This window comes from Marmota flaviventris, chromosome 6 (genome assembly GCF_047511675.1).
Source record: "Marmota flaviventris isolate mMarFla1 chromosome 6, mMarFla1.hap1, whole genome shotgun sequence".
Taxonomy (NCBI): domain Eukaryota; kingdom Metazoa; phylum Chordata; class Mammalia; order Rodentia; family Sciuridae; genus Marmota; species Marmota flaviventris.
Genome location: NC_092503.1, coordinates 156,902,461 through 157,028,168, shown reverse-complemented (window position 1 = coordinate 157,028,168; position 125,708 = coordinate 156,902,461). Strand labels below are relative to the sequence as shown.

The following is a 125,708-nucleotide window of genomic DNA, read 5'->3' as shown; positions in this document are numbered from 1 at the left end:
AAAAAATCAGTGGCTGCCAGATGTTTGGGGATGTGTTAGCATAGTAGTGGAGGGATAAACAGGTGGAACTTCTACAGAATACTATGAGCTAGCATTACCCTATAATCAAAGTTAGGTAAGGGTAACACAAGAAAAGGTGAAGCTAATCCCAATTGCTAGAATAGAGGAAAAGTCCCAAACAGAAAACAGAGAATTTGATCAAACATTTTATTAAGGAAAAATATGTTGTGAAAATAATGGCTTATCCTTGGAATACCAGTATACTTGATGTCTTAAAAGCATTCACCCACTCATTAAACAAGGGTTACCGAGCATAAACGTGTGACAGATACTGTTCTTGGCACTTGAAAATGAGTGGGACACTAGACACTATTTCAGGAGTTCATTGGATAGAGAAATGAACAATAAATGAGTTGGATCATTTTAAAAACCGTAAGGGCTAATATTAATAATGTTATTGCAAGAAACTATGTACCTACTCAACATTCTCATAGCTACTGCTTGAGAGTTTGATTCCGACTGGAGGGAGAGGTGGGAGACAAAATGTCCCCAGGAGATGAATATTTGAACCTGGTCTGGTGGAGGGTGCTATTAAGTATTATGCAGGGGAAAGGGCAAGGTCCATTCTGAGTCATCAAAGTTGAGGCGTGGCCAAGGATGGCTTTTCTGAGCAATAAAGGCTAATGTAATGGCTCCAGGAGCCGGGCATGCAGTGGGGAGATATCATGGGTAGTAGCTGTAGGTCAGTTGACACAAAACTTTGCATGGCATGCTAAGGAGACTGGAATTTCTAATCCAAAGGGTGGACACCCACAGCTCCAGGCACAGGACTGAAATAGATGTGCAAGTATTCAAGAAACTGGTGGCTCCAGTGCGAATGGATTCTGGTGGGGAGATAGTAAAAGAGGAGCCCTCATGCCTGTCTGGTTTGCTTGAACCACAAACTTGCTTTCCCTTAAGCACAGGACTCTACCCTGAACATTCACACGCTGACTGTCACTGCGGAGCAAACATGGTGCAAGAGCTGGTTTAGTAAGTGCAGGTCACAGGGGCCATTTGCTAAAGTTTCAGGAATTTAGCAAGAAGGTTGTTAAACATCACCATTATTAAACATTAATAACATGGCATTTCAGTTAAATAAATTAAGCTTATAACAGTGAACAGTCTCTTCTAACTGCTTGCCAGAATTTCCCCATTCGATGTCTATGTTCTTGCCACTTGCAGCTGAGTTTAAAATGCTAGGAATTGATCTGGTGGACTTTTTTGTAACACAAAAATAAATAAATAAAGTCAGAACTTTATTGCTTTTTTTATTGCCTAGACTTAAGAAAATCGTGGGAGAAAATTTTAACAGTGCAGATTAAACTTAAAAGTATGACATATCTGCAGCTACTGAATCTGGAATAGACCAATATAGCAAAGGAATGTTATTTCAGTATTCAAAACCTGGTACTTTTATTCAGGAGAGTGACTTCTGTCATTGACAGCTAAGCCATGCTCTGATATACTTTCACTTCAGTGAGGTTTTTTTAAAAAGAAAATAGGGGCTGGAGATATAACTAGTTGGTAGAGTTCCTGCGTTGCATGCACAAGGCCCTGGGTTCAATCCCCAGCACCACAAAAGAAAAAGAAAAAGAAAAAATAGAACAAACATGCGTATCATGACTGCACTCAGTCCACGTGTGCATGAGTATTCTGATGAAATAAATAATAGTAAGTAAGCAATTATCTGCCACCAGATTTCATAATACTGGCTGACAACAAAATTATTAAAATGGACAGTAGATTTTGTAAGAAATATCACATTGAAAGTTTTGAGGGATCAAAACCACGTGGTCATGTCAGGGGATTTATTGATTGTCCCTTTAAAGTCTCTCATTTACTTGAAAAAAAAAAAAAAAAAAAAACCTGTTTCTCCCATATTTGATCTATAAAGTCCAGTTAGAGGTTTTCTTTAAAAAGTGACACTATATATGAGAAATAAATTTTCATACTTGGAAGTGAATTCACATGTTTGCATTAAGCAGGAGAGAAAGAATCACTCATGAGCAGATTTTGCAGCTCTGACAATAAATAGGATTCCCTCTAATCAATTTGGTGAATTTGAATGTTTATTTTGTCTGCAAATAATAATTCAAATAATTCATCACATCTTATCAAAATAACTGTATCATTTACCACCAATAGCATATAAATAAGGAAACCATAGTCAACTCCAGCTTTTATTTTGAAAACTCAGTTGCTCTGGAAAAATCTTTGGTTTCTGACCATCTTGGGCAGCTCACTTGCAACTGAAAGCCCCAGCTGACTGCCTCTGGTGTTGTTCTCCAGAACACAAGGGCGTCCATAAAGGAGATTCACAAAGCAAGTTGACACTGACAAAGTGTTATATTCTTTTCTAAAAAGTTACTAAAATGCATTAAAATATAGCTATTTTTTCATTAAATTTAAAAATCTTTAGTTAACTGGAGATAGAATTTTATATCCTAAAAATAGGATAGTGAGTGGATTTGTTTCCCCAATAAAACCCAGAGCCACTAGTTCAGTAATGAAGTAGTTTTATTGGCATTAGAATCAGGACCTACCTCTTAAAAAAGTACTTGTCACCTCTATACATCTCGTTGTGGAACATTAGACAAAACTGCTGAGCAGAGAACCTGATCTCGGCCAACGCTCCGCAGACTTTTGGGTGAGTTAACTGTCCGCCTGTGTGGTAAGCGGCTTCTAAGACAGCAGCTCAGTTTCCGTGCCTCTGGTGTCTGTAACTTTGTGTAGCTTCCTCTCACACTGATCCAGGGTTGGACTGGGTGACCAGTGGAATACCATATGGCAGAAGTGATGGTCTGTCACTTTGAGGATTAGGTTACAGTTGCTAATGCAGCTGCATTCAGTCACAAAGTAGGAAGCAGGGTCAACACAGCAGGTGAGCGATTCACCAGCCATCAGCTCCCAATACAGAGACACGCTATCACAGCTCTCTTTTTACAAGTTCATGGTACTCTTTAAAAATATGATTCTAATGACAAGGGTCTTTCAGAGGAATCACTGAAAATATCACCCAAAGTGGTTTGCAGGATGTTTATGGCTGCAGAGAGGGTGCTGGTATCCAAGAGGATCTACTTTAGACCCAGTTGCAGGTGGCAGAGCAGAACCAGCACATTCCTGTAGAGCACTGCTATCCTTCTCAGTTACTGGATTCAAAGAGCTAGCTGTTCTAGGGAAAAGGAACAAAGTGCAGTTATTCTATTTTTGTGACAACAGTTCTTAGAAAGGAGGGATAGATATGAAGATCAGCAAAATATCAGAGAAATATTTTAAGGGTTCTATTTCAGTGATGTAAGAGCAAGACTTAAATGCTGTTTGCATTAGAAGGGATGGAAGGAGCTGTGTTCATTTGCAGCTTTGAGCTCACCTGATTAGAGGTAGAATACCTCAACAAATCAGCCACGGAATGACACCAAACCTCCCAGGCTCCTAGATTCATCAAGGGCCGGCTAGCCAGGAAAACCCTCCCAAGAAACCTAGTGTTAAGTGCATACTGAGATCCTAACAGCCTGTGTGGTGAGGTTAAAAGGAAGAGGGCTGAGGGGAAATTAGGTCAGGAGGAGAAGCCTCAGGGGTGATACTAACGCCCTTCAGGAGGAGACATGAGAGCCCACTCATGGCTTTTCACCATAGAAGACCCCACTGAGGACACAGCTGTCTGCCAGCCTGGAAGAAGTCTACCAGACACCAGCTGCTGGTGCCTTAATCTTGGACTTCCAGCCGCTAGCCCTGTGAATAACGAATTTCTGTTATTTAACTACCCAGTCTAAAGCCTTCTGTTATAAATGCCCAAACTGAGTCTGACGCTGAGTATATGTTGACATTGGGAAATCCAAAGGTGGAATTCATGATATCAAGCTAAACGTTTCAAAAGTTTATTAAATTAAAATGTGCTAAAAGGTCATTTTTCTTTATTATTAATTTTACATGAAAAAAAAAAAACTGTTTGGTAAAACCAAAATGGTAGGATTCTTAATATGTTAAAGTCCAATATCATGTTTGAAGGTGAAATATCAGAGCCATTCCCAGGAGAGTCAGGAATGAACAACTGAGTGTGCACACATGTGCAATTTTTTTTTTCTCTCCAAAAGAAGCAGAGTGTGGTGGCACATGCCTGTAATCCCAGCAACTCAGGAAGCTGAGGCAGAAGGATCACAAACTCAAGGCCAGGCTCAGCAACTTAGTGAGACCCTGTCTCAAAATAAAAAAGGAATGGGTATGTGGCTCATTTGGAGAAGGGCCTCTGGGTTCAATCCCTGGTACTAAAAAAAACAAAACAAACAAGACAAAAAAAAAAAAAAAGACACCGATACATTAGCAAAAATATATTTCCTTTCCACTATGTAGAAAATATAATTACAGGACAAAACCCAATGAAAGCAATATGCTCAAAATCGTTCCAAGTGTTTCATTTCTTAGGATAAATGCTAGAAGTAAATGATAAAAGAACATCGACATTTAGCATGCGTGGCCAGCCTTGGTCCAAATCCCTCAATATCTGCTGATATGCAAAACGAGAAGTCTATGACTGTACAGGTTGGCCCATCGAGAGTGAGAAACTACACAAGGACCTTAACAGGGACTATTTGCTCTCAACAACTATTAACTCTAACAGTTAACAGGGTTTGGCTAGTAAGAAGAAAAGAGAACTCTAAGGAATAAAGGATTAGCCTCGATAGGCAGGAGCCACTCACTGCCCAGGAGCTGAAGAAGAGCCTCAGGGCTGAGACCCAGGCCCTGCTGGGAGGTGGGCAGAGGGGAGAGGGATGAGGCTCAGGTCAGTAGTTCTATGCCATGGTTCTGTACCACTGGAAAGGGCTGGATGTCCCGCTGTGTGGGGTCAAGCTGGTCACAGGAGGGGTCTGCTGGAAGTTAAGACCTCATGAGGGAGGTAGTACTGGGGGGCTGTGGGCTACTGGCTGCTGTTAGCTGCCCTGCCCTGAAGAAGCCAAGCAGTGTGTGGCCACAGCGGTTGGACCATCTCCCTGGAATCCTCCCAGGGAGCACTCCAGATCCCAGAAACCATCCCTTTACCCCCACTGGATACAGCTACTGAGCCAGCTGATTAAGGTGACATTTTGAAGCACCCACGTTCATTTTCACAGAGCAGACAAAAGGGTACACTGGAAGCTGAGAGACAGTGAAATGGATCTCATACAGCATGGCTGGCTGTTCCAGAGAAAAATCCAGGGAGACCCTGGCATTCCTGAACTCTTCCCCGCCCAACCCTGAGTCAAGCTGGGCCACCTGAGAATGAGCTGAGCTGGTAGAGGAGCAGCTCTGATCTTCTGCAAGGCTTCCCTCCTGTTGTCTTGTCATTTTTGCCTCAAGTTCATCAAAAATGTTTTTTCCTAAAGGCCACCAGATAATGGGAGGACCTGCCATGACAGGTAAACTAGAAAAGAACTCTGTTCACTGACTCAGGGAAATAAGGATCTTTTCTCTCTTGCCCCTTATAGCAGGCGATTTAAAAACTCCTCAACCCTTCCTATAAAATCAACTTCTGGCTTGGGCATACTTTAGTGTTAGATTCAGATGTATGCTATTTTTGTTTTTCAGAAAGATTGAAGCTACACAGTGTACAGAAAAGTGGTCTCAGTTTAGTGTTACTTAGCAGAAGCAAACACAAAATCTCTCTGGAGAAATAATACCTTCAGTACTAGCAAGGTTCCCTAAGTCAACTCTAAAAATAAGCTCACAATCTGATGTTAAATAATATGCCTGGGACGATCCACTATGAGAAACAGTCAAGGGAACACAAAAGAATTGGACATCCTTCCCCGGAGCTTATAAGAAGAAATTGTATAAATTGAGGATAAAACCCCAAGAAAACCCCACAAACTACTTATGAAGACCAGACAGAAATGGAAAAAAGGAAAAGGGGGTAAATAAAGCCCCCAAAATGGAGTTCTTGAAAACAAAAGTGAATTCAGTTGCTGATTAAGATGCTGCTGAATTCTTCAATGGTACAGAATGGCTTAAACAGAATTTCACTTTTTTCCCATTCAAAACTGCTATACTGGCTCAATAAAGCTGGAGGGATCCGAGTTTTTAATATTTTTCTTTGCACACATGGGGTAGAATACAATGCTGTTCACAGATATTTGCTGCTCTTCTTAGAGGCAGGATTGTACTCCAGCCCCATCATGTCTGTTTGGATCATCTGACTACTAACTCTGATCAATGCAATCAGAGCAGAAGGAAGGTGTAATTTCTAGACATAAATGTTTCCACATCCCGTCTTTTCTCTGCCTCTTCCTCAGACTGGCTTCAGATGCAGGTTGCCCGTCTGCCTGGTCTCAGTGAGGACAACATGGAACCCAGCTGCTACTGCCTGGCCTGGACAAGGCACAAAGCAGGCTATAAAACCATGTTGGAGGCACTAGCTGAGGTTCACTTGTTGCCAAGGGATAACTGCACCTTTGTTAACCAATACAGCAATTAGCAGAAGGTATAGCACAGGATGCTACTGTACATTAAAAACAAAACACTGTTTTACTTGGGTTTCATGGATGAGAAGGGAAAGGGGAAAAACATATTAGGATTTGGAAGGTCATTAGTCCCCAGTTTGCATTATTGAGACATTCAGAAAACTTAAAAATGTATCCTTTCCCTACTGAACTTACTATTTTGGGTGAAGCTCTTTGTGAAGTCAATGTAAATTGTACAGTTTATTATTGACTATTTTTCACAAACTATTACTACTACTACAAAAAAAAAAAACAGTAAAAGAACTAGCTGATTTGAATTTAGGAATGAAATAAATTGAAACAAATAATTTTAGACTGAATTGAAAGATGCAAACAGTTAAAGAGAAAATTTAGAGATAATTTAAGCAAATTTTTAGGTTTTGTTTTGCTTTGCTTTGCTTTTTCAGTACTAGGGATTGAACCCAGAGGTGCTTAACCATTGAACAACATCCTCAGACTATTTATTTATTTATTTATTTATTCGTTCGTTCGTTCGTTCATTCATTCATTCATTCATTCATTCATTCATTCATTCATTCATTCATTCATTCATTTAGACACAGGGTCTCACCAAGGTGTTTAGGGTCCTGCTAAGTTGCTGAGTCTGGCCTCAAACTTGTGATCCTCCAGCTTCAACCTCCCAAGTCTCTGGGAATACAGGCATGCACCTTTGTGCCCAGCGAGAAAGTCCTCTTTAAGCTTAGTGTAAGTGTCAACTCAAGGTGGTGACATTTCGATTAAAATCCCTGAAAGTAATAAGATAATGTCGTGTAAATAAATTTAGATAGTAAACTGATTCTAAATAAAAACTCTTCTATTGAAACTTATCCCAAATTAGAGGATCTTATATGAAAAAGAGTAGTAATTGTGACAACTGACACGGGTAATCAAATGCATTGGAAGACTTAGTTAAGAGTTCCAGCGCCTTAAGCCAAGCCCTTGTGCCAGAGCTGCGGCAGCCAGGAGCACAGGTGGAGAGCACTGCCATGGCCCTTTGGAGCCCACTGTGCCAGTGCAGGCCTTAGGTGAGGTGCGCCAGGGCACAAGGACCTGTCTTCGGTATCCCCTCAGAGCTGGGGCAGAACCCCCTGAGCATCTAGAGCATCCCGAACCCAAGATCTCAATCTCCCGCTTCCCCACCAGCAGCAGAAAACAAGGGAGGCAGGCCTGAAGGGGACTGCAGGGCTGACCAATAGCGTGGTACTTTCCAAACCTGATTAGCATAAATCTTAACCAATAGCATTAGCAGTTTTTCAAACCCTAATTAGCATAAATTTGGACCAATAGCATTGACTCAAGTGCCATTCAAATCCCCAGATTTTCACACTTTGTGCTACCTATGGGAGCTGTTTTCTTTCTTTCTTTCTTTCTTTCTTTCTTTCTTTCTTTCTTTCTTTCTTTCTTTCTTTCTTTCTTTCTTTCTTTCTTTCTTTCTTTCTTTCTTTCTTTCTTTCTTTCTTTCTTTCTTTCTTTCTTTCTTTCTTTCTTTCTTTCTTTCTTTCTTTCTTTCTTTCTTTCTTTCTTTCTTTCTTTCTCTTTCTTTCTTTCTTTCTCTTTTTTTTTAGACTATCTGAGTTCAGTTTGCATTGTTGTGATTTTTATTGCTAATTTGCATTTGCAAGGCAAGAAATTTTGGGTGAGCTACTGAAGTTTAGTTGTGACATTGGAGGACACAGTTTGCTGTTTGTAGGTGCAGTGTTCAGAGCTGCAAGGTTGCTCAGTAGTAGTTCCACCAGAATCACTAGCATAAGTTTCCATAGCTGCGAAAGCCTGCTGTTTGCCTGGGTCCCACCCACCAGCAAAAGTGAACAGATGAGTTTCATCTCATTTTTGTTTTATAAGGGCTATCAACTAGAATGGAGGGTGCTATGATTGATGGAAGATTTAAAGTGATCCTTGTGTTTTGTTTCCTTTGTTGGTGGGATGAGAAATCTTGTCTGCAGGGACTTTTCAAAAATGGCCAAGAGTTATTGAGAAGGAAGAGATACCCTGAAGGTGGGCTGGGAGCTAAGTAGATGGCTTTCTGGGGAACCAGTCATGTGTAGAGCCACAGTAGTCCAGTACTGTTCTCCACCCAGGAGAAGGACACTGTAGGACAGGTTCTCATGTGACGACCCACTCCTTGCTGGCTGTGTTTTGTCTCTAGTTCCCTGGCATGACATGGTGTGACAGGCTACGTGGAGCAGACACTTTGTCTTGTTTGTGAGTTTCTTCAATAGCATGACATATGCAAATGAAGGAGATCGTGTCAAAATCCTGGATGACAGGTCTGATGCCATAATTAAGTGTGAGTCGAGTTGGTTTTTCTTGAGAAGGAAAAAGCATTTTTTGTGTGTAGAAAGGATGGAGTTAGGTAAATATTTTTGAATAGAATCTTGTGACAGTCACAGTTTATTTTACTGTGCAAAAATAGTCCTCGGACCTCGTTTGGAAAGGATACATGTCTCTATCCTGGCTACGAGCATTTGCCCAGTGATATTTGAGTGGAAATGACATTGAGGGGAAATTTAACAGCCAGCACTGGTTTGCCACCATCTCTTCTACCTTGAGACTGTTGATACTCCAGCTAAAGCTCAGTTAAATGGGGTCTTGGAGTGAGAGGAGTCTGGTGCAGAGCTGTAGACAGAACACCACACCGTGGGCAGGAATTATATCCTAAAGCTTTGGTCACTGGTTATGTCAGTGTAGCTTAGCTCATCCTGACTGATGGTCATTCTCAGTTCACTGGCTTCCATTCTCATACTTGTGATCCTGGGATCACCAAATAACTGCTACAGCTGCCAACCTGACCCAGTCAAGCAGGAGAAGAGGAAAAAGGGGGAAGTGAGGTACAGGGCAACTTCTTCTTAGGCTTTGAGGACCAGAAATATGTTAGTGCCGTTTGTTTCGAGGAAGCCACACAAAGGAGGGGTTGTTTTTATAACCCTCATAAAAGGCACAAGTTGGACACAAGTTGGAAATGTCGATGGGCCCAGGCAATCAATAGTGCCTGCCTCCTGGACACTACAGAGTAGCCTGCTGCTGCCTCTCCCGGGGGCTTGCAGTCTACACTGCTGCAACACTCATTGTCTTTGCAGCCTCTGACTTTCAACATGTGGTTGTGGGTCAGGGTTATTTCAGGATTTCTTAGGTGCAGTTCCACTTAAGCTACCAGTTCTGTTGTAGAGCCAATTAGGCTCTGACATGGCACCAAATCACCTGAATTAACTAAGCAAATATTTATTTTGACTGGTGTTACAGATAGTGCAGATGGGTCATCTGACCTTGGGGGGTCTCCCCTAAGTGGTGACTCAGACCCACTCAACTTCCATTCTGTGAAAATCCCTCATACAACATAGACCAACTGCTAAATGTGCTGGGAAACACAGCAGTCCGGGGTGCTCAGGAAGAGAAATGTTTTGAACACGTAACACTGACTTTTTCACAATAGGTCAAATACTCAGAACAGTTTTTGGCAATTTCTTTAACAATTCTGTTCCACTATTTGGTACCTGTCAGGTGGATAATAATAGTGCTGGTCTCAGAGTTGTTGGGAAGAACCAGTGAGTTAATATGTCTACAGTACTTTAAACAGAGCCTGCTCCATATTAAATACTGTGTGTTTGCTGTTATAGGTCATGTTCTGTTTACATACAGTCAGGACCCTTTACCTCCTCCAACTCATACCTGTGTAGCTGCAGGTAAAAACCTGCCATGTTGAATTACTGGGTCACAGATTTTGAAGTTCAAATACTGATAAACACTGCCAAATTGCACTTTTTATAGAGACCATAACAATCTTAGTCATCTTGGACTCCTAGGAGAAAATACCACAGCATGGGTGGCATCAACAGCAGATATTCATTTTCTCACAGACCTCGAGGGTGGAACTCCAAGGTCAAGGTCTGGCAGGGTTCGGTTTCTGGGGAGTGCTCTCTTCCTGGCTGCAGATGACTGCCTCCTTTGTATCCTCAGTTGGCATGGGGAGGTGGGCGGAGAAAGGGAAGGGAGAAAGAGTAAGGTTGGGGTTGGAGAGGGAAGGGGGCGGGGAGAGAGAGGGAGGAAGAGAGGGAGGAGGTGGGGGAGAGAAGGTTTGGTCTCATTGTCTTGTGAGGACACTGGTCCTACCATGAGGCCCCTTGAATGTCCTCATCTAAACATAATTATGTCCCTACCTCCAAAATACCATCACCTTGGAAATAAGAGCTACTCCATCTGAAATTTGAAGGGCACAGCATTTCAGTCTATAGCACCCATCAGTACCATAGCTGAACACACATTTTTCTAATTTCCAACCAACTGTATTTTATCACACTTTTGATCACTACAACCTCAGAGGTGAAAATTGTCTTGGTTTTAACTTCCCTTGATTCTATTTTAAAATAATGTGTGTGTGTGTGTGTGTGTGGGTGTGTGTGTGTGTGTATATTTAAACTCCATTTGTATTTTCCTTTCTAGAGAGTCTCTGTTTACCCAATTTTCTATAGGGTTCTTAGACTCTTTATTTATCTCTCAGATAGATAAATATCTTTTTTCTTGTTGTGATTTTCTTTTTTCTTTAAGAAATTAGTCCTTTATTCTGGGTGAGGTGGCACGTGTCTGTAATCCCAGCGGTTTGGAAGGCTGAGGTACAAGGATCTCAAGTTCAAAGCCAGCCTCAGCAACTTAATGAGGTACTAAGCAACTCAGTGAAACCATGTCTTCAAATAAAATATAGAACAGGGTTGGGATGTGGCTCATAAGTTGAGTGTCCCTGAATTTAATCCCTGGTAAAAATAAAGGAAGGAAGGAAGGAAGGAAGGAAGGAAGGAAGGAAGGGAGGGAGGGAGGGAGGGAGGGAGGGAGGGAAAGAAAGAAAGAAAGAAAGAAAGAAAGAAAGAAAGAAAGAAAGAAAGAAAGAAAGAGAGAGAAAGAAAAGGTTCTTTATGGTATGTTACAGTTTTTAAAATAATTTTCTTTGACTTTGTTAAACTGTGATTTCTCGATTTCACCTGATGGGCTTGATGGTTGGGAGTTTTAGGTTAGGTTGAGGCATTTCCAACCTTATGAAGTCTGTCCTCCCCACTGAGGCACCTCCTTCCTCTCTCTGCCCCCCCCCCCCACCTCGTTTCCCTGTCCTGCTGCCTTTTCCTCACCCCGTCAGGGACCCAGAAGTGACCATTAGACCTCCTCTCACAGACTCTGCTTCCTGCCCTTCATGCCTCTGCCTTTCAGACGGACACTTTTCTTGACCCACCTTGAAGTCCACTCACTCTCCCCTTCCTTTCCATCTGCTGCTCTCCTGTCCAGGGAGCTTACTCTGGTTTTCAGTTTTCAGTTCTAAATTTTTCTGTTTTTCCCCTCCGTGTCTTCTTTCTTTCTTCAGGGAGAATCTCTGTTTTCCGCAGCCGAGGGGGTGATTTCATCAACAGCTTTTCAGGGTCATCTTGGCCCCTCTTTCTCTGTGGAATGCCAACATTTCCTACTTCCCTGGGTCTCTGTTCTCAGCCCTCCACTCAGAAATCGGAACCTTAGTGATCCTCTTCTGCCCTGCGCTCCCTGACTTCTCTAACCCTAAGTCAGGAGTAGGAACCTGGAGTCTGACAAACAAACAGATGAATAGTGCAAGCTGACCATGCTTCAGTGGGACTTGAGATTCCAGCCTTATTCCCTGGTTCTGCCACGATCCACTTCTCACCCTGGTCACCTCACCCTGGTCACGTATGGGTTCCGAACAATGTCTCCAGGCCTTAGCTCCACACTCATCGAGAGAGAAACGATGAAATGTGCTCATTCCGATTTACTCAGAAATTTTTAAAGTCTTTTTTCTTACTGGGAAGTAACCCAAAGGGGGTATTCGGAAGGTGGCCTCATGTAGCATCTTAACAAAGGAACAAAACTTGTAGAGGGCTGACAGGATGAAGGAAAGGGACTGACGGTTGGGAAGACTGGTGTTTGGCAGGTTTGTTAGGTAGATCTCCCTGTGCTGTCTCTGAGCTGATAAAGAATCTGGAGTCACCTCAGTTAACTCAGAGTTGTCCTCCCCTCCCTGGGGACAGGGAAGGACACTTTATCCTGGGTCTGCTTTTCCTTCTTGCCTTCACTTCAAAATAATCCTATGCCCGAGTGGCCTGTTTTAGGGTGCATAATCTGAGCCCCTTTTGTGTTTCACAGACACATTATTATTATTGGCTTACCTACCCTCGGAGAAATGTCGCAATGTCAACTGAGATCACGTGGCATCTGTTGATTAAGTCGGGTGAATTGGCATTGTCACTGTGATTTCTGTACTGACCCTGACCTATGCTGTGCTGTGGTTTCGACATCTGAATACATGACAGGATGACGATTCTCTGCCCCGCTGTTTTCTCCCTCCCTCGATAGAGCACTGGCTCTCCTGGTGGGACCTGCCGGCTCATCTGCAGAACGTTCTTTCTCTCTGATTTTAGCTTGCGCTGTGTTCATAGCTCTCTGGTGCTCTTACACATATGACTTACTAACCTGCAATAGGAGCCAGTTTTGTCCAAAACCTCTGCATTTTTCCCAGAAGCAGAACCCCCTGTCGTGCTTAACATCAAGGGAGGGAGCTGTAGAGCTCAGTTTACTGGGTTGTCCGGGATCCCTGCCCTAGAGAGCAGCTGTCCCGCGGGTGAGCTCAGGGCTGTTAGTTACTTTGACTTTTGCAAACTCTACAAAACATGTGACCTTGTGGAGCCAGGGCTGTCCCCAGAGCCTGGAAATAGGCTCAGGAAGTGAGGGCCCTGAAGTTCGAGCTTTGTTAGCCTCCTGGGGAAAAGAGAAAACACTGAGTTTCTATGAGAGTTTTTCTCAGCTTTATTAGGAGACTGACAAATAAAAACTATGTATTTGTTGTAGTCAGCCTCTTCACTGCTCTGTTCAGAAGACCTGACAAGAACAATTTTAGAAGAAACATTTATTCGGGGGCTCAAAGTTTCAGAGGTCTGTTTGTGGTAGCCAACTCTGTTGCTTTGGGCCCAAGATGAGGCCGAAAATCATGGTGGAAGTCAAGTGGAGGACAGCTGCTCAGGACATGAGCCAGGAAGCACAGAGAGAGCCTTCCCCTCGGCACAGACAAAATATATATCCCAAAGCCATGCCTCCAATGACCCACTCCTCCAGTCACACTGTCACAACCCGTCTCCAGTCACCACCCAGTGAATCAAGATCAATATCAATAATCCAATCGCTTCACTTCTGAACTTCTTGGCATTGACTCACACATGATCCTTTGGGGGATCCTCACATCCAAACCATAACAGTATGCAAGATGTATGGTGGGTTGAATTGATAGACACTGCTAGGTGAGCATCACAGTCCAGCTACACATCTGCACCCACTTGTGTGCGCCCATGATGAGAACACCCAAGACCTACTCCAGCAGATTTCTAGTATAAAATACATCATTGTTAACCAGAGTCACCAGACTGTACATTGGGTTTCAGAACTTATTCATCTTAGGGATGATAGTTTGTATCCTTCCATGACTATACATCAAATAACTTTATTCCATGTACTGCAATAGCTTAACCAAAAGTAAAGGCGATTTAAATAAAATTCTTTGTTCAAATTCTGGTCTTCTCCAAACCCACGACATCCGGTCCAGGTTCATTAGGTCTGTTTGAGGTTGCCTTTCCCAACTTTTTCTTTCTTGATAATGTTTTTGGTTACTATTCAAACGTCACATTACAGGCTTCTTGATTTGTTCTTCTGATATCATCAGTGAAACACTTGCGGGGGCTGTGGGCGTGTGTGTTCCTGGCTGGGGGCACGACACTGAGGCCGAGGTGGGCAGAGCTGCCTGGCGCTAGTAAAGACGGACGGAGAGTGGCAGGCGCGAGGGCCGTGAGGCTGGCCAGCTTGGGTGGTGTGAAGTCTCACAGCACCTCAAGGAAACGGAAAAGGGTCCATCCTGTCCTTTGTGCTCTGGGAAGGGGTTGGGGGGCTTTTAAACTAGTAAGTAAGATGATCCCGTTTACATTTCCAACATTCTGTCTGCTACGTGGAGATGGAATGAAAGGCAGTGGAGACTGTGGGGCCAGGCAGATCGTTTTGTGTGTCCTGATGACAGATTATTTTGATAAGAATAGAGGAAATGAAAACCGATGGCCTGTGGGAAAGGTGTGGGTGGAAACTGCTGGGGGGGCAGATGTTGAGTAGTGAGGGAAAGTGGGAACTCAGCTGTCTCTGCAGAGTCCATCTGGGGAGGTGGAGATGGCGCTGGCCACACAGGGAGCCTGGAGCAACAGCAGGGTTGAAGGGGGTGCAGGAGCTCTGCTCATGGCCACATTGAGACCGAGCACCTAATGGACCCTGGAGGAGGGTCAAAACCTGCTGAAGAAGTAAAGTCCAGAGCTCAAGGATGACGTCAGGGTGGGTCCACGGTCAGCGGAAAAACATGCAAGGTGAGGGGACTGGCCAGATCACCCTGGGTGTGACTTCACAAGCCAAGTTCAAGGGCAGAGTTCAAGACGGCTTTCCCAAGGGCTGCCTTGACACAAGTGGGCTCACAAGGAAATCAAAGGCAAAGAAACAGAGGGCGAGCATGCACAGACCCTCTGAAATGTCTCCCTGCCAGAGGTAACAGAGTCACAGGGTGCTGATTTCCACAGGAATCCCAATGGACGTTGTGCAGAGAATCCTAATCAGAAAAACACAAACATCACTCAAGTCTACCTAAAGGTGCTGTTTCTCCTCTGTGGGAAACACATTTTGTGCTGTCGTCCCACATATGGAACACCTATAGAAACGTAAAGGTCGTATTTAATATGTCATATAAGTACAGAAATATAATTAGATTGTAGTATAGCTGAACAACTATGCTATAAATTAATATGATGAATTGATAACATAATTGTAGTGCAGCATAATGATCCTGATATAATACTAGTATAATGTACGGATGCTCTAGATTGTGATTTAAATCACTTCCATGCACTTGTGTCTAGTTCATTGAGATATTTGCAGAATTGAAACCTTCGGACTTAATGGGTTAAACAGGGGGATGGTGGAAAAGGACTCAGAAGAGACAGACAGGGGTCATCTGCATGGAGACTGTGATGATTCTGAGACCCTGGAAGGTGACGGTGCTGGAGTGGGGCCCCAGTAACGTGGGAGCCCGGTGCGGGGCCAGGAGCCTCCCACGGGGCACGGGTCCTGCCTGGGGGACCAAGGCAGGAGTAAATGAACCTGAAGCATGAGGAAGATTCTGTGAACTTGACCTGCTTATCAATTGAACAATAAAAGTAAAGTTAAAAATTAAACTACTGAGCCAATAAAACCCTCCCAGTCACTAACACCAGGGCTAGAGTTTTCGCTAATCATTTACCTGCAAGCAATTCGACAATTGCAAAAAACTGAGAGAAATTTATTTGAAAGGTAAAGAGGATCCTGCACCCTGCCTCCCTCAGGTTGGCTTTAAGATTTTGCTTTTTAATATTCTACTTTTGAAAGGCGGGGATGGGTCTTTTCCCCTTTAGGAGATGTTTAATTTGCTGCTTTGGGATAGAGATTGTGGGTGTTGAGGAGAACGTTTCTCTCCTGGGAGAATTCTGGAAAGAGAGAGAATCCTCCATCCATTAAATCAGAGAATAAATGTCTCTAAAAGTATAGGTGTGTGTGGTGGTGGTGGGGGGGGGGGACATTATCTGAGCCATTTGGATGCAAACCAGAAGTTTAAACTATACTTTTAAGGGATATATTGGCACTAGATGATCTACAATAAGATTCATGCATTCATGTACTGAGCTTGTTTTGAGGGATACATTAATTTAAATAAAAGCATATCTGTGATGAGGCAATTATGTGAATGTTTTCCAGGGGAAGATTTTTTATCAGGCCTAAAAAATCAAATTACTGAAAACCTACCTAACCTTCCTTATACATTCGTATAGGGAAAAAAACAAAAATGAAATTCTCGTGGCTCTAGGAAGCCATTCTTGGGTGAAGGGTTCCGGCAGAGAGCTCTAATTTTGGCACTGTGCGTAAGAGCCACCAGCTGTTCCTTTGGGGGGGGGCACATGCAGCACTGCCACCTGAGCTACGTCTGTGTGGTCTCTTAGGGGAAAGTCACCCCACAGAGCATGGGGGCGGAGGCACAGATTGTGTCAGTGGGAACAGACACTAACCATCCTGGTAAGGAGACGGATAAGCTGGCCCGATTTCTTTGCTAGCTTTTTCTCATCTACCTGGTCTTCAGAAACAGCTAAGGCTGAGGATTTCCAAATTTTCAGTTCTCCCTGGGCCTTCAGCCCCAAGCTGTGGACTCCAGGACAGAAATCCTACCTGGCAGCCTTCCCTCCTAGCTCCGACAGGCATCTCAAACTCCAGGTGTCCAAAGCCAAACTCTCGCTTTCTGTCTGAGACCTGTCCCCCTCACTCGTTCCTGTCTCACTGGGCACACAGCCACTCTCTCCTTTGCTGGAGCCTTCATCTAGATGTCTGACGAGTCCCGCCTTTCTCTCATTCCTACGGGGCCACCTTAGCAAGTCTAACTGGCTCGTCCCCGATATAAGTCCAGGAAGTGGTCCTGTCACACAGCCGTCCCAGCCCAGGCGTCATCAGCTCTTGCTCAGGGGAAGACACCGCTTCCTCCCTGGGCTCCTGGTCCTCATCTGGCCCCTTATGGACCACATACCACACCTCAGTCAAGGTGGTCCCCTGCCATCCCCAGGCCTGTAGGACCCTAAGTGGTGTGGCCCAGCCCACCCAGGGGTCTCCTCTCCTTCTAGCCCTCACACACCCTGCATGACCACACTGCACCACGGTCTCCCAGGAAACACACCCAGCGGCTCTCGTCCACCTCTGCCTCCTTCTCGTCCTTCCCATGTCAGCTAAAATACACGTATCTGTGCAGACAAGGTACAGCAGCTGGACTGGCACCGTCCACCCTTCTCCCTCCCTCGTGCGAGTCACCATTGAGTGCCAGGCTGCTCTTGTTTTCTTTATAGCAAGAGCCACTGATGTGTATTCCTTTCATGCTACACCCCCTCCTGGGGGTAACTTTGACCAGAGCCCATTTTCTCAGCTATTGTCCCTGGATGCGTCCCTGGTCATACCATAGCATCGTCCTATCTCTGCTCTCTCTTGCTAAATCTCGGTGTTCTCATAAGCTCCAGCAAAGCCATGATTGCTGGTTATATGGAAACCTGGCAAGCGCTTCAGTTACAAAAGCAAGGAAGGGGGGTGGTTGAGAGAGAACCAAGTCCTCAATCATGCAGGAGAAGGGGCCATGGAGGAAGAGCGCCCCGTTCATTTATCCCACAAATGTTTACTGAACCACTGAATGAGCAGCTGAGAGCGAACTCTCGGGCATTGGTTCACTTGAAGAGCCCTATGGCTCTAGGGGAAATTTTTACAGTGAAAGTGGTCTTCAATTCCTACAGCTGAAAAAGTCTTTTCTGTCCAACTAGCTGCCCCAGGGTATGGCCAGGAAGGATACACACATCATTATTATTTTTTAAAGCAGAATGTTCCATACTTTATTCTACCAGTTTCTTCTCAGAATTAACAGGACCCCTCTACTTTACCCATGAGCATTGCTTTGGATTTCAATTCAGTTTTCAGCTTGTTTCTGAACTCGGATACAGACTGCAGGGCTCCATGGTCCTGCATCTGTGCTTTGTAGGATGCAAATCGGCTGCTTCTCTGCCAGGTGCTCATTGAACAGCTGCGGTGGTGCACTCCAGAGAGCAGGTGGAAGTTTCTTAGCTCACAGCAATGTCTGCCCCACCCTTGCTCTCCACATCCGTTTGGCCCTAGAACTTCTCTGGTTGTTTCCAAGTGGCAAAGGGTCTACTGATCATTTTCAGTCTCCAGATGGTCTTGTCTTGGAGTTAGCACATCCGGCCTGAGCCTATGCAGAGAGGGGTCGTTGTTCTGGCTTCTCATTCCCTTTCTGCCACCACCTCCTCTTGCCCCTCCAGAGAGTGTGCCACTGGCTCATGGTGCCATGCTCTAGAGCCTTTTAAACTGAGTTTTGAACCTCTTGAAGGCTTCTGGCTGTGTATTAGACTCTCCATTGTGATCTTCTTCCTGGCATGAGCCAAAGGCTTCCTTCTTCCCGTGCACAGGGCCCCAGATCCCTCGCTCCTGGATCACTGAGGTCGGTGCTCCCTGCAAGCCCCAGTGTCACAGTCTCTGAAGTTAGTGTGTGCCTCTCACTTTTCATTACATCCATGGGGAGATTGCTCGCTATCTTTGGAGCCAGGTATTTAAAGTGATGTTTGACACGTTTTATTCACTCTTTCTAGGTGCTTGTAATGGACAGGGCTTTTTTTTTTCCTTCCAATTACTTTAATCCACTGAAATCTTCCAGATGAAATTTCAAATAGGTTGGTCAGGTTTCCACGTCCAGTTGATGTATCAGCTTAATGTCACAGGGCTGCAGAACTAGACAGAATCTTATAGTTTACCAAGGCAATACAGGCTAGATTCCTCACTTTGGAGTGACTGTGACTTTTCCAAGACCACACGATGATAGAGCTAAGGAGACAAATCCACTTACTGAGCCCAAGTGCAGTCCTCTTCCCACCAAACGGTGATCCTTCCTAACTCTTAGGAGGAAAGACTGGAGCCGTGTTGTGTAAGACACAGGACACTTCGCTGTCCTTATTTGCTTTTGTGCTCTTTTACTTCAGTGGGTGAATGCCAGTCTCTGGGAGGAGAGGACCAGCATGTCTACTGAAGCTGCTGTCAAGGTGGCAGCAGGAGACATTTCCAGCGATGGTCATTCAAACACCGCTCAAGAGCAAGCCCCCAGGAAAGGTAAAATCATGCATTTGGAATGCGACTGTGGGAAAAACTGGGATTTCTGTCACTGCAACCTCCCTTTTGTTGGTGTACAGCATTCTTTGCTACTGCTAGTTGCCAAGAATTGTACATAGCTAAAAAGCCGTTTTACTCCTATTTCATTTCTCACAAGAAATCCTGAAGGTAGATAGAAAAGGTGTGGAGTACAATATTATTTAGAGATGAACAAATGAAAAATGAAGCAGATTCTAAGTAGGAAACATGGGAAGCAACTTTGGCTTCTCTGAAAACATCCAGGGCTCGTGCCGGTGGATCTCTCAGCTCATGTTACACCCAGACCCGCCTCGAAAGGAGCAGGCCTTCTTTCCCACCGTGTCCTAGATCTTCCGTCCTCCTTCCTCTCATCTGCAATTGGTGTTTTCCTGGGCTATGCCACAAGGTTAAACACGGAATGCCTTATTTTACCCCAAGTTGTTAATGACTTATAACCATTATGCATTGATTTTTCTAAGGATACAGGCTGGCCCTAAAATAATGCCTTCACAAAGCAAAACACTGACCAAGATGGAACACTTAGAAGCTCAACATGTTGGCCAGTCCGTCTGTGGGAAGTGTGCATGTGTTTAAGAACAGAGGCTCCCCAGTCCAGCCCACCAAGGAACTCAGGATGCACCTGCGGATGCTCATCCTGCAGCCCACCACCATGCCATCCAGAATGAATTCTATTCCATTGGCACTGGCTCCAGTGCTCCCTTGTCTCTGTGTGTTTTGCCATCTTTTGGACTATGTCATTGGCCAGATTCTTCTATCCTGTCTGCCCTGCCCCTCAATCCCCTCCCCGCAATCAGTAGCCAATAACGTGAAAAACTTACGTATAAAGTTGAACCGTGACACAGCATGACATCCAGGGTCAGAACAACGGTCAAAGGCCAGGTTCCCTGAGTTGGCAGTCCTCATTCTGCCGTTTCTGAGCCGCGTAATGTTAGACAAATTTACGTAATAGTTCCATATCTCAGTCCGCCATTTCAAAAATGGGGTAATAATAACACAAACTAACTTGAACTGTTGCCCTAAGAATCAGATTTATTAGACCATAAATCCATAGACCAGCACCTCACACCCAGTAAGCACTAAGGCACCGTTAGCTATTACTACTGCCACTCACATGCTGTCCCCTCTGCCGCCCGCCTGTTGGCAGTCCTTAGAGTGCTCATTTATACCTTGTCTAAAGGGAAATTCACGTGTGATCTTCCCCGTTTCCTGCAGTCTTCTAGGACACCTGTCCACCAGGCTGCTCAGCCCCCTGATGACCACCTGGGAGCCAGCTGTGTCAGCCAGTGCCTCTGTGCCCCTATGCAGCCTGGCGATGCGAAAGGCAGCTTGCTACTTGGCAGCCGTCCCTTCTGGGCAGCCTCCCCACCTGAAAAGCCAGACCCCTCTGCTGGCTCCACTCTTCAGCCAGCTCCTTGTGTCTCTCGGGAACTTGCAGGAGCAGACCCTTTCTGGGTCGTTGCTAGTGTCCACACCAGCTTTTCCTTCTGGCTCCCTGTCTCGTGTCCACAGGGTGCTCCTAGGTCTTCAGCGTCAGACCCCAGGCCATGGATGGGGCTCCTCTGGGCACTGAGGGTCGCACAGGCCCCTGGAGTCTTTGCTGGGCATCACTGGGCTCCCAAGACACCCGGACACCAAGTGCAGGAGTTTCATGGGGTGTGGAGAAGTACCCCGTCACCACCATGTGCCACTCTGGTCACCTGGTCGCATCTGAATCTGCTCATCCTCCCAGGCCCCCAAAGAGCCTGAGTGAACAGGAGTGGCCCCAGGTTCTGCTGGAGGGTCACTGTCCCTTCAGTTCCAGGGTTCAGCTAAGGACTCGTGGGGCTGCGATGGAGACAGACCCCACGCTGCCCGTGATCCCCTTTACCACCGGGGCCCATGAGCTGCTGGGTCAGTCTGAGTTTGATTAGAACAGCAGAAGCCTGTCTAAGCGTTTCAAGAAGAAAGAGGTTCAGTACAGGGGCGAGAAGGTTCCACAGACTCTGGAAGCCTAGGGAAACAAGTCAGGTTGGTCACTTTGGGGAAAACCAGAAGTGGTAATGACCCCATCACTGCCAATGACCCCAGCTAGGCACATGGCAAAGAGGGCGATTTTCAGAGCACCCCAGAGTCACAGGCATAGCTTCCCCGCCTGCTATCACTAATGCTCAGCTGCTGCCTGGAGCTGTCTTGGGAGCACCACGGCTCCTCAGTGCACTCAGCCTTCCACACACAGGCGCCGGGCAACCCACTGGTAAAATCTGAGCAGAATCTGTTTGCATGGCAGTCCGAAGACTGCAGTTTCCACATCTGTGCCCTTCTGGGGTGCGTGGGCTCTCTCATCCAGCAAGGAGGTCCACAGAACAGGGCAGAGGAGAATGTGGCTACGGAGTCACTAATCAATCACTCCGGAAACCAAGCAGGAAGCAGGTCTGATTTTATTGCTCAGTTACCATGGATATATACTCAGGCAGTAGCCAAGCAGATTACAGCAGCCACCAGTGCAATGTCTGCTAACTGTCCTTGCAGCGACCAATCCAGGAGTGGGCCATGGAGCAAGCACAGGGACGGCCACACATGGCCTCACGCCCAGGGTGTGCCTATGGGGTGAGCAGTTTGCTGCTCACACACTTAGCATGAGGGGAGGGGTTTGCCACTCAGGTGCCCTTAATGAAAGCCATGTATGCAGTACTCCATGCACCTGTCCCCACCCTGGGACTGCAGAGATTGCCTAAGGGTGGGGATGACACTGAGACTCTATAAGCAATGTCAGGGACATTTCTTTTCCTCCTGTCAAAAAAACTTTGTGGGCTTCGATACGCCCCTGCCTATGGCCCCTGCAGGCCAATCTGCAGGTAGAGCCCCTTCTGGACTGTGGAAGTCAGAAGAGTCCACTGTACACTTTAAGAAAGTACCTCCACTGAGGCGGAAACCAGGGAGCCGGCCATTCCACAGCCCTTGACACAGACCTAACACAATCTGAAAGTCAGGGGGGACACCAGGAGCCGCCAGGCCACCCGTCCCAGAAGCACAGTGCAGGGTTCAGAGGAAAGCACTCTGTGGGGCTCCCCCTCAGGCTCCCAGGACAGTAGCTGTGCAGGCCACAGGGGCGAGGCCCCCCAGGGCCTGCAGTGGCCAGTGGTGGAGGAGCCTCCCCTCCTGGCTCCTGGGCCTTTCTAAAGATCTGCAGTTTAGCCTTGGAGCCAGCGCCATGGAGCAGAGGCCAGCAGGAGTGGCCGCAGACACCAGCTCAGACACTGGAGAGCACTGGCCCACGTCCGCAGAGTTACTGCAGGGTTATAATGTTAGCTTCCCTTTAACCGGGGAGGAATTCCATGACACCCACACACCACTGCCACCCGCGTGCCAGCCTTGCCTCAAGCCAGCAAAGGTGACCCTCGTGGGGTGTCAACACACAGAACAAAGCCACGTGCAGTGGGCCCTTCCAGGTGGAGGCTCAGGGGCACCACAGAGGCCTGCGTGGAATGTGTGTTAGCACAGGGGGGAGAAAGGAAGGGAATGTGCTGATTAAAGAGATTATCAGGGCATCAGAGAAAGGTAACGGCTCATTTTAAGAGCTGTAGCATAGTGAGTGCGTGTCCTGTGAGGCTCTGAGCTCTGGGTGCAGTTAAATCTGAAGAGTCCCATGTGGCCCCTCAAGGAGGGCCTGCAGGAGCGCGCCCACTCCCCAGGAGCTAGCTCACCCCACCAGCCAGAGCCGCGGTCGTCCGCCCTCACGTTGGGTGCTCCGCGTGCTTGTTTTAGGGGGAAATGGAGACTACTTCACCTCACACTTCCTCAGGATCTCGGTACTGATGAGATGACGGTGGTACAGCCGCTTGTCACAGTATGAAGCCAACCAACAGGAAAATACGAAACACGACCTCAGAGCAGAGGAGAAAAGAGACTAAGGGAAAAAGTGTCACCGCAGAACTACTTCGGGATTGGCAGCAGCAAGGAGAGAAGCTGTCACTATGGGAAGTCCAACCGGCTGCGTGGAGCCGTGGCCAGACTAGCCCACGGCAGGTGGCAGACCTGCAGAGGGAGAAGACAGCACTCAGGAAGGGGACGTCACGAAGCTTCCCATTCAAGGGAAGAACGCAGAACATTGAAGTAAGGAAAATCACGTGAACTCAGGTGTGAAGGAGACTGAGGTGAAAAACCTATGTAAGAAGTGGTTCTTGGATAAAGAAGATGCCACTCACAGCAAGATAGCAAGCAATCTGCCTCTCAGAGTGATCAAGCAAAGAGGAGACACCCTGCGGAAAACCGGGAGACAGAAGCATTGAACCGTACATAATAGACTGACTATGAGAAAACATGCAGCAACTGATTTCCTAGTAATTATACCTATAAATATATAATTTATTTAAATCTTACATAATTATAATTTTGCAATTATAATGAAGAAGAAAAATTAAAATTGTATATTTCAAAAAACGTGTAAGAAATGGAGAAAGTTGTAAAAAAAAAAAAAAGTTTTTCCCTTTAATCAAACAAACCAACACACAAATTGTCTTGGTTGCCTCTCTAGAAAAACTGGGAGACTCCTAAGGAGCAGGAAAATACCCGTGTAGCTTGGGTAGAAGACTTCCAAAGAATGCAAGCTGATGTCGAGCGCAGGTCCTGGCTGGTGCGCTGCAGTGTACTTCCTAGGGAGAATAGACAGCCCCCCTGAACTCCAGCCAAGGGTCCAAGTGACAGCCACATGGGCAGTTGGGCAGCATTGGTACACCTCAGGCTTCCTCTCAAAAACTCACGGCCCCTGTGTGACCATGAGAAAACGTCCTGTATGCCATCAAGGCACATTCCATAAAGTAGCTGGAGGGGACTCTTCAGAATGGTCAACACCACCAAAAAGAAGAGAAGAGAAGGGTTAGAGAGTGAGTCAGAGACCCGACAACCAAATGCAGAGGGGGACGCCCAGCGGGGGAAAGCTGAGAACTTTAGTAGGTCAACACAGGTCACGAATCGTGTCAAATGTGCCTTACCAACACACCAGGTTAATAACAGGGAAAACCTACGTGACGTGTGGGAACTCAGTGATTCTATGACCCTAAAACTGTCCTAACACGGAAAGTTTATTAAGGGAAAATGAAAACGTCTATGTCTTGATCACAGATCAAGATGGAGAGCTTAGAGCTTTCTTCCTCCTCTTCCCTTTCACCCTCTTCTCCCTCTTCTTGCAAAGGTAACATGTATGGCAGAAATCACACACACACACACACACACACACACACACCAATTACATATGCTGAGTAAAATTCTAAGATAACAAATCATATTCTTCATTAAAAACAGTGTATTAAGAAGAGATGTTCCCCAAATGCAAGGAAAGTCAAATATTACTAACGATAACAAGTGAATTTCTGTGAGCTGACTCACTTCTCCTCATGGTGCCTGGAGGGGGGGCTCCATCATGACCCCTGCTTTACAGGTGCAACAGGTGGCCACAAGAGATCAGTAACTTGTCGAGGAACACACATCTCTGATACAACGCCTCGGGGTGGGATCCCGGTAACTGATGCCAGGATTGAAAAAAAATCACCTAAAAATGGGCACAGGATGACTTGCTGCAGTTTAGACACAGGTCACACCGACTCCCAATGGCTTGCTAGATGGTGCCACATGAGAGGCACTCCCAGGACTTTCAGAGGTAGCAGGAGTGCTTGATCCTGTTATTCCTATTTAGCAAAGTTTTGAAAATGCTGGTGAATAAAGTTAAGGAATGAAATAAATGTTGCAAACAGCAAAAATAACTCATTTTCCCCATTATTTGTACATAAAATCTTTCTTTTCGTTTTTTTTTTTAAGTCAAAACCCAAGGGGGAAAAAATAAGCTGATGAAAATAATAGGGGAAAAAAAACAAACCTCAGTTGCAGAAACAATACAAGGTACTTAACCTACTGCGTGGGCCTTAACTGAAGACAAGTAGGAAGTCTCCCCTGGGACAGAGAAACAGGCCTGGAGATGTGGGCAGGCGTCCTTGGCGAGGAAGAGGCGATGCTGTAGCTGTGACAACCTTTCTCAGTTTAATCTGCTGAATCCACACGACAGTGACCGATGGATGGTCCATGCACAGTTAAGTGCCCCAGAGTTAGACCGAATGTCAGCTCCCAGACCCGAGGGAGCATCTGCAGAGGAAGAAGCCCAATGCGGCCTGCTCTGGTGCATCTGCTCCCTGCAGGAGCTTGGGAAGGACACTCACTGCCCAGGGCAGGGATCATGCGTTGCTTCTGGATTTCTCCACACTCTATCAACCTTTCCAACCATCATCAGACTCGTGTATCTTTCTTGATCAAGGGATGGCCCCACAGTTCCCATGGAGCAAGAGCAAGTTTTGTGCAAGCCTGGATTATGGGGACATCATTTTCGCCCCAGAGTATCAAGACAAAGATAAAAACGCGTCTGCACTCTGACCCTAGCCTACCTTTCAGGTAGCGTCTCCCCTGAGCCTGGAAACAAGCTAAATGCCTGGGTTCCCTAGTTCTATAAGCGGCATTTCGCACCATGTCAGCTCCCAGGCCAGGGACGTTCTTCAGTCTCGCTCTCCATTTGCAGTCGGTCGCTGACTCTGCCTGTTCTCTCTCTGCAGTGCTCTTCCCATCCCCGCCCCCAGCCTCTCATCTCAGGCCCTGGGGAGCCCTGCCCTCAGGCTCATTCCCCCTGACTCCACACGCTCCTCACGCTCCTCACGCCTCTGCTTGAGCAATGCCTCTAAGGGGCTGCTGTTCCCACATCCCCCAGGGGACAGGGGTCCCCCAGACACCTGCACAGCAAGGTCTGCTGTCCCCATGTTTCCATCTCAGGCAGATGTCAACCTTCTCATCTTCTGGACCTGGGAAGGGTGGGCAGGGGTGTCCTGATGGGACCTTCTGTGCCCTTCTTGCAGGTCTCTGTTCCGTCCGACACGGGTTGGCCCTCATCTTGCAGCTCTGTAATTTTTCAATTTACACCCAACAAATGAACTTGAGCATTGCCATCACAGCCATGGTGAACAGCACGGTGGCTCCCAGCCAGCCCAACGCCTCCACAGAGATGCCCCCCACGCATCCCCAGGACCACTGGAACTCATCTCTAAAGGAATCCAAGGCAGTGGTAAGTTTAGTGAGACTCTGGACCCTTTATTTTACTCAAGTGGATCATCTTAAAAGGTTATCTCATAAAAGAACGCAACTCTTTTAGCCAATAAATGTGTTTATTGAGCGCATACTATGTGCCAGGAACAGCACAAGAGCATACTGTGTGTCTAAGGAGACTTTACGAGTATAAGCAGGAGCTAAGTTAGAATAAAGGAAACAGCCTTTACCATTTGGTGGACATAAATTCTTATCCCACAGTGATGGAAATCACCACAAAACAAATTCCACAGATTTGAGTCTACTGTCTCTGCTTCTTTATAAGCTTTCTTTCTTCATGGACGCTCATATTTTAACTGGTCAGTTAGCTATGTCAGGGTGGCAGGGAAGAGTGTGTTAGGCATATGTTAAGCTTTTTTTTCCCCTTTTATGAAGTTGGTAAATTGGAAGGGTGGGAGAGAGGTAATAGGAAAGGGAATGGCGTATTTCTTTTTGCCTGCCAGGCCTCACGATATGAAGCCAACTTTGTAAGCACAGACCGGCAGTGAGGTTACCTTTGTGGCCTAGGTCCCTGCATACGACTGGAGTCCTGAGATCCAGGGCATCATCCTCAGCTCCCTCAACTATGGCTCCTTCGTGGCCCCCATCCCCACGGGCTACGTGGCTGGGATATTTGGAGCCAAGTACGTGGTCGGCATCGGCCTGTTGGCTTCCTCCGTCCTGACCCTCTTCATCCCGCTGGCCGCTGATGCTGGAGTGGCCTTGCTCATCGTCCTTCGGGTCATCCAAGGCATAGCCCAGGTACTAAGATGTTTCCCAAGTGTGAATGGAGCCTAGCTTCCAGAATGATCTCATGTTCCTAAGATGAGAAATCCCCCCTCCAGGTTATGGTATTAACAGGTCAATATTCAATTTGGGTCAAATGGGCTCCCCCGCTGGAAAGGAGTCAACTCACCTCCATTGCTGGATCAGGTAACTGACCTCCCACTCACCTTCACTCACCTTGTCCAAGAGCGCCAGGCCACACCCCTCAAAGGCCCCGAGATCTCACATTCCAATTACCATCACCACAGCCCTGGCTCGCAAGCAGCAGCCTGCACTACCTTGATCAGAACTGGGCACTATTGTGCACCAACATCCTTGTGTTTCGTACGTACTCATTTCCTGTTAGTCTCAGAACAGTCTTATGAGTCAGCCATGTATGATTCTTTTCCTTTCTCACCTCAGGAGCTTGGGGCACACATAGGCTAACAATCATCCAAGGTCACACACCTTCTGAGAGGAGGAGCAGGCTTTGCAGCCAGGCAACCTGGATGGAAGCCCGTGCCTGCAATCCTGGCGGTTCTGTGGGAAGCGCGTGGACTCCCGAGCCTGGCTCTCACCCAGAACACTTGCATCTTCCATTCAGGGTCAATGCTGGGGACCTTCATTGTCCTTCTCACTGGTGGCCTCATCTGCCAGAACATAGGATGGCCTTATGTCTTCTATATATTTGGTGAGTCTGTGCTCTTCAAATCTTGGAATTTTCCCTGAAGAAAAAGAGCATTAAGCATGATCTCTGTAATGCCGCTTACTCTGGGTGAGCCAATCCAAGTAGGTGTGGACCCTGAGGAGGCATGAGTGGATCCTGTTCAGCTCTAATCGTGCTGTGAATCATGCCGGCTTCTACGACAGCGGTTAAGTTTCAGTAGCCTCGGTGCAAAGCTAGAATAACCTTATGGATTTAGGGGCATCATAGGATTCTTTACTGCTTCTAAGTTGAACCCAAAGGATCCCAGAGCCATTTCTTTCATAAGACATGGAAAATGTTATCTCAGGAGAACTGTGATCACAGGCTATGGTTGTTTTTTTTTTGAACACATTCTTTACCACTTATTTATTGAACACATTCTTTACCACTTCCAGAAAATTGTGTGAATGCAAACTAATCATAGGTAAAATACTGCCTGGAGTGGAGAATCAGTCAGTAGAGCCTGCAGGACAGACCATCAGAGTCTAAAGAGTGGACACAATACACAGAAAGATGCTGCAGAAAGTTCTGGAGTGTTCCAAAGGCAGTAGTTTACAGCTTCACGTTTTACTTTCATTTGAGCTCTGGATGGGACTGCCCTGCTGCTGCCAGTTCATGTTTGTATGTTTGACTTGTGACACACTCGGATATCCATCCTGTAAATTCCCTGGTTCCTTAGGGTGAGTGCCATTAGTGTTTACATCAGAGGGTCATCCTCTTAAATCAAGGGCTCCTGTAACATTAGGCAACTACATGCATAAAAAATGAATGAATATTAATTACTATAGAATATCAGTCTTCAAAGACTGTCTTTAAAAAATGCCAAAAGGGCAGATTATGAAATTTACTAAACAATGGGAAAGATTTACCATGCTTGTGATTTTGAGGATTAGCAAGCAGCATGTACAAAATAGGAACCACTAAAGACTTGTTGAGTCACTATTAACACCCTCCAACTCCAGTCCACCACATTGCTAATTTTCATGTCTAGCCCCCCACCCCATTAACTTCCTTGAGGGAAAAATTGTATTTGTGTATCCTATAGTCTCAAAATTTAGCACAATGCTTGATGGAGGTGTCTGCTGTGTAATGTTTGTGAAGGGACGTGCATATGGCAAGCCGCTTATGTGGCGAGAACACTTAAAACTCCCTCAAGATTCTAAGGGGAGATATTTTTTTTTCTTTTTGATACCAGGGATTGAACCCTGGGGCACTTACCCACTGAGCCACATCCCCAGGCCCTTTTCACATTTTATTTAGAGACAGGGTCTAGCTGAGTTGCTAGGGTCTCCTTTGAATTTAGGATCCTCCTGCCTCAGCTTCCTGAGCCACTGGGATCCCAGGTGTGCGCCACCACACCTGACTCTAAGGGGAGAATTCCAAGAAGGCTCATGCTGCCACTCAGTGCTGATGTCAAGTTCCCGGGGACCAAAATAATGTGAAAATCAGGGACGATTCCTTTCCAGAGGAATAATTTCATTTCTCTAGAAATTGGGTGATCCATTGCACCTAACATGTGCTGCTGCTACATCTCAAGTGCTTCAGGTAAGGGAAAGACGTGGAAAGGTGGAGAAGAGGGGACTTTGTGGAAGCGTGACTCTCAGGAGGGATGCTGGTTGCTACAGGAACAGTGAGAACATTTCCAGGCACATGGGACAGACACACTAATAGCTTGTGGCAGCGTGCTATTGCATCAATACCGCTGCATTTCCAAACCTCCAAATCTCAGTGGTTTAAAACGGCCATCTCTACACTCGTAGTCCCACAAGGCAACTGGGTGACTTCTCTCTGTGTCTGTCATCTGCTTTGGACAATGGGTCAGCAGGAGCATGCTCCTCTTGGCAGTGGTGGGCTCAGAACAGGGCAAAAACCCTGGCCACGCGGTGGGGAGTCTCCACTCAGCACAGGGCCGGGTGCTGGTGACGGGCTGCAGTGTGGGTGTCGGTCATTCTGCCAACCGAGGAGCCATCTTGGGGAAGAGGCCAACTCAAAGAACAATCCTCTCTTCCCAGGTGGAATTGGATGTGCCTGCTGCCTTCTCTGGTTTCCTCTCGTTTACAATGACCCTGGGAATCACCCCTTCATCAGTGCTGGTGAGAAGAGATACATCACGTGCTCCCTGGCTCAACAGGTATCCTGAGCAAGGCCCCTGCCCTCTCCCCACGACCTGGCACCTCACGGTGCAGAGCAGAGCCCGTCTTCCGATGGAGCGGGTGTTGATATGTGCTTTCTTCCAGGACTGTTCACCAGGCTGGACTCTGCCCTTAAAAGCCATGATCCTATCCCTGCCACTTTGGGCCATCGTTGTCTCTTACTTCTGTGAATACTGGCTTTTTTATACCATAATGTCGTACACGCCCACATACATCAGTTCCGTACTTCAAACCAACCTCAGAGATGTGAGTACAGAGAAAGCTCATTTTGTTCTTCTGTTTAAATGCTTCATTCTACAATCCTCTGTGTCTCCCGTGGTTGCAAAATGAGTGGATTAGGCCCAGGACTCCATACAGGAAATGCAGCCTCACCATGTGGTTTACTGCTCGTCGGAGCAGCGGGTCATGGTTGTAGGTCTGTGTGACAGTCCCACAATTCATGTTTAAGAGTCCTTTGCAAACATTTTATTCTCAATTCAGTCAACATTTGTGACTGAGACACTGCTGGCAGCATAAATAATAGACACAATGAAAATCTGTGACCGAGAAGCACAGAAGAAAACCGTCCCAAGTAGAGCTTACCTAAAAAAATTGAGGATGATGTTTCCCTAAAAAAATATTTTGTACGTGTATCACATGGAGAAAAGAGGGCACGTGGGTGTACGACCCTCCACATCTTCACAAAGTGAATGGTTGCTGGCCAGCTGGAGAAGCTGTCCGATTTCCGCTAGATGGATGTCTTCAGGTGGCAAAGAGTTATTAGAGGTGGCAGCCGTAGTGACCACTATCACCTCCCACCTCTCTGCTCACAGAGGCGCCTTCTCATGCAGGGTCGCCTCCAGTGGAAACGCACACAGCCGCCAAGGGACATCTGACCTGCCTAGGATGTCAGAGCCCGGGGCACACATGCAGGAAGGAGGCACTGACTCCCAAAGCCCCAGGGAGGAGTGGCTCTGTGTCCTCTCAAAGGGGAAAATGAAATGCAACCAGGGGTGCAGAAGGGCCGGGCATGCAGGATGCCGGAGCCAAGCAGCAGACCTCTGAGCCTGGCTGGAGGAGCCCCAGTCTCTGGTGTAAAGTCAGGTGGGGAGGCCAAGGCTGACGAGGACGACAGTCAAATGGGAAGTCAAGTGTGGCCAAACCGTAGAGCTCCCCAGGCCGGGAAGTCCGCAGCCCAGGAGGCCTGCTGCTCTGGGGGTGCCCTCTGTACCACTTAACCCAAACGGGCGTGGCTTGCCATCTGTGCACGAGTTAGGGGGAAGCTAAGCTTTCCATTATTTGGATTATACAAAGCAAAGTGTGATCTCATTTCCCCTTCGTTTTCTTTAGTAAGAATTTAACTTGGAGGTTGAATTAAAAATAACAAGCTTCAACCTTTGCAAAACTACATAATTTTGCCGTGATAAAGCTATATGAAGAGTGAAAAATGTTACTCTGGGTCTTGTCTCTAATCTTCCCTGTCTTCCTGGCCTGCTCTATTGACAGGTTTTTTTTTTTTTGTTTTGAATTCTCACATTTTTCCCATTGTTTCTCTGTGAGAATGCAAACATACACGAATATATATTCTTATTTTCTCAACTTTTTTTTTTCACCAAACCTATGGCCTATGGGTCATGGTTTTGCCTTGTAATCTAGGTTTTTGCCATTTAGTATACCTTAAGGTTCTCTTTATATCAGTACACAGGAACTGTACTGGGCAATATTGAGGGGTTTCCATCATTGAACAACGTTGCAGCAAAAGCCTTTTTCGTTTGTCATACATTTGCACAACGATTTCTGGGGAGTAGATGTCTTCATGGGAGATTTCTGAGTCAGAGGGGAAATGCACTATCCACTTATATTTGTCAAATTGTTCTGCGTGGGCACCACTAATGTCTGTGAGGACCCAAGTCCCTGCAGTGCCATCGAAACATGTTAATCCTTTTTTAATCTTTGCCAATTTGATTCATGAAAAGTAACCTCTCACTATGGCTTTATTCTAAGTGAAGTTGGGTTTGTTTTAACATGTTTAGGAGCCTCTTGTTTTTCCTTTTTCTGTGAATTGTCTGTTCATTTCCTTCATCTTTCTGCTGGACTTTGGTCTTTTTAATACCTATTTCCACATGATCCTTATATATCAAGAGAACGTTTCTTTTTTCTTTTTCTTTTTTTGAAACTTGAGCTGTATGCACATCTTTCCCTAAGTACTGAAAGTTCACTGGCTCATTCCAATGCCTGAAATGTACATGAAAACGGAAGTGTCTATAAAGAAAAGCCACAGCTGTGGGCAGTCTGTTCCAGGACTGTCTGTCTCAGTGGGTGGGGGCGCATGCACTCACCTCTCTCCATCCTCAGAGCGGGATCCTGTCGGCTCTGCCCTTTGTTGTTGGCTGTGTCTGCATCATCCTGTCAGGTCTCCTGGCCGACTGCCTCCTCTCCAGAAGAGTCCTCAGACTTGTCACCATCAGGAAGCTCTTCACTGCCATAGGTAATGGCCCAGCTGGAGGCAGGAGTGGCTGGGGGAGGCTCGGTGCAGCCTCCTGTTGATCCCACCTGTCCTTCTGCCCAGGCGTGGTCTTCTCCTCTGGGGTCCTGGTGGCCCTGCACTGGGTCAGATCCAGCCACAGCACCAGCATGGTCTTCCTGGTGCTGTCTTCTGCCTTCAGCAGCCTCTGTGAGGCCGGCGTGCTGGTGAACTTCTTGGATATCGCTCCTCGGTAGGACCCCTCGCCTCATTCTCACAGAGCTCTTGGCTCAGGTCCCCAGCCCTGCTGGGACCCGCAGCAGGTCAAAGAGATGTCACCTGCAGCCTACATCCAGGTCACTCCGGGAAAGTCACCTGAGCTGGCCGATCGCTGAGAGCTTAGTGCTTCCAGGTGTGAACCAGAGCCTCCTGTGGCCCCATGACAGCTCTGCTGGGAGAGTCATCAGCCTCTGATGACTCGTCCTGGGGACAGATACCCAGGGCTGACCTCCGAGAGCATTTGTTACGCTCCACGGGGCAGGCCCATCCACGCCTTTGCTAAGGGGAAGGCACGGTAGCCAGGAGGAGGAGTCTCCTCCAACATGGGCAAGCAGGGAGGTGACTGAGAGCCCCGGGCACAGCTCCTGTCAGGTCCCGTCTCAGGCAACAGGACGTACTTCATCTTCAGGTGAGGAACCAGCAAACCATGTGGAGACAGCTTGGTCTCAGGGAGCAGCATCTCTCATCCAGGGAGGGGCTTTTGTACCCCAAAGAAAGCTAGAAGGTCTGGCTGAGTAGCCGGCACCAAGAAAACATCCACATCAGGTGCAGACCCTCCCCTGCCCATTTGTATGCGTGACAATGACAAGTTAGTGCTGGCTACCCCTTGGAAGTCTCAGGCCCCGCCCAGGAGTTTACCAACGCTCAGTCAGCTCACTGTACTCAGGTTTAAACACGAGTGAGCGCAGGAGAGCCTGGAGGAACAGGTGAGCTCTAGATAGGGCACAGGGGTGGGAGGGAAGGGGGGACAGGGGGTCAGCAAGGACAGTGCAATGTGATGGGCATCATTATCCAAAGTACATGTATGAAGACACGAATTGGTGTCAACATCCTTTATATACAACCAGGGAAATGAAAAATTGTGCTGTATATGTGTAATAAGAATTGTAATGGATTCCACTATCATTTATTTTTTAAAAAATAAATTTAAAAATTAAAAAAAAAAAACAAGAATGAGCACAGTTCCAGGCTCCCCAGGGCCAGGCATAAGTCCCGACAGCCCAGCCGAGACTGACCCTCTGCTGACCGATGGGTGTCCCCCTGCCCTCAGGTATGCTGGCTTCCTCAAGGGGCTGATGCAAATCTTTGCACACATAGCAGGAGCCATCTCGCCCACCGTAGCAGGAGTGCTCATCAACCAGGTGAGGCCAAACGTTCTGATGAATGTCCATAAAAGGAACTCAGAAAGGTTGCGCCACAGCCATTAAAGCAAGGGTGTTTGTGTTCCCTCCTTAATGGGGCTCATCAAACTCTAGCATCCTGAGCACCTCATATGTCCTCATTACAGCCCCAGGCTGACCTCATCTAAGGAAATGGCCACATTCTTGGGATGTGATGGTGAATGCTCACAGTTATGTTTATGCTTTGTGAGTCCTTGCAAAATAAGCTTCTCAAGATAAAAAGAAAATTCTCTAGGAATATTTGACAGTAATATTTGCAAAGTAGAGTGGCCATCCATCCCAGTTTGCCTGGGTGCAGGGCTGTCAGCGTCAAAGCCTTGAAAGTTCAAGGCCATGGTTGTAGAGTGAGCCGGTCACTCTACAGTGTTCACAGGATGAATGGGCCGGATGCCACGTGGGTGGCAGGTGGCGGTGGCGGGTGGTGAAGCCAGCTCAGGAGCCGCCAGTGCAGAGACAGCTGTGGCCAGTGTTCCCTGTCCAGGGCCTTTCCTTTGCATAGCCCTCCTCCCTGGGAGATGCATGAGAAGGAGTCAAACCAGCAAATTCACCTGATGACTGGAGCCTTCCCCTAATCTTATTGACACAGCCTTTACATAAATACGGGTGCGACACTTACCTGTTTGTCACTCTGTGACCTGCCTGTCACTTACTGGTTTCCTTCAGGAGAAACAAGTGGGGAATAACAAAGAAGGGGGTGTTTTGTAGGAAACCACGTCCCTTCTCCTTTTGGAAGTCGCAATTCTTTTCTAGCTACTGACACATTGTTGGGAAATGTGTTTTTTTTTAAATAGAAATTCTCAAACTGACCTTGTTTCTCCTGCCATTGGTTGATTGATTGATTGACTGATTGATTGATTCTTTCAATGAATATATTTTGGATGTGCCTGTATTGCTTAAGGGAATAAATCAAACCAGAGTCCCTCTCCTTGTGAACCTACACTATAGGAAAGAGACAGAAAACCAGGGTAAAATGCATGACTGACGGAGTGGTGGTGAGAGCCGAGAGCGTGGAACATCTTACATGTGTACATTTTACCATGGTGCACATGCCAGGGACTGGAACTTCAATTAAGTGGGGTGCTCAAGGCAGGACTCCCTGAGAAGGTAGCTCTTAACCAAGGGGTGGAGGGAAGTGAGAGTGAGCCAAGTGGGTATCCGAGGGAGGGCGACCCAGGGAGGAGGGCGGCCCCGGGGGAGGAGGCCAGCGCATTCTCTCCCACATCAGGAAAGCCACCGCATATCCCAGGAACAGCCAGAGGCCCCGAGGCTGGAGCAGGGGGGGGGCAGCAGCAGGGCAGGGCCATGTCTCTGAAGCAGAAGGGGTGAGAACCACGCGGCCATTACTGACTCACAGTTTCCTGTCTCCAGGATCCAGAGGTTGGCTGGAGAAACATGTTCCTGCTGGCAGCTGCCGTCAACATCTCAGGTCTGGTCTTCTACCTCATCTTCGGCCGAGCAGAAGTTCAGGACTGGGCCAGAGAGCGGAGATTCACCCACCTCTGAACAGACAGAGCGGCGCATGCTCTCCCTCACTTGGTGTCCACTGCTGTCCCCCACGGACCTTCCCCTCTGAGCCTGCGTGGCTGGATAGCCCCGTGATGGGAACTGGCTTGGTTTTCAGTATCTCCTCATGTCCTTGCCTCTGTAATACTGAAGATTTTACCAGGCTGGGAGATTTTACAGAGGAAACCGTAGGTGTGTCTGAATGGCTAAGTGTCCTCCATTCTCTTAATTTCTGAAACAATGGAAAGTACCCCAGACCAGGAGACCTAAGCAGGCAAAGTCGCTCTCATGTTGAGGCAGGAGGGAATCAGGCCCTTCCGAGGCTCCGTGTGGGTACGATGTCTGCACGGAAACCTGCAGGGAGAAAAGGATGACAGAGAGTGAATCCATCTCAACAGGAGCAATGAACGTCCTGCAGTGGTGTGGGCAGCAGGTGTGGGCTCTTCCGAACTTGCTCTCTGGGAATGCCAGCTCTCCATCGGGATCAGCTCGGTCGTATCTCATTGTTCAGGTGCTCCGTGGATCCAGCTCACCCATAGCCGCCATCTTTGTGGCCACCTTGACTTTGGTCCCGCATCTGGTGTGTGGGTCCAGGCAGATTACTGGCAGCTTAGTGGATAAACATTGTCCAGTTTCTCTCCTGTCCCCTCAAACATATCTTCATAGAGATCCTTCCATCTTAGATGGTCTTCATTTGCTTCTGACCTTTGGGACCTTGCCATCATTGTGCCACATTCAGTGTCCCAAAAAACTATATAAGACCCACACTGGCTTGATCCCAGTCCCGGGGTCAGGGACTGACCTAGTGTGTCTGCTCTCAGTGAGCCCCCACATGGGCAGTACAGGAGCCATGAAAGAGATCAAAAAAATTCAAAAACTAAGTGAATATTGATGAACATGTATGCATTGCTCAGGGGGGCATAACAGAAAACAAAATCATACACAGCTCACAGGAGCTCAGTATCTCAGAAGGCAGGTGGCCTTAATCGAGTATCACACAAATGAATGTGTAATGGTAACCGTGGGAATTGAAGAAATGGGGACATGCACAGGAGAGTGAGTGATGTGCATGTGCAGTGACGTAGGCAAGAGAGGTCACACACGAAGCTCCAGATGGGATCTGGAGGACAAGTGTTAACTGTGGCAGGAGGTCCATGGGGAGAATGTTCTAGGAAGGGGCACAGCGTACGCCAAGGTTTGGATGCGAGAGAGAGCAGTCAGGCGTGGACAGAGTGCAGAGAACAAGAAAGGCAGGGTGGGTGAGTAGGCTGTGGGGTTCCGAAGGGCTAGAGCACCCAGGTACTGGGACCGAGCAAGAAAGCACTAGATCAGTGGGTGGGTTAGTGTGTTAGTGGGAAGGACAAGATCGGCGTTCTGTGTTTTGGAAGTCATTCTGCATGACGGAGCAGGAAGGAATAGGGATTCCCCGTGAACTTCCTCAAGTGATAGGGTGTCTCTGGAGCCACCTGAAGAGCCAGCACTGAGCGAATGATCAACCAGACCACAGCTGGACCAAGGCTGCTGGGTTACCCAGACCTCTCGCCCCCACCCCAATTCTTCCTGTTTCAACCTGCAGCTCCTGTCAGTGCCCCAAGACAGGGATCAGATGCAGGACCTCGCCTTGCCTTCCCAGTGTGGCCAACTGGACAAATTTCTCTTCCTGCTTTTCTGTTTGATTTTTGGGGTGAATGACTGCACCTGGTTGGTTAGAACCCTGAAGACGGGTGTCTGGCCCAGGACTCCCGTGACACTATCAGCACAGCAAAGGGAAAAGCAAGACCAAGAAAAAGAGCTCTGCTACACGCCGCTAGGTGCCGCTGTTCCCAGAGCCTCCCACCACCTCGCCTGTCACCTGCAAGGCAAGCTCAGAGGTCCCAGGGCCTATACCTGTCACCAGGTGGCCATAGCAGCTCAAGCAGACCTGGCCCAGCCAAGGAACAGTTGTCAGAAACAGAAAGGGCTCCCCATTTTGAAGAGGAAAAGGAAGCAGAGAAGGAATTAGCTTGTAAGTGTGAAACTGAACACTTCATCAAAGACTTCGGAAGTGTACGCACCACGGAAATGTAACATATTCTATAAAACTTCTGAATTACTCGAGCAGGCAGGAGGGCAGCAGCAGGAGGAAGACCACCAAGATAAGGAGGAGTTTCTGCAAGGAAGCAAATCAACTCAGGAAAATGAGGTACATTTGCAACGTCAGACGCAGTTGGATTTGATGCATCTAGACCAAATGGACAGCTCTCCAAGCGGTGAAATAATTGAAGTCACTTATATGTCCTTTTCGAAAAACACTTATTAAGTGAAATGATTTGGAAAGGTGGAATTTAGAAGTGATGTAAAATAGTCCAGAATCTTCAGACTTTTACACACACACACACACAAAAAAAAAACCTCATAATTTAGGGTTGCCATATCAATAGCAGAAAGTAAATTAAAATCAAAAAGTAGAAATCACAGGATAGAAAAAGCTGATAAAATTATCAAATCAAAATACAGCAGGGACACCCAATGCCTGTTTCTTGACAGTTGCCAAACTGCCCGTGAACTCCCGCGGAGCAGTGCCCGTGACCACGCAGTCTCCAGAGCTCATTTCCTCCGCCTCTCTTCTTCCTCTAACTCTTCCAGGACTTGAAGCTCATTTACAAAACAAACCTCCCTTACCCCCACTGCTTCCAGAGAGAAGGGTAGCCACAGAGAAGGTCAGGCCCTGAGGCCTTCTTAGCCTGAGCTGTGGAAATAACTGGATGGACCCCTGAAGAAGGCGCCTGCCTGTCTTCCTTGGCTTGGCTCCCGTGGGCTTGCTTCCGGGGAGTGGGTTTCTTTGCCAGTTCCTAGGTCAGGGCCTCCTTTGGTTTTGTCCATTGTTGAAGCTGATAGAATAAATTCTGAACACTGGCCTTATTGCTGAGGCTGTGGGGAAAGAGGTCGCACCTGTTTTGGGAGCAGAAAGAAACCTTCATGGCAGTGAGTGAGGACAGGGTACGGCTACTTTGCAAGTGCCCAGGACGGTCTCCTGTGAACTTTCTCTGTTAGTGGCAAGATTAGGAGCAACGTGAAAGAAATTAGGGTTTCTCTGGGTCAATAGTGAATGTGCCGGACGTATTTGGGACTGAATACTAAATAAGGAGGTAGATATGAGACCGTCAAGCCAGCTCTCAGTCTTATGGGGTTAACAGACACACCAGAAAATTAGGTGTTAACAAATGAGCCAGTCTTTAAGGCTACGGAATTAAGATGATTCTTAATTAGGAGATTAGGAAGTCAGTCCAGCTTTCTAAGACTGTGTGTTCAGCAGAGATACCAAGGGGCCACAGTTGGATGAGACCACGTCACTTAGATCAAACCCATGACACAGGGCAATAGTCTGCCCGGTTCTGAAAACAATATCAGGGACTCTCCCAGATGATAAAGGACAAAGTCCAGCTGTGAGGGCCATGTACCCGCACTGAACAGTCACTGCAGAAACCTCTAGTTACTGCTCCTTATTACCATAGGAAATCCACACCCAGGTGGAGACAGGTGGTGTTGACACACATCTCCTGAAGAGGCAGGTGAGGCAGAGAGGGCAGCTAAGCCCACCTCTCCGTGCGATGACATCACGGGCCTGGTCCCTGTCCACCCATCGATGCCCAGGAGCTGTCCACCTCTGCCCTTCGAGGCAGTCTTGGCTTCTGTCCCCACACGCTGCCTCCCTTACTCCAGAGCCTAAGCATCGTCTCGCTCCTGCCTCGGCTGGACTTTGATATGATTCTGACGGAGAGCACAGGGTCCCAGGGAGAGGGGACAGCAGGAATCAGGTGCTGGTGCTCCTGTGGCTATGATCTTGTCCCCGCCATTCCTCTCTTGCTCTTCTCCTCTCAGCTCCCTGTGGCCTGGAGAAAGGGATGTCTCTTCCTGAAGGAAACAGACTTGGGCGAAGAGCTCTGCTGGGGGTGCCACCTGGAGATCCGCGAGCAGCCAGGGGCCAGCGAGGCTCCAGGTCTTCTCCACGAGGGAGAGGAGAACACACACAGGATGGAGCACAGTGCTCTGCCAGGTGTTTGTCAACAATCCCAGGGCTGGGCGCAGTGGCGCACACCTGTAGTCCCAGAGGCTGAGGAGGCTGAGGCAGAAGGATCGCGAGTTCACAGCCAGCCTCAGCAATGGCGAGGCACTAAGCAACTCAGTGAGACCCTGTCTCTAAATAGAATACAAAATAGGGCGGGGACTGTGGGCCAGTGGTCGAGTGCCCCTGAGTTCAATCCCCAGTATCACCCCCCCCCCAAAGAAAAAACTCACAGGAAGTACCAAGGACGTTGCACACATCCTCACCCAATCGGATGTGCCGGAAGACCCTCGTCTGAGTCCACGTGCATATGCGCAGGTCCTGGGCTGCTTTTCTCATGGCACGAAGCCCCCCACTCATTAGCAAAGCACAATGCTGGAGCACAGTGGTTGGATTAGAGCCACTGAGCTCTGACTGTAACTACCCACACCAGAGGATGAGCCCCAGTGTGTGTTCCCTGTTCATCGACTGTGCACCCATCAACCAGTTATCACTGATTAAGGCACTCCACATACGAATGCACAAGTACCCTCTACAAATCCTAGGAATAAATACACTTGCGTTTTTTGGTTGCATATCGATAAATAAGAAATACATAGTATCCAGTAGGTAAGAAATGCCAATGGATCACTCACAAGACAGCAAATTGAGACGACCAACTCTTGTGACCACAGAAATAGCAAAGCCACAGAAATATAAAAGTGTACATTCCCATTCACAATAAAAGATGACCTATTTTAAAGTTATAGCACAGCTTTTGTCAGGTTGGTAAGATGTAGTGAGATGAAGGTGCATGCTCCTTGGCTTGAATGGCACAGGGAGCCTGACAAGGACACTCCCTCTGCCTTCTTCTTGTCAACACCGGTGTCCCTGCCTGGGCAGAGGTGGCCCTGCTGTGTGCCCCCCCCCCATCTCCTTATCATCTCATCCTCTTTTCTGCAGTGTCCATCTTGACTTTTAATATTCTTTCCCACAACCTTCTGCTGTCTGAGCACCTCCTGTCCCCTGCTGCTCTGAGCTCCTGAGGGCTGCACTGACCTGTCCAGCCAGTCTAATGACTTTGCTAGTTCGTAGGTTCATCTTGTACTATAAGCTTTCAACTTAGGTCTACTTTGTGGAAATACTTTTCTGGTGAGTTTTCCTCTTTTAGAATACTTATGTGCCCTCTTTCTTCATTTTTTTATCTAGTACCTTTGTATAGCATCAAATTACATTTCTAGGTTTGGAGGGTCTTTTTTCTTCCTTGCAACTCATTAAAGATTACATTTTCATTTGCATGATTTCTGATAATAAGTCTGCTCTAATTCTTATTCTTGTTCCTCTGTAAGTGAGGTATTTTTTCTCCTTCAGATTCATTCATGATGCTCTGTTTGTCTGGGCATGGTTGCACACATATAACTCCAGAGATTCTGGAAGCTGAGGCATGAGGATCTCAAGTTCCAGGTCAGCCTCGGGAATTTAGCAAGACCCTTCTTAGCGAGACCCTGTCCCAAAGTAAGAATTGAAAAAGGCAGGGGATGTGTCCCGGTGGTAAAGTGTCCCTGAGTTTGGTCCCCAGTACCAAAGCAAAAATAAAAACAAAAAAGCAAATGTACAGTTTGTCTTTGTTTTCTGTAGTTAAATATGGAATATCTAGGTAGTCTTCCTTGTTATTGTTTTTCTTTTTTCTTGTAATGTCATTTGGTGTTCTCTGAGCTTCCTGGATGTGTGGTTTGCTGTCTGCCATCAGTTTTGAAGTGTTGTCCTCCATTATTTTTTCAAACATTTCTTCTTTGCATTCTTTCTGCTTTTGCTGTTGTGGGATGGCTGCACCTTGGTGCTGTGCACAGATTTGGGGTGTCCTGTTAGTTGGTGGGTGTGTTTGATTTTCTTTGCACTTCAGCTTGGGAAGTTGTCTCTGCGCTGGTGTCCTTGTTTTCTAGGATTTCTTCTTTAATCTTTCTCGAATTGTCCATGTCTCTTCTGACTTTACCTATTTTGCTACATTTTGCCTGATTTTCCCACTCAGGCTCTTAGCATATTGACTACAGTTACATTAAAGGTCCTGGAATTGCTACACATGTGTCATCTCTGAGCATGATTCCCATGATTACATTAGAAAATCAGGACACAGTGCATTGCTTATAGTGTTGCCACTAATGTAAAAAGGGAAGAGAGTGAAGCATGCTCTTATCTGCTTGTATTCTTGTAAATACAAGAATAGTAAGCAGCATAGAAAGAGCAGAGTGAGAAATCTACTCACTGACTTTCATTGTTTCCTGTATGTATACCTTCTCACAGGTAAAAACGTGTTCCTTTCAGAGAAAAAGATAATAAAATGTTCAAAACATTAAATAAAAAAGAGAGTGTGTCTTCACCTTCTGTTTCAGGTCTGAAAGCCTTCTCCGTTCTCCTCTTGTCCAACTTCTTGACTACAGGAGCCCCCCGTCCTGGTCTCACAGATCCTCACACGGGAGCTGAGTACATCCAGACCTTCAGAAACATTGGGGCGCACTGCTGTCGCGGGACATGCTACTAGCAAGGCACCATCTCCCCCTGCCCCCCGATCTATTGTCCTAGCAATAACATCCAACCTTCACACAAACAGTTAGCAAGACAGGACTTAAAACTTAGGACTGCGTTGGGTATTTCTGACATACCTTCATGCTCCTCCTCTGCAGAGGCGTTAGGTAGGCCACGTGACCTTGTGCGGTTCACAAGGGCTATCAGAGTGAATTACAGCAGGGTATAGGGACTGCCAGTGCATAGGGAAAGGAACAGAGACCTGGAACTGGGAAGCAGGAGGGAAGGGCTCAGCAAAGCCCAGCAAATCTCCCCACTGTAAATTTACTGGGGAATCGACCCAAAGTTTGGACCTGAGATATGAAATTAAAATTGCATATCCTGGTGGCCTTTGAGAAATTAGCATAAAAAGGAAGCTATATGACTGAAAGAAGACCAGACCTCCAGAAATATAATTCTAACTAGAATGTCACAGGAAGCTAACCAGGATGCCAAATTCTTTGACTCTCGTCTGTTTTAGATGGACCCTTAATGAACAACGTAGTTTACTGTTGGTAATAAGACCCCTTAGAAACAAAACCCTCTCCTTCAAATGCTCTATTTTTATTCTCCAATTCATAAGACTGCTTTGGTTGAGAAGCTCCTGTGCACATATTGCGGAGAGAGATTACATTTAAAAATGCAGTTACATATTAAGGTATTAGTAAGCTAGAGTGGTGGATGCTGGGTTGGGTAGGACCAAACAAGTTAGAAAGCAGGGGTGCAGAAAGAAACGCACACCCATGGCCACGCACTTTTGAAAGAGTGCATCAGTGCAATCCAATGCAGGAAAGCAAAGTCTGCTTCAGTGAACAATATTTTCCCAAGAAAAATACAAATACATGTTTACAAAAATACTTGACAAGAAATGTTTATAACAGCTTTATTAAAAATAGCAGAATGTTTGGAATGAACATATTGCGGTGCATTAATATGAAGCACATTACTTAAAAAGGGGAGAAATCCTGAGACACTTAACACTCTGGACGAATACACCAACACAACATGCTCCGCTAAGAATCTAGACGCCAAAAGTTGGCAGCCCCAGGTGTCTATTTTTTTTGAAGTTCAAATACAGGCTTAATTAATCTGCATGGCCTCTTTTATCCCCAAAGCCAGCAGTGGGAATATCCCTCATGTAGAATTCCTCTCACACTGTGAATCTCTGACAGTTCCATCACTGACCCATAGAGCCAGATTGAAAGGACTTGAGTAGTTAGACCAGTCCCATCCAGATAATATCCCTATCTAAAGTCACCTGTTTTGGGACCATGATGTCATCTGGAAAATTCTTTCAAGCAGGACCCAGCTTGGGTTTACCAAATAACTGGGAGAAGGTTATGTAAAGACCAGGACCCAGAAATCAGAAGGGGTAATCTTAATATTCTGCCTACCACAGTCAACACTCTGGCCCTGAAGGGTTTGTTTTTTTTTTTTTATTTTTATTTTGTACCAGGGATTGAACTCAGAGTCGCTTAATCACTAAGCCACATTTTTATCCTCATTTTGCATTTTATTTAGAGCCAGAGTCTCACTGAGATGCTTAGCGCCTTGCCATTGCTGAGGCTGGCTATGAACTCGAAATCCTTCTGCCTCAGCCTCCTGAGCCGCTGGAATTACAGGTGTGCACCACTGTGCCCGGCCCTAAGATTTTTGTTCATCTCACACAAAAAGCACAGTCAACCCACCTCATCGTATTGTAATATTAGCTCAAGACCCAAACTTCATCAAAAGCTCATTAGTGCAAAATTCAAAATCTCATCCTCTAAATCAGGTACAGATGAGCTTTCTGGGGCACAGTTTCTACCTGTGAACTTGTGAAACTAAAGGAACAAGTTATAAGCCTCTAACATTCCCACCCCTCTGTTCTCATGTGACCACCCAAGAGTCCAACAAGGACTGGACACCTTGGGAACCACATTAGAATTCTGTCACACATCCAAGGTTAGCAAAGTTGTATGGTGGATAAATGATAACTCCATATAAAGATTATTCCAGGTCTATAGAAATTATCATATAGTTTTTCTCTTTCTGTGTTCATTGACAGATATATAATCTTGTATTTTTAAACAACTTTTTCATTCCTAAGATAAATTGTTATGCTTGAGTTCGGAACCCCCAAAAGACCACCAGAGACCAAGATGGATGTAAGCAGCAAAGAGGTGTTTAATTGCGAGCTACCTTGGTCCTCCACGCACACAGCAACTGGTGATGCTGAGAGGCCCCGAGCCCAGGGTTTGCAGCAGTTTTATACACTTTTTGGGGAAGGCAGGGACTTCACATACATCATAGCATCCCTTAGAAAATCATCACACACTGTGGGAAAATCATAAAACAACTCTAAAACATGATTAGCACATTCACTGGCGGGAACAAGTTGGGTAGGGATGATTGGTTACTACAAGAGGGGGAATTGATTGGTTTAAGCCATGGGGGGGAGTATGTGCTGAACTACATGGTTTCCCAACATGTTATCAACCACCATAAACTACTGGGGGGGTCATCTGGCATCCCAGGTATTTTCCCTGTCTCATGCTGATTGGTGGTTACTAGGGGGTTTCTATGGGTCCTCACCTAGCCTAACTGAGTCAGGGACACCTGGTGCCGCAGATCTCTCCTGTTATTTATAGGTAAACAACTCAGCAGGGTGGGTATGGGCCTAGGAGTGCTCTGTGGGTCTTTCCAAGGACAAAGGTCATGTCCCTTCCTTGGATAGGATTTGCTCTGAGGTAGAGGCTGGTTTCTCACCCCCCCCCCCCATTTTCTGGAAACTTTGGAACCAATCATGGTTCCCTCTGTTGGGGGTTTATTTGGGCAGACTCAACATCTTGGTAAACAGTAACCCTCAGGGGACAGTCTTTAACTTCCCAGACTCACTCAAAATTGGCCTCCTAGATCCAACCTGACTCGACTTACCTATCTACACTGTCTATCTATTTCTGGATTCATTCCCCCCTCTAACTTTAGGAACTCTTTATTGCTGTAAGGCGAAGGGGTGACCGCTCATTCTGACTGCTTCAAAGCTGAGAGGGGGCGTTGAACTTGAGGGGGCTCTATGACATGAGGGATGATGTGGGGGACATGAGTTCCCTTTTAGAAGTCAGTTCAGTTTGAATTCTGGTTGGGGAAGAACAGGTTGTAAAGTCATCTGGGGATGAGTGCTTCTATGAGAGAAACAAAAACCATGAGTACTGAATAAATGTTGCAGCAGCAAGAACATGTCGCTGTATAATAAAAGTTTCATCATCAGGCTTTAATATCCCCAGTTATCAGGACTGAAAACATAACATTTAACTTTTAGTGTTACAGATGTCCTTCCACATAAGATACAGTTTAATAATTTAATGTCATCTGATCTTGCAAAATCCCTTTAGTAGTATGACCTCTGTGTCTAATAGAGAAACCTTTAATTCTGTTACTCAGGGCTGGATAATCATACTAGCAAACACCAAGCCTACCTGTGTAGGTTAGGAATATCTGTAGGCCTTAAACTAAAAACTACTCTGGCAGTTCCTCTTGATAGTTATCAGGCATTCCTGCTTAAGAATCTCTTTTGTAGCCCCCAGTTGACTTATTCTTGGGGCTAACACAAGGTGTATACCTTAAGTTACATTTAATTACTATTATTATTTAAAATGCCCAGGAATAACTGTGTTTTGGTTTTAACTGTCTTTGATAAGTGTTTAAAATTAAGCAGTAAAACTGACTTTTGTTTCTATCTATTGTCAACAGTCAGCTGAATTTCTATGGGAATCCTGGGGGAACTTTGGAGCAGCTTCTCAGTTCTGCTAGTGCCATTTGCGCTAGGATGGGTCCAGGTCTTGCTTGACCATGTGGCTTCCCTTGGAAGCATCAGGGATGTCTCTCTTCTCCATGACCCTCCTCTTCATAGCAAATGCACTGATTGGCTTTCTGTTCTCCAGTGGTCTCATTAATCTCCCTGATCGGGAGGTTATGTGGCCCCGAGTTGCAAAGCTCTTTAGAGAAGTCCCCTGTTCCCTGGATTCAGATTGACTCAGAGGGCAAGAGCCAAGTATTGATTTTCTTGGCCCTTTTAATTTAATTAATTTTAAATCTTAATCTTAAACATACAGCAAATCAATTTCAACAGCCTTATATTAAGAGAACTGGGCTTTAATGTCTATGTCTCTATCCTGTAGGTGATGACTTATTATCTTAAATTAACCCAAGTTGTGTGTTCTTAAAGCAGTACCTCTGCAAAACATTAACAGGCAATCTTTAGACCATTTATAAGAAAATTACAAATTAAATTAACAAGAGTAAAAACATATTTAGTTTGTGTAATAGCTACCTTGAACTTTGGCAGAGTTATACATTATATCCCCTGTTTGAGATCCTTGTAATCTTTACAAAAACAACTTTTGGACACAACTTTACATGTACTGAAATCTGGCATGCTTCTTTTATAGTCATTCTCACATGTAGTAAGGGGACACAGAGCCTTATCTCAGGTATAGTGGGGCTCTTCATAAATCTTAAGTGCTCTAGTTCTGAAGCTGATCTTTGCTTTTTAAACATCATTTTACAAAGCTTACATAAATTGTTGCTCAATTTCACATGAATATTAGCTAACACAATATAATATCACATCTAAAACATGAATTAAAGAAAGGCTGAAAGCTTTTAACCTTTTGTAGAAGAGTAGCAAAGTACTTTTGTGTTTTACAATATTAACCTTTACACAGATTAGGCTCTCATTAACTTAAAAATAGATTTAAATTGTACCCCAGTGTAAAAAGTAACATAAAACTTTACATATCTTATTGATAACAGGTCCAGTTATAGAACATCAAATGATATAAATAAACCTCAAATATGTTTTTCTTTTAAGTCTAAAATTACCATACAACTTTAGAACACCAGCTTGATATAATGCTCTTTTAAAGCTACTACCTTACAGACTTGTATACCTGGAAGATATGAACACATTAATAGCACCACAATTATATTGATGTTTTTATATTAACCAAGTTTAGCTCTTAAAGAAATAACATATTACAATATTGCAAAATAAAAATTGTTGTTTAACAATAGTTATATAATTTTTAATTTCTTTAAGATTACTTGCTCAAAAAACTTACATATATAACCAACTTACACAGACCTGCTTTATCACTTACTTAAACCCTCTTATTTACATAATCACATAGACTCTCTTATCCAGAAATACATTTTTCTTCTATTAAATCCATACCTATAACCTTCTAATTTCTCATTTCCATCTGTTAACATCCTTTTCTGTTCACATTTTTAAACAATCCTTGTAAATTTCTGAATTTAGGCTGATTATTTCATAGACTTCAACATTTTATTATTTTTTTGAACACCTAGAAAAACTTGTAAGCTTAATTTTAAAGACATGTTTATTTTCATCTGTTTACCCAATTTAAATTGAACCATTTAAATCACATGAATCAAAGATATTTGGATCCATTTTTAAAAATTTTCATGAGCACTCTATATAGCTGCCAATTTTCATAAAGACATCATTATTTTCTTCTGTTGGCAACACATAACACAAGTGTGCACACATAACACCATAGTAAAGGCCTTGTAGCTTTTCGCAGGTGAAATCTCCATTGCAATGTTTAAAGATTCCACAGTTGATATCAACACATTATTACCCATGTCTTAAAGGGCCAGAAACAGACACAGACAGACACAGGACAGACAGACAGAAGGGAGCTCCAGAGTACGGCTGACAGGCAGGAACTTTTAAAACAGACCAGATAAGAGAAAAATCTCCCCAAGTTTCTAACTCCCATTTAATTATGACTCCTACACCAGTGGCACCATAGATGTCCCCATGGGTGAACCAGATGTTCTCACAGAGGGGCAACCAGAGGTGTAAAATCAAGGGTCTCCGTGTGGCGATTTTATTGCATTCAGTGCCCCTCCCCTTTTTTAAGTAGACAGAGGTAGCATAATCCTCACAGTGCAAGGAAGGAAGGAGGGAGTTCCCCGAAGCAAAAATGGCTTCAGCAGCTGCTGGGCATCCCTCAGTCCCTCCTTTTACTTACAGGGTTAGCTCCTCTGGTTAGGTCTGATCCCAGGCACGCTGGCACATCTTCTAACATTCCAGTAGTCGGCTCTCAAAAGTTAATCCTCTGCATGCAGTTGTTTGGGGTTGTTTGGGGTGCTAGGCTTCCCCAAGAAAGCAGAGTGGGGGCTCCTCTAGAGTCCCCCCTGGGGGGGTCAAAATTTGTAATTGAAAAATTGGTTCCTGTCCTCAAAGCCAATTAATGCTTTATAATTAAATTAATTTAATAATGAGGACAGGGTTTTGAGAAAAATAAAAGGGAGATATCAAAGTTCTTAGATCCCCAGCAGGCATTTCCCTCTGCAGTGGGTGCACTCAAGCCAACTACAGGAAGAAACATTGCCTCCTTAATACCGTTTAACAAAGGGGAGTAAAGTTTATCGAAGTCCTTTAAAACACAGCTAAAAGGAGTGTAAAAGGTGAGAACAGAAAAGCTGGCAGTTCTATTGACTTTTGGTCCCTTACAGGAGTAGCATACCAGGGACATTTTCAGGCTAAAATTTAGCTAAAGTTACCTCCACACATCTAAGGCAGATCGGAACTTGGGACTCTGCATCTGTCCAAAGTAAAACAATGCCATCACACTCAACAGAGACATAGACAAAAAGATACAAAAAGACACACAAAGACACAGATTCCCTTTTCAGGTTGTCAATAAAATGGAAGTGGGGTGCTGGCCCCAAGCCAACTGGGGCCTTCCTTTTAGACAAACAGATTGGGGGAATATCCCCCTCAGATTGGGTCTGACAACCTCAGATTGGGGAATTAGTTCCCTTGCCAGGGTGTTGGGGTGGAGGCAGACAGGACAGTAGAAACAAACACAGAATTCGCAGCACGGCGTGGATTGCTACCCAGAAACTAAAAGCAGAGGCAGTCGAAGGATCCGTCAGCTACAAAATACAGACGCCTTTAGTAAAGGGCAATCCACTTAGATCCCAGAAGGGGCTGGGGACGTCTCCCACAAACTCTATTGGCTGCCCTTCGGGTGCGTCCACCTAGACCTTTTGCTGACCACACAACACAGAACCAGAACCTGCAGGCAACCAGAGTACAGAAAATTACAGATCGGCAATGCCTTTACTTACTGGCCGGGTTTTCATCACCTCTCGATTGGGGTGTCTGGGTAGGCTTATAAGGGGGATCCCGGAGGAACCCCCAAATGTCATGCTTGAGTTCAGGATCCCCAAAAGACCGCCAGAGACCAAGATGGATGTAAGCAGCAAAGAGGTATTTATTGCGAGCTAGCTCGGTCCTTCCTGCACACAGCAACTGGTGACGCTGAGAGGCCCCAAGCCCAGGGTTTGCAGCATTTTATACATTCTTTGGGGAAGGCAGGGACTTCATATATATCATAGCATCTCTTAGTAAATCATCACACACCGCGGGAAAATCATAAAACAACTCTAAAACGTGATTAGCACACTCACTGGCGGGAACAAGTTGGGTAGGAGTGATTGGTTAGTACAAGAGGGGGATTCCTTTGAACTGATTGGTTTAAGCCAAGAGGTGTGTACGTGCTGAACTACATGTTATCAACCACCATAAATTACTGGTAGGGTCATCTGGCATCCCAGGTATTTCCCTGTCTCATGCTGATTGGTGGCTGCTAGGGGGTTGCTATGGATCCCCACTTAGCCTGACTGAGTCAGGGACACCTGGCGCTGAAGACCTCTCACATGGAGCTCCTTGCTGATGGTCCACACCAGGAGTTGACCGACAGCCAGTACCAGTGCCAACATACTTTGGGCACCTGGGCCAGCAAGGGCTCTTCATTCAGGCATTTTCTGTTTGTTTGTTTGTTTGTTTGTTTGTTTGTTTTAGCTCCTTTCCTGAACATTTGTAAACTCTTTATGTGTTTCCACAGAAAAATTCTCTCACCAGGCCATGGGATGTTATATTTAAGAAGAAGCAAACCACCTACATAATGGGACCGACCAACATAATGGCTGCCTTTCCTGGGAGGGAACTGGTTATCCACCTGTGAGGTGGCTTCTCTCTCTCTCTCTCTCTCTCTCTCTCTCTCTCTCTCTCTCTCTCTCTTTATAGAACTATAGTGATTTATTTTTATGTAATTTTTTATTTACATATGATAATAGAATGCTTTACAATTCTTATTACACTTACAGAGCACAATTTTCCATATCTCTGGTTGTACACACAGTATATTCACACCAATTCATGTCTTTGTACCTGTACTTTGGCTAATAATGATCATCACATTCCACCATCATTAATAACCCCCCGCCCCCTCCCTTCCCCTCCCACACCTCTGCCCTATCTATTATTCGTCTATTCCTCCCATGCTCCCCCTCTCTATCCCACTATGAGTCAGCCTCCTTATATCAGAGAAAACATTCAGCATTTGGTTATTTGGAATTGGCTAACTTCACTTAGCATTATCTTCTCCAGTTTCATCCATTTACCTGCAAATGCTATGATTTTATCTCTTTTATTGCTGAGTAATATTCCATTGTGTATATATACCACATTTTTTTATCCATTCATCTACTGAAGGGCATCTAGGTTGGCTCCACAGTTTAGCTATTGTGAATTGAGTTACTATAAACATTGATATGGCTGTGTCCCTAGAGTATGCTGGTTTTTTTTAACTTTATTTTTTAGTTGTAGATGGATACAATACCTTTATTTATTTATATGTGGTGCTGAGGATCGAACCCAGTGCTTCACAGGTGCAAGGCCAGCACTCTACCACTAAGTCACAACCCCAGCCCCTAGTATGCTGTTTTTAAGTCCTTTGGGTACAGACTGAGGAGAGGGATAGCTGAGTCAAATGGTGGTTCCATTCCCAGTTTCCCAAGGAATCTCCATACTGCTTTCCATATTGGCTGCACCAATTTGCAGTCCCACCAGCAGTGTATGAGTGCACTTTTCCCCACATCCTCACCAACACTTATTGTTGTTTGTCTTCAAAATAGCTGCCATTCTGACTGGAGTGAGATGAAATCTTAGAGTGGTTTTAATTTGCATTTCTCTAATTGCTAGTGATGATGAACATTTTTTCATGTACCTCATCTTCTGAGAAGTGTCTCTTCAGGTCCTTGGCTGTGGCTTCTCTTTTTGCTGAAGGGTTTGGTCTCCACCTCTGTGGGTGTCAATCACACCAGCACTTCACCACCCACCACTCCTCAGGATTTAAAGCCTGCACCAAAGTGAGAGTAGCTGGGGGGCTGGGGTTGTGGCTCAGCGGTAGAGCCCTCTCCTAGCACGTGCTAGGCACTGGGTCTGAGCCTCAGCACCACATAAAAATAAATAAGTAAAATAAAGTGGTTTTTTGTGTTTTTTTTTTTTTAAGGGTGAGTGGCTCCATCAGCCGTCGCCTTTTCAGCTCCCAGGGGTGTCCTTTGTCATTCAAGTTTGTAATTTTTTAATTGATTAAAAATATACAGAAACCCTGAAAATTCTTAGAAAACAAGTAAAAACCTCATCAACCCCAAATTCTATATCCAGTGAAAATATCCCTCAAAGATAAAAGGAAAATAAGGAATATCAAACAAGATTTGAGGGGCTCTTTGCCCGCAGACTTGCCTTCAGGCAGGGGACAACCTGTGTGCCCACAGAAAGGAAGGGTGTCAAAGCAGCATGGAGGGACACTCCGCAGGCAGGCCACCACATGCCCTCCCCAGCCCAGACCATGACATGCCATCTCGGCCATCCACAGGACAGTAAGTGCCCTGAGGGACCAGAGCCCAAGCCTGGGTTTGCAGGACCTATGAGGGAGTGGCTCATCAGTCACCATCGTCACCCTGCCCTTGGGGGGCTGTTAGAGTCTGTAAACAAGTCAAAATAACACCTGGCATTTTGCCAGGGGAATGTTAGCGTTCGTAAACAAGTCTGGATGGTGCCTGGCAAAATGCCAGAGGGAGTGGTTTGAGAAGTAACAAAAGTGAGCCATTAAGTGTGGAGATTCCTGATTGGTTGACTGCTGTATCTAGTTTATGCTAATTAGATAAGCTCTGTGGAATGTATAAATACTGCTCCTGTCCTGCAATAAACGGCTCCTACTCCTGCTGTATCAACGTACACAAGTTCTTCGTCACCCCCCGGTTATTTTGCTGCAGCCGGACTGCAGCAGGGGGCTGTGTATCTCAGCACGTGCAGACGCCAACACAAGCACCACACAAAACGCACAGCACATGACACACCCAGCACTACCCCCTGAGCTTGGCATAAGCACGCTCCACACAAACCAAATGTACAAACGTCACACTGTCACACCGACAGTGCAAACCATGTGCTGCACACACCACTGCCCCGTGGCTGCATCCCAGGCACACCACAGCATGCGGGTGACCCAAGTGCCACACAGCACACACTCTTCTTCCCTTTGTCCTTGGGCACAACCGTCCACATCATGCTCATTCCTGAAACGCCCCTTTCCCTTTGCCTGTGCAGAGCCGTGGGAGATGGGCACACTTCTTCCTCCACAGTGTCCTGCATCACCAAACATCTTCAGCAGGACGGGAAGGACCCTAAGGCCCCCTGAAGAAGTGAATGAGTGTCCCTGTCACCCAGCCTGACTAACTCAGGACAGACAGTGGTTCTTTCTTGTCCTTTGAAGACTTTTCACCCAACTCTACACAACACTGAATTTCTGAGTCTGCTAGTAACAACCTGGGAAATCCTTTGCCAAATCCTTGGACCTCTTTGCACCCAAATTAAAGGTTTAATCTTTACTTTCACTCTTTCCTTAAGAGTTAAGGGGTCTTCAAATTGCCCAGTGGATTAGAAACCTGGGACCTGCCCACAAATCTGTGACACAAGAAACAGAGACCCTTGGTGTCTCCCTCTCAGGAGGTGGAACTCTCCTTCCAAGGGAGCTCCCCAGGCTTCTCTGATGGAGGTGGCTCTGCTGTTGAGAGCTCCCTAGGAGGACCAGGCCATGGTCAGCCCTGTGGATGCCTTCTGAGCTCATTCCCTCCCTCCCCCTCTCCCTCCCTCCCCAGCTGCCCTCAAAGGTCACATCTCTTGGATAGTCTACATACAGAATGGCATGTACCTGAGAGCAGGTCTTCTGAAGGGTGTGGTTTCCCTCACACTTCTCCTGCCAGGACCCCAGTACCCCAGGACCCCCTGGCTCAGCTACCTGGCTGTGGCAGTACCCGGGGGCACTTTTAACTTAGGATCCTCTAAGCTTGAATCAGTGATTTTGCACTTCTTATTACTTAAGCATTTTTATTTTTGAGTGTGATAAGTGCCCATCAAATGTTGGACACTTAGCAGCTGCTCCTTAACTGGACCAGTGATTCTATTTGTTTATTTATCTTGCTGAAGATGCATTCATGACCTTTCATTCCTTTGCCTGAGAGACTCTGGTACCTTGTTTTTCGATTGGATTTTTATTCGTGGTGTCTGTTCTGTTTGACACTATACCTGGAGAGTTCTGGCATTTGGGGGGAGGGGGCACTTTTAATGATGAAAGCCCCACTCAGCCCTGTTCAGTGCCCGTGTTTGGAGTCAGTGTCCTGGGTTCTGGGCCCTGATTCCACTGAGGCTCTATCTTTGTGTTTGTTGGCTCCAATGCTTTCTGCTGCTTTGTGAGGCTAAAATTGCTTCTTCTACAGTCCGGCCTAGATTCTGTTTTATTTATTAAATTTCTGATGTTTGTGGTTTATTAGGGAAATTTTGCAACACACAAAAAAGTAGAATGGTCGAATGTAACCAAGTACCTGTTAGTTTGGGGCTCCAACCGTTATCAATATTTGGCTGTTAGAGTTTCCATATCCTGTGGAATTTCTCTGTAGTGTTTTAAAGAAAGTCTCAGACATTATGTCATTCTTCCTATAAAAAGTTCAGCATGAATGCATAATCTAAACCGACATACATCTCACTCAATTTCTGATAAAGACCTCGGTTTGCGATAGGATTAGAAAGAGCAGTACCATCTGTCTCACCAACAATATGTTCAATTGACTACAACTACTACAAATTAGAACTGCGAAGAACTTGTTTCTGTGGCTGGGGCAGCTGGAGATGTTGTGAGTAGTGCTCTGTGGAGTCCAAAGTGGACTTCCCATTGTGGGTGGAACTGTTCCTGTGCCTACTTCAGGAATGTGGTCAGTCCAGCAATAGGACAGGACGTGGTTGTGCCAACCTACCCAGGTCCTAAGAAAAAAGTCTGAGGACTTGGGGGTACATTAAAGTATTACTACCAGAATCCAGTCATTCAATCTAACCAACTCTATCCCTTTTGGTTTATTACTTGGTATGTAGGTTATATTTAAAAATCCTCATGCCATTTCAATAGTAAAGAGAACAGCTTTCTTTAACAATTACTCAGGACCTTTAGCCACTCAATGCTGAAAATTCTAACTGGGCACATTGGGACATGTCTGTAATTCCAGTGGCTGAGACAGGAGAGTCTCAGGTTCAAAGCCACTCTCAGCAATTTAGCCAGTCCATAATTTAGTCAAATTATATCTCAACACACAAAGGTCTGGGTGTGGCTCAGTGAAACAGTACTTCCCTTGCATGTGGGAAGCTCTGGGTCCCATCCCTAGTACCAGAGGGAGGGAGGAAGAGAGATAATAGGAGAAAAAGAAAGGGATAGAGTTAGACTGAAATTATGACTCGGAAATTGAGTGAGATGTGTCGGTTTAGACTTTGAGTTTATTTTCCTTCTGGGTGTTCCTGTCACTCCCCGGGCCTGCCAGCTTGGCAGCTTGTGGTGTTAAACCACACTGAACTTCGCTGTGGCAGCTGCCAAACATGTGGACAGCAGCCCAACTCCAAGGTTGGGCAGGACACCCCCAGGATTATACATGGTCGCCCCATCCGCCCCTTGGGCTCAGCATCCTTTCACACCACGTTGCAGGACAGCTCCAGGGTCTGGCTGTCAGGTGCACCTGTGCGCCCATGCCTCCAGCAGAGCTTCACTTGTGAGGGCCAGCAAACCCACCACGGGGCCAACACGGCCGCTCACCTGCATTCCGCATCACCGCAAAACTCAGGAGCCATCTGTTATAACGGAAACGGCTTCCGTTAAGACAGGCTCCCAGCCTATTTATAGTCTGGGGGTGGCTTGGGCCGGTTCTGACTGCTGCCTGGTGTTTAACCAATCAGAGAACTGAAAGGGGTCTCCTTATTTACATACATGGCAATATCCAATCACACGGCAGATACAGAGGACGCCATTTGAGCTCTGTGCCTATAAACACCGCTCTCACAAGTGGGTGCTGCTCTCTTCCAATTTGCTTTGCCACCGAGCTCTGGCCATGCCAGGGCTTGCTCCGAGGAGCGCCGCCACTTCTAAAAAGGGCTGTAAGAAAGCTGCTTCTAGAAGTCAGAAGAAGGAGGGCGGTGGGGAAAGCGCAAGAGATGCCACCAAGAGTGCTGGTTACAACTAGGAGGTGCCGAAGCAGGGTCACCCAGATGCAGGTGTCTCTTCTGAGGCAGGGGCTCCGTGAATACGTTCGTCAAGGACATCTTCGAGCTCATCGCGGGCGAGGCGTCGCGCCTGGCGCACTACAACAAGCGCTCGACCATCACATCCCGGGAGATCCAGACGGCCATGCGCCTGCTGCTGCCTCCTGAGCTGGCCAAGCACTCGGGCCCGAGGAAAACCAAGGTCGCCACCAAGTACACCAGCGCCAAGCGAGCTTGACCAGCTGCCAGATGAACGCCACAAACCAAAGGCTCTTTTCAGAGCCACCTACAATTTCTAATGGGCTGCACGCTGATCACTTACCGGGTTTGGGGGCCTGTGTGGCATGCAGGAAGTATGCTTGCTGGGTTGGACAAGCTCACGTTTACATCTAATGTAAGGTGACTAGTCTTAGTGGTTCACCTAGCAGCATGCTCTGAGTGAGCTTTGCGCCATGGTTTCATTGAAACTCCAAGGAAAACGATGTAGAGAAGGCCTCCAAATATAACCCCAGTTCCACCTTGGGTGTTGCTACAGGTGGGCCCCATGGGCCAACAGCTCCTTTTTCTAGGTTGTCCCACTGTGCCAATCTTCTGAGCCGGGAGAGCCTGGAGCTGTGGACTTCCCGCAAGTTGGGCATGCGAGCGTCGAGGCTGGTTTTCTTCCTCCTTGGGTTGGGCTGCTGGCTCTTGAGGCCCACAGCCCGGGCGTCTCTTGGTCTGATGATGTCCTCTGAGAGCTTCGCTGAAGTCCGGACTCAGCTCTATGTTTGAAAAGAGGTTGACGTAGGAATGTGAAGATCTTGTCATTTCAAGTAATTTGTATCTGAACTCAGCAGTTCGGCCAACCACGGTCAACTGGTAGACAGGAGAAACTGTATTAACTGAATGCCCTATATTTGGCATTATTTAGAATTTATGGGGGGTCACTGTTTCATCATAAGGTTTACAAGAAATTAAAATGCCCAATATTCAGGTCAGGACTTTGCGTGCAAGATCTACTCTGTCATCATGATCTAGATCCTCCTCCCAGAGCAGATGAGCATTAAGGGGGGGGAAAAGATAACACACACTGACATGGACTACCTTAAAAAGGAAGGATCTAAATATTAGTACTTCCAGAAAACTGGGGTGTAGCTGGAATCTTCAATTTGATTAAATGTTTTATTGCCTCTTGAAATTCGGACTGTGTTTTTCCACCATTTTTGAAAACCTTAGTTGATGGTAAATATACAATATATTCATAGAAAAAAATGCCCTGAGAAACAGCTCCAGCAGGAGTACTGGAGTAACCATCAAGGAGGTGATGATGGAGTATCTGAATTTACATTGTATAAAAGAGGAGCATCATCTATAATCAAGTGCCCAGGTGCCACAATAAAACCCTGGAAAACAATACATCTGCATACCTGTCACATCCATGTCACTTCAAGAATTGAAATGTAATTTTTTATTCTGTTTCTTTCAATCAGCAACATGGATTTACAATTCACTTATATGAGTAATTGCTCATTTTTATTGATTAAAAATACTATGTTTTGTTTTTCAATTCACAACCCCCCAGTCCCTCACCCCCATTGCTGGGGATTGAAACCAGGGCCTCAGGCTTGCCAGACAAGCACTCTACAGACTTACAACCCTAGCCCTCCATTTAGTTATTGAAGAGATCTTTTAGCTACTATAAGTTATATTTATTTATATGCAGAATTTTTAGAATGTGTTTACAAGTTAGCTAGGTAAACACTAAAGACATGATTTCTGGGTTATATGGTCAATGTATAGCTGTGTGAGAAACTGCCAAACTGTCTTCCAAAGTTGCTGCCCCCTTCTACATTCCCCCTAGCAAGGAATGTGGGTCCTTCTTGCACCATATCTTTGTTATAATTTTTAAACGTGTTACAGATTTTCGTCATTCTGTTAGGTGTACAAGTGTATCTCATTGTTTTTATTTCCTTAGTTTAAAAAAATGATGTTGAGCTTCTTTTTATGTTCTTATTTGTTAAGGTGTCCTTCTGAATCCTTTGTACTTAACTGTGTGGTTACTTTATTATTGTTGAGTATTTATATATTGGATACATGTCCTTTGTTAGATACATGATTTTCAATTTTTTTAGTTGTTGATGGACTTTTATTTTATTCATTCATTTATATGTAGTGCTGAGAATTGAACCTAGTGCCTCATACATGCAAGGCAAGTGCTCTACCACTGAGCCACGTTCTGTGTCCAGTTCTCAGTTTCTTAACACTTTAAACTGAGTGTATATTTTTAATTTCAAATGGTCCAATAGAAATATAAAGCAAACCTGTCTTATACTGGCCACATATATAACTTTAAACTTTCCAATAGCCAAAAAGTAGCAAAAAAGAAACAGATGTAATTAATTTTAATCAAACAGTTTGTTACATTCCAAAAGTCATAATTTCAACATGTAATCAAGATAAAAATTATGATTTACATATTTTAAATTAAGTCTTTGAAATCTATTATTTTATAGTTAAGGCACATCTCAGCTGAGGTTAGCACATTCCAAGTGCACAATAACCACAAATTTGTAGCTTAAAACAATTGAAATATATTCTTTCACTGTTATAAAAGCCAAAAGTAAAAAAAAAAAAAAAAAATGACAACAGAGTTTGTTTCAGCTGGAGACTGTTCAGGAAGACCCTTTGCCATGCTTCCTTCCTCACTCTGGTGGCGACTGGGGATCCTTAGCTTCCTGTGGCTTATTGTTACATTCTACAATTTCTGTTTGCCACGCCCCACTATGTAACTATCTTCTTGGTATCTTTGTGTCAAGTGTTCTCCTTTGATGGGTAAAGATACCCATCATTGGATTTAGGACTTTCTCCAAATTTCAGTGTGATCTCATCTCACATTTCAGTGTGATCTCATCTCATATTTTAGAAAATGCAAAGCCTTCCTTGGTCTCCTAATATAAAGAATTCTGCTCTAAATTTTCTGTGTCATATTTCCTTCATCCATAAATGCCTTTTTACATTACCTTTCACTATACAAGAAAGTAAACCCCATGATACTAAGGAACTCCTTTATATATATATATTTTTTACACACACACATATAACATTCAACGAGCAAATGTTTGAAGAATGGAGGAAAAGGAAACACAATTTTTAAAAACCTTTTTGGAAAAGGGAAGCCCCACACTGCAGTCAGTTTTCTACAAGTAACTCCACACTGAAGGGCCAGCAGCACTACCTTCACAGTGGGACAATGAAGACTTGATTGATGTGGTTTGGTCCCCTCTGGTCCCTCTCCTTGGGGTTTCCCTTGTCCAGTATAACTGATGGTCTCTTGTAAGATGAGACCAGGAAGTTTCCCTTAGAGGGTGATATTTCTCTTTTTCTGAGTTCAAAGGCATTATAGTGATTTTTGTGGCGATTTCAGACTTCATACTTCTAAATAGGCACTTTTCCCAGCCCTCAGCTGATTGGTACCAATTATGTTCTTTGAAGTGACAATGCAAAAATCACAGTCTACAGATAGGTAAATAAAACCACAGTTGCTCCTGCTTCTAGAGCAAATCCCCAAATAACATGCTTCCTGTCTGTGCATAAACCAAACAACATAAGTCAATGACAAACTTTAAAAGTGGTGACACAATTGTCACCAATCATGATTTGTATGCTGTTTGTGTATGGGATTGAAGAGCTAGCAGTGAAGTTTCTAGTTTATGTGATTACTATTGAAAACCATAGTAAATGAAATTTGAACTGGGTTGTTTAGCAACTGGAGTTATTGAGCTAACCACTGGTAACTGAAATCCATTTCTATCAACACCATGCAGTGTAAGGACTGCCTCTGTTAAGTAAGCATACACTTAAGAAGTTAGGGAAATAAAAAAGAAAAATGAACCAGCAAAGCAGAAATAATAAATAGTGAGAAAAGCAATAACAATAGTTATGAGAAAATAAAAAAGTAAAACTTAATAAATGCAAAGCTACAAGAAATACATTGTTTAAATGAAATAAAGGAACCAAGCATCATGGCACATAATCCCAGAGACTCAGGAGGATGAGGCAGTAGAATCTCAAGCTCAAGGCCAGCCTCAGCATCTTAGTAAGACCCTGTTTCAAAATAAAAAAAATAATAAAAGAGGCTGGGGATGAGACTCAGTGGTAAAGCATCCCTGGGTTCAATCCCCGGTACTAATAAATAAATAAGTAACAAATGAAATAAATAAAATAAAGGGTGAATCGTTACTTAGTGCGGTTTGTGTAAATGAGAAAGCACATACAAAATAAGATAATGCAGGAGTTGTGCTACAGAAAACACAGTGGTGACAACAATCAATAGTGAAGAATTTGCTTATGTCTAAGGGACTATTTTTAGATGATTTTTCTGGAAAAAAAACTAAGTTTTTATTTATCAAAGTTTATTCCATATTGTTAGCATATCGAAACAATAATTTCATACAATGCTAAATTAGCCAATCCCAAAAAACCAAATGCTGAATGTTTTCTCTGATAAAAGAAGTTAGATTCATAATGGAGAATGTGGGGGGGAGCATGGGAGGATTAGATGAACTCTAGACAGGGCAAATGGGAGGGAGAGGAAAGGAGGAGGCATGGGGGTAGAAAAGATGCTGGAATGAGATGGACATCATTACCCTAAGTACAGGTATGAAGACATGAATGGTGTGACTATACTTTGTATGCAACCAGAGATATGAAAAATTGTGTTCTATAAGTGTAATATGAATTTTAATGCATATAATAAATCAGAATAAAGACAAAACAAAACAAACAACAAAAAAAATTGGGCTGGGGTTGTAGCTTAGTGGTAGAACGCATGTCTCGCATGCATGAGGCACTGGGTTCGATCCTCAGCACCACATAAAAATAAATAAATAAAGATATTGTATCCATCTACAACTAAAAAAAATATTTAAAAAAAAGAAAACTAAGAACTCTCACACACACAAAAAAAGGGCATCGAATACCAATTCATTCAAAATGGAATTTTACCAAAGTTTTTAAGAAAAGAGAATTCCAATACTGTTCAAACAACACCAAAGTATAAATAAGACAACAATCTTCCATATTAATTTTATAAATGGAATAAAATTTTACTGCAAAAGCTGAATATATTGCTCACAAAAAAGAAAAACAGAGAATACCTCTGTTTTGGTGGTGAAATATAAATAATACATTGCAAACAGTCGGCATAACATTAAATGTATTAAATATGATGTCTAAGCAGGGGTTTTTAGCAGGAATGCAAGGATAACTCAATTTAGAAAGTGCATTAAAATAACTCACCATCATCTACCTAAAAATGAAAATGTATGATCATCTCCAGAGATACTGAAAAGGCATTTAGCAAAACTCAACATCCATTCTTGATATAAAACTCAATAAATCAGACAGAATGATTGTTCCTCAATACAACATATATTTAATCAGAATGATGACAGAAGAATCTTTGGCAAGAATGTGTGCTTGTCACTATTTCATATTGTTGTAAAGGTGCAAGCCACTAAAATCAGACAAGAGAAAGAAATTAGAAATTTAACTAATTAAAAGGAGGCAATAAAATGTTTACTATTTTCAGATAATATTGCAAACATGTAAAATGCAACATCTACTAGAAAACTAATATGAAAATAAGTTAATTCAGTGACATAGTAGGATTTACTAATGCACAGAAAGCAATCTTTCATATAAAACAAAACATTACAAGATATTAATAGGGAAATGCCTTATTTGTAATAATAAAAAATACTTAGAACTTTACTTAAGTTTTTAAAATGCCAAGTTTATATGAAGGTAAATGATTGCTTCCCCATTACATGGTACCCTAGAGGCGGGCAGATGGCTCTGGCAGCACCTGGCACTGGATTGAGTGAATGGACCTAGAGGGTGACCTCTGGGAAGGCTCTTGGCTTTCAGTTGGACACAAGTGAAACAATCTCTCCCTGCCTTTACTTTGTCCTATTTACATGAATACTTGCAGACCAGCATCAGAGTCAAGTCCAGTTGTGGAAAAGGGCAGAGGCAAGAATGCAAGGCTGGAGAAGGGCTTCCATCATCCTTCTGGGGGAAACTTCTCTGACTTGGTGTCCTGTGTAGTGCCTCAGCCAAATCAACTGGCATTTCCTCTTACTTGTAGCCAAAATATATTGGAGATAAAGGCTATGTCAGGTTTCCTCTGAAGAGATGCTTTTCCTAGTTACCTTTTTACCTTTTGCCCAAATAATCCTAAAAACCATCCTTGGGTAATTAGAGTAGCCTGTTAGGAGTGGTCACAAAGTTGACAGGGATTTGGGGATAGTATCTGCTGTTTCTCAGAGTGTGATGGGGCAGCTGGAGCTATACTGGCACAGAACCCTGTCTGCCACCTTGGAGGACTCCTAGTCAAAGAAGGCTCTGCAGGAACCTAGCTTTGCATAGAAGTACAGGGCATTTTATTTTGGATTTTTTTCCTGTACATTCAGATATACTATCAAATGAAACTAAAGCTTGTTCATGTAAAAAACAAAATCTTATGCATAGTCTAAGTATTTTTAAATGAAAGAAAAACATCATCAAATTGAGAGTTCCAACAAGCAAGTTTCCAGAATATAGCAATTTAAAAATTGTATTGTTTCCAGTTAATACCTTTTTAAGAGTTGAATTCAATGTCTCACCACTTTATCTGCTTTTGAAGAGTAGTGATCTGGTAACAGGACATAAAAACACCATTTTTAATAGCTCTACCAAAACAAATACTAAGATCATACCATAATTTCTATTAGGTATGAAGAGAAAATTCAGTTAAAATTAACTGCCAACTAATTGTAGTTAGATATTATTCCAGAATGAAGTGCCCTAGAGGAATGGCAAACCTCCATATTTCAAAGTCAACAAAACTTGAAGCGTCTTAATAAAGGACATCTAGACAAGAAACCTGAGCTTTAGGCTGCAGAGTCCCAATGCCTAGAGGATAACTAGATTTAATTACCAAACAAATTGACCAAGGCCATAAAATCTATTCAGACCTTGTTTTGATTGAACTATGGGAATGTGTACTAGCTAAGAACTACCAAAGCCTAACATGGAATCTACATGTTGACTACCAAAAAACCTTAGAGGACAACTGCCTTTGAAAAGCTTCTAGATTCATGTGCTAAAAGGAAACTTCGGACCACTGAACAATGTTTAGTTAACAGGAGTACACAAAACCAACCTACTGGTGCCAAATGCCAAAGAATTACGGCTGACAGGAGAAGCACACAGCTCTTTCTTTAGAAAATTTAGGTGGCTCTTAAAAGAGCCTTTGGGTTAGGAGGCAAATTTATGAAATAAATTTACTTGGAACTGGTGTATTTGGTGACAGCCTTGGTGCCCTCTGACACGGCGTGCTTGGCCAGTTCCCCGGGCAGCAGCAGGCGCACCGCGGTCTGAATCTCCCGGGACGTGATGGTCGAGCGCTTGTTGTAGTGCGCCAGGCGTGACGCCTCACCAGCTATCCGTTCAAATATGTCAGTGACGAAAGAATTCATGATGCTCATGGCCTTCGAGGAGATGCCTGTGTCAGGGTGCACCTGCTTCAGCACCTTGTAGATGTAAATGGAGTAGCTCTCTTTGCGGCATCTTTTGCGCTTCTTTCCCTCCTTCTTCTGAGTCTTCGTGACAGCTTTCTTGAAGCCCTTCTTGGATATCGTAGTACCTTTACAAGACAACTCTGGCATCGCTAGTAAATAGCTCTACAACGTTAACAGCTCAAAGACGATGGCTCCCAGGAGAAGCCAAAACGACAATGCCACTTGAGGCTGGGAAGACTGGTATTTATAGGCACAAAGCTCGAATGACGTAAGGGCAAACACTATCTGATTGGACGACAGCAGTGGCGAGTATGCAAATGAAGGTCTCCAGTAAGACTTTCTGATTGGCTCTGCAGTCATAGCCAATCAGGTGGCGATCACAACCTGTCATTAGACTATAAATAGACCGGGTTTGGGGCGTATTCTTCGTTGGCAGCAGACCCTTTCTGCAGAGATGTCTGGACGTGGCAAGCAGGGCGGCAAGGCGCGCGCTAAGGCAAGGACTCGCTCTTGTAGAGCGGGACTGCAGTTTCCTGTGGGCCGAATCCACCGCCTTCTGCGCAAGGGCAACTATGCCGAGCGGGTCGGGGCAGGCGCGCCCGTCTACCTGGCAGCGGTGCTCGAGTACCTGACGGCCGAGATCCTGGAGCTGGCTGGCAACGCAGCCCGTGACAACAAGAAGACGCGCATCATCCCGCGCCACCTGCAGCTGGCCATCCGCAACGATGAGGAGCTTAATAAGTTGCTGGGTGGCGTGACCATCGCGCAGGGCGGCGTCCTGCCCAATATCCAGGCCGTACTGCTGCCCAAGAAGACTGAAAACCGTCACCACAAGATTCCAAGCAAATAATCTCCAACTGAAAAAAATTCCAAATGACGTAAATCCTGGAGAAGTTACATAAAAGGCTCTTTTCAGGGCCACCCACAATTTCATAAGAGGGCTGTGCACAAATTACAACTTTCTGTCTGAAGTCGTGTAATTCCACTTTTAAGCACCAGTAGTCAAGAATGGTGAAAATGCGTATTACAAAATGAAGTCAAAAGGCTTTAGCAGCTGTTAGTGTGAAATGTGTACTAATTTTAACAGTAAAGTTAGTGGCTACAAAAGCCAGTTTTTCCTTTCGCGTTGACAGTCGTTTCCCAGGTAGGGAGCAAAAGCGACTCAACTTTGTCTACGTGAATTAATGCGTATATATATTACTGATTGAATTAGAAGTAGACTCGTTCCTTCTGGTCTAACTGGGCAGTCCTACATTACAGCAGTCTGACAGGTCCTATGGCTTAAGTACATTCTAGAAAAGGATTCTTTTTCAATATGGTAAAAGTGAAGCAAGTTAAACTTTGGCACTGGTACATGTGCATGTCTAAAGGAGCATCCGAATATTTGATACCTGGGCTTCACGCAATAGGATGAAAATACAAGATGAGTCAAAGTAAGCCATTATATGTGAATAGTGAAATACTACTGCCAGTTTTAGGGGCCAGAAGATGACAATGCCTGTCAGTTTTTTTGAAATTAAGAAATGTGGGATAATTCAATAGTTGTACTGATAAAAAGGCACAATAGTTGATCTGTTTATGCACTATGGACAAGAAATTGAGAAGAAAGTTGTCAAACGCTTATCACATTTCATAATTGACTGTTATGATCAATCCAAGTGCTGAACTGTGTCTTTGGATCTTCATTTTCTTATGATGACTCTCATACCATGTGAAATTTGTAAGCTTCCTTCCTGTTGATCTATCATGTCAGTTAATTCACAGTACCAATGGAAAATTTTAAGAAGATAGAGGTAAAGTTTTGCCTTCTCCACAAACCATGGAGTATCAACCATGGAAATCACAGGACAATGGAATAACATCTTCAAAGTACTGAGGCAACAATAATTCTCAATTTAAAATTATATGTCCAGATAAACTATTTTTAGTACGTGCAGCCATTTTTGGACAAAGACTTACTTCACAGATGCATCCTGAAAGAATTACTACTGAAGGATGTATATTGAAATAGATTGATTCAGAAGGTTGAGATAAAAGAATACTATAAAGAGGTAAAAATATAAATATACTATCTGTAAAGAATAATGTATTTGTGATGGCATTAAAAATCAGTGAGCAAAAAACAACAGTAATTTTAAGAATCGGTGAACAAACAACAAAAAAACTAGATAGTAATTTTAGATGAAAGGCTATTTCAAAATAAAGAATTTTAATATATTTGAATCGTTTCTGAAGGGTAGGCATGCTGATTAGGATATGTTGATTTGGGTATATGAATTTTATGATATGCAGTGTTAAAATCAATGTAGAAAAAATTGAGTAATAAAAAATCTCAACAAATCCAATGAAAAGCAGGAAATAATGAAAGAAGAAAAGGAATGTCATGGTAAATTAGAATGTAAAGTAAAATGTTAGTAATGAGTAGAGATAAATAAGATGCACAAGTGAAGGTAAACGGTTAAGTATAGTTTGTAATGATATACATTTCAAAGTCGCTGGAAGAGGAGTGTTACTTTTTCACCACTGTGACAAATAACTAAGAAACAGCTCACAGGAAGAAGGATTCATCTGGCCCAAGGTTGCCAAGGCTTCAGTCCCTGGTCAGCTGGCTCCATTCCTTTGGGCCTGAGGGAAGGTAGGTCACCATGGCAGAGGGTCTGCCACAAGAAGCTGCTGGCCTCATGCCTATCATGAAGTACAGGGGCTGGACGGAGGGGCTGGACGGAGAGGCTGGGCACACAAAATGCCCAGCTCTCAGTGACCTCCCAGTTCCTGCAACTGGATCTCACCTACAGTTTTCACTGTCTGCCACGACGTCCATCAGCTATCAGAGAATTGATCTAATGAGATAAGAGTCATCATGATTCAACCACGTCTCAAAAGTCCCACCTCTCCTTTACTGCATGGGGGACCCAAGCCTTTCACACATTAGTCTTTGAGGGATACTTTATATACAAATTTATAACATTCTCCCCCTGATCTGCAAAGACTTATGTCCATCTCATGTTGAAAAAAATGTAACCGTCTCCAATAGTCTCCAAAGTTTAATGGTTCCATCATTTCTCAAAAAAAAAAAAAAAAAGTCCAAGCCCCAAGTCTCCTCTGGGACTCAAGAAACACTCTAAACTATGTGACTCTATGAAAGCCCCAAAGTAAGCTATATACTTCCAACATTCAATGGCAAAGGGTAAGCATTCCCATCCCAAAAGGGATAAATGGGGTCATAGAAAGGAGAGATAAGATCAAAACAAGAATAAAACCCACCAGAGTCAACACTGAGGCCTGCAGTTTCGCCTCCGTTACGCTGGGCACGTGGTGGTAAAGCGGAACATCTGAAGGGCATGGGCAGTTCCACTTCTGTGGCCTTGTCAGTCGCGAACTGTATGGGCTTTCTCTTAGGCTGGCTTTGCTCCCTGACTGCACATTTTCTCTGCAGATGTCCCATGTTCCTGTCATCTCCAACTTCCTAGGCTCTATTACAGATTTGGCTTCACTCATCACCTTCTTAGGGGTTGCTTGCAGGGATTTCGGTCCTGGTGCACATTTTCTGACTTCTTGGGCCTTTCTTTGAAATATCACTGGACGCCTCCACGACCCTGTAACTCTTGCATTCTTCATACCTGCAAAATGAACACCACATGGACAGGGCAAGGTCTGCTGCCAGCAGGAGTAGTAACCATGCTATCCTGGACCATGGCTGCAGTGGCCTCTGAGTGCCTGGATGACTAAGCATGGTGGAAAAAATCCTGGAAAAAGCTTCCTATACATCCCTGTGAGAGCAAGTCCTGCCAGCCTTCTCATGTTAAAGCAAAGTTTCTCAAAAGAGTTCACACTTTTATATCCTTGAGCCTGAGATGAGTGGGATCTGGCAAATTCCTCAAATGACCTCAAGACATCATTCCCATTGTCTTGTTGCAAAATACTTAGTTTCTCTTCAGTGGCACTAATCCCTTCAGCAACCACACTTTTCTTGGCCACAAAGCACACGCTTTTCTGGAGAACCTGCAAATTTTCAGATCTTTCTGATCAGTTGCTTACTTCCAGTTCTCATTGTAAACCTGGCTAAAAGCTGCCACCCATGCCCATGCCATGGCCTGAATGCTGCATTGCCTTGAAATTTTCTCTTGCCAGATTGATTAGTTCATTACCTTGAAATGTAGCCTCACACAAAGTCTCGGAAGATGGACAAAATGTAATTTTTTGCCAGAATGCAACACATATGGCCTGTAGTCAGATTCAAACCAGAATCTTCGTTCCCATCTGAGACCTTAGGAACACGGCCTTTGCTGTTTGCATTCCTATGAGCATTCTGCTCTTCTGGGTTCACAACAGAATTGCCCGTTCAGCTCCTCTTTAAACATTCTAAGACTTTTCTAACCCGCATCTCCAAACTTTTCCAAATTTCTCCAACAGGTGAGCTCCACAGGATCCTGATCTACATGGTCAGACATAAGTTACAGCAACAGTCCCAATCCCGGTACCATTTTTCTGTGTTAGTCAGCTGTTCATTGCTGTGACAAATACCTGAGAAAAACAACTCGGTGTGTGTTAGCTTTCCACTGTGGAAATATAATCTAACTAAGCTTATTTTATTTAACAATTTGGCTAAAAATACTTCCAAAGCCCTGTACAATCAGGTAAGTATTAATAAAAAGATTGAAACTAAATTTCAAATTTCCATTACAAATGTCCATAGTGAGTCTCCCACCCTCAAATTTAGACAAAGGCTTAAATGCCATGCTGACTTAAGTATGTCTGTGTTACTGCAGCCAAATATCATCCTTCCCAATGAGATTTGGAAAAAAATTAAAAGTCATCTAAGGGGCTTTTGGCATAATGATAATAATAGCTTCGACCTTATGGAGATACAACATAACACCCAGGATACTCAGAAAATCAGGATCAATCTCATGGACTCTGCATCCCCAGCTGATAAAATACTTCATGGATTAATTGGCTTTAATCCTGGAAATATATTGAAACATTCTACATGGTATATTATTGGAATGATATGTTTGCTACTAATTCTTTTTATATCAGGATAGTAGATTTCCATACCCTCAGAACAAGGATCCAGAAACTCGAAGTAATTGTCCCACATTTGCATTTAAAAAATAAAGAAGAGGGATGTGCAGGAAGCCATCTGTGAACTGTGCATGAACTAAAATGATGTTGAAGCCACTCCCAACAGCAACCTTGCTGTTTGAGCACACGGGGTTCATATGGCTTCCTACCCAGCTCCATCACAAGTTCAGCACAGCATGGAGAAGGAGTGACCTGCTGGAGCCACACAGCCTCTGGGAGATAGGCATAGCTTGCCAAAATGCCAATCAACCTGTTTCTTGCAAGAGCCCTGCCACACAGAGAAGCCAGCACCAACCAAGACTCCTCCCACTGAAACCTTACCCCTGCCTTTGACGTACTACTCCCCCTTAAATCAAGAATCTGGGCCATTTTCAGTTGTTCAGTTCCTGCTCCTGTCAGGACTGGAGGCCTATCAGTGCTCCCCTTTTTTGTCTAATTTCTGGCTGTCTGTATTTCTTGTTATTTCAGACTTTTTACTTCCCAGCCGGCTCACACCTTCTGAGCAGGAACCTACCATGATGGGATGCTGTTCACCTGCAAAATAATCTTCAGATAGGAATTAGATTCATCACAAGATTCATTCATAAATCTAGTGAAGATACTGGCATAACTGGTAAGAGACTGGAATACATTTTCTCAGTTATTTAAATTTACATTGCATCTTTGCCTCAACTACTCTAAAACTGTTCCAAGTACCAACTGCCAATCTGTGGTGTCTTTTTTCCCTATCTTTAGCTTAGACGGCCTTTTTACTACTTCCTAACTTAAAATTTTCTTATTCATAGCACCATTTAATTTTTCTGATATGTTTTGGCCAAAATGTTTTCCTGTTCTGAGGGGCAACTCCTGTCTACTCACGTGATAATGCTTATTTCACTCCATGTCATTTCCCTGGGTGACTGCCATCCACGTGCTTAACTGTCCCAGGGAGACTTGTGAGCCTGCTTCCTTCACTCCAAGCTCAGAAGAAGGTGATTTGTTCCGGAAGCTCGAAGAACACAGAACACGCTAAGTTGCAGGCGAAGTCAAATCCCACTGTGGTAAATAAATAATGCTGAAACAAAGGCCGACAAGATAGCGATCCCCTCTCCTGCAGCATTCCCTGGCCTTGGTGCTTACTCCTGGTGTTGGCGGGATGGGGCTGAACACATCAGAAGGGGCCCTGTCCTCACACAGCCCAGACTCCTCACCCACAGCCCCTCATCCTCAGATCTACTGCTACCCCCAGCTCGGTTCCCCAGTCCTCTCCTTAACATCTCTGAGCTGTTACCACTAGCCTTCAGGGCAAAGCTCTGCTTGCATAACTTCTCCTGCTGTCCCATCCAGCCCCTGGGCTCTTTCCCATGGTGTCAACCTACCCACTTCCTTGGGGCTCCTTGAGCCCATTTGGTTTAATTCACCTGCGTCTTTCACAGTCAGATCATCCCCTGGAATGTATCTTCGATTCGTTCGTTTCTTTAGATCACCCAAGATTATGTTCATGCATCATCTGTGAAGAGTTCCTTGACCATTTCCCCCATCTTGGGGTCATTTAGGAGTCCCAACTTTGTGACCTGGCTGCACCCTAAAGAACCACTTGGAGCATCTCACATATTCTACGGAAGTTGTTGATTTTTATGCCCGTTTCTTTTGGTAAACTATGAAGATTTTCATAGTGTCTTAATTGTGTAGCCTGTCACAGTGCCTAAAAGAGAAGACAGCAATCAATAGCTGGCCAAACTCATTAATAAGTATGTTTTTATTCTGTTTCCAATTTCTTACTTTTTAGTATTTTATAAATATAATAGCAATATATAAAATTCACAGGGAAAACTGTTAATGACTGTCATCTTTACGGGTTTACTTTTATTTGTGTATGTTTTCCACCAGCCTTTATGCATAAAAAGCCTTTTCTATTTTAACATTTTGATTTGTTTTAAGGCATAATATCATTAGATGTTTTTTTTCTGATTGCACCTGTTTTATAATTATTATTTTCAATAACTATATAATAGTCCATCAAAAGACATACATTGAACAATTACTTTGCATCACATATTGTTCTAAGTATATACTGCACTTGATTTTGCATAATCTTCAAAATAACCCCAAGGGTAGTGCTATGATTTGGGTATGGTTAATGTGTACCCAAGGAGTTGTGTGTGGAAATTTAATCCCCATTGGGAAGTATTAGGTGAATACTCAATCTGACTACTGTGTTTGGAAGGGGGACTTTGGGGAGATGATTGTGATCAGATAAAGTCCTCAGGGTGGACCCTCGTGATTAAATATTTGTGGCTTCATAAAAACAGGGATAGTGGCCAGAGGAGACATCCCCATGTGGTCCCTGACTCTTACCATGTGATGCCCACACCACCTCAGACCCCACCAGCAAGAAGACAATCAGCATCTGTGACCCCTCACTCAGCCTTGGACCTCCAGAACCATGAACCCAGACAAACCTCTTTACTTCGCAAAGTCACCGCCTTGGCCATTTCATCATAGTCATGCAGAATGGACTCACACAGACAGGTGCCACCATGACGCCTGTTTTACAGATGAGGATAATAGACTCACTGTGGTCACAGCGTTGGAGTCGTGCATTTCAGCCCAGAAGGTCTGACTCCAGCATCCCCCTGATCACTACCACACTAGAGGGGCGGTGTCACAATGAAGTTGAGCATGCCTTGCTGCCACTCTGCACTAGCCAGGCTGCTCACAGTATTTCAGTGCCACAATGAGCATATGTGTACAGATTGTGTCTCCTTCTGAAGTGCTGGCCTAAACTCCTAGACGCAGGATGATTGGGTCAAAAAAGATGCAAGATTTATAACTGTTTTGCATATCATAAAACTGCTCTTCCAGATGGCTGTATCAGAAGACCCTTGGAAAACGTAGAGAGGATTTCTGCTTTATTTTGCCCTCGTGGGATTCAGTGTTTTTCCAGTGAAGATGTGCCTAGTTGTATAGAGCAGCTCTTCACATTATGATGCTAATTTTCATTTCTTTTCATCAGAGACTAGAATTTTCTAGCATTATAAAACGTAAGTTATGTTAGATCCATAAAAGAATATTTGTAAAATTGGAATAATGTAACAATGCAGTCGAACTTTTTAAACTGTCTCTCGACAAAGAGCAAATTCCTTATTAACTTGAAATGTGGTCACACATGAGCTCCTGTAAAGTCAAATATGATCATAGCCAACACCAGAGGGAGCCCAGTCGGCATTCTGCATGAAAATATATCCAGTTTTTAATGCATTTCTATAATGACACTGGAGAAAGTGTTCAGTCAAATCATGAACGTTTCATTGAGTAGGTCTAGGAAGAAAAATAGAAATCAGTGCTTAAAACACACATTCATGCTTCAGCCTTTCTGTGAACTGGGAAAGATCTGAAATAAGAATGGTGATTACAGAAACAGCAAGTGTAGGGCCCTCGAACACCTGTGCCAGTTGCTGTTCTGTCTCCTGGGTACACAGAAAATCCCACAGGCCTGCTTCACACCCAGCTCTCCCTTTGAACCGGTGACCTGACCCTTTGTGCTCCTGTATCTTCACCTGCACATGACAACCACGTGTGCTTATTGTGAAGATGAGATTAAGATTGTCTGGATAGAGCCCCTCTGACACATAGCCCACAGTCAGGTGTTTGTCCTCAGCCAGGGGCAGTTCCTCTCCCCACAGGACATTTGACAATGTCTGCAGACATCTTTGTTTATCAGAACCAGCGGTGGTGCTGGCAGCCCTCAGGTGTGGGGGACAGGGATGCTCTCTTATTATACACAGGACAGCCCCTGAGTCACCTACCCCAAAATGCCACAGGTGCCAAGGACAAGCTCTCTATCATTAACAGTCCCTTACAGGGAGTCTGCTGTGTTGGACTCCATTTGAATTTCTAGAAATACGACATAATGAAATATAAAGTCCGTCCACATAGTAAAGCCACGGCTTGTAACAGTCTGGGGTGGGAAAGGGCGAGGACCATGCAGAGAACAACCCTTTTCTTCCGTTTAGTTCTCCCGGTGGCCCTGGACGGCACCCACCCTTCTCCCTGGACGTTCTCAGGAGTGACTGTGGTCTGGGCTGGAGGCAGCTTCTGTCTGTTTCAGTCCCTCCTGTAGGTTTTGTGTGTGTGTGTGTGTGTGTGTGTGTGTGTGTGTGTTGGGGTGTTTTTTTGTTTGTTTGTTTTTGGTTTTTTTTTTTTTTTTTTTTGGTTTTTTTCATTATTTTAATGAAATTCCTGAGGCCAGGTAATTTCATAAACTTATAAATAACTCATGACTCATAAACAAAATAGATCTACTTAGCTCACAGATTCCGAGAGTGAAAGTCCCAGATTAGGCAGCTCCATTGGTTCCCTGTGATGAGGACCTAACAGAGATGGCATCAGGTAGGAACAGTGAAAGGGCAGGAAGCATACCAAAAACCAGGAAGCCTGAGAACGATTCATTCAGGGCTCGGGAGTGCTCAGACAACTCACTCTCACAGTAGCTTAGGGGTCCCCTGCGAGATTCATACTCCCCCCAAGGGCAGCTCCCAGTGACCCAAGGAGCTCCATCAGGGCCCACCTCCTAGACACTGCACATGGCCTTCCAACACTGCCACCCTGGGGACGGAGCTGCCCACCTATGGGCCCTTGGGGGACAGACCACATCCCAACCATGGCACTTCCAGAAGAGGCCGCTAGGGGTGCCACTTTCTGGGACACAGGCGGAGGAGACTCCATGTGTCCTGGCGAACTTCCAGAGCCTTAGGGGGCGGCTCGCCCAGGGCTTCTGTGGCCCCCGAGGCCCATCTGTAAGTCATCAACCTGGTCTGCATAGCCTGCATTTGTGAGTCTTCTGTGTCACCTGCCTCGGGCGAGTAGTGAAAGTGCAGCCCACAGCCGGGCACAGTGGCGCACTCCTGTAACCCAGAGCTCTGGAGGCTGAGGCAGGAGGATCACAAGTTCAAAGCCAGCCTAGCAACTTAGCAAGGCACTTAGCAACTCAGTGAGAACCTGTCTTTAAATGAAAATACAAAAATAATGGCTGGGGATATGGCTCAGTGGGTAAGCACCCCAGTACCAACAAAACAAAAAAAAGGAAGGAAGGAAGGAAGGAGGGAGGGAGGGAGGGAGGGAGGGAGGGAGGGAGGAAGGAAGGAAGGAAGGAAGGAAGGAAGGAAGGAAGGAAGGAAGGAAGGAAGGAAGGAAGGAAGGAAGGAAGTTAGTTCAGCCCATGGTCCAGGGAGCGGCAGAGTAACCAGTGCAGTGGACCTGCTTTGCAAGAGCAGCACCGTCACATCCAGTCTGTGGTGCGAAGGCCCGGGGTGCCCAGGTGCCCTTTGGTGGTCTGCAAGCCAGTGGACAGTCCAGGGACACCTTCCCAGGCAGCTCAACACCCCTTAACTTAGCCTTGCTTGAAAAAGGCGTGGCGGTGGCTCCCTCGGCATTTCCTGTTGAATACAGGCTTGAGCTGTGAGAGACGTAGGGACCACGGGCAGGGGACTCACGGGCTCTGCCCTCTCCTACAGCCCAGCCCGTGTGAGCACAGCTCTTGCCTCCTGACTCAGCCCACTCCTTCCCTCGGTTCCAGAAGTTTCCTGTAGTCCTTCTTAACTATGGAGGAAAGGAGAGCCACTGACCAAAGCTGTGGGTGGCCTAGGGGAGAGTGGGAAAGAAGACCTTTGAGTTGAAGCCTGGCTAGAGTTCTGGCCCTGTCCTCTGTACCTGAGGGAGGCCCCGGGAGCAATCTTGACACTCCTCAGCTCAGGCCTCCTTTCCACTTGCAGCATGGAAGGAAGAACCTGGAGAAGTCCATGTGAACTCTGACCGTTCGGCACGTCGGAGTGTGAACTGCAATCCCCTCCTTAGCTCCTTGGGTCCTGCCTGCCCAGAAGCTCTGTGCCAAACTCAGAACCCACCACGGAATTCCTATGGCACAGTCTTCCAGGGACAGCTGGAGGCAGGGGGTCCCCACTGTGTGTCGATTGCATTCAACCTTGCGTCCACTCTTAAGACCTGAACGTGGAAACGCATTCTGAGGGAGGCCGAGAGGCTGAGCAGGGGCAGAGCACCAGGAGCCCGCCTCCTGCCCCCTCGGCTGGCTTTGACTCTGACTGCAGCCGGCGGGAGGCTCGGCTCTGGCCACTCTTGTCTCAGGCTGCTCTCTGTCACAGCAGGCTGCTGAGGGCCACATCTCTCCAGACAGAAAGCCATGTCCACACCAGGTATTTCAAACGTCTACCTCAAATCTTTAGCTGTGACTCTTCTGTCAGGTCTGAAGGTTCCTGGAAATGAGGAGCCCAGTGGGGCTGACGTTAATGGATGTCTGTGTGGTTTCTGAAAGAAATGGCGGAAATTCCTGTGTGAACCTGCAGGACCACGGCAGCAGAACTGGCCATCAGAGAGGGACAGCAAGGCCAGTTCCTGCCTGTGGGAGACAGATACAGGAACAGGGGGTCTGAGCCATGCTCTGGGGAAAGGTCACTCCTGAATCTACTTCTCCTGTGGCAGATGCTGCAGCCAGGTCTGTTTCTGCAGGGCTGGGATCCAGCTGTGGACTTCAGCCCAACGCAGGCCTGGAAAGCACTTTGGCTTGGGGCTCACACGTCATAACTGGCTTTACTTAGGTAAGAGTCGTGTCCTGGACAGCAGCTGGAGAGCCAAGCAGAGGCCACAGCATCTTCCAGACATTGGCTCCAGGCTCAGTGTGGGGACAGTACAGGAGCAACATCACCCAACTGGGCCGAAAAGAAGAAAAACTGTGATTTCTCACATCCTTCCCAGAGCTGCAGGGCGGCGTGACACACCAGTGCCTGTGAGCTCGCTGGGCGGGCTCCCCTGGAGAACACAGATGGCCGAGGACCAGAGACTCAGGGAAGGGTTTCTCTTATCCTTGTGCATGTCTGGGCTTTGCTCCAAAAGGAGAGTTTCCCTGAGTTTAGAAGGTGTTACCTAGGCCCAGCCCACTCCTCAGTCACCTTAGCTGGAGTGGGTTCCAGCTCTCCTGTCACAGGGGGATGTCCCCTCTCATTCCCATCAGGAAGGACACTGTGGTCTTTGCAGAGTATGTCAAGCCTCTGGGGTGAACTGGAGGGCCAGCCCTGGGGGACCTGCTGGCTCTGGGATGGACTGACTGGCTGGTGTCACATGCAGGTGATATCACAGAGCCATACCTTGCCCCTCTGTTCCTTGCTGTCAGTCAGCAGCGTCCAGTGGTTGTGGAGGGGCCAGAAGCTGGCAGGAAAGGGAATCCACGGCTGGGAGAGTTCTGGCCCGGGGTGGGTGTCTTCTAAGTAGGTCAGAATTCCCAGAGAGATGAGGAGAGGTCTCAGAAGCAGACAGCCCCTCCAGCACCAGGCATCATTGGTTGTCTGATACCAGGTCCGTCTAAGCCAGAGCTTCCTGACTACCCATGAGGAAGGACCAAGTGCTTTATTTTTTTCCTTTTGTATTATCCAATCTGTTGTGGGCTATTACTTTTGTCAAATATAATAAAAGTAAATGGCTAGCAACAGGAAATAAAAATAAACATCCAAGACACCAGCAATCTCTTAACTTTTTGTCCAACAGACTTAGAATTACATCTCAGTAAATGGAATCAGAGCAAACATGATCTAGGGGAAATGAGGGACTCATGTGAACTGAACACATTCATGGTAAATGCGCTTACAGGTGACAGCTGGGGTCACGCTGATCTCAATGCCAACCAGCTCACAACCCGGCAAATTGTACTTTGAAAAAAAGCACAAAGCTAAACCCCTGAGCTCTAGAGTAGAAGAAGCAAAAGAACCACTGAAAGGAAGGAAATCCATCTTCCGTTTAATTCTTATCTAGCATGTATTAATTCCGAGCATGTCTGGCAATGGGTATATGATATGGTATATATTATGGCATGTAATTTATGAACAAATAAATGTAAGTGTATGAAGGAGGCTGATGATTTTTTTCATAATAAAAATGTCCAGAGATAATCCCAGACACTCAGTGGAAGGTTGTAAGGGGCCTGAGGAAGTGTGTGCAGGATGGAAGCTGTGTGCCCTCCATGCCCCGATCTCAGGAGTGACACACATCATTCCCTCCGTCGCAGTCCAGCCAGGCACAGTGTGGGAGGGGACTCCACGCCCCGGGGTGTGAATACCCAGAGATGGCTGCCTCAGGAGACCTTGTGTTGCTCATCTTTATATCAGTGTTTCCCAGTCTGTCAGGCCATAAGAATTACCTAGGACACCTTTTCAAATAAGGGTTCCGTCAAGATCCCTGAGGCCCTCGGAAGGAGGTAGAATGTCTATGAAAAGTGCCTCCAGTAGTTCTTATGACCTGGAAAGCCCCTGATGCATGACACATGCTCATCAAAGGAGTAAGAAGTGACTTCAAGGGTCGACATGAGGCCTGCCACATCCTGATCCTAGGGCAGAGCCTAAGATATGAAGCGGAGGTGCTGTGTGGAGGTGAGGGGTTGCTGAGGCAGCTTCCAGGGAGCAAGGAGGCGGGGAGGCCAGAGAGCCTGGTGCGACGTTTGAGGAGAAGGCCACACGCCTTGTCACCCGAGGACCATTCACATCTCCAAGAGCACCAGCCCTGGGTGCCAGGCCCCACCGCCCTCTCACAGTGCAAGTGCACGTGGAGCCCTCACCCTGATCCTGCAACCCTCACCTCCTCCTCTCCCATTTTTAGGGCCCGCCCAGAAAATTCCATCTCAAAGTCCTTCACTTCATCACACCCTGGACAATCGTCAGACCACCTGGACAATCTCCTCCCCGTTTTGAAGTCAACTGTGACACACAATCTAGCCTAGGCACAGGGGTAAGATCTGCCATGTTCCCAGTCCAGGGACTGTGTAGGGGGAGGAAACTCCGACCACCAGAGCTCCACCTACCACATTAGCCAGGGGACAGAGCGGTCATTCCTCTGCTGGAAGGGGTGAGGGTGGGTAGCACTGTGAGGACTGCCAGGCCAGTCCAGGTGCCTGTGACGGAAGCATGACATGTGCTCGCAGGACAGGGCCGGCCACCACTGTCTGCAGTATGTGCTAGAGGCTGGTGTGTCTCTGGCTCCCAGTGGACCTGCCTGTGGCTCTAAGCCTCCTCCTCCTGTAAGATTGACCTCAAAAGTCTTCTGGAAACTCTGTCCAGATACCTACCATGGCAGAGTGACGCCTCATTTCTTCCACAAACACTTGGGTATCACTTTACTTGTTTCGTTGTTTTATTTAAGTCTCTGTCAGGTTTTCAGAGGGAAGGAGGTTAATTTCACCCTTACAGGAAATTTGCATAAATAGCTCAAAATACACCTGCTCAGCCCTTCTTCACCCAGGTTACCTGCTGCCAGCATTGCCCCATGTGCAGGTCCTCTCTCTGTCACACAACGTAATAGAGCATAAAATGGGTCACCAAGCTCCAGCCTGCAGGCCAGTTCGGGCTTGCTGCCTGTTTTTATAAATTGTATTGTTTTAAACAGGTGAATCCACCTATCTCCATGCTGTCGGAGGCTGGTCTGTGACAATTGTAGGGTCAAAGAGTGGAAATGGTTTACCTTTTGGCCCTTACAGAAAGAGGACCCACTGGGTGTCCCCAGTGCTCCCAGGGAGGAGCCATTCATTACGTGTGTGCCCTGCCTGCCCTCCTCTCCACTTCCACTCACATTGCTATGAGACAGAATGACGACAGGTGGAGTTGACATCCTCTGAGCCACAGTGCTCCTGAGCCACGCACACCAAGCCACCAAGGACTCTGAGTAGTTAGTCCCAGCCTATCTTCATTCACAGGCCAGGAGACCAACAGGGGTCTCCCAAGGGCTCTGCTGTGGGGTGCCCTCAAAATTCATGGGTTGAAGTCCTAATTCCCAGGACCTGAAAACATAACCCTGCTTGGAAATGACATCATTGCAGATGCGATTGAGAAGATGAGGTCACACCGGTGTCAGGTGGGCCCCCTTTCTAGCATGACTGATATTCTTATAAAGAGCGTAGAATTAAAACAAATAACTCAATTAGTAAATGGCCCCAAGAACTAAATAGAAATTTCCCAAAAGAAGAAACACAAATGGCCAACAAATATCTGAAAAAATATTCAGCATCTCTAGCAATCAGGGAAATGCAAGTCAGAACTGCACTGAGATGTCATCTCACTCCAGGTAGACCAGCAAAAATCAAGAATCCAAACAATAAGGAATGTGGGTGAGGAAGTGGGGGAAAGGTGCACTCAGACACTGCTGGTTGGACTGAACGTTAGTGCCACCACTCTGGAAAGCAGGTTAGAGACTCCTCAGGAAACTAGGAATGGAACCGCCATATGACCCAGCTATCCCTCTCCTCAATATATACCCCAAAGATCTAAAATCAGCACACTATAGTGATATAGCCACATCAGTGTTTATAGCAGCACAATTCACAATAGCCAAGCCATGGAACCAACCTATGTGCCCTTCAACAGATAAATGGATAAAGAAAGTGTGATATATATACATACACAATAGAGTATTGCTCAGCCATAAAGAAGAATGAAATACTGGTATTTGCTGGCAAATGGGTGGAAATGAAGAAAATCTTGCTAAGTGGATTAAGTCAGACTTAAAAAATAAAATAATTGAATGCTTTCTCTCATATGTGGAAGCTAAAGCAAAATAAGGGAAAGGTGACAGGAAAAGAGATTGGATCTCATAAAAACATAAGGCAGATCAGTGGAGTACAAGAAGGAGAGCCAGAGGGAGGGGAAGGAAGGGGAGGGGGTAGAAACGTGGAATGAGTGGGTTATTTGGGGGGGTTTTGGTGTCTAGCTTTTTGAGTTCTTTATATACCCTAGAGATCAGTGCTCTATCTGATGTGTGAGGGGTAAAGATTTGCTCCCAAGATGTAGGCTCTCTATTCACCTCACAGATTGTTTCTTTTGCTGAGAAGAAACTTTTTTAGTGTGAGTGCATCCCATTTTTTGATTCTTAATTTTAATTCTTGCCCCACAGGATTCTTATTAAGGAAGTTGGGCCTAATCCCGTATGATGGAGATCGGGGCCTACTTTTTCTTCTATTGGGTGCAGGGTCTCTGGTTGTATTCCTAGGTCCTTGATACATTTTGAGTTGAGTTTTGTGCATGGTGAGAGATAGGGTTTAATTTCATTTTGTTGCATATGGATTTCCAGTTTTCCCATCGCCATTGTTGAAATGGCTATCTTTTCTCCAATGCATCTTCTTGGCACCTTTGTCTAATATAAGATAATTGTAATTTTGTGGGTTAGTCTCCATGTCCTCTATTCTGTACCATTGGTCTACCAGTCTGATTTGGTGCCAATACCATGCTGTTTTTGTTACTATTGTTCTGTAATATAGTTAAAGGTCTAGTATAGTAATGCCACCTGCTTCACTCTTCCTGCTCATGATTGCTTTATCTATTCCAGATCTCTTATTTTCCAGATAAATTTCATGATTGCTTTTTCTATTTCTATGAGGAATGTGATTGAAATTTTGATCAGAATTACATTAAATCTTTATAGTGCATTTGGTCATATGGTCATTTTGATAATATTAATTCTGCCTATCCAAGAGCAAGGTAGATCTTTTCCATCTTCTAAGGTTTCTTTGATTTCTTTCTTTAGGGTTCTGTAATTTTCATTATATAGATCTTTCACTTCTTTCATTAAGTTGATTCCCAAGTATTTTATTTTATTTTATTTTTGGAGGCTATTGTAAATGGAGTAGTTTTCCTCATTTTCCTCTCAGAGGATTTGTCACTGATATACAGAAATGTCTTTGATTTATGGGTGTTGATTTTATATCCTGCTAATTTGCTGAATTCATTTACTATTTCTAGAAGTTTTCTGGTGGAACTTTTAGGGACTTCTAGGTATAGAATCATATAATCAGCAAATAGTGCCAATTTGAGTTCTTCTTTTCCTATGTGTATCCTTTTAATTTCTTTCATCTGTCTAATCGTTCTGACCAGTGTTGAACAGACACTTCTCAGAAGAGGATATACAATCAATCAGCAAATATATGAAAAAATATTCATCATCACTAGCAATTAGAGAAATGCAAATCAAAAGCACTCTAAGATTTCATCTCACTCCAGTCAGAATGGCAGCTATGCTGAAGACAAACAACAATAAGTGTTGGTGAGGATGTGGGGGAAAAGGCCACTCATACACTGCTGGTGGGACTGCAAATTGGTGCAGCCAATATGAAAAGCAGTATGAAGATTCCTTGGAAAACTGGGAATGGAACCACCATTTGACCCAGCTATCCCTCTCCTTGGTCTATACTCAAAGGATTTAAAAAACAGCATACTACAGGGACACAGCCACATCAATGTTTATAGCAGCACAATTCACAATAGCTAAACTGTGGAACCAACCTAAATGCCCTTCAGTAGATAAATGGATAAAAAAATGTAGCATATATACACAATGGAGTATTACTCAGCAATAAAAGAGAATAAAATCATGGCATTTGCAAGTAAGTGGATGGAGTTGGAGAAGATAATGCTAAGTGAAGTTAGCCAATCCCAAAAAAAACAAATGCCAAATGTTTTCTTTGATACAAGGAGGCTGATTCATAGTGGGGTAGGGAGAGGGAGCATGGGAGGAATAGAGGAACTCTAGATATGCAGAGGGATGGGAGGGGAAGGGAGGGGACAGGGGGTTGTTAATGATGGTGGAATGTGATGATCATTCTTATCCAAAGTACGTGTATGAAGACACGAATTGGTGTGAATCTACTGTGTGTACAACCAAGAGATATGAAAAATTGAGCTCTATATATGTAAAAGAATTGTAATGCATTCCGCTGTCATATATTTAAAAAAACTCAAAAAAATAGAAACATGGAAAGAATTTAGCAATAGCCCATTACAGACATACAAATGTACCAAAAAGAAATTCACCTGTATGTATATGCAGAAAATTCCCATCAAAAATAAATAAATAATAAAGGAGTAACAGAAGATCAATAGAGGAGAGGAGAGAGAATGGGGAGGGAGGAGGGAAGGGAAAGGGAGAATGGGATCGGAATCAAATTCCTTGTGTCTCTCATCTTGTGAAAATAAACCCAAATAAGATGTACAATATCAATGCTCTAATTTTAAAAAAAAAGGGTGGGGTGGATTTGGACCCAGAGACTCACATGCACATGGGGACCCAGGTGAAGGCGAGGAGAGAGATGGGTGATGCTTCCACCACCCAGGGATTGCCAAGATCACCAGGAGAGAGACCCCGAACAGATCCCCCCTCCTGGGGACAGATCCCCCTTTCCACCTCGGGAGGAAACGGCTCTGAGGACACCTTAGTCCCAAACTTCTAGCCCCCAGGACCACGAAACAATCCACTTCAGTTGCTTAAACCAACTGGTTTGTGGGTTGTGTTACTTTGATTCTGGGAACCAGAGACTGCTCCACAGCTGGGACGGAGTCCAGCCCTCTGTCTGTCTGGGCTGTTTTCTCTGTAGACCAGCTGTGTCCACGTGACCACTTCCATCTGGACAGTCAGGGATGGGCTCCTGGAAGAGGTGACGCGTGTCCATGTATGGAGAGTGGGAAGAGGGGTCACACAAGCCGAGCTGGAACACAGGACCCCTATAAGGAAGCCCCTGGTTAACACCCATATTCCCCAAGTGGATTTTAAGGCTGCGGGGGATAAAATCCACAGCCACTAGCAAGCCCTTTAAGGTTTCTGTGAACTTGGATGGGCCAGTAACCAAAGGTCAGGCTTCCATAAACGCAAGAGCTGTCCTTGGCTGGCTGGTCAGGGCGCAGTGGATGTGGCGGAGGGAACAGTGAATAGAACAGATCAAGCAGCCCCTCTCTCCCGGACCACCTGAACCTCTGGGCATGAGCAGCACCTGGGTCTAGAAGACAGAGTACCCAGTGAAGGTAACTTCAGAAAGGAAGTTTTCCTGTTCAAGACAGCAAAAAGGAAAAAGAGATCCAGCAAATATTCAAGGGACTAGTAAAACTGAGCATGATTTTGATTGAATTGACCCATGGGATCATCCAGCCCACTTGATTCCTTAAAAGAGCTCTACAGTGACCTTCAGAAGCCCAGAAAACGCAGGGGAAAGCAGAGGTGGAGAGACAGAGCCGCCAGCTTCAGGCTCAGCTCACAGGGGCTGGTGCTGAGCCTCCACATCTGTTAAAGGCCATGCTCAACCCTGGAGCGTGCAGACGGGGCCTGCCAGCCCCCTGGTGACAGCGTGGCCATCTAATTGCAGGCTGCCCTCTTTCCCAGCCCTGTCGACTCACCAGATGCTGCCTCTTCCACCTCTGGCTGCGCGTGGAGTTCCAGATGCATAATCCTGACACTGAGAACGCCTCTCAGATCCTGGCTCAGCAGAGCCCTATCATTAGCCACAGGAACACTCGCCTGCACATCAGTACAACTGTCAGGAGGTCATGGAGGCTGACTCAGCGTGACTCAGAGTTATAACAGAGGCACCAGCGTGTGCACCCAGCGAGGGCTTCCACAGAACTGCCCTTCCTCCCGCCCCAGCCACCACACCACCACACCTCTCCCTCCACGTTTCTGCCATGGGTTCGCAAAACAAAGAGGAGAGAAGAGCCTGACTCCATACGGCCAGGTGAAGATGGGCATTAGATTTAGATGGAGGAAGAAAGCAAAGTCGCAAAACAGGGCGTCATAGCTCACTGGGGCCCATCACTGAAGGGCCGGCTCTCACTGCAGGCTGCGCCTGAGCCACCTGAGCCGTTTGTACCCAGAGAAGGTGAAGCGGAGGATGCGGGTGCGCTGGAGCCCGCTTCCTCTCCATGTGTGTGGGACACACGGAGCCTGGATGTGACCTCCATGTGAAGCCAAGTCCTGCTGCTCGCTAGAGTTCTGCCCTGGAGCCACATCCAACCCCAGTGCTTGGGACCCAAAGAACTCTCTTGCTGATTCCAGCCAGGGGAATGCTTTTCTTACTGGGCTCCAGCTTGATCTCCTGCTTCTCCAAGATCCTCTGCTTTCCCCTCTAAATCCTTTTCCCTCTTCTCTGTCTTGTCCACCAACATCCAAGTTCTTAGACTTTCAAAAGACTTGTAGGCCAGAGCCTGTAGCTTTCCTAGGGTATGAAAATGGTCATTTGGTGATTAGCAGGAAAGACACTAGAAAATGCAAAGTTGCCTTCACTAATTAAAATTTCAAAATTGATAGCTGGCTCCGAAGGTAAACCCATGGCGCTGAGGTGAAAATCGGTAATACTGATCCTTACTCAATATTTGGTGTTTTTGTTCATTGTGAGTTTTGCACACTGTGACTTACTTAAATATTGCACAAAGGTAGGAGTGCTTTTCTTGATTAATGCTTTTATGTCATGTCCCCTTAGATTTTGCTTCTGGGGCAAGTACTCACTGGCTCCCAGCTGGCAGCCTCTACGTGCTCAACAAAGGATCACACAATTACCACCTGGACTAAAGGAAAGCAAGATCCAAGCTTCTGTCAAAGCTCCCTGGAACCCTGCTCAGGCCCAGAGGAGAGAAAGTCCCCTGTTCCACCTAAAGTCTCCTAACAGAGCACCCTAGAAAAGAAATGTTCTCTCTGCTTCACAACTGAATGTGTCTCCTGCTTTATCTCCCAGATTTTCTGATTCATAAAAGAGAAATGATTTGAAGCCTCACCACAGCCCTCTCTGTTCACAGCTCAGCTCCTGCTTCGGCACCAGGCTCGGCTGTTTCCTGAAGCTCAAGGCCAGGTACAGTCCAGCTGTCCCTTGGTTCCTGCCCTGAATGAGGCCCCATGGGGAGGTGGAAAGGTTCACTGCTCTTCTGTGTTTAAGAGCAGGACACACTAGAGAGAGGAAGCGACCAAGAGCAGAACAAGTCCTGCAGTGGCCCCAGAGTGAAGCCAGGGCTCAGCCCATGTGAACGTCGGATGCACAGACCCGAGGGACCTCTGGACACTGCAAGGGGGTGCTTGAAGGGTGAGGTGCGGACATGGAGTAGGGGTGAGAGACTGTGCCGAGCCTCATTCCTCTTTCCACCATGACCAGCCCCCCTGCCTGTCGTGGGTAGAGCTTTGTATTTCATAAAAGCATTTTCACACACAGTCGCCCCTTCACTCCTACGACCTCCTCACCAACCACGAAGTAGTACTATAATTGCTATTTCTGTGTATTACAGGAGGAAACCGAGGTCACACGGGTTGTGCATGGGAGCAACACGGAGCAGCGGCGTGGGATCGAGGACAGCCGGGTGGTGGTTTCCTTGTTCAGATGTGCTTCTTCTCGTGGACTTAGGCTTTCCCTTAGTACAGGTTCTTCCTGACCTGAAATGCGCTGCAGCATCTATAGTACTGGGTGCACGTTTTTGTCCAAATGGCCTGCGTCTGCCCTGATACTGCACATGGCCATATTCACAGAACCCATTGAGCATTTTGACTCATAAAAGCAACTTTGAGCTTCAAACTGTCTTTGGTCGCTAGTTACTGGTAAGTCATAATATCTGCCGTTTCAGTGCGAAAGGAAACGTTTCCCCTCACTCTTCCATCAGAGCAGATGCTTCCATGCGCTAAGGCTGGCACTCTGCTAACGTCCAAGCTGTTGTTTTAATTAATAATGGCATTTAACTGTTCTACAAACAACCAGAAGTGAGAGAAGGGGGGAATGGAGAAATACCATAGCTATCTTTTGTCATTTTGTCAGTAATTTTTTCTTCCTGAAAAGTATCATCATCATCATCACTGTTATCATTATTTAAGCAAATGAAGGGAGGGAAAATTGTTTTGTAATTCTGACTTAGCTGGAATCAAAACCGCAGAGGATTTCTCCAGACATACCCTGACTTCTTCATGTGCTTGAGGACTGCTGATAAAATTCTCCGGGCCTGGGGAGGAGTCGCCCAATGCCTCCCACCGGGGCTTTCCTGGAAGTCGGTGTTCTTATTTTGCAGATGAGGAAGTGATGTCTGGAGATGAGCTGATGCTTTCCAGCTAAACAGCCAGGGAGTCAGAACTAGGTCCGACTACAGGTGGCCAGCCTCCCGGGGGCTCTTCCCACTGGGCACGGTGTGGAGACGCACGCTGGCGTAGGAGCAGAGCTGGCCAGCTGCAGTCACTAGCCACAGCCCACAACAGGTTTCCAAATCTTGCTGGAGCTTCCCACCTGTGGAGGGATGGACTCACACAGAGAACACAAGAGCACAAGAACTGGAATTGAGATGCTATTAATTAAAGGGTGATAGGAATCGGGAGGAAAATGGCAATGGAGGGTGCGGGAGCAGGCTCTGCTGGGAGGGAGGGTGCAGCTGGCCAGCAATCAAGAGGACAGCAGCCAGCAGTCGTCCTAGAGCACGGGAGGAAACAGAGCCCGGAGACCTGGTGTCCAGGGAAGGTTCAGTCAGGCTGGCCCAGGAGGAGAAGACCCGGGGGGGGGGGGGGGTGGAAGCAGGCTTTTTCCGTCAGATGGAAACGTGGGCCACGTGAAGCTCTTCCTGGAAGTGCCCATGACCCTGAGTGTCCTCAGCCCAACAAAGCATCAGTAAGCTGGATGCCTGCTGCTGGGAAGACCTGCGTGCGCCCTGAGGAACCCAGACCCAGGTGAGTTGAAGCCGAGCCTCATCGAGCCAGGCCTCTGAGGCTGCTTGTCTCCCCGTCTTGTCTGGGTGCGGCCCAGAGGTCTGTGATTTCTGCGAGAGATCACTGCTCGGGTGGAACGACCCAGCTCTTTCTACCTGAAGATCTTCCCCCACCCTCACTTCGGGTGCTTGGAAGGGCTTTGCTGGACTGGACAGTGAGTCTCAGCCACGTGCCACCTGTGAGCCTTGGGGGCTGCCCTCCGTGGATCTGGACGGTTATCCCTGAAAGAAAACCTCCCCCCAGCCACCCCTACCTGCATTGCCTGCAGCAAGGAGGGAGAGGGGCCAGCTAGAGGTCAGTGCGGCCATGGCGGAGTGAGACCCTCAAGATCCTCCAGTGTAGCCGAAGTCAGGGAAGTGGGTCTTGTCCGGCCACTGGCCCAGCACTTATTTTGGGCAGCTCCAGAAAGAGCTGTGTTCAGGAGCAGCAGATGGAAACTGGAACTCTCATTCGTGGCTGGTGTGAGATGTCACAGCTCCGTGGAAAACGTGTGGCAGTTCCTCCAAATGATCAACAGAATGACTACGGGAACCAGCCGTCCCGCTGCTAGGTACACACACCAGAGCTGCAAAATGTGACCCTGGTACACACGTGCCAGCGTGTCCTGCAGCTTTAGTCACAATAACCGAAAGGTGGAAACAAACCAGATGTTCACCCACGATGAATGGGCAAACAAAACGTGGACCTTCCTCACCGTGGAATATCATCCAGCCATAAAAAGGAATGGAGTTCTGCTGTTGGCTGCCCGGGGAAGAATCACCAGCCCATCATGTGAGGGAGCCAGACACAAAGGGCAGTTGTCTGACGCAGTTGATCTGGAATGTCTCAGAAGGAAAGAAGATTCAAGAGAAGAGGATTAGGAGAGAAGGGGATTAGGGTGTCATTTAATGAGTAGAGATCCTATTGGGGGCAGTGAATAAGTTTTAGACATAAATAGTAGTGATGGTCGTATAAGATGGTGAGTGTAATTAATGCCACTGAATTTTACACTTAAAAAGTTGATTTTTAGAAGATACATATATTTTAGAAGATATATATATATATATATATATATATATATATATATATATATAAATGTAAGATATATAAAACCACAATTAAAAAGTTCAAAAAAATAGAAACAGAAGAATACATTTGTGACAAATAGAATAGAATTTATCATGCCAAGCATAAAAGGTGTCACAGTAAATAAATATAAAATAAACTCAACTGCAGTAAGACAATGAATCGTGTTATCAAGACCACAGGGAGGGGACCAGGAAGAGGGATCGCTGCTCTGCAGAGTGACGCGGCTTCCCGGACATGGACATTTTCCTTCTTGTGGGTTTGGCAGCACTGGCCCTGGAATGGACGTCTGTCCTTCCAAGGCTGTGTGTGGGGTCAACCACCCACCAGGGCAACGAGAAGAAGTGGCTGGCATGTCACCTGCCCCATGCTGCTTCCTGGACTCTCAGTTCTCGTGATGTGTGACCCCAGAATGAAGGATGCAGACTCGGGGCAATGTCCTGGGCTGCGGGGGATCCACAGCAAGGCCAAACCACTGTGGGGAGCCATGTTTCCTGACGGTGCATGAAACTAGCACGGGAAGAGGGCCTGGGCTCTGGACAGGAACCCACCGTGGTTTTTCTTATTACGCAGCTGCTTGAGTTACCTGGGAAACGTCTCCCCACTAACCTTCATGATCTGCGTGGGGAGGGAGGGGACCTGGGGTCAGAGAACAGGGTTAGACCAGGGTCCGATGACGGGGATCCCGTGAATGGCAGGGCTCTTAGTGATGAGGGGCTCGTAACGGGCCGTTCTAGCTGTGCCCAGGACGCTGCGTGAAGCCCGAGGTTCCTGGGCAGCCGGGACCAGGCAGGGATGTCGCCATGGGGAGTGAAGTGTTGAGAGAGAGGAAAGCAGGGTCCCCTCACAGCCATCTCTCCTCCCCTCTTCCCCCGGGGACCTCTCACGGGGACAAGTCTGAGCTCCAGAGTGAAGCGGCAGAGTTGCTGGGGGGCCAGAGCATGCACAGGGGCCCACGGGAAGAACCGGGCAGCAGAGAAGGCTCCGTGCTCCAGACTCACCAGGGACGCTGCTGGACGGCGGGGGTGGGGGGCAGGTGCTTGGGCCACCGGGGAGTCCTTCTCCAGGTTCCTATGTAGTCCTACTGCCTGGCCGGGCCTGCTCACCCAGCACGTGGGCACAAACCCAGGAAGCGCGTCCTGGTCTCCCCACCCAGTAAAGGCGATGCTTGGCAGCTTCCGCCTTCAGGCCCGCTCACTGGGGTCAGCAGGCTCCTTCAGGATGCTGCCCCTGACCCACCCCAGGTAAACAGGTGCTTCTGTCCACAACCCATCAGAGGAGCACTTCGAGGGCCGTGGCACAAAAGCAATGACCAGGACACCTTTGTTTTCAATTGCAGATTTATTTCACACAGAAATCTCTACATTGTGGGTGCCACACACTCGGCCGACTCAGCAGAAAGCCACAGGAAGAGAGCGGGAGATGACCGGCCTGAGGCCCAGCCATCCAGACCTGGGAGGGACGAGCAGAGCAGACCAGCAGGCTGGCCCAGGCTCCAGGGCAAAGCAACACCAGGCAGCACTGCACGGGGGCTTCTGGAGAGGAAGGAGGGCCTTCCCCACCCTCACCAAGAGCGCCACGGTGTCGGGGAGAAGTTTGCCCTGGGTCCCCAGCAGCAAAGCCCAGGGACAACTTCAACAGCAGGAGCACAGAGGGACACGCAGGCAAAGGTGGAGCTGGGTGAAGATCAGGGGCTGATTTTTAGCCCAAGACACAGAGCCAGCTCCGACTTCTGGATCTTTCCATCCTTGTTCACATCACAGTGACGCAAGAGAATCTCCCGGAACTTATCAAGGTCCACCCCGCTGATGCTGGGCTGCAGAGGACAAAAGGAGCAGGTCAACAAGCAAGGTCCACGGGGCAGCTCCACCCACAGTGTCCTCCCTGATCGCCCAGCCAGCACCCTCCGTCTGGGAGCTTCGGAGCCCAGAGTGTCCCCTCACCCGAGCCGGCACTGCTAGAGAAAAGTCCTCTCCAGTGGCTTCATTCCTCAGCCTGTCCCTCCAGGCAAAAGAAAATTAAAAAAAAAAAAAATAGAAAAAAGAAAAAGACTTGTATTTCTAAATGGCTTTCTCACGGGAAGTCTGTCTCATGAGCAATCATAATAAAGAGACTTTGCTGGAAGCAGAGAACTGGCATCACAGAATGCTCCTTCCTGGCCCGAGAGAGTGGAGCCATGTTCTGCTAACTCCCTGTGGGAGGCTTTGTGCCTCTGGTTGAAAGAAGGGCTGTGGAGGATGAAATCCAGTGCTTTACATTTCATGTTGAGCTAGGGACAGAGGTCTTACTCCAGAGGATGCGTGTCCACTAGGGAAAGCCTCAGCTCGAAGGTCTGAGAAGGTCAAGCAATGCTGGAACCCAGAGCTCTTCCCCAGGTGCGTGTTTCTCTTGGCCCTCACAGCAAGGCTGGGAGGGAGACAATCGCACCCCTTTTACAGATTGGGAGACAGAGGCTCAGGGAGAGCAAAGGTCCTGCCCGGCTGGAGGCTGGGCCTCATCCGTCACCCCCCGTCAGTTAAGAGCCCATTCCCCCGTGGCACTGTTCTCCTGCAGGACCGCTGTGGGGATGGCCAGGAATCTAAATTAAAAAGTCAGTGTCCAGAGAGAAGGGAGACCCAGCCCAGCAGAAGCCCAGCCAAGCCCTGGGTTTCCGCCGTGGTTTTGTGAAGAAGAGAGAAAAGCTCTGCCTGCAGGATTTGATGTTAGGGGTCCTGAGAAGAGCCCCCCACCTCATCCCTGCCCCCAAGTTTTCCTGGATGGGAGGACCTCTAAAATAAACCTCAGTAGGAGAGATTGGGGGGTTGGACTCTGGGGACTAGGGATCAAGAACTCCTGATCCTTAACCAGACGGCGCATGCAGACACGCCCACTTGCACTTTCCAGCAGGGTAAGTGACTGACACCCAAACTGTCCCTGATAGCAGGTTTTTAGTAGGGAGGAGGGGAGAGAACAGCAGAAACCAGGAGCCAGCTGGCAGAGCAGGAGGAACAGACCCACAGCTTGGGGAGGGCTTCAGGGGACATCAGGAGGACAAGGAGCCTGGGAGCAGATCATCTGGCCCACTTTACTCCTCTGTCAAAGGTGCCCTGTGAGACCCAGATGGGACCCTTGTCAAGAGGGTCTTGGTTGGGACACACAAGGGATGGTTCCCTGGGTATCAGTAAAAGACAGGGATACCAGTGTCCCCAGGAGATGGCTTGGCGTCCCCAAACAGCAACCTGCACTCAGGCCCCGTGTGGTGAGCTCCTTTGGGATGTTTGACTTTAGCTCCGTAAGTGACCTTATGACAGCTTTTCTATGGTCTATGGCACCCTGCCAGTGTCCTTTGGGCAAATCTTCACCTTTAGAAGACTCATGGGAGTCATTTACGTGATAGCCTGAATCAATTTGCAATGTATTAACCTCGTTAACCTCGTTCAAATTATTGTAAGTTTGATTTTCCTAATTGAAGGATATCAGGCTGGAGACATAGCTCAGAGGTAGAGCGCTGGCCCAGAGTGTGCGAGGCCCTGAGTGTGAGCCCCGGCACTGCCAATAAAAAAGAGAATCATAGACTTGTTTCCTGCCAAGATGCTACCTCCCTGAGGCAAGTGGAAGGTACCTCTGTGTGATTGGGTGGTGGGTGAGGACCCAGGGGACCTGTCCTTGGGCCTTTTGAGTTCTGTTTTAAAGCCGGGCATCCCACTGTGAGTCAGAGACTGGAATGCTACTGCTCAGAAGTCCACGGAGCAGCGGAGACCCTTCACCTGAGGCTGTTGGGACCCTGGTCTCAGCAAGTTGCCAACACGAGCCCACAGGGTTCCCGGCGTAGGGGCTCTACACACACTAATCCCACTTCAGAACAGCCCATGAGGCTGTGCCCACCTTCATCCCTACTGTGCAGAGGAGGGGACTAGCTCAGGGTTGTCCCCAGTCGTCACACTGAACCAGGATTCACACCCAGGCAGGCCCACAATCTTCCACAACTTTCCTCATCCACCCCATGAGGAAGCGGGGATGGATCTGGGATCACTGATTGAAGAAAGGCCATCTGACCCCTTGAATCCTGGGAAGTGGGGGACCATCGGGACCGGCCTCTTCCCCCACAGTAGGTGCACCATAATCAGATCAACGGAATCACTGATGACTCTGTCCTTCAGTGGCCTTCGTACATTTATCAGACCACTTCCCTTTCCTGTGCACTCCAATTCTCTAACATAAGGAGCACTCCTGCCAAACCAAGTGTCTACTGGCCCCCTAGTCCCCAGGTCCAACCCCCAGTGTCCACTGCTCCCCTAGTCCCCAGGGTCCAATGCCTCATCTCTACTGTTCCCCTAGTCCCCAGAGTCCAACCCCCCAGTGCCCAATGGTCCCCTAGTCCCCAGGGTCCAATGCTCCTCTAGTCCCCAGGTCCAACCCCCAGTGTCCACTGCTCCCCTACTCTCCAGGGTCCAACCCCCAGTGATGTATGGGTCACCTTTATAAACTAAACATGAAAGGCACATTCGTGCTCAGGGTAGCTCTTAGGGGAGGCGCATGTTAGACTCAGGCCTCTAGGTCGGGTGTCGTCCCCTCCTGCCAAACATCCCCCTGTCCACAGCAGGAGGGGACGATGATGTGGAAACACACTGAGTTCGGGGAGCCCCTCTGAGATTACAAACAGCCTCCTCATGAGGAGGGAGCTGAGGGGCTGCCGCTGGCCTGACGGATGCCCAGGAAGCCCAGAGCGGAGATCAGCAGCCCGGCCTGCCCAGCACAGGCTCATTCATCCTGCACACCCATCTCAGCCTTTCCCCCATGTGCTCTCATGTGGCCAACTGCAGCCATGCAGCTCCCCTGCACCCCATCTCGGCTTCTGTTCCTATAACTGTAACTGCTCTGTGAGCTACAAGTTTTCCCTTCTCTTTAATTCTCTCTGGGGGGAAAAAATGTCTCTTCTGTTTCTGAGTTGAGTTTTACTTCCACCTTTACCTTTGGATCTTTGGAAATTATTGCCAGACAGTGAGGACTCAAGGGCAGAATCACTGAAAATTATGAAGATTATCCAGGCTGAAAAGTGGTGATTTTTGAGAGGAAATATAGATATAGATATCTGGCCTTTCTTTTAGAAAAATCAGAAATATAGCAAAGGTCAAAAGCTATAACTAAAGCTATAAAAGCTAAGAGCTTCCAGATCAATTTGTGAGATCTTTATAACGGCTAATTTACTGATCTCTCAGTAATGGCTTAATATCCTAGATAACAGTGAAATAGCACAACATTATGCAGGTTTTCCTCTATAATCTTCATGTCAACCTTATGCAGGTGGGATCTATGGTGACTCCCATCTTCTGCATGAGGAAACTGAGGTTTGGAGATGCTAAATGACTTGCCAAGGTCACCTTGGGGGTCACGGCCTGGGACCCAGAACACTCAGCCTAGAACCTGAATCCCCAGCCTAGAGTCTCTCGACTACTCAACTCATTTCTTCCTTTATTTCCAATATTTTTCTACAATATGCAGAGAGTTTTACAGTCTCTGGAGCTCTCGAGAAATCCCCTCCTGAGTGTTAACTGTTCTCAAGCTCATAAACGTGCTCCAGAGATTCCAGCTGCTTTGTTCAAATGAGCCGATCGTTTTGGGAAGTCTGACTGTCACCCAGGGACTGTGACAGGTGTTTACATCATTCCTCGTCATCGTGAAAACTCGGGAATCAGATACTATTGCGCCTATTGTGTAAGATGAAGAGTCCGTTTTGGAGAGGGCACCCTCCAAGCCAGGCTCACAGGCCACGCATCCCATCAAAAGCAAATGAAAGCCCCAGCCTGGCCCTTCCTGGTGCATGCATCTTTAATGTCCCACCAGTGAGGACTTGGTTTCTGTCACATCATCTCTTAAACAGATAATGAGAAGAACGGGGTTTTCCTCTAGCAACCAAAGCAAAGGGAAATACCACACAAGGGCCCATCGGTAGCTCTGGTGGTGCAAGAGCCCTCAGTGTCACCACCAGGGAAAACAGGTCAAGGGGGAAAGAAGAGGACAGGGACCAGCCAGGCAGGACTGACAAGAGTCAGGCCTCACAGAAGGAGCCCAGTCATCCCGACTAACAGAAGAAAGAACGGCCTGGGCCCACTGAGTCCCAGGGAGTGAACTTCCTGGAGACTTGTGCAAAAATTGATTATCTGAACACTTTTCTGTTTCGAGTCTCCACAGTTTAAATAAGATGCAAAGAACTCTGGGGCTTCAAAAGTGATTGGTAATTGTTATTCTAATTTGTAGCTATCTGAACCAACAAGGATACATTGTATACCAAACAAACCTCAAAAAAAGGGCCTTGGGTTCAGAAATGCTGAATCCATTGTCTGCACAGTCCCTTGGAAAAGAAGGAGTTGGAAATTACCTGCTTATGCAGATTATGCAGCCAAGCAACCCTCTGGGACTCAAAAAAAAAAAAAAATGCTTGATAATTGCTAGGTATGAAAGAAAGCCCTTGGTGAAAAAAAAAAATTTACAATCCCAAATATGAGATTTGTCATATGAAATTAAATTTTGTTTCTATTTTAGTTATTCTAATAACCAAGTCTGGGGAGTTAGAAGTGATCTTCTGCAATTAAAAAATAAAATAGTAAAATATACAGTAATACTGAGTTATTTTGGTAAAGCAAAAAGATGTTTCTATAATAACTTCATGTGAGTTGAATTTAATCTTAAGAAAGTGAGGAGGTCTCTTGAGTTTCACAGACTCTTAAAGATTCTCAAATAGACTACATCTCTAGAGTTTTCTCTCTGGCATTAACCTTCTGTCTCACCCCCACAGTGAAAGACGGAATCAATCAAAACAGCAACCCCGTCCCTGACAGGATCCGCCCCCACAGCCTTGGGACATCACCTGGACCAGCTCCATCATGTCTTTGACAAAACCATCCACCTCGGGGCCTTCCAGGGCTCCAGTTTTACTCTGAAAGATAAAAAGATCCAATCACCCAACAGCATTTTCTTAAGTTAAAAGGTTCAAGAATAAAGTGGGTGAGGAGACCAAGTGGGTGTTCCTCTGCAGCCATAAACTAATCTAGAAATGGCCTGATCCAACATATGTCCTTCCTGTGGAACGTGATGTTCCCATGCACTGGAGGAATTCCCTACAGACAGTTCCCTGTCACCACGTGAGAAGCAGCAGGTCTGGGTCCCTGAGCTCCTGAAAATAGCATCCGTGTGAAATTCACTGGCTGCTTCTCTTCCAAACTCCAATCTTCAATTCAGACTGCTGCAACTGCACACCCTATTGACCCTTTGAAGGATAGGTTGACATTTTAAGATTTCATTTTATGACTGAGCAATGGCTTGGTCATTAGGGAAACACAGAGAGTAAATCAGGGGAGCCTATACGGAGTGAACACATTATAATTGTCAGTTGATCTATAGATAAGACTATTTTTTCCTACCCTTTTTATAACTCATATAAACATGGATGTCTATGAAATATAAAACATTAAAATATCTGTTCTCTAACATCCCAGCGATAGCAAAGTGTCCATTCTTTTCACATTTCCTTAATCCTGAGCTTCTAATATACGATTTTGGAAATTCCATGTCTTAGCGTATTTTCCAAGCACTATAAACATGGCGACTGCATTAGGTAGGAAGTACATTGTCTTTACCCTCTACCTTTACAGAGAACAGAACACGGCTCCTGGAGGCCGATGAGGTGAGAAACCCGCCCCAGATCACCGTCCGCTAAGCCCTAAGGTGACTGGGACCCTGGCAGCCTCGGCCTTGACCCTGAAGCTCTTCCTCTCAGAACAGAACACAGACATCCAGCCGGGTTGGTTCCGGGGGATGCTGCCTGCGCCTTCCCGGTTTGCTGTTTGCCTTCTTCCTTCTCTGTCATCCTGCTTGTCCTCAAGAAGGCCATCTCCTAACTGCACCTGGCGCGTTAGACTGCTTTTCTCTCCCGGAAATATGACCACACAGTTGGTCCTGGAGACAGAAACGCTCTTATGGCCAAGTAGGTGCAGCCTTGCCTCCATTTCCTGGGGTTGGACATGGGGAGGTTTGTTGGTATGTTTTTATGAGCAAATGATTATAAATGGACTTTTAGTCACACATAAAGGAGAAACTTTCTTAATTTTGATAGAAGGAAAAAAAAAGGCATGTGGTTTCATCCCCCTCCAACTGTAAACATTTATACTTAGCTCTTGGACATCCCTAGAGGAGCAGCAGGTACCCCTGGCCGCAGAACACGCGTGCCGGATTGCCACTGGCCACATGAGTTCAGGAATGTGGGTAGGATGTGCCCACACGGAGGCCATCGCAGCTCAGGGAGACACTTACGACGTCATAGTGGGCGAAGATTTTCTCAAAGTCCCTCTTCCTCTCCTCCGTGGAGCAGGCCTGGGGTGGAGAGAGCATCCAGTCAGTCCAGCCTGGTCCTCCTGGTCCTGGGCACCTCTACAAACCTCCAATAGTGACCCTCAAGGTCACTGATTCCACTCTGAGCCTCGCCGGCGTCTAAGTAAGCTAAAAGAAGGACCAACGCCTGCCTCCCCTCCTCTCTCCCTCCCCAAGGCGCAGAGGAACAAGGGCACAACCCATCTAGGGAACGGCATACTCACGTCCATTTTAAATTGCAGAAGGAAGTTTTCCTGGAGAGCCAGGATTCTAAGGGGGAAAAATAAAATAAAATCCACATGAAGCTCCATCAGCTCTCACTCTTTCCACACCTCTGACATGAGGAACGACTCCGCGGCTTCCCGGGAAGCCAGCAGAACAGCGCGGTGCTGGGCCTTCAGGAATCCCGCCTCACGGGAACAGGCAAAGGGATGGACAGAGAGACCCATGGACGTCAGTACTGCCCTGGAGGGACTGTGGTGGGAAGGGCTGAGTGTGGGCTCATGAAAATCCTCTCTCCATAAAAGCAAAGAGAAAACTGGAAAGAAATAATTACATTTTCAAAACTCTGGAAAAGAACCAAATTCTTGTAGCAATCCAGGAAATGCTTATTCTAGAAAACACACACACAGAGGTTGATCTTGGTAAGATGGATGAATGGTGTGCACATAGCCCTCAGGAAACACTGGAAAACACACGGAAATGAGAGGCACCCGTCAGAAACATGAATCCACATGGAGAAACGACAAACTGACCGCCGCAGAGGTAACTACAGACACAAGTCAAAAAGCAGAAATGTGATTTTTGTGTGTGACTTTCTTTTTCTATCTCTTTTAAAAGACAGTTTCATAACGTCATAAGTAAAAAAAAAAATCTGAGAGCTTCATAAAGCAATAATTAAAAATCTATGAGCCAGGCACAATAGTGCATGCTTCTAGTCCCAGCTACTCAGGAGGCCGAAGCAGGAGGATCCCTTAAGGCCAGGAGTTTGAGGTAAGAGAGCAAGACTCTGTCTCAAAAAAACAAAACCTGTTGATAGGCACGTGATGTACATGATGTTTAGTGATGTAATTTGAATAACACAAAACAGTAGGGAGGGATTTGAAGAATAGATTTGAACTATATAGGAGCAAAGTTTCAGTAAAATCTTGAAATTAACTTAGTATTAATCCAAATTATGTTGTTCTAAATTTAGAGGTTAATTGTAATCTTATTCCCTGAGAGGAGGAATAACTCAAAAAATAACTTAAAAATGTATATGGTAAAAGAAATAATAAAGGAATTAAAATAGTATACTAGAAAATATCTATTCAACTTAAAGGAGACACACACGGAGGTGTAATAGAAAAACAAAAACATAACAGAGAAAACAAATAAAAAAGGCAAATATAAATACTATCTTATCAGGAATCAGATTAAATGTACGTGGATAAAATATTCCATTAAAAGCAGACATTAGCAGAATGAAGGGGAAAAGTCAAGCTATTTGTATTTGCAGATGACTCAATCTTATATGTAAAAAATCCAAAGTACAAAACAAGAAACTATCAAAGCTAATAAATAGCATAACAAGGGTGCAGGACACAAGATCTCCCCGTAAAATTCAAGGCACCTCTGTTCACTAGCATTGGGCAAAACCCATGGAACTAACGCCATTCCATCCAGACAGCAGCAGAAAGAACAAAACACTTGAACGTACACTTCACAACACAGACGCAGCCTCGAGACTGAAAAGAACAGAATATTTTGGAAAGAAATTAAAGAACACCCAAACAAAAGGCAAGAGAGCTCATGTTCCTCAATCAGAACACAGTACTGTTAAGATGACAGTGCTCCTCAAATTGAGATTCCAACAAAATCACAAAATCATCAGAATCTGACCTTATTTTTTTTTTTTTTTTGCAGAAATTGACAATCTGATCCTAAAATTCATCAGAACATGCAGAGGACCCAGAATAAGCAAAATCAACTTGAAAATAAGAACAAAATTGGAGGATCCCACTTTAGATCCTTGCTCCAAATCTATAGGAATTGAGATGGTGTGGAACTGGTGTTTCCATTGGGCAGTTTATCATAAAATTATAGAATTACCATATGAACCAAAATTCCACTCACAGGAATAAAATGAAGAAAATTAAGACGTGTATTCACACACAAGCTTGTACAGAAACACTGGTGGTTAGTGACACTCCTAATATCTAAAAAGAGGAAACACCCCAAATCATGGAGTAATGGATGGGAACATGGAGTGTGTACATACTGGAATATTAGTAGACCCTAAAAAGAAATGTAGATGGGATCATGCTACAAGTCAGAAGAGCCTTGGAAACGCTATGCCAAATGCCAGAAGGAGACCTGAAAGCCGTGCCCCGTGTGACTCCATCTGTCCTAAATGCCCAGGAGAGGCAAGCATTGCTGAAGGAGTGACGAGGCTTAGACTCTCCTTTGGGCTGGGTTGTCGCTCAGTGGTACAGCGGTTGCCTCACATGCATGAAGCCCTGGGTTCGGTCCTTAGCACCACATAAAAAAATTAATACATAAAAAATAAAATTAATTGATTAACTCCCCTTTCACCATGACTGCCATGTGTTGAAGGAATCTCTTGGACCTTGGCACTTTCCTCCCAGGACTGACTGTTTCCCGGCTGCCTGACCTCTTCTGGACAGGGGCCAGGCTTATGTTGGCCAAGAGAATCAGTGGGATGCGGGGGCAGAGTCAGGACTGCGGGCTGTGACCCCTGCTGCCCCAGGCCTTTGGGAGAAACGCTCTGATCCTCTGCATCCAGTGGCCAAATCAGGATGAGGGCCTGGGCAGTGGCAGGGAGGACACTCAGGCTGCCCCCAGCCCTGAGAGGCACAGAGAGAAGCCCATCCAGGTGCTGCGGCCGTGTCAGGGTCCTTAGAGGGGAGATTCTTCCAGGTGTGTTCCTCTTCCCAGATGTCCCTCAAAACAGGGCACAAGCAGCTACCAGGGAGAGACAGCTGCCCCAGGTGACATCTGCTAAGAGACAGAACTCTGCCCTGCTTGTGACATCCTCACGATATCTCCTCGTCTCTGAAAACCTGCCTACAGTCCCTGGAATCCTCCCTCCCAGCTGGCCAGAAGCTGCCCACTGCTGTGGCCATCCAGCCCGACCCTGGAACGCTGGTGTCATGGCTCCTGCCCGTAGGGTCGTGGTTACTCTGTGTATCTTGGATCTATGACTGTGACTCTAGCCATCTGCTCAGGGACCTACTGCACATTGTTTGGGCTCAGCTGGCCTTGACAGAACACGCGGCTGTGCTTTAACCGGGTTGTCCCCCACGTACAACTCCCGCAGGAGTGGACCCCCAACATCTGCGTTAGTGGTATTAGGAGGGTGGAAGCAATCCAACTCTGGTGTTTAGAGGTGAGGGTCTTTGGGAAGTGACTGGATTAGCTCAATTGAATGGCGCTCCCTTGATGGAATCCTGGTGGCACTATAAGAAGGAAAGAGTCCGCACAGACGTGGAGATCCACACACACGCCCACCACAATGTCACACGGTCAGGGGGACCCTGCCAGAGCTGGTAATGTGCTGTTTGGACCCCCAGCCTCCAAAACTGTGAGCTAAATAATCACTTTTCTTTATGAGGCAGCCTACCTCAAGTATTTCAACATAGCAATGAAAAGCAGCCTGATACACAAAGTGGCACCGACACATGTCATGTTCCCAGGCTCACAGCCAGCACTTTTGTAATCCGGTCACTTCTGCTCTTATCCTGTCCTCTTTCATGTCTACCCTTCAGGCACCGGATGTCCCACTGAGGACTCTCCAGCACTTGGGAACAGAGCACATAACTTGTCTGGCTCAGTTGTCAGCCGTGTCCTAGGCCAACTGTTCAACATTCCCAAAGCCAGGGAATGGATTCAAGATGATTTTTTTTTTTTTTTGGTCACAGCCCCAATGTGGGGCCATAAATGTCTGACCTTTGAGGACAGGATCTGCTCATGACCCGTCCATTCACAAAATTTCATGAAAATGTTACTCATTGTACATTTTTAGGGAAAGGGCTTTCATTATCTTCACAGAGGGATCTGTCACCCCCAAAGATTCAGAAACAGGGGTTTGTTTGTTAAGAAGCACATCATCTTCTGCCCTCCAGGTGACCTTTGACCCCCCATTTTGAAAGCATGTTGTCCTCAGACCCCTAGGAAGGTGTCTCTGAATCCGTGTCCTCACTTCCACACTACTCACCTTGCCAAGTCATTAAGATCCAACCGACCATCTTTATTTTTGTCAAAGATCTTCATCTGAAATACAGAAGGAAAAACGGTTGCAAGAAATACTTGTAACAGTTCATTCTGAAAGTCATCAAGTGCTTTTCTATTTCGCCCTTCTAATTACATATTTGCCTCTTTGGTGGGGAATCCCTCTGCCTGGGGGGAAATTCATCTTTGTTACAGACTGAGTTGTATCTCAGGTCTGTGTGGGATGGCTCAGAGCACTAGCCCCTGAGTGGGTTAATCTGTGTGGCATAACACACCCAGGTTCTCTGACTTCAGTGGCACAGGGGGGAGGGCTGGCAGGGGCTCCACGTCTGCACTCTGGGACTTGCAGGGGCTCTACGTCTGCACTCTGGGACTTGCAGGGGCTCCACGTCTGCACTCTGGGACTTGCAGGGGCTGTACCTCTGCATTCTGGGACCTGCAGGAGCTACTTTCTGGCAACACTCCCAGTTACCAAGGCAGAGAGACACAGAGAATGGCAAATCACTTGCTCATTAAGATTTCATTATCTGGAGCAGGTCTGCGGCCACACCTAACCTCATAGGGGCTGAGTGGTGTAGTCCTACCTGTGCTCAGGAGGAAAACTGCAGTTATTTGGTGGACAGCAGCAAGAACCACCAGTTTCCAACAGACAAAGTGGTACTGTGCCTGATGGTTAAAGCCTGAAACCTGGCTTCTTGGTTTGAGTCAGGGTTTTCTGAAATTATTTCACAGCAGCCACACAGCACACTGCTATGTTTGGATACAAGGTGTCCCCAAAAGCTCATGTGAGACAACACAAGAATATTCAGAGGCAAAATGATCAGGGAGGCATGACCTAATCAGTGGGTTGAACCACTGATTATTAATTGGGCAGTAATTGTAGGCAGGGAGGGTGTGGTGGAGGAAGTAGGTACTGGGGTGTCCCTTGGGGGTTTGTACTTGTCCCTGATGAACAGAGCTCTCTCTGCTTCCTGGCTGCCGTGTCCTGAGAGCTTTCCTCCTCCATGCCCTCCGCCACGATGCTCTGCCCCACTGGGCCCAGAGCTGTGGGGTCAGCCAGCCACAGAACCTCCGAAACCAGGAGTCAAAATGAACTTTTCCTCCTCTGCGTTGTCCTCATCATGCTTTCTGGTCACAGTGATGAAAAGCTGACTAACAGATCGATCAGCACCTCAGCCCAGGGGCTCCCGTCAGAGAGCGCCCTGTGGTGTGAGGAAATCCCAGCTTCCCAAAAGACGGAAGGAGCCAGCGCTGAGCCTCTCTCTGCTCAGAGAGACTCCACGGAGCCCATCTGCAGCATTAGGGCAGACACGCTGTGGACTCGAGCACTAGCGTCGGCACTTTCTGCGCTGACCACAGGTGGGAAGGCTGGTCAGTCGGACAGGACAGAGGAGACACGTGTGGCAGGTGCAAGTCGAAATGTGAGTGAATTTTCTGACTTCACAACATTTTAAAGCCACAGAAAGTCTCTAAACACAACAGTACGAGGAGGCGGCACAGGGAAAAAGAGACAGCGAGGTCATCTGCAAACACATCCAACAGAATTTTCCATTAAAAAATCCTTCCTCCCGCTCCAAGTCCAGTGCGTTTTGGTATTTGATTGGAAAGCCCAGGCTCCCAAAACTTGGGCACCAAAATGTACTTTACAGAATCTACTAAAGGCCCAGGGATTTCTTTATACATCTGTACATAGAACATGTCCAGGGGTGTCTCTTGAACACCATGCCCAGTAAAGTCCAGCAGTGACACCCTTTGCCAGAGTGAACACTGTCATTGTCACTCTGAGAGGCTCCATCTGAACAGAGAGCTGGATCAGCGGGAGCTTTCAGCCCGTGCTCGCTCGTAAGGACGAGGGCCCCACTCCTCAGGGAGCTAACCTAGACGGGGAAAGCCCCTTCACTTAAAATCGGACTGAGGAAGAGCGGACACCAAGTTCATGTCAATGAGGTTCAACATCAGAGAGCGGGCCGCGTGATCCACTTAAGAACCGGAGTTCTTTTGAAAACCACCTTCTGAACTTCTCACCCTGTGCGCACATGGGGGTGAATGGTACACGTACCCGGGGTCTGTCCTTCCCGTTTCCAAGGCCCTGACCTTGTGAGTTGAAGCATGTGATAAAGGGAGCCTGGGGCCAGCCCACCACAGGGGGACAACCAGACCCAGGGGAAACGTCAGGACTCTGCACTGTTCGGGTGAATTTTGAATTTGGCCTCTTTGTTTGGAACATAATAAGAGCTCTTAAGTTTTAGAGCTGTAATAATAGTGACCATTTGAGTTCTGATACATTATATGTCATTTCATTTCATGGTCACAACATCCTTCCAAGGTAAGAAATATCTGCCTGGCACAAATAGAAAAACCAAAGTTGAGAAAGGTTAAATTTGCTAAGAAATTGGCAAGATGCAAGTCTAAGCTCATCCATGGTTGGGAAGTGTCCCCTTGAGGGCCATGCGCTAAAGTCCTGGTCTCCAGCCTGTGATAATGTTGGCAGGGGTGGGGGGACTTTCAAGAGGTAGAGCCCAGTGGAAGGTCTTAGGTGACTGGGCGACTGCCAAAGGGACTCAGGACACCAGTCTCTTCCTTTCTCTCTTGGCTTCCTGGTTGCCACGAGGTGGGTGGCCTGCTGTACCCACGTGCCCTTGCCATGATGTCCTGCCACCACAGGCCCAAACACAAGGCCAAGCCACCAAGGGCCGAAGCCTCTGAAACCACTAGCCAGAGCAGGCCTTTCCTCCTTATAAGGTGACTGCCCCAGGGGTTTTGTCACAGTGACAGAAAGGTAACACAATGTGTCTGTCACCAGAGCTCTTCCAGTTAAACCAGGGAGTCTGAATGTCTCATTATGAGTTTGCTTTGTTCCATGTTCGGTTATGAAATAAAACATCTGACGCCATAGATTAATACAGAGACGTGGCGTTGGCTTTCTAAATGCCTCTCTGTCCTGGGGAAAAGGCGTTGGGTGCTGCCTCCTGCTCAGTGGCCTGAGTTTTCCTAGAGAGACTGAAACTTCAGTCCTTAACAGAATTTTTTTTTCCTAATCTTAAAAAGAGATCAACATCTTTATCTGGTAATTACCATATTACTGTGTCAAGGAGCACTTAGAGCCCCTTCTTCTGTTATCTGTCTACCATCATTTACTGAATTGCAGTGGAGCCCTCTCCTCCCCCAAAAATCCTAACTAAGCTTCTCCAGAAATCTTCACCATGATCGATTTTAAGACTCTGAGCAAAAGAGTCTCGACAAGGGCTCAGCGTGGGTGAACCCCCTATGTTCCTGATGCTCTGTTTTACCTGGCCAGCCGTCTGGGGAAAGTCGGCAGTTCAGGTGCTGGACGCCCCTTTGCTTGTTTTTCACAAACATGTATCCAGCCTAGTAGTTTGTAGAAGTGTTTGCAAATGCCAAATGTGATAAAAACGACAAATCCTTTAACAAGGCCTCTGGCCTTGAGCTGGGCTTCACAGAGACGTCTACATTTTCAAGATAAGTTACCAATTGGGCTCCATGGTAACAGCTGGCAGGGGGAGGGAAGAAAGGGGAGGAGAAGCTCTCCCCTTCTCAGGTGTGGTCCTTGAAGAGTTAACTTGCCCACAACAGTGAAAGAAAAAGCTGCTTTTAGGTGAACTTCTGAGCCCCTCCCCTTAAACTCTGAAACTCCCTGAACTCGGGGTTCAGGGGATTGATTGATTACAGCAAAAGCTGTGCCCTCTGAGCCTGGCTGCAGCCAAATAAAACGGTTTCCGGCTGTCTTTGGTGCCCTGCCTCATCTGTCCCTACAGCAGAATAACAGTTTAACGATACGCCGGGTACTGCAAGAGATCCCCAGAAATTGCCACAGTGGCACACACCCTTGGGAGCGGAAAGCAGAGACAAAATGCAGGTCTGAAATGCAGGGTGACCAACAACACTGGCGTTATCCCTGTGGCCTCCGAGAGCAGGGGGTAGAGCGAGCACCTGGCCCTGGGGAGGACGGAGGCGGGAGAGGGGGCTTCCAGCAGGCTGGGAGGAGGGGGAGGAAGGGAGGACGGTGCAGGTGGACACAGTGCAGAGCTCAGCTGGAGGTGCAGGCAGAGGGCTGCCCGCAGAGTCCGACTGGGAGGAGGGTGCCGGGTAAGTGGGGGGACGACGGCCAGGCACAGAGGGCTCTGAGGGCCAAGAAGAGGAGTTTGCAGTCTGGCAGGCATCTGCCATTCACTCATTTCTTCATTCAACAAATACGCATTCACCGGTGCTTTCATTCATTGGACCCACACTTTGAGCATCTACTGTGAGCCGGGCACTGTTCAGCTCAGGGAGCAAAGATTCCTGCTCTCATGGAGAGGATTTTCTGGAGAGGGGAAAAGGGTCAGCACCAGACAAATCGGTGATGAAACTCCATATGAAAGTCCACATAACTATTCTACCTGTGTTAAATTGAGTAGTCTGTGGAGCAGCAGCTGGGGGGGGGGGGGGTCAGCTTGGAGCCGGTGGTCATAGAAAGCTCCTTTGAGGGAAAGAGCAAGCCACGTGCATACCTGGAGCTAGGAATATCCTGGTGGAGATACGGGGAGTGCAAAGGGCCAGTGGCAGGTGGCGGCACCCTTGGTGGAGACTTCAGGAGACAGAGCCTGGTGGGAAGGGGTCGGTCACTGGGGCATGCTTTCGCAGACGTACCTTGTCCTCAGACCCTGGCCTGCTCTCTCTCTCTCTCTCTCTCTCTTTTCCTCCTTGGCTGCCATGAGGTGAGCAGCCTCTTCTGCCACATGCTCCCCACCCTGGTTCCGCCCAAAGCAAAGGAACCAGATGACCTTGGACTGAAACCTCTGAAACTATGAGCCAAAATAGATCTTTCCTCTTTTAAGTTGATTTTTCTCAGGTATTTTGTCATAACAACCAAAAATTAAGTCCCTAGCCTAAGGTATTTTGTTGTAGTTACAGAAAATGGCTGATTAGAAAAGGAACTCATACAGTAGCCAGTAAGATCGGCCGATTAGATGTGGAGTAAGAGCAAAAGAGGCATCAAGGATGATTTTGAGAGTTGTGCCTTGACCAACTTGAAAGATCATATTCTCCCTAACTAAGATGAAGAAAAACAGCCTGTGGTTTGTGAGGAAGGTCGTATTTTCAATTTTGAAGATGATACATTTCCAGCTGTATCCAAGAAATTCAGAGGAGTGGTCTGAGTCAGAGAAAGAGATTGAGGTCATTAACTTTAGCGAGTCTTTAAAACTACAGACTAATCGAGATCATCAGTAGAGAGAAGGTGGACCCAGAAAAGTAAACCACCTCAGGACTGAGCCCAGGCCCATCCCAGGTTGGCATGGATCGGAGAGGGGACACCTAGAACTAAGGAAGGAAGAAAGAGACAGCGGCTCACCCAGGCCTGACAGACAAGAGCCACAGCTGCCGGGCCCAGCTCCACCTCATGCAGTTCTCTTTGTCTCCCAAAGTGCTGGATTTCAATGTGTTGCCTTACACTATTTCATGCTCTAATCTGGGACGTGAGTATCTCTCCCAGAGGTACTTGCTTATGTTTAATAAAAGTAGACATTATTTAATAATATCCTGTCCAGACGGCTAATCTCTCTCCTGCCTGGTGTGGGCAGCACCTCTCGGTGCAGTGTCAGGGATTTTGCTAATAGGCCCACCCTGGGCCGGCAGCTTTCCTCGCCTGGGCCCTTTCCCCATGATGGGCCACCACACGTGGACGGAGAGCCATGGAGTCGGCTGTCTCTGGACTGAGACCTCTTCTAAGTTGTTCTTGTGGGGTATTCTGGTCACAGCAAAGCCTGCTGGCTCACATAGGACAATACCCAGACACATACGTCACTGTCACACTCAACTCCCCCATTCATCCGTACATCTCATTGATTCCACTTTGTGACAGATCCGGTTCTCAGCTCTTGCCCACCACGACCTGGCGGTCCTCTTGCCAGGGTCTCACCCGGATGGCAGCGCCTCCCGGGGCTCTTCTTGATTCCACCCTTGCCCGTGTCAAACTCGTCAACACGGCAGCCCCCGCTGAATCCTCTAGCGGCTCCCCTTTGATTCAGTCTAAACCCAGATCTCCGTGATGGCCTAGAAATCCAGGCTCGTCTGGTCCCTGTTCAGACCCCTTCTCACTCTGCGGCAGCCACATGGGTTCTCCCTGTTGGCAAGACCCAGGCACACTCTTGCCCAGGGGCTGCTCTCGCTGCACCCCAGTCCTTCCAGGCATCTCACCTTCCCAGGGGGCCACCCTGATGCCCACAGGAAGCTGCCTCTTCTCCCCACCCACCGCCGCCCAGGGCACCTGCAGCCCTGGCCTGGCTCCACTTTTCCATCACCCTCCACCCGCTCCTGCAATGGATACATTATTGATTGCATTTACTGAGTCCTGCAGCCTCCCCTCTGCCTCTGGTGTCACCTCTGAATCACCAGGGACTAGAATAGTGCCTGGGGCTTAATGAGAATTTAACAAATATTCACAGAGTGAACTGGATGAGTGACTATGTTATGAAGACCGCAAGCACCCATGGTGCTGGGGGCACAGAAGAGCAGCCCTGGATTCGCCAGGGGAGAAGGTCCTGTGAGGCTCTCAGGCAAAACGGCATGCAACTGCATCTCAAAGGACTAACAAGAGCCAGATGAAGAAAAGTCGGGAAAAGATGAGCCAGGCTCGACTAAGCAGTCAGAAAGTAGTGGAGTGGGAGACGCCCTCCGAGCCCCTGGGCTTCATGGGAGAAAAATACCAGGAACTTATGCTGGAGATTCAAAATGCAAATATATTCATTATGTCCTTCATGTTGTATAAGTTAATAAAAGTGAGATAACAGCCAGCGCCGACATTCTGTCATTAAGTCAATGTTTAAAACATGCTCAGCTAGAGAGACCCTCCTTGTTCCGTCCCCAGCAGTTTCAGCCTAATTGCCCTTTTGCATGTTCTTTATTCCATTACAAGGTTTCCCTGGTGCTCAGTCAAAAGGGACCTGGAGCCAGCTCTGCAGCAGGGACGCAGCTTCCTGAGCTGGGATTGTCTGCTCCCCCGTAAGTGCTGGGCACATATTTACACAGGGTTTTGGATGTCGTTTTGTGAGCTGTTTAAACAAACCAACAGAGCAGGTCGCCAGTCGGTCTCCTCAGTGAGATCCTGCCCTGGGGTGTCATTCTCCCCTGGGCATCACCTTTTTTCCTGTCCAAGCCAATCACAACTTATCATGGTCCCGGAGACTCGCTTGACCGGGGTCAGCATTCAGAGCCGCCAGGGTCCAGAGCGAGAGGCAGGGACGGGTCCAGAAAGGCAAATCGGGACAGCTTCCAGCTCAGCTGGTGCACTCGGCTGAGTAACTGAGTTTCCTGGGTTATCGTACCTTAAACCAACTTCCAGTGGTTGCAAACGCCAACTGAGGGTCTGCATAGATCAAGCTGGGGGCATGTTTAACAGAACCAGAGGCTCTTCCCACTACCCGCCCAGCTCAGCAAGGTGGGTCTGCTCCAGAACTCCTAAGGTAATGAGTGGAACCACCCACAAGCACATGATTCAGCCTCCATCAGCAAATGACTTGCTTTCTAAGGAAGAAACCTGCAGATCTGATGAAAGGCAGCTCACACGGGGGGGGGGGGGGGGGGATACGGTGAAGGCCACAGGCAGAGGAGCCAGATTCCATTCAGCACAAATGGTGGACTAGGGCTGGAGAGACGCAGGGAGGTAGAAACAGGCAGAATGGGAGAGCGAGTCATCAGGGCAACTCCTCACACCTCACCATGTTTTCGGGAAGCCCGACGCTGACGACATCTCTGAGTCATTTGGGACAAGGATGTTGTAAGTGTGACATGGTGACAGCAAATACCACAGTGTGCTTCAGGTGCGGCAGCTCACTGCCCTCAAGGTGTCTAGGCACCGTTAAATCCATGTCACTACAGACCTGAGTGATGCTGGGAGGCTAACACTTGTCTTAGGTTGTGGCCACTAAGTGGCAGGAAGACACATCCCCCTCTTTCTGACCCCCCACTACACGGAACCACACACCAGATGAGCAGAACCGTCCCCGAGGGGCAGCCATGCCCATCTGATTGTCCTAATCACCTAGGTCCGTGTTGACTTTTTCCCTGTGGCTTTTGTTACCACTTGGGCTGTTGGCCTGGTGCTGAGAAGCCTGACGTTGCCTGGACTTCCCTCGGCTCCCCAAAGACAGCAAACAGCCTCCCCCATGCACACAGCCTGTTCCCAAGAGAAAAGCTAAAGTGATTCCGCTTTGGCCAGTGCTTTCGGGAGATGAGGCTTTCTGGTGCACGCAGTTGGTCTCAAAAGAGGAGCAGGGGGAAGGAGCACTGGGGAGAGAAGTTCTGTCACTCACCATGGTGCCCGTGTACTCTTCCAGCTTAGCCTCGGACACAGCCTTGTGGTGGTGCAGGAAGAGGTCTCGGAGGAAGTTCTGTGACACCAGAGAAAAGTGACACTGTATGTCATAAGTAAATAAGCTGCAAAGCTCTGTAGAGGCCTTATTGACTGTGTTTGTTTGAAGAAGGAGGTAGGATGTTTTTGACAAGCAATAAGTCCAAGCATGGAGGGCTGTCACTGTTAGAAGGGAGCTCAGGGAACCCAGAGAATAGCTCCAGGCATGAAAAAAAGCGAAAGTGCTCAAGTGTACCTCTTTGCTAAAGAGAACGTCGCAGCCCGCACCTGCTGAGTCTTCTAAACAGGCATGCTTTTTTTTTTAAGTAATCTATTCAAATCCATGTTTCTTAGAATCACGGAAATCAAACTCATGATGCACACATATCAAATCGCCAAGGACAAAGACCCCTCCCACCGCGACTGTCCCCAGGGACACTTACGTGAAGCTCAGCCGCTGATATGAAGCCACTGCTGTCGGCATCGTATTTGCGCCAGATCTGAAACACACAAAAGTCTTTAAGCGATTTGTCCTCAAAAGCTGAGGGATGGACTTGTACTGGTGTCCCCCATGGCTCAGCATCTGAAAACTGTCCCAACTGGTGCAAGTAAGACTTTCACAGGGAATTTCAGGCTTCCTTTGGTGACAGTGATTGGGAAGAACTCAGCCAAAGTGGAACACTGTGTCCACTTGAAGCCACTTGTAAGGGTCGCATGCTCCCATGGGAAGGCTCCATATGAAACGATACGATGAGATGCATTTCAACGCTGTGATATGGCAAGGAAGAAAGCCTCGCTGTGCTGTGCAGGATGCTACAGAAACAACTCTGGACCCCTGAGAGACCCACACGACAGCGCAGTGCCGACCCAGAGAGGTAGTGCAGGGCTGAAGCCAGCCTGCCTCGTGGTCTGCCATCCCTGACTACGAGCTGCAGGTCCTTCAGACAACTATCCTCGAGGTGGACACGTGACAACCTGGCACCCACACAAGTGGGAAATGAGATTGAGTCATCTGCTCAAAGCTGAGACGCCAAACGTCAACACCTCCCAGTGAAAGGGTGGGCTCACACACACTGCGGGGACACCTGACCTCGCCTGCATGGCCGTGGCTCCGGGTGGAGGGGGAGGCTACCTCCGGTGACTCCCAGGGGCAAGCCATCCCTCCCACTGGTTTGCGGCCACAGCTGCGTCCTGAGCTAGGAGACAGAGCTGCAGATCTGATCAAAGCCACGAGCCGCCTGCTCATGAATACTGCTCCTTGAACCACCTCTGCCTCCCGGGGACAAGGCCCTGGCTCCCACACAAACCAAGGCAGCCCAGAGCAGTTGTTTAGGGAGCAAGGATCTCCTTCATCCTAAATGGGTGGTCTGTGGTTCCCCCGGCAGGGACCTCCATCCTGCACACAATTAGGACCCAACCTCAGACCCCACCAACAGAGTGAGCGGGTGACTCCAGGCGGACATTTAGTGAGAACTGCTCAGAAAGCCACTTCTTCTAGCCCCTGTCATTTGTGTCTGAATCAGCCAGACTTCTAAAATCAATGAGGTGAGTGTGATTTCTATCATATTTTTGGATGAACATACCCAAACTATGAGAATTTCACATAACTCCACCAACCATTTTTACAGACTCTTTAAGTGTTTTTCTCCACGCATTCTCCAGCTCCATGAAGGCATGGTCTTACTACAGCTGAGCCATGGGGGCCAGAGAGCCTTCTGTGAATCTCAGCAAGCCTCTCTCTAAAGGAAGAAGGCCAAGTAAAGAGAGATCCAGACAAACAAAAACAGTTTATTACCAACAAACCCTTAGGAAAAACTCCTGGAACAAGGAGAAACACAAAGAAGGAAGTCTAAGCAACCGTAAGCAGAGATAATGTAGGCAAACTGAAAAGGATCTCAGCTGCATAAAATCCATGGCATATAGAAAATTAGGCAGAAATAATGCCCTGTGCAGAAAAGGCACTTGAGCTAGTGAGTGTGTGTTAGAGCTAAGGGCCTGTGGTTCAGGGGAACAGTGGACACTGGGGTTTCCTAAAATACATAGGATATAATGGGCTGCAATCAATTTAATTAAAAAGTAATTCAAGGGCCGGGGACATAGCTCAGTTGGTAGAGTGCTTGCCTCGCCTGCACAGGGCCCTGAACGTTCTTCCTCATAGAACAAACTGACCAAGTAGAGGGAAGGAAAAATAGAATAGATATATTCTTAAAAAGATAAGACAGCTCCTTAGTTCTGTTTCCTTTTCCCATTTCTCAAGGTTATTCTGAAAAAGTCCTAACACGCTAATACTTTTTTTCTGATTTTAGAAATAAATGATGTTCATCATTCAAAATTAAAGATATAAAAAAAAAAAAACTATACTATCCAGAAATCCCTACCCCAGAGATGATTACTTAGTGTTCCTTTCCATTCTGTTTCTATTACATATAAAACAAAACTGAATTGCTGGTCACATTATCTACACACTTGGTTGATTTATAAATTTTATTTAAAACTTCCTGTGAGCATTTTTAAACATAATTAAAATCATTTTGGAAATGTCTTGAAAGTAACTTGTAAATGATTTTATACAGAACTAGAAAACACAAAGACTATGAAAATGTCCTGAAATCCTACCATTCACAAATAACCATAATTCATCAGTATTCATCTATGCAGGTGTTAGGGAAAACAGTGTTGTTTTTTTAAAAAAAATAAATTAAGATCATACTCTATGTACAAGTCTGTTTCTTAACATTACATTGCACATCCGGCATGTCATCAAATATTCTTGGAAACATGACCCTTGGCGATTCAATGACGCATGCTGCCCAGTAGTGGGACTTTCCCTAAGAAGATGTAGCCTCTAGAAGGACCCTGGCCAGTACTCAGAAGCACTGTGGAAGGAAGGAATCATACGAGGTGTCATCATTTCCTTTATTCTTCCTTCATTCAGAGTTGGTTAGGTTCTTTTTTCTCCCAATTCTGGGGATTGAACCCACAGCCTTACGCATGCCAGGCAAGCGCTCTACCACTGAGCCCCAGCCCCAACCCCTTCAGTTTTAACTCTTAAGTAACAGCACAGCATTTAATGGACAACGTTCTAAAGAAAATTTTTTTCTACATTTTCGATTACATCCATAAAATACATACCTGGAGAAGTAGAATTATAAAGTCAGTATGTAAATGTTTTTAAGTAATTCTGAATCATGAAGTTTTAAAGTTTCCTGATTTAATTTTTGCAAAATTACTTTCCATAAAACTCTTCCACAATACACACCTGCCACAGAGCATCAGTGAACAATCTCAGGGTTTGGGTTTTTTTTTTTTTTTTTTTTTTTAGTGGCACTGCATATTTGTATAGATCTTCTTAAAATCTTGACCACTTTGATTGTGAAAAATTAAGTTATTTTATTCACATTCCTTGGGTTATTGGATATATTTATGGTCCACTCAGATTTCTTCTGTGAACAGCCTGTGTATGTGCTTGCTCGATTTTATATAAAGGTAAAAAATAGTGCCCGCTCTGTCCTCTGCGCACAACTGTCCCTCAGGACAGGCAGGAGAGGGGGCAGCCACACCCCCCTCCCCATGTCAGGCCACTCACCTGCATAAACTCCACGCTGCTGTCCAGGGGGGTTTCCAGGCGAAAGAACAGAAGAAACTTTTCATCCTCAGACAAGAACATACTGGCAAGCTAAGGGGACAGAGGAGCAGCAATCAGGGACACTTCCCTGGGTCCATCAGGGAGTGCTTGTGGACGCAGGCCACAGGGCAGAAGGGCTCAGCTCTCCCAGAATGGAGTTCCCTGCCCTTGATAACCCTGCATGGATTATGGGTTCTTTCAATAAATATCATTCTCCTACTAGGTGGGAAACACTGTGGATAACTATTTCCCATGAGCTAAAAATACAAAATAATGATGATAATAATAAACTTGTTCAGCATTCAGTATGTTCCAGTTACTATTCTAAGAACCTCCCATATTAAATAATCAATGATAGAAAATAGGAATAGTGAATAGTGAATAATGCTTACCTGGTCTTACAGGTACTGTTCTAAGTGCTCATTTAATCCGAACCACCTCCTTTGAGATACACATACACCACTGCTATTTCTTTCAAATTATAGAAACTAGGCCACATGGAGATAAAGAATTCATCAAAGTCATGCAGTGAGTAAGTGGGGAGTGGAGTCTTCAAGTCAGGAATTTCAAGCTCCCCCACCCCCAGCCCGTGCGCAACCATGAAGCTTTGCTGGTGGGATGCTGACCTTGCAAAGAATCTCAGTGCCGTGTGCAGAGCAGGAATGACTGCTGGCTGGGGGGTTCTTGAGTACCGACTGTGGTCTATGCTCTTTCACATCATTAGAGTTTATATGATGCTACAAGAGTTGGCTGAAGTGTGATAAATCCAACCAACAAGCTTCCTATGTAAGCAATTGATGTACTTCACTCTTCATTTATTCCAAACAAAGGTGACATCTTGTTCCCCTATAGGGTCATAATTCTGCCTCACACCTAGGTGTTTGACAGGGTTCATTGCACCTAGGGGACTACTGTGTAAGCCATCTTGCTTCTGGGTCAGCCCATAAACAATGATTGCTTTTCGTAACTGATAGTTGTCTCAGCATCTGGTATAACGCCACAGAGCAAGTCCAGCACACGTGAGGTGGGTGGGCTCTAGGCCAGACTGGTTCACACGCTCGTTTGGATTCGAATCAGCTCAAGAGTATACCATTTTAATAACTGTTATCACACACTGGGTGCTGGGTGCCTACCGCATGGCCGGCACAGATAAGGTGCTTTTCATTTATTATCTCATTAAACTCTCACGTCAACCCTTCAGGAAGAATAAATACCCCTTTTTTTACTGTGACAGGCTGGACTAGCACCAAATTTCTCCTTATTACTTACCAATTGTTTGATCCTGGACAATTTAATTGACATCTCTATGGCCAATTTTCTCATTTATAAAATGGGAACAATAATATTGGCATCTGATGCTTATGTGGAAACTAAAAATAAAATGAGCCCACATTCGTGAACTGCTGTAGCAAAGTACCTGGTGTTTATTCAGCAGTCATAAGTGGTAACTGCGATGCGAGCACTTATCATATGGTAATGGGATTCAGCCTCAGAGACGTGAAGTGACCTGCCCGTGGTTACATATCCCCCACGATGACTCTGTGTCCGACCCTCCAACCCACATGGTCAGCTGGGACCAGGAATGGCTCTTCAGGACTAAGCAGTGCTTTTCACATAGGGAGGGCTCAAGCCAAGAAACCCAGTTAGACATAGTTCACTCACGCCGGGCCTTTACGACCCCTCTGTACCTCCACTTTTAGCTGGAGTGGCACGGAGGTGTCCTGGGCACGTCAAACACACAGGTGTCCACAAGCCCTACTTCGGCTCTTGGTCATGAGCTCTTCTCCGCCTTACTTTTCACTCGACCATCTAAACTGTGTCAGCATGACTGACTCTATGTCACGACTGCATGCAATTGGGGTAAGTGAAACGTCACTGGTAGCAAGGAGAATACGGGGGAAGTAGAGACCTTGCTGCCAGAGACTTGCAGAGCCACGAGGCCTTAAGGAACCTTGGGAAGGACCCGGACCTACACTACCAACTTCCCTACAAACAGCCACCACGGTCACACTCATGGGCAGGACTCTAACCACATGGCAGCCTGTTGCTCAGGAGGGTCCACCTGGTACTAGTGGGAAAACAGCCACTTCTGAGCTATTTGCCATGTTTCACGTCCATGGGGGACATCAACAACTAATGGAACACCACTGTGTGCTGTGTCTGCTCCAGGACTGAGAGCGCATCAAGAACCCTGCGGTCACGAGCATCTTCTGTGCATTGAGCTTCATGTTGCATTTACTTCTGACATACTGATATTTTCATGTCAATTCTGATGTGAATCGTAGGTTACACGTGAAACTTGCCCTTGAGTACAAAACAATGTTGGAAACAGCAACCCTCATAAATCTAGGGTTTAGCTTATTAATTTTCTGAAAAGGCAGCCTCCGTTCACTTTTCATAGAGACATTATCCTGCTCTAGTACCATGATTCCCTAAGGAAATTTCCCTTTTATTTTTTTCGATGATATTGACTGTAACGCAGTCAGCCATGTTATATTGTCAGCCTGCTACATGTTTTGTTTACTGAGAGTCTCTTAATAGTACCAAGAAGCCAGATGGAATGATTGACTTATACTGCCTGGTTTGTGTTTGGTGGTGGTGGGGGGGGGCTTACAAAGCATTTCTCAGAACATATGCTGTCAGTAAAGAAAGCTATTTTCTGTTCTGTTTTGTTTTAATGATCATCAGAGACAGATCTTTCCAACCTCCACTGGCATTGATGCTAAAGTTTGTTTAAACTTTATTCATTCATTTATTGTCAGTAAGTTTTTTCCTTATACGAGTTCAATTTGAGCAAGACACTGTGAAAAGACAATGTTGGGTCGAGTAACCAAAAGACATCCGCCACCTCAATTCCCCGATGATAAGACAGGTATATTGATCAACCCTCATAAGACCAAGAAAGCCCTGCACACTCTTCATTACTAGGCAATTGAGCAGATGAAAAAGGAGAGGCGACTGCTTCAAAAGCGGTATCTAGGCCAACTGCCCTGCAGAAGGCTCGTATTTCCCAGGCCAATGGATGTCAGATTCCCGTTGTCTTTCACGGGAAATCACAGCCCAAGAAGGACAAGTCAAGAAAGGCACAACCCAGAAAGGCACAGCGGCGACAGGTACCTCTTTCATCTGCACACGGGTAGGGGCCTCAGGCGTGGTCACCAATCGCTGTTTCAGCCTGCGCGTGTCTTCCTCCAAGACGGCCTCCTGCAATGGCCACACACACCCACGTTAGTGCAAGAGCAAGCACAGAGGGCACAGCCTGGTCCCGGTGCCACGGAGGAGCAGATTCCCCAGCCTTTTAGAAAGACTCTCTCGTTGTGTGGCACAGCACAGTGCAGGGGACTTCAGCAGCCCAGCACCTACCACCGTCTGACCAGGTGAAGTTTACAGTCAGTGAGTCACTAAAGTACAGAGGAAAGAAGATGAGAAACTAAAGTGCTTCAAGAGTGAACTGGAATATCATTATAAACTCAGCTGTGAGAAACAATGGCACTGCAATTAATATATAAGTGTTTTTCCCAAGAACTCAGAGGCTTTCCATTTTTAACTAAACAATTCAGTTTGGGGAGCGCCCTGGCTGCTGCAGGGTATTCTCTTGATCTTCTCCTTGTACCCACTGAGAAAAGCATCATTATAATAGGGAAATAATCAAAGACTAAACCAAAGGAAATGATCGTTGGCTCACCAAAGAGGTTATCTCTTATCCACAGCCTTCCCTACAGATGCAGTTACCTTCTTGGGTGGATTTCGGGGGTGCTGCAGGGAACATGAACTATGAAGAATGAACTCTGATGTCAAACGGAGGGCACAGAGCTTCTCCGATGTCGCCCAATTCAAAGATTCCATCCTCACTGCAACTTGTACTTAATAATGTCTTATTTCTTAATATGCTCACTCTAGTCCTGGTCCCAAAGTCTCCAGCTGTGAGTGACAGGACTGGGAGGAGCTGATGTCCACTGACCACCATCCCCGCTGGTGTTGGGGACCAGGGGACTCGGAGCTGCGGGAGACTTTGGATGTGTCATCTATGCACATGTGTGCAGGAAAGTGCGCCGGTGGCCTTGAACCTGCCCAGGCCTTCCTCTGCTGCTCTCAGAATAACAGTAGGAAGCGCAGGGAGAGCTGGTGCTGAGATGAAGCACTCACTGGAACACCCCGGACCCCTGGGGCTCCCTTCCTGCGCCTCCCAGCACCACCCGGGGAACCCAGGACAGCCGCTTTCTACTGAGCAGCTTCCCCATGCCAAGCCAGCGCCAGCCCCTGGTGGTGAGCAAAACAGCCTGGGCTGCCCTGGGGCACAGGCTGTGGAAGACTCTTTGTCCCGCCTCCCTTTCCACTGGGACCTCCCCCTGAGGGACTTCCACAATGGGAGGCCACGGGGGAGAAAGGGTGGTAGAGAAGGACAGAGCCAGCCTCTTCCCTCCACAGGTGGCATCTCCTGGTCTAGCGGACCACCTCTGCCTTCCAGAGCCTGAGACATGGAAAGAGGCCCCTTTCATGTCCCCAGCACCTGTGGCTGCCCTCAGCCACATGCTTCCTTCGGACCAGCCTCAATGCAAAAGAGTCCAGGAGAAAAAGCCTCAGGCTCTCCTCTTGAGGGTCTGAGACTCCGCCCTCTCGTGTTACTGATGAAAGAGGCCAAAAGGATGACTTTCCCCACAGGTGGACAGAACACCACAGGGACCAGCACTTCCACTCCCCGGCCCAGGGCCCTCTGCCCCACACGTGGCTCCTGCCCCATGGGAGGCAGCAGCATCCACAGGGAGCCCGGCAAGAGGCAAGAAGTGGTTTATAAACAGGAAACAGTTCAAACAAAAGGTGAGAACTTGACTCACTTTGGGAATTTTTCAGGATGGGTTTCAGCAATTAGCTAAATTACAGGATGCTTTAAATATCATAAGACCCTGAAATTTGAAGTCTAGTTCTTGAAAAGCCAGGTGGCACCATGCTCAGGAGAAGTGACTCTGTGCTGGGGAAGACCAGAAGGTCATTGCAGGGCTGTGGCCCCCAACACAGGAGGTGGGCGCACAGCAGATGCTTGGCGGTGGTTCATCACGGTGAGGAGAGAAAAAGGCTCTGAGCTGAGGTGAGTTGAGCCGCTGGATCCCTGATATCATTTTAGTTTTTGCACTCTGAAGGCTGACATGAGCGCCAGGTAGATTCATGCCAAACTACAGCGTGTCTCCCCATCTGACCACTCACGAACTTCGTCAGCATGTATAAAGTGAAACTGCACCTTTTTGTTTTCCCCTTGTCACCTTTTGCTGGAGGGGGTTCAGAGCACATTGCAGTGAAGGGGAGTTCCTTTGTACAAAGTTAGAACTTTTGTTAACAAGAACTCAAGATGGCGTCTACAGGCAAAGCTATTTTTGATTAAGAAAAAAAGGTAAACCCAAAGCACACGCATTTGTGACAGAGATAATGCATTCATCAAATGGATTGTGTTCCATCACACCGGGGCCATCTGCTAGATTAATGGCTTTGGTTTTGTATTTAGAAACCCCCAAATGGTTAAAATCAGAGGTCTTGGACAGATTGACTTTGTAAGTACATCAACCAAATGTGTTTGCTTGATGATTATGAACAGGGACCTGGTTTTTAGAAAGGAACACTTTCTTAAGTGAACACCCACCAAACAAAACATACAGAGGGGAAAAAAAAGACATTACAACATCTTGGGTGAGGAAGGGGGAAATACCACCGGGATCAGTCATCTAAGCCCAAGTGAGTGTGGTGGCCCTGAGGTGACTCACGGTGGTCACCACCTCCCTGGAGTAGGGTGGTGGCAGGTGGGACTTCAGGATCATCTGGCTTGGCTTGGAACTTGCTCTCACAAACGGGAGTCCCAGGGACAGATGTGTTTATTTTGGATATTAAAAGCATTTTAGTGGTTTAGAGAGTAAATGCCAATCATCTTGTGTGGCGTAATTTGGTGGTGGTTCTAAAGCAAAGAGGATCCAGAATAAATACTGGGAAAACAAAGGAGCCAGAAGAGACTACGTCACCGTAAGAACATGAGGACAGCAGGCACTTCCCCAACTAAAAAGCTCTTCTCACTTGTGGTGTCTCACCGTGAGACAGGCAGGTCCAAACATGGTTATTCCCACTTTATGGACAAAAAAACTGAGGCCCAGGGAACTTAAATGGCATATTGATGTCACGTCACACGGCTGTGGTTGCAGAGCCAGGATGCCCACACAGGATTTCTGTGTCCACCACAATCATCTCCCCACCACAGGGCTTCTCTGAAGTGCAGCTCTGGAGGCAAGGAGCTTTGCCTTTGCCCTGTAGAAGGTGAACAGGTCTCCTGCGATTGCAAGATCTCCTGTCGACCAGGTTTCCCCATGTGATGTCACTCAGAGCCTCGACTAGCCTGTCCAGTCTCAGCACCACCATTGTGTGTTTGAGTGCTGTGATGTTGTTCCCTGTTAGGGATCAACTTGATCAGATTATAAAACACCTAGAGGGCGGGGGCTGTAGCTCAGTGGTAGAGCACTTGCCTAGCATGTAGAGACCCTGGGTTCAATTCTCAGCATCATGTAAAAAATAAATGAATAAAATAAAGCTATATAAAAAAGTTACCTCATTAAAAAATAAATAATTACCTAGAAAGCCAGAAGAGCATTATTTGGGGTATGTCTGTGAGGGTGTCACCCCAGGAGGTCAGCATGCAGTCTGAGTGCACTGAGTGGGGAAGATCTGCCCTTAGTGTGAAGGGGCGCTGTGCAAACGGCTGGAGTCAGAGAGCAAAGAGAAAACAAACTGCTGTCCCTGCTCAAAGTCCAGGACATGCTCCTCTCCTGCCCTGGACATCACAAATGCAGGCTCTCTGGACCCTGGATCCAGGACTCACACCTGCAGCCCCTCCACTGGGTTCTTCCACTCCGGCCTCCAGCTGAGAGTTGCAGCATTGGCCTCCCTGACCTTGAGGCTTCAGGACTTGGACTGAGCTGGGCTACCAGCACCCCAGGTCTCCAGCCTGCAGACGGCCTGTCGTGAGACTTCTCAGCCACCACAGTCACATGAGCCAAGTTCTGGTCTAGCACCTCTCAAGGTCTCGATGCATATCCTACTGGTTCTGTCTTTCTGCAGAGCCCTGGCTTAACACAACGTGCAGACCCACGTAGGCAGAGCACCAGGGAAATCGCTCAGCAGGGTGCGAAACACTTTGAATTTCAGCTTGACCTTTTAGATGAAGAACTCTGCTGGGACCGCCATCTCCGGACCTCTGGATCATAGTGTCTGTTGATCGATACATTATTATTCTTTATGGTGGGCTGGGCACTCCCAAGGGAAGTGAACTCACAGAGGCCACATTGGTGAACCATTAGATTTCAAAGCAAATAAATGTGGAGCCAAAGAAGCAGTGACCAGGTTCTACTAATGGGCCAGCTTTGGCTTGAGAGCACTGAGCCTTATCCTGACCTTTCAGACCTCCGACCCAAAGCCTCCCTCAGGGCTAACGCCAGAAGCCAGGGTTTGCTGTGCTGTGACTCCCCCTCAGTCCTGTCTAGACCCTGGGCCCAGCAGGACACTCACAATCTAAGCTTCTCAGAGGCCCAGGATGTGAACACAAGGGAGGTGTGTGCAGGAAGCTGAGGCCAGCAAGGGACTGGCTGGAAGTCCCCATTCAGAGGACACATCTGCAAAGAAAAAAGAGCAGCTGCTGGCAGCAGGAGGTTCCTCCCTGGCCACTCAGAGACCAGGCAGCAGCTTTCTGTCGAGCCCTTTATCCTTCTTCTAAGGTCTCTGGGGGAAGCTCCAGCTATTGGGACCTCTGAAGAGCCACCAGCCACGCCTGCTTTTCAGAGCCCAGGCTGCCTGGCCTTGGCGGCCTCTCTGCGGTCTGGTCTCTGTGCTAAGGAAAGAGCACAGCAGGACTGTCCCTCTCTACTGAGCTTACTCCTCGCGCATCAGGGACAAGCTCCAGTCACTTTGTCGAGGTAGCATGGGGTGCCCAGTGAAGGTCCCTGCACCGCGCCCCCACCAGGCACTGCCTCAGCATTTTGAAAGGGCGCCAGTGGCAAACGCTGCCATTTCTAGTTAATAAACAAGTCATCGATGCCACCTCTCTAGCCCAGGGCTGAGGAGCAGTGTTGGGACAGCTGCCCCAGCTCAGTGGGATTAGCCTGATCACGGCAGAATCCCCTGCCCATAAGTATCACCATTCCTGCAGGGACAGAGGGTAAGAGGAAATGCAAATGACGTAGCGTGATTTTACCAGGCAAGATTCTTTGCAGGCACTAAATATACTGAAACACGTAGGGGTTCACATTTTAATAAGTGCTTGAGACCTTGAAATTTCTTTACTAGACACAGAGATGCCTGCACTGAGCATAGCTGCGCAGGACAACAGTGACTCATTCGTGACTTGTTTCCTCAAGGTTCAGGATGGCTCCTGCACAAGAGAAAACAGGCCAGATCTGAGGAGGGGCTGGAGATGAAGCAGACAAGCCGCAGAGATGATGTTCCCCTTCTCTCTCTCTAATGGCAAACAGTTCCCCCTAGGTTAGCTGAGTCCTCAGAAGGAGAGTCTTCAGCTAGAGCAGATCTCGTGTGTGAGTAGCCACCACTCCATCACCGAAAGTAAGACATGTCCAGTTTCAACGCTGACTATGACGTTTCTCCTTTCCTATAAATCACTAAAGCCAAGAGCCTGCTGAAACCTGTGGAGTTGCAGCCTCTGGAGATTGAGAGTTTTAGGCATTGACCACACTATTTTGAAGTTTAGGAGTTGAACACTGAAGATGTTAACAGCTTTACATGCATCTTTGGGTTTTCCACAAATACACCTGTTGTCACAAGGCCTCTGGTTCCTGGACCACCCTGACCCTTAGCATTCACAGGCCAAAGTGGGAGCCCAGCAGTAAGGCTGAGGGGGCTTCCCACCAGCTGCTGACACATGAAACTGGGCAGCAAAATTGAAACTGAGTGAGTTTTCACCAGCTCTGCTCGGGGCTGGTGCAAACATAGTCACGAAGGGTAAAGAACAGTGTGTGCTAAAGGTCTCACCAGAGCAAAGAAGGGGCTCAGATTCCTGCCACCTGCCACCCCTTTCACCCCCTAGGCACCCAGAGCTTGGGGGTGGGGGAGACAAAGGGTGATATGGAGAGAGAGCCATTGGAGACGAAAGCAGAAGACTGGGAAGAGATAAGAAATGAAGGACCAAAAAAGGAGAGATGAGATAGAGAGGAAAGAGGGGGGATGGAGAAATGAAAGACAAGGGCAGGAGGGACCAAGAGAGACCTTTGAGAAACAGACCGGCTGGAGAAAGAAAGAGGAAACAGACACAGAGAGCCAGGGAAACAGGTGACGAGCAGGTGACAGATGAGAGTCAGAGGGGTCAAGGAGGAAGGCAAGAGACATTGGGAGATGAGGGCCAGGAAACTGGTGAGAGAAACAAAGAGGAACAGAATGGGAGGCAGACAACAGGGAGGCCGGGTCGGCTGGTGGGGGGAGAAGGCAGCCTCCTCTTTTCTGACCTGTCTCAGCCCCCACACCCACCAGCTGCTCCTCCGTGGGGCAAAGCTCCCGGATCCCTGCTCCGGGTTCAGATGGGAGAATGAGACGCACCCCAGTGTTCCCAAAGTCAGGTGAGCTCTCTCTGTACCCCACTTCCGTGCAGCTGTCCTGATGCTCCTCCTCCTGGCACGGATTCCCTGAGGGAGCCCTCTCCTGACCAGACCCACCCAGACCAGCCCAGCTCTGCGCCTCTGTGAGAGCTCACCTCTGCTTTGGGCAGGAATCCCCAAGAGCCAATCTACATCTCTCAAGGTCAGATTTACCATCTGGGACCTGAATGCCACATAAATGGGATTACGTTTCTGTCTGGCTTCTCTCTAGTTTGTCATTCCCTCTTCTAATAAAATGAATGATGGAAAATGATTTTAGATGATTTGCCATTTGCTACCAAAGGAGTGCCATATGCACTAAACACCCAGAACGATAAAGCTCTTAACATCTTTTCCACCTTTGATCTTGTGAACAAAGCAAACCACCCTATCTCCAGCTTTAAATCCATTAGCAGAGGTATAAACAAGGAAACGCGTGAAACAGAGTTGACTACAGTTAGGACCTCTGAGTGCATGACAGATGTTACAATCAGTCAGTGACCAGCATGTTGAAAGTTAAGAGTCGCATCTTTTATAAAACCTGCCTAAATCCCCTTGTGTTGCTAGGAGAGGGAGAAAAATTACACGCATGCACGGAAGAAAAGAGGTCAGATGGGATTAATGGGTACAAATCAGCACAAGACTTGGATGCTTGTATTTCACTAAGAGACACATAGATTGATGCTCAGGGCTGGAAGTACTTACATCTGTGCCCAATTTCCTCAACATATGGTGAAAGAAAGCATCGAGCTCCTTCTCTTCTATGTAGCCTTTTTCTAAATGTATGGAGATAAGCATAAATAATAATAGTCATATAGAAAAACATATGGCATTTAGAATTTATCTAAATCTGCTTTTAATCTCACGATGTGTAAAATCCCCATAGACATATTTTTTTTTGTCATCCCAATAATTAAGTACCAACATGGACCTCCAGAAGACACAGATGTGGACAAAGAATACATGCTACTGAGTAAATGCTTTATGCTAAGATTTACATTAGGATTTGAAGAACAAAAGCTCTTAAATACATGAATTTTAATGCATAAACACGAGTTTTAGAATAAAATCCAATTATTTTGAAAGATTGGAAATAGTTAACAGAGGTAAATATAGAATCCTAGTTTGCAGGTTTCAACACACATTGTAGGTGTTTTATGTTTCTTTAATTATTAGTAAAACCAAAGTGATCGGTCCTCAAGAAAGTTTTTTGCCTTTGTTTTTTGGTAGAGATGTAGTACATTTGAAGGTTGATAAAGAGAGTGCGTGCGCGGAGCGGAAGAGGTAGTTGTACCCCCAGGACTGCACAGAGAGGGCTGGCTTCTGGGGGTTGCGCCTCAGCGCACCATCCCGGGCTACTTGTAAAGACTTTCGTCGTTGCACGCACCAACGGCGAACCCTGACTCGCCCAGGCTGGGAAGGGGGCAGATCCCTCCCGCCACCCGGTTTCACGAGGTTTCCGAGTGTGTAGCACGGGCACGCGGGTCCACGCCGCAGGTGGAGGCTTTTCCTGCGCGGAGACCCGGTCCCCGGCTGGGGCTTGCACTCACCGTCCGCGTCGAAGCGCTGCCAGACCTGCCAGAAGCCCGCGGCGTCCCAGCGCCCCGGGGCCGGTTCGCGGGCGCTGTCCATGGTGGTGAGCGCGCGGCCGGGCACCAGCACCGCACCCCTGGGGAGGACTCCCGCACGTCTGCGCTGAGCCTTCGCCTGCCGCTGGTGCTCGGCTGGGGCACCTGCCGGTGGGCGGGCTTCAGCTGGGAGGCGCTGGTGGCGCTGGTGGCCCTGGCGTCGGGGAGTCCTGGCCTGGACCGCCGCCCCGCCCGCCCCCGCCCCGCGGGCGGAGCCCCCGCTGTCTGCTGCGGACGCGGGGAGGAGCGCTGTCACCCGGCCACGGCTCACTGCCTTGCCCTTTAGCTTGTTCGTCAAACTCAGAGAAAACTCCCCCTTCCGCTTGACTCACCTTTCAAACTTGTGTCTCAAGAGGTTTTCTGGAGAGAGCTGCCCTGTCTACAGCGTTGGGGGAGATGTCAGTGTCGGACCCCTGTAGACCTGATGACTCGGACACACGCTGCGGCGCGGGGAGGGCAGCGGCGATGGCGGTACAGGCTGCTGTTCACAAGAAGCCAGTGGACAGCAGTTACTGAGCCCTGACCGTGTAGCACACGCACACGCACACACACACACACACACACACACGCACACTGCTGTGCTCCACGCCATATAAGGACTTCCAGGTACATGGAGATTCTGTCTGTCCCTGCGGCTCAAAGGGGTGTCATTAGGATGCTGGAGGGAAGACAAACTGAGCTCTCTCTACCAGGAAGAGCCAGCGCAGCCATGTTGGCCACCCTCTTCTCGAATAAGCGTCCACTCCGGCCTTTGAAAACCAAAAGCCAAAATCATTAGAAGGAACACAGAGATTTCCAATGATGGGAAATGTCCAGAATTTGGATGGTTTCTGAGTATGTCTGTGATCCCAGTGACTTGGATAGCTGAAGCAGAAGCTCAGCCAGTTCAAGGCCAGCCTCAGCAACTTTTGAGACCCTGTCTCAAAATAAAAAACAAAAAGGGCTGGGGATTTGGTTCAGTGGTACAATACCCCTGGCTGAATGCCACCCCCCCCCCCCCGCCAAAAAAAAAAACAACAGATGGACTTTGAGTATATGTTGAGACCCCTTTGTTGGAGGATCTATAAAAGAAGCTTCCATATTGGTTAAGAGGGGTGGACCAGAAATATATCCTCTTTATAGCACTCTGACTCTGATATTAGTACTTGAACTGTTTTTGAAAAGCGCACATGCATAGGCCATCTGAATGAGTCATGAAAAGAACATGACCTTCATAGTCACATAGTCCTGGGTCAGGATCCACCATCTGCTAGCTGAACCACTCATTCTCATTTCTGAGCTTCAGTTTTCTTATCTATAAAGTGAGGATTATAACATTTACCATGGGGAGTTTCCATGAGGATCATAGCCACACAGAGAAATACACAATGTTCATGGTTGTCATGGTGTTGTAGATAACAAGAGATGAATGCATGATATATACACATATGCATATATATAGAGAAAATAAGTCTGAGAAACCTATAGTCCAGAGGAGCCTAATGAGAGAGAATAATCAAATGTAACCTTTGACCCTGGGTGTCATCTTGGAACAGAAAGGGGACATTAGTTAAAAATTAAGAAAATCTGAATAAATATGGATTTCAGATACAATATTGGGGGGAAATGGTTTAGAACTAAATCTCTCTGGGCTTGAGGCCCAGCCTGGCCTCTTACCAGCTGTGAGAAACTGAGAAAATTACTCAGAAGCCACTTTCTTTTCTGTAAAATGGGGATGACCATGGCATTTTTCCCCTGGTGCTGTCCTGAGGGTGAAATGTGCTGTTCTGTACTCTCAGCAGGGCACACACAAGAGCACCCAACCTAAGTCAGCTACTGAGGTGAAGAGTCCCCCATACAAATGCATTTTGAGGACGGTGAGATAAACTTGAGAGGTTTTGAGGAGCATGGCTTAGGCTGAAGGAAGGGAAATGAGATCATCACCAATGGGAAGAGGTGGGTACACACACTGAAGAGCTGAGTCGGGAGGGGAGGAGCTCACAGCATGGGTAGTTACCATGTGGCCCTGGGGAACTATCAATACCATGTCCAGCATCAGGCAGGAAGATTGGTCTATAGAACTCAGCAGGCTGATGACTGCTCTTGTCTTCTGGTAAATAATAGGAACAGGAAAAACGAGGCAAATATTAAAAATAACGATCAAGATCTCAGGTAGGGCGATAGCTAAAGAAACAAAGATAAATCTCTGCAACGGGATGTATGGCAATTTCAAAATCAAAACCTTGATTTTGAAGCCCAATGACACAAGGAAAAGCAAACTACAGAAGCATTCATCTGGTCTGACCCAATTCTGGATTGACTTCTTTCTACACATAGGGAAACAAAGGATATCCATTAATGGCATCAGTGACGCTTCTCTCTGTAATGTGGAAAGGGAGGTTGTAGCTGAGTTTAATTTTACTATTTATAATTCTTCTATTTTAAGACCTTCTATGGTAAGCATATAATGCAAACTCTCATGATTTTTTGAAATTGGAAAAGCAAAAGTTAGTGAAAGAAGCCTAACTATCAGAGCTGCTCTGCTCTTCACGGAGAGCAACCAAAATGCAGAACAAGTTCCAGCAGTCTGGTATCTGGAGCTTTCTGAAATAGCTGTGATTTCCATTCCATGATCTACTTTCTTTTTATGCAAATACCTACCATAGTGTTAGGTAGCTGCTGCTGAAGTACCTTGCAATCCTAATATACATGAGATTTCCTTTGGGAGAAAATCATTCAAATCCTTGACAGAGAAGAGAGCAATTAGGAAAGTGTTTAGAGATACTGGATCAGCAGGAAACACATTTAAGACTCTCTTCCTGGTTCTCCTACATGAAAATGGAATGATGGGGGTGGAGGTGGAAGAACCAGAGATATTTTACCTGAGACCATTATCATCCACCCAGAGAGCTCAGAGTAAATACTCAAGAAGCAGCAAGAAGCAACCAAAGATATATTATGCAGTTTGTAGATTCATTGAGCTCCTTCTACAGATATTCTTATTTGAATGGTTTGGAGTGGGCTTTGACATAGATATTTTTAAAGCCCCTCTCCCCACCCCTGCAAGGATGATATTGGATACACTGTCTTGCCTTGTATCTCTAAGCTTCTGGATGCTCATAGTTGTCATTTTATTATTTGGATAATGGCTTCTCTGAAGGAACATATGGAAAAGAAAAACATAAGTATTCAACATACTTTTGTGATTCATACCCCATCTCTTTCCAAAGGGATCAGAATTTATACTTATAAGTCATTCTAGTAGCTTTGACAACTGATGG

At 46.6% G+C, this 125,708-nt stretch overlaps 4 protein-coding genes and 1 pseudogene across 4 annotated transcripts; 3 read left to right on the top strand and 2 right to left on the bottom strand.

Annotated features, from left to right (window-relative positions):
* Window positions 1–19,165: 19,165 nt before the first annotated feature.
* Window positions 19,166–35,423, top strand: Slc17a4 (solute carrier family 17 member 4). Its single transcript, XM_027948061.2, has 11 exons — window positions 19,166–19,256; window positions 26,168–26,373; window positions 26,922–27,155; window positions 27,239–27,326; window positions 27,763–27,849; window positions 29,877–29,995; window positions 30,102–30,263; window positions 32,352–32,484; window positions 32,566–32,713; window positions 33,791–33,881; window positions 35,289–35,423. Exons 1-11 carry the CDS (start codon window positions 19,166–19,168, stop codon window positions 35,421–35,423), a joined length of 1,494 nt encoding a protein of 497 aa, XP_027803862.1.
* Window positions 35,424–55,302: 19,879 nt separating this feature from the next.
* LOC114102612 (histone H2B-like) lies at window positions 55,303–55,691 on the top strand (annotated as a pseudogene).
* A 7,066-nt stretch (window positions 55,692–62,757) lies between these two features.
* LOC114102693 (histone H2B type 1-A) lies at window positions 62,758–63,141 on the bottom strand. The gene has a single exon (XM_027948180.2). The coding sequence runs from the start codon at window positions 63,139–63,141 to the stop codon at window positions 62,758–62,760; it is 384 nt and encodes a 127-aa protein (XP_027803981.1).
* A 307-nt stretch (window positions 63,142–63,448) lies between these two features.
* On the top strand, window positions 63,449–63,844 carry LOC114102819 (histone H2A type 1-A). Its single transcript, XM_027948333.2, has one exon. The coding sequence runs from the start codon at window positions 63,449–63,451 to the stop codon at window positions 63,842–63,844; it is 396 nt and encodes a 131-aa protein (XP_027804134.1).
* A 24,501-nt stretch (window positions 63,845–88,345) lies between these two features.
* Scgn (secretagogin, EF-hand calcium binding protein) lies at window positions 88,346–122,452 on the bottom strand. Its single transcript, XM_027948059.2, has 11 exons — window positions 122,371–122,452; window positions 121,526–121,596; window positions 114,327–114,413; window positions 111,171–111,260; window positions 108,028–108,084; window positions 107,547–107,624; window positions 99,221–99,276; window positions 95,229–95,274; window positions 94,948–95,007; window positions 93,506–93,574; window positions 88,346–88,474 (listed from the first exon to the last, which is right to left on the bottom strand). The coding sequence occupies exons 1-11, from the start codon at window positions 122,450–122,452 to the stop codon at window positions 88,346–88,348; spliced, it is 825 nt and encodes a 274-aa protein (XP_027803860.2).
* Between the last annotated feature and the right edge of the window lie 3,256 nt (window positions 122,453–125,708).

Coding starts and splice junctions, on each gene's coding strand:
- Slc17a4 (XM_027948061.2), top strand. CDS start 19,166: ATGTCTACTGAAGCTGCTGTCAAGGTGGCAGCAGGAGACATTTCCAGC. Junction 30,264..32,351: donor TTCAAACCAACCTCAGAGAT/GTGAGTACAGAG, acceptor CTCCATCCTCAG/AGCGGGATCCTGTCGGCTCT. Junction 32,714..33,790: donor TTCTTGGATATCGCTCCTCG/GTAGGACCCCTC, acceptor CCCTGCCCTCAG/GTATGCTGGCTTCCTCAAGG.
- LOC114102693 (XM_027948180.2), bottom strand. CDS start 63,141: ATGCCAGAGTTGTCTTGTAAAGGTACTACGATATCCAAGAAGGGCTTC.
- LOC114102819 (XM_027948333.2), top strand. CDS start 63,449: ATGTCTGGACGTGGCAAGCAGGGCGGCAAGGCGCGCGCTAAGGCAAGG.
- Scgn (XM_027948059.2), bottom strand. CDS start 122,452: ATGGACAGCGCCCGCGAACCGGCCCCGGGGCGCTGGGACGCCGCGGGC. Junction 95,008..95,228: donor TTCTGCAATTTAAAATGGAC/GTGAGTATGCCG, acceptor TCTCCACCCCAG/GCCTGCTCCACGGAGGAGAG. Junction 88,475..93,505: donor ACATGATGGAGCTGGTCCAG/GTGATGTCCCAA, acceptor TGTCCTCTGCAG/CCCAGCATCAGCGGGGTGGA.